Below are 121,896 nucleotides of genomic sequence, written 5' to 3' on the forward strand. Positions count from 1 at the left end.
CCCTTGACCATCCCGGACAACTCTCCCACAACCCCCACCTCCTGACTGACCCCAGTGCTTCCCCATGTGGCCCTACATGCCTCCTATGCCTAGGGGTCTGTACGTACAAACTTCTTCCTTCATGACAATCATGTCCCTGTCTGCATGTCCTACCATACCTAATTAAAACAAACCCCAGGTATAAATTTCAGAACAGCTGGCTAGAAGGAATATAATGGGGCTGGTCCTGGGGAGCAGCTAGCACATCCCTGGGCAGATCTAGCCAGGAAACCCAGCTGACAGGTGCTGCACTGATCAAGGTAACACTGAGATGCTGACTTAGATACAGAGCGAGAGATGAGATGATCCCTGGGAGATCCTCCTGCCCCTAGTCTGGACCCTCTTTGATGCTCCCAACTTGAGAACTAGACATTAGTTTCATGATGCTCCTGTCACCAATATTTCAAGATAATTTGGGAAGTGGTGAGGAGAGATTCAGCTGCTCCCTTAGCAAGGCATCAAGCTTGATCACATAACAGTGAATGTTGGCGAGCACTGCCGCTGACCAGGCAGCATCCTAAGCCCTTTATATGTATAAAATCACTTCTTCCCAGTCACAGACCACCACAATCCTGTAATTGAGGTACTATCTGTCTCATTTTAAGGGAAGTGAAGCACAGATCCATTCAATAACCTGCCCAAGATCACACAGTCAATAAAGGGCAGGCCCGGGATTCAGACTTAGGTAGCATGACTCTAGAATGAGTGCCCTGAATGGCAACAACACGAAGTCGGGGCTGACGCTTGCAGCTTTGTTACTGCAGTGCCCAGCAGGCACCGCGGAGATGGGGGCAGATGTCTGGAAGCAGAGGAGGTGATGAGTGGAAAGCAGGAGATGAAGGCTACTTTCTTCCTGGGCAGCCACTGGCGGGACCAGGCTTTGCTCTCTCACCCAGGGTGCGGTGCAGAGTCTCCACCGGACTCCACCACAGGGAGGAAGACCGAGGCTACCCAGCCTCCTGGCTGCTGGCCGTGGCTCTAGCCCCCTCTTGCCTGTGTGTCAAGAGAGAATCCAAAACAAGTTTCCTTTTGCTCTAAAGGGCATGATTAGGACAATTGACAAAATAGTCTAGATCAGATGATAGTATTGTTCTGATGTTAATTTCCTGACTTCTATATTTGTACCAATTTTCATGTTAATATTTACAAGAAAATATCCTTGATTTGGGAGGAATACTGAAGTAAAGAGTATTATGTCAGGCCGGGCACAGTGGCTCATGCCTGTAATCCCAGCACTTTGGAAGGCTGAGGTAGGTGGATCACTGAGGTCAGGAGTACAAGGCCAGCCTGGCAAACATGGTGAAACCCTGTCTCTACCAAAAATACAAAATTAGCCAGGTGGGGTGGCAGCTGCCTGTAATCCCAGCTACTTGGGAGGCTGAGGCAGGAGAATTGATTGAACCAGGAAGCGGAGGTTGCAGTGAGCTGAGACTGTGCCATTGCACTCCAGCCTGGACAACAAGAGTAAAACTAAGTCTCAAAAAAAAAAAACAAAAAGAGTATTATGTCTGTAACTTGCTTCCTAAAAGATCCAGGGGAAGAAAAACATACATATATCTTCTATATAACTTATATAGATGTGTGTTTTCTTTATACATATATATAAAATATGGATAATTATATATTTTATATATGACACTTGTTTTCTTTTATACATAAAATATATAAATATATTATATATTATAATACGTATTTTAATATCTAGAGACAGTAAGAGAGGAAAAGGAGGGGGGGAAGGGGAGAGGGAGGAATAGCGGACAGAAAAATAATGCAAATGCGGTGAGGTGTCAACATTACCGATATTTGGGTTAAGGTATGTAGGGACTCTTTCTGCAAGGTTGAAATTATGTCTAAATAAAAAGATTTTAAAGATTGAGATAATCCAAAGACCTCTCCAAAACCGTATTTATAAATATGACACATGCCACCCAGCATGTCCAGAGGGAAGAAGGTGGAAACTAGACAGGGACAGAGCTGGTTACTCACAGCCCAGGGCCCGGCTCTGGAAACAGGCATTGGATTTGGATTCACTGGGGGCTGCAGGGAAGTGGGGTTAGCAGACAGGTCCTAAATCCCATTTCGGAGTATTTTTCAGGTAGGAAGGTAAAAAGAAGAGAAAAGCAGAGTGGGAGAGAGGAGGATGGGGTGAGAAGTTTCTGTGGTAGGAAGCAGGTCCCTTCCAACTTTGTCCCCACCACCACGCAACACCTAGGCACCGTGACTGGACAGGGCAGTCCTAAAATGGGATGACGAAGAGGGACATGCCGAACACGAGCCCTCTGCAGGACAATGAGGCATTAGCACTGCGTCACACATCTTGAGATCATGAACGATTTGTTTTGTAAACCCAGTTTGTGCTGGGCGCAGTGGCTCATACCTGTAATCCTACCACTTCCGGAGGCAGAAGCAGGTGGATCACTTGAGCCCAGGAGTTCGAGACCAGCCTTGGCAACATGGTGAGACCCTGTCTGTAGAAAAAATACAAAAATTAGCCGGGGGTGGTGATGCACGCCTGTAATCCCAGCTACTCAGGAGGCTGAGGCTGAGGGAGGATTGCTTGAGCCAGGGAGGTAGAGGCTGCAATGAGCCAAGATGGCACCCACTCCAGCTTGGGCAATAGAGCAAGACCCTGTCTCAAAAATAAAGAAAGAAAGTTGTAAGGAATCGCTTAGTAGTTGGGAAGGAAAACTTGTTCAAAATCTAATGTTTAAGATCTTCATAATATTAGATTTGGTGAGGTCTTGATATGACACCAAAAGCACAAGAAACAAAGGGGAAAATAGATAAATTGGACTACATCAAAATTAAAAAACGTTTGTGCATGAAATGATACACATCAATAAAATGAAAAGGCTACCTGTGGAATGGGGGAAAATGTTTGCAGATCATATATCTTATAAGGGCTAATATCCAGAATATGTAAAGAACTTCTACAATTCAACAACAACAACAACAAAAAACAAATAACTTGATTTTTTCTTTTTTTTTTTTTTTTTTTGAGAGGGAGTCTTGCTGTGTTGCCCAGGCTGGAGCACAGTGGTATCTGCTTGGCTCACTGCAACCTCTGCCTCCCAGGTTCAAGTGATTCTCCTGCCTCAGCCTCCCGAGTAGCTGGGATTACAGGTGCCCACCACCACACTCGGCTAATTTTTGTATTTTTAGTAGAGACAGGGTTTCACCATCTTGGCCAGGATGGTCTTGAACTCCTGACCTCTTGATCCACCCACCTTGGCCTCCCAAAGTGCCGGGATTACAGGCATGAGCCACTGTGCCTGGCCATAACATGATTTTTAAATGGGCCAATGACTTGAATAGAAGTGATTTCTTCAAAGAAGAGATACAAACGGCCAAGAAACATGAAAATTTGCTCAACATCGCTAATTATTAGGGAAATACAAATCAAGACCACAATGAGATATCACATCACACACATTAGGATGGCAGCTATCAAAGGAAGGAAGGAGGGGAGGAAGGAAGGGAAGTGAGGGAGGGAAGGAGGGAAGGAAGGAAAAGAAGGAGGGAGGGAAGGAAAAAGGGAAGAAAGGAAAGGAGAGAAAACAACAAGTGTTAGCAAATACACACAGAAACTGGAAACCTTGTATATTGCTGGTATGCACGTGACACGGTGCAGTCATTATGGAAAACGGTACAGCAATTCCTCAAAAAATTAAAAGTAGAACACTGTATGATTCAACAATCCCCCTTGTGGGATTCTTCAGTTCACTCAGATGAATTGAAAGCTGGGTCCCAAAAAGATATTTATTTGTACACCCATGTTTGTAGCAGCATTATTCACAATAGCCAAAAAGTAGGATCAAGTGTCCCTCCACAGAGGAATGGATAAACAAAATGTGGCGTGTGTGTATGTCTGTGCATGTGTATGTGTGTATACATATATATATATATGAATATTATTCAGTCTTAAAAAGAAAGGACATTCTAACACATGCTACAAAATTGATGAATCTTGAAGATGCTATGTTAAGTGAAATAAGCCAGTCACAGAAAGACAAATACTGTATGATTCCGCTTATATGACGCACACAGAGGAGTCAAATTCAGAGACAGAAAGTAGAATGGTGGCTTCCAGGAGCTGGGAGCAGGGAGAGAATGGGGATTTATTGTTTAATGGGTGCAGAGTTTCAGTCTGGGAAGATGAAAACATTCTGGAAATGGATGGTGGTGATGTTTGCCCAAGAACATGAATTTACTCAATGCTGCTGAACTATACCCTTAAAAATGGTTAAAATGGTAACTTCTATGTCATGTATGCAACACAGTAAAAAATAGGCTTACTTGTAAATAACAACAAATACACTCTTGTGAACCAAATATCATAAACTATAATCTAATGAATGGAAGGAATATGCACCTTTTGAAAACTCAGAATACTAAGAGGGACAACTTCAGGTTTTACGTTCTCTCTTTGAACATCTGCAAAACTCGCTCCTCCCTGGCATGGGTTCCGGGGGCCTGGTCACTGTGAAAAGGGGAGGGACAGGGTCTGAGTCATGGGGTTTTCAGGACTAGAGGTGACCTTGGCAATGTCTCTTACACAGCCCTGGGTCCCTGAGTGCCCATTGTGTGCTCAGCGCCCCTGCTCTGCCCTTGTGGCAGTCATCCCTCCCAGCCTCAGCGTCATCATCTGGAAACATCTTCTACCTTATAGGATTTTTGTGATGATCAATGAGGCCATGCAAGGTGCCTGGCAATAGCAGGCACTTGATGAATGCAAGCTCTTATTATTCTCCTCTCATCTAATCATCAACAAGAGCATGCAGGGTAGTTGCTATTATCTATATTTTGCAAATGAGAAAAATGAAGCTTAAAGAAGTTAAGATGTTACTCAGCTCCAAGATCAGAACACAGTGTTGCTAGGATTTCAATCCAGGACCCGTTCAATTCCAAAACCCATGATCCTTCTACCCCAGCCTGCTCAGACCTCATTTCACAGATGAGAAACATGAGGCTCATTGACACTGGCAAGAGTGAAAGCCCGGATGACCACAGGGGCTAGGCAGGTAATGGAGAAGGGTATGTTAGCCGATGTTAAAAAAAAAAAAAAAAAAAAAAAAAATCACCTGCCAGAGATTCTACCAAATTATATCCATTTTTACTAAACTAAGGGGTAGGCATGTAACATTATATAGGCCTACAAAATACTAGAGATTGTGCTTTAAATTTTAAATTTAGAAATAAATGTTGAAAAATAATTTTAGGAGAAACCAGATCAAAAAAGAAAAAAAAATGCAATTCAATTCTCTTCCAAATTGTTCCATTTTACAGGTCTCCCTGTGTTGCCCAGGCTGGTCTCGAATTCCTGGCCTCAAGCAATCCTCCACCTCAGCCTCCCAAAGTGCTGGGATAATAGGCATGAGCCATGAGGCCCAGTGTCCTTCCAATTTTTTTTTTTTTTTTTTTTTCCAGAGAGTCTCGCTCTCTTGCCAGGCTAGAGTGCAGTGGCGTGATCTCGGCTCACTACAACCTCTGCCTCCCAGGTTCAAGTGATTCTCCTGCCTCAGCCTCCTGAGTAGCTGGGATTACAGGCACACACCACCAGGCTCAGCTGATTTTTGTATTTTTAGTAGAGATGGGGTTTACCATGTCGGCCAGGATGGTCTCGATCTCTTGACTTTGTGATCCGTCCACCTTGGCCTCCCAAAGTGCTGGGATTACAGGCGTGAGCCACCTTGCCTGGCCCCAATTTATTTTTTAAGCATAATGCAGGTCGACACCTGCAGACCAAATTGTCTGCAGGTCAGATGCTAACCCTAGCCACCAGATGGTCACTCTGAGGAAGGTATAGTGGAGGCCAAGATCAATAGTGGGTTCAGGAACATTTGAAAAGAGAGATAATATCACAAGTTGGTGCCACTGTGGGAACCCACGCTAGGGATGCCAGGACTTGCCATTTTCCAAGAGATATAGGAAATGTGGATGTGGGGAGAAATATACCAGCTTTGAACTAAGACCAACCATTTCTTTTTGCCCTGTGCAGACAAAATAGCAGAGGTCTGTGGGGCAAGCCTCTCCTCCCACCCAGTGACAGTCTACAGGATGAGCCACTTCACATACTGGCAAAACCCAGACTAAAGAAAAATCTGCAGATTCCCGAGCCATGATGGAACCAACCAGTGGCTTCTCCAGCCCGGACCAGTCCAGAGTGGGAGCAGGAGGTCCCCAGGGGAAAGGATGGAAGGAGGAAGGAGACTGCGGATGACGCCCAACCCCGACAGTCCCAGCCGAAGGAGACAGGTGTACAGACACGGGGGCATCAAACTCTCTCTCCGACTTCAGGGTTCAATTATTTTCTTCCATCAGATTTTTGTCCAAAGCTATATCCAGAGATTTTCAGTAATCCCACATCAATGGAAGGACTGCACAACATCTAGCCACATTAATTAAAGAGGATTTTTTTCCTTTGAGACGAATGCGTGTTAAAAATATCAAATATTAATCACCAGCAACATTAATTTATAATAACGCTTGTCTCCCTCTCAACTTCTAAGTTGACATCTGGCATGACTGCTTTGAAACTAACACCCGCTCCATTGCAGGAATTATAAATAGCCTGAGTTAAAATCTTCACCTTGAACTGAACAGACTGACTCCACGGGGTGGTTTACAGAATGAAGAGGGCTGCAGCATGCAGTAAAATCCTGGGTGGGCCTACTGGGGGTAGCAGTCAAAGCATTATTTTAAGGCAGCAATCCTGAGGCGGGGAAGGGTCAGGGAGAGGAGTGTGAGCACGGAGGGCCCTGCCCTGCTTCCTCCTCATGGGGCAGTGTGCCCAGGTGCAGGGCTGCAGGAGGCCAGCCTCACTCCCACCTGGCCGATTTCATGAGCCATCAGAGGAGGGGGTGGGCACAGGCTGTTCTATTCTACCCTGATTAAGTGCACAATCCAGTTTCTATACTTGCCTTTTGAGGACTGGTTAGTGCAGATGCTGTCTTTTACTGAGTAGAAGGCAGAGCCTACTTTATATAAAGAGAAGAAAAAATTCATCTATCAGCCTACAAAGCACATTCATTCTATAAGCCTATCTAGTAGTGATATTCACAGTTACTGTGCTTCCTCTATGTGCCAGCCTGGGGCTTGCTCCTCGTATTTAGTCCTCACAACAACCTCACAAGATAAGCTCTAACAGGAACCTATTTTACCAGTGAGGAAATTGAGTTAGAGGAGCAAATTTCTCCAGGTGCTGCAGCTAGGCGGTGGCGGGTGGAGCAGGATCCAAACCAAGAAGAGTGGGTAAATGGGGCCTTTTTGCTTCACCCTTTTCCAACATTTCTCAAGCTACTAAAACTCTAGCTTGCCAGACTTCCTATCCAGAAATCCAGATCCAGTGGCTCTGGGCTGGGGCACGGGATTCTGGGTACTTGACAAGCACCCCAGGTGAGTCTAACCCTAGGGGAGTTTGGGGGAGCACTGCCGAGGATGCCCTCGTGACAGCCTATGGGCAGCCAGGGGTTACTGTTCCCATTTACCAGATGTGGAAACAGACCCTGACTCAGGATGCTGAGATGAGACTTTTGGTCCCAGGACCACCAAGCAGACCTCTGACCACCAGCCTGAAGGTCAGAGAGAGGACAGAGCAGGAAGAGAGGGCGCCTTGTAGAGTGGGAAACAGTGGGGATAGAGTCTGAGAAATAGGGTGGGAGATGTTGGGGGCAGCATATGGTCCTGCTTCTGATTGTACCCAGCTCCTCAAGGGCTCAGGGGACCTCTGGGGCAACCCAGAAAAGCCGCTTGTGGCCCACATGCTTTGCAGTCAGGCCACCTCCAGGGGACACTGGGGCCCCAACTTGTCCAACCAAGACTGCAACAGGGAGCTAAGGCAAGAACCCTCTCTCTCATCTTTCCCTGGCTGGGGCCAAATTCCCCCAGGTGCTTACTTCCCCTGAGACCCCTCACAGGCTGCTTCCTCTGACCCTACCTCCCTGGGCCTGCACTACCTCTTCTCGGGCCCCTTCTTGCAGGCTAATGAGACCAGGCATGGCCAGCCTGACAGTGCAGGTTCTCAGATGTCTCACTGTCCTCCCCTCACGCTGAGAGTAAGCTGCAGGCTGCCTCTGCCCATGGGGCTGCTGCTACTAAGATACCTGGAGTGGGGCAGCTCCCAGAAGAGGGTCCTGGGCCCCATCTTCTGCTGCCCTGACTCTCTGACACCCCCTGGAGACCCTGAGCATCCCATCTGGCAGCTCACGTCCTTGTCTCATCCCTTCCCAGCTGGGCCCCCGATGGGTCCAGGGAGTGTGTATGTAGAACACATGTTGCCTCCTGGTCTGGGCCTCAGAGCAGCCAGCTCAGCCTCCTCACCTGCAAGGCTTTCCAGAGTCCAGGTGGGGGCCCAGCTGTTTGCCTTCAAGTACAGGAAATGACTGCCTTTCAAGGGACCTCCTCTCTCTCCTGAGCAACGGCTCCTCTCTTTGTATTCTTTTTCCCCCTTTGCACTTTGATGACTCAGGTTTTCACAGGCACAATAGTTCCCCCTTTGAAACCTAATTCTGAATGGGCACAGACCCAGGTGCGCACACGCACCCATCTTCCTCCCTCTCCCGGGCTTGCTAGTCCTTACTTTAGCAACAAGACGACCCTCTATCTTAGCTGGAACTTCTCCTAACGGAAACTAGCCTCTCTGCCACTTGGAAAGAAAAGTCGAATTTTCATTATTTGTTTAACTGATTTCCTTCAAAGGTTGGGGCGATGGGTTAGGGCAGTGTTTCTCTGGGAGTGGGAGGTACGATGAGCACCTGCATCAGAGTCCAAGCTGTAGAAGGGCTCGTTAAAGGCCCCAGAGAAGCAGAGTCCTGGCAATAACATCTTCCTTTGGTACTTGGGAACTGGTGGTCTAGCGGGTGAGCAACATTCCCCAGCACTGCCTCCTCCTAGAAGGGAGTTGCAGCAACGGTGAGGCCTGTCTCAGGGAACACACATGGTTTGGGAGGTTTGATTTGGACTCAATCTGAGAGGAGCCAGGACAGACTTCAAAGCCCACTCTCCTTATGCTTTTTCTACAAAAATAAATAAATAAATAAAATGAATAACACAGTATTAAGATCATAGCCCATATTGAGCAAACATTCCATTTTACTGTGAAAGAGTGATTCATATGTTTAAGCGAGGTATTAAGAAGTGCTTAGATAAGATTTGCATATCTGTGTTCCCAAATGGAGCTGTTATTGAGCTCTGCCTACATAAACCTGTGCTTCTAAACTTCAAGATAATAACAGAACATGATCTGAACAAACTGATTTCTTCCTACCGTGTTCAGCTTCTGGGGAATCGAAGCGCATCCGAGAAAAGATTGTTCGTTCCTTCCTGGACATTTTATTAGTTTACCTCACTGAAGAGATCCCTCCAGGTAATGCTAGTTTAGTGTGCTGGTTACAACATGTAGGTGCTATTTTTATTGTTGCCTTTGTACAGATGGGGAAACTGAGGTACTGAGAGGTTTAGTAACTTTGGGTCCAAAGTCCCTAGTAAGTCCAAACTAGGGTTCAAACTCAGGCAGTCCATGCAGTGAACCCCTGTGCTAACCCCCTGTCCAGAAACATAAACAAGGTAGCTTTCCCACTAATTTGATGAGAAATGCCAATTGAGCAAAATGTAGAATAATAAGAACATGTCAAGCTGCCATTTGACATATTTGTTTACTTAATCTTTGGGGTTTAGTTTTGAGACAGAATTTCACAGGCTCCTCTATGACTCGTCTCCGTCAGAAATGTGCCCACGTCTTCTTACTCACCAGTGTTTCTTTCTGTTGAGATCCAGTTAATCCTCCTCATTAATCTTCAGCTCCCAAATAAAGGTCCCTCTGTCCTCACTAGACCCAGAATATTTTCCTGCCCTGTATCAGGCCAGCCCCCGCGGGAGCTCCGAATCCTTTTAAGAACCACGCTCGTGTTTTTCTTCCAAGTTGCACAGAAACAAATATGTCCACAACCGATGGGCAGCAGAGACTATCGAGGAGGCAGGGGGCTGAGACAGGAAAGGATCTTCTGGACAAAAGGACCGTAAATCATATCCTTCCTGTGACCTGGACTAAGTGGTCTTCCCAAGACCCAAGCACTGCTCCTCAGGTGAGCGGAGAACTGGGACAGGACAGAGCGGAGTGGCAGGGATCTAGGGTGTGGCTGCAGACCGTGGCTGTGTGCAGGCCCCGGCAGAGCCGTTTTTCATAAATATGGGATGGAAAACCTCAGCAGGGAAGCTGACTCTCGTTCACCTCAAGTTGTTCACCTCAGTGATGCTGTGGCTTTGGGCTTCTGAGTCTAGCCATGGCCCAACCAGGGTTGGAGCAAGAGATGGCATCCCATCTTTCAACCTTATTCCTTGTCAGAGTCAACTGTCCAGGGTGTAGTTCTAAAGGGGACACAAAACATCCCTGCAGTCAACAGAAGACTCAGAGCCAGTTAAGGCCTGTGCCAGCTAACTTGGCCACTACATAGGGACCTCTCTGTTCCCACCAGGGTGGGCAGTGCCCTCCAGAGGAAAACAAAAATTCCTTACACTCATCTTAAGATGCAGTCCCAGGAAACTGAAACCCCAGACTGCACAGTGCACAGTATAGTGCGTTTGTTCTGCTCGTAGGGGGTTTCTTTAATCATCTAAATTGAAAACAGTCTAGTATGCCATTGGTGTAGAAGATGTTTGGGGTAGAAAACCACATATAACAAATGCCTTATGTGGTACATTAGCAAAGAAATATTGGGTCAATATCAAATCGTTCTCTTCAGCCTACAAAACAAATATTAAATGAACATTTTTTAAAATATCCATTTGAAGGAACATCAAGTCACAGTGCAGCCCAGAACGCCCAGCCTCCTCACTCCTGATGTGCCCTGGGGCTTGAAGATCTCCTGGGTCCCTGGAAGCACCAAAACTCAGAAACTGTGAGACCCGGCCCCTTCCTGACCTCATCTTTTCAATTCTACAAACTGAAGTTGTAGAGTTATTTTTTTTTCTTCTTTACTTTTTGGATTTTAGTATTTTTAACAGCTTTATGGTGATATAATTTACATACCAGACCATTCACCCATTTAAAATATACATTTCAAATAATTTTTAGGATACCCACAGAGTTGTGCAACCATGCCCACTAATTTTGAACATTCTTGTGGCTCCAAAAAGAATATTAACAGTCACTCCCCATTTTCCTACCTGCAGCCCACCCCCAGCCCTGGGCAACAACTAATCCACTTTCTGTCTCTACAGAGTTACCTATTCAGGACATTTCCCATACATAGAATTATACAAGATGTGGCCTTCTGTGACTGGCTTCTTTCACCCAGCATGGTGTTTTCAAGGTTCCTCCATGTTATGGTGTATATCAATACTTCATTCTTTTTCATGGCTGCATAATACTCCATTGTGTGGATATAGTGTGTTTTATTCATCCACTTGTCATTCAATGGAGAAAACCTGTTTGTTTAACAATGGCTCTTTTTGTTTTCCTTTCCAGCTACCAATCAGAACAGGTGTCCCCGAAGATATCCAGACAGAGAATGTGCCCCCAGGCCCCCTTGTTCTTCCTTCCCCCTCTGGTAGAATCTGATGTTTTGACAACCCAGACAAATCCTCAAGATTGACTCGGGCTGGACTCACAGGTCAAGGCCGACTAATGGGCCAGGCGCAGTGACTCACATCTGTAATCTCAGTGCTTTGGGAGGCCAAGGCAGGAGGATTGCTTGAGCCCCGGAGTTTGAGACCAGCCTGGGCAGTATATGGATCACATTTTCAAGTAGCAATTTCTGGAACTCAATGACTGTCACTGTCAAGGGTATGAAGAGGTAGGAATGCTGCTGTGGTGTGAATGTCCCCCTGAATTTATGTGTTGAAACGTAACTGCCCATGCAATCATATTAAGAGGTGGAGCCTTGGGGTGATTATGTCAGACTATGATCTGCCCTTGTGAATAGGATTAGTGGCCTTACAAAAGGGCTCCAGGGAACTAGCCAGCCCCTTTTGCCCTTCTACCTTCTGCCATATGAGGATAAAAAGAAAGCCTTGAGCAGACACAGAATCTGCTGGTGCCTTGATCTTGGACTTCCCAGCCTCCAGAATTATGAGAAATACATTTCTGTTCTTCATAAATTACTCGGTCACGGGCATTTCATTATAGCAGCAGAAACAGAGAAAGACAAATATCAAGTATTGCTCTCCACAGCTCGAGGGTCTTGACATCCCCTCAGCCCCTGCCCAAGCAAAGCCACCCTAGACAAACACACATTCTAAGTAAAATCTGGCTGTCATTCGTCCTGCAGATTCAACTCTGAAGCAGGTCCCCAGCCTCGGAGCCTCTGCTGAGCTGACCTTTCCCTCTGGCTTTAGGAGGCTTCCTGCTCTTCCTTGGGTCTCACCTCTGGCCACTGCCTCCTGGGGCCTCTGAAGGGGATGACTGGACAGGAGAGGAATAGCAGTCAGCATGCACTCACCTGTGCCTGCTCAGTCATCTGCCAGTTGGTATTCTACGGACTACACTGTCCCATGTTCACTGTTAAATATTCAGGTGGAGTTGGGTTTAGCAGCAGATTTCCACTTAATCTCCTTTGAGTGTTTCAGGCCCTCAGGAGAGCTCCTGGGATAACTCTGCTCTGGCTGCTACCCTCCTCAGTCTGTGTCTAGCCCTACCTCGTTGGTGGGGAGGGCTCCAGGCTCTAGCCCACCCCGGCCTCCCTCTGGATACCAGGGAGAGGGTGGAAGCCTTAACCAAGGTCAATGACACAAATGCAGATTTGGGAAGGGGATCAAATGATGCAAAAGCCTCAGAGAGACAGCTCTTGCCGTTCATGCTGTGTCCCAAGGATACACAAATGAAGGATGGGGACACTCTATAGTGTTACTCTGACCCCTGCCTACCTCCACTTTCTGGATCCTAAAGCAGCTGTCAGAGGGGATGCCCTCAGCCTTTCCTAAAATCCCAGCAGGAAGATGACAGCAGCTCCGAAGAAAGAAGTGTCTGGGAAGGCACAGGGCCCAAGTAGCAATTAAGCATTTTTCGTGTGTCCATAGGGTGGCAGACTTCTTTCCACAAACGGAAGCGCTGTCCCTCTAAACCTGTTACTGAGTCTAACGTTTGGGGATAGCTGCAGAATGGTCCCCATCTGCTTTGAGGAGTGGCCTCTGAGTCTCCCATCTTTTCCACTTCAGGTCCCCACGCTGTCCCCATTTTAACCACTAGATGGTAGCAGACACCACCAGTTGGCGAGGAAAGTTTTGGCCCCAAATAGGAGGTAAAGGCTGCATTTGAAGGTTTCCTCCCTATCTTGAAGCTATGTCCGTTTCACCTGTTTCTAATTTAATTTAATTTAATTCATTTTTCTTATAGGTACATTCTTATAAGTAAATTATTTTTATATTTATGAAGAACATATTCCTGAATATAAATAATACTCACAAATGTATTCTTCTTAACCTCCCCAGCCTCTGCTGCCTCTGCCCTTTTGTCTCCAGTAACAGGAATGGGGACCAATTCTACATTCCTCAAAGTTCAGATGAGAAGAAGTGAGAATGGTCTTAGGCGTTATACTACATTTGATCAAAGAAGACGAGAACTCCCAAGCCAGTACCGAAGAATGTGAAACTAAGACACAGAAGACAAACACAATAAAAAATATACCTAAGAAATTGCAAAGGGGACAAAAACAAAAATAACAATAATTAGCATTGATGGACAGGCGTCTTGGCTCACTCCTGTAATCCCAGCACTTTGGCAGGCCAAGGCAGGCAGATCACTTGAGCCCATGAGTTCAACACCAGCCTGGGAAAGAAAGCAAGACCCTATCTCTACAAAATAAAAATAAAAATAAAAATTAGGCAGGCTTGGCCAGGTACAGTGGCTCACACCTGTAATCCCAGCAGTTTGAGAATCCGAGGCAGGCAGATCACTTGAGGCCAGGAGTTCAATACCAGCCTGGGCAACATGGCTAAACCGCATCTCTACTAAAAATACAAAAATTATCTAGGCATGGTGGTGTGTGCCTGTAATCCCAGCTACTCGGGAAGCTGAGGCACAAGAATCACTGGAACTCAGGAGACAAATGTTGCTATGAGCTGAGATCATGCCACCGCACTCCAGCATGGGCAAGAGCGAGACTCTGTCTCAAGAAAGAAAAATTAGCCAGGCTTACTGGCACAAAGCTATGGTCCTAGCCACTCAGAAGACTGAGGCCAGAGGATCGCTTGAGCCCAGGACATCGAGGCTGCGGTGAGCTATAACTGTGCCACTGCACTATAGCCTGGGTGACAGAGAAAGACCCCGTCCAAAAAAAAAAAAAAAAAAATGCATTGACTCTTAACCTTTCCACTTGGTATGACATACAATTCCAAACTGCACATCAGGATTTGCATACTGGGCCAGGTGCAGTAACTCATGCCTGTAATCCCCTTGGGAGGCCAAGGCAAAAGGATTGCTTGAGCCCAGGAGTTTGAAACCAGCCTGGGCAGCATAGTAAGACACCATCTCTACAAAAAAAGAAAGAAAGAAAGAAAGAAAGAAAGAAAGAAAGAAAGAAAGAAAGAAAGAAAGAAAGAAAGAAAGAAAGAAAGAGGAAGGAAGGAAGGAAGGAAGGAAGGAAGGAAGGAAGGAAGGAAGGAAAGAGAGAAAGAGAGAGAGAAAGAAAGAAAGAAAATTAGCCAGTCATGGTGGCACGTGCTTGTAGTCCTAGCTACTTGGGAGGCTGAGGTGGGAGGATCATTTGAGCCCAGGAGTTCAAGGCTGCAGTGAGCTATGATCATGCTCCTGTACTCCAGCCTGAATGACAGAAAGAGACCCCCTCTCTCTCTTAAAAATAAGAAAAGAAAATATGAAAATGGGTCCAATTAGTAGGTTGGTGAAAAGTAATTGTGGTTTGCCATTACTTTTAATGTACCACCCTAATAGATTATGAGCAGCAATTGGCATGTTAGTGAGCACCACGGGGTGTCCTGGTGCCTGCAGCCGCCTTCACCTGCCCCCTGCTGCTCTGAGACAAGACGTTGCCTCATCCAGGATGGCTCTGCTTGCAGGGAGGGGCACAATTTAGAAAGGCTCCCACAAAAGTCCACCAGGCAGCAATCAATGGTACCTCGAGAAAAGCTATGACTATCAAAGGACAAGTCATGGTCAAAATGGAATCCTGGACATGGGAAGGAACTTTATATCCAAGGCCTGAGCCTGAAACCGAAGGAGAAAGAGATTCATGGGCTGCAAGAAGGCCCCAAGTCACCACAGCAGGTGACAATGTCCATAAAAGGAGACAAAAACAAAAAACAAAGAAAGGACCTTGTTGGGGGACTGGCCTGGCTTAAGTGGGTCCTAGAGTAAAGACTGTCCTGGGCATCCCCTAAGCAGGGAGGGTTGATGGATGGAGAACACAAGTAGAGCCAGCCTCAGAAACCATAGTCTTCTTGGAGGCTTCTGAGAAAGAGAATGGAACATGATGTGCTTTCCTATTCTATGTTACATTTTTCTGGACTAAAAATTGAGGAGCAGAGGAGACAGCGAGACCAGGAAGCTACATTTAGAGGAAGCTACCAGTCTCTAGGTTAGGATAGAGGGCTCACATCCTTGCCAGCTCCATTAGTAGTGTGAATTTCTTCACTCCAGGCACACAGTGGCCTGGTGGGGTCAAATATTTGACCTAAAACAAATGGGACCAAATTTCAAAAATGAAAGTTGCAGCTGGTCCCTGCTAAGAAATCTCAGCAATGGAGTCTTTCCAGCTCATGCCAGCTCACAGCCCCTTCCTGCCCCCAACCCTTCCGAGCAGCGCACCCCCTGCCCAGAGCCCACGAGGCTGCCTCTTATCCTTTCTTCAAAAGGACCCTGAAATCCATTCTCTCCAAAAAATAGACCCTGGCTGGGTGGGGGAGGGGAGGAATACCAGTCACATCCCTCCCCAACCTGGACACAACCTGGTCCTTGCCTTCCTCCCCAGGTGGCCACAGAGGCATAGGCCCTGGCTGAAACCGACAGCTGGGAACACCACGCCACACATCTCAGTTCAGTTTGTGCTTTTATTCTGAAGCCAGCAGGTTGGTGCATAGTTGCCTTCCTGGTCTGAAATCAGTGCCCCTTTTAGCCCCTGCCCTGCTCCCCGTCCCTTGCTCCCACCCCAATCTGGACAGAGGACTGCCCTCCTCAAAGTCACCAACCTGCTCTCGGGGCTGATGCTTGGAAAGGAGCTGTTTAAGGAAACGCCCTAATTGCCTTCTAATATGTCAATATCAGATTAGATTGAACCACCACCAGTTGCATTTTAATGGAAAAGCTGTGGGAATTGGGGGCTTCAGTGGTTAACTGGTAAAGTGTGGTAAGAGGGGACCTCAGAGGCATGACAATTCTGGCAGAAGGTCACAGGCCACAGGCTGGCTGGGACCAGAGTCTTCAGGGGGCTGATTGACGTCCCTACACCTGCCTTCGGGTGACTGTCCGCTGCCCTCTGGGAAGGATCAGTCTTGAGTCTGTGGTCTAAAACTAAGGAGTTAACCAATCAAGGGAAGATGAACGACCCACAGATTGGTCCTCACAGACCACATAAAGGACCTGAGGGTCAGGCCAGGACCTGGGACTCAGCAATGCACCCAAAAGCCTGTGCCCAGGAATGTCCAATTCAGACCGAGGGGTACATGTGGGGAGAGGGACAGGGCCCAGGAAGGAGAGCAGGCCCAGGAAGGGAGGGGAGGGGGAATGTCCTCTCTGCCATTTACCACCTCTCTGGCAGCCTAAGCAGGGAAGGGAACCAGGCTGGCCATCTCTCACACCACAGCTTCAAGCTGGGACATCGTCAGGCCAGCCTGGGGACCACGTCATGATGGGAGGTATGTCTCCCTGTGTGCATATGTGTGTACTAGGCAAGAGAGATCAAAGTAGTCAGCGTAGGGACTGGAAGAGTCACAGGAGCTGGGTTGCATGGCACAAATAAAAATCCAGGCAGTGCTGGGGAAAAGGATGGTGGGTATCCTAAGACCCGGCAAGCGCCTAAAAATTGATGTTCTTCAAGTCCATGGAGCAGCGGTACCTGCCGTCTGGGAACCTGGAGCACAGCAGGTTGGGTGAGCAAGGACAGGTATGGTGCTTGCGTTTCCTAAAGAAGGGGACCTAAGGAGAGAAGAAAGCAACACCTTCACCAAAGGGATGTTGGTGGGCCTCCTGGCAGCAGTCTCTGCTCAGTCCAGCGCTGGCAAATGTCTCCCCCCACACCCTACCCCACTTCTCCATTGCACCTAGCACAACAAGAATAGCAATTAGAGATGAGGAAACTGAGGTACAGTGTGGCTAAGCAATACGCCAAGATCACACAGCTAATTTGTGGAGGAGCTAGGATTCGCACCCAGGCTACCTGGCTCTGGAGACTCAGCACACATGTGCCTGCACACACACACATACACACACACACACACATGCACACACACGTCCATTGATTGAATGTTTGTTGCTCATCCATTATGGGCTCAGCACCGTGGTGGGTGCTGCAAGTGCAGCAGCGAATAGGACAGCCGCCATCTCTGCCCTGACTCACACGCCAGAGGAGTGCTAAACCACTGGGGTATCCTCAGGGAGGAGTTAGGAGCATGGGCCCATTGTCAGACTGCCTGGGTTCAAATCCCAGGTCTACCACTTCCCAGCTGTGTGACAATCAGCAAATCATTTGACCTCTCTGTGCCTCAGCTTTATCATTTGTAAAATGGGTTAATAACAGCACCTACCACATATGGTTATAAAGAGGTTAAAATGACAAAAAGCACCCAGTATGAAGGGTGGCATGCAGGAAGCATTCAGCATTAGTTTTTATTACCACTGTTGTCTTTATTGGGAATATGGATCTGGAGCTGAACCCCCTCACATTCCCCAAGATTACAAGGACTGCCACATTGTCCGGCCTCGTTCACCACTCTCTAGCGCCTCTTCATCCTGGGACAGGAGGTTGGGCGGGGGCTGTGATTGGGAGAGAGACTGCTGGAGGATGCTCTGTACCCAGATGAGCACCAAGCCGGGGTGCAGGTAAGTCCCCGAAGAGCAGGAAATATGCCTGAGTCCAGGTGTAAGACAGCTGGTAAGCCTGAGAGCCTGTGCTCAGGAATGTCTAATTCAGACAGAGGGGTACATGTGGAGAGAGGGGCAAGGCCCAGGGAGGAGAGCAAGTCACCTGAGAGCCTGTGGAAATGCCCTAATTGCCTTCTAATAGTCAATGTCAGACTAGATTGAACCACCACTATTTGCATTTTAATGAAAAAGCTGTGGGAATTGGGAGCTTCACTGGTTAACTGGTAAAGTGTGGTAAAGTGGCTCCAGAGAGGGAGTGCAACGGGGAGGCTGTGGCTCCAGAGGACTCTGGACTGGGAGCTGGCAGTCAAGGAGTGCGAGCAGGGCAGGAACTACGTACTCAGGGCACAAGAGTGAGTGACTCCTTGAAGTGGGCACCTCACTTGCCTCACTGTAGACCTTACCAGGTGTGGAAGGTGATTTTGTGGGTCTACTTTTATGTTCCTGAAGGGAGTTTCCTTCAAAGCAAAGGGCATGTGAGATCCTTCCCAAATCTGAATTCATCAGATCCATAAGGGGCATTAGAGGCAGTGAGTCTGCTCCACTCATTGTATATGTGTGGCCCAAGAGCAGGTGAACTAATTTGCCCAAGTCCACACAGCAAATTAAGGGCTGGAATGCCCAGCCTGTCTAACAGCCTATGAGATCAGTGGCACCCCTCCACCTGAGGCTGCCCCTTCAAAAACAAGGCGGCAGCGCTCAACATCAGTGAGGTATAACTAGAGCTGGCGTCGGAAAACTGCAGTTCCAGTCCCAGCTCTGTCTTATTGGCTGTGTGCCTTGAGCCAGTCACGTGACTTGGCTTGTCTGTCAGTTTCTTCAGCATTGCCCAGGGTTGCTGTCAGGATTGAATTAAGATCAGTGATTCTCCAACCTGTGCTAGAAGTTTGTAGGTGGATCATGTCCGGCCTTGTACAAATAAATGTACAAATGTGTTATCTGCAGGGCACTAAGGTGGGTGCCTGTTGGTGGTGGGGACACAGCAACCCCATAGCCTTCTGCTTCCCCTTGGACATTCAGGGGCTGGATCAGGGCTGGATCAGCTGTCAGAGGAAGGTGAAGTCCTCTGGAGCCACAGCCTCCCTAGACTCCCTCTCTGGAGTCAGCCTCTCTAGCCTTCCCAGCTAGAGCAAGGCCCCAGGACGTCACCCTCTGCTCCCCGCATGGCCCACCCACATATGTGCACCCATGCAGTGTCTGCACAGTACCTTGTGGCTGCCAGGATGGCACTCCTCGCCTTCCCGCCCCAGCGGGGTACACATCCGCAGCCCTCGAAGCCACAGGCTGATGGCACAGCAGGTGCCTGCCCCACACTGGACATCCCGCTCACAGGCCTGCAGGTGGGAGAGAGAAGGGAACAGCCCATTAGTGCACCCAAGAGAAAGCAGAAGGGAAGGGTAGATTCAAAAAGCCCTTATCAGGATGGAACGGGAAAAGGCTGAGAGTGTCACCCCTGGCCTTAGCCTAACAGAACACCCTGGGCCACGCTTTATTGCCCTGCTCCCCTCATGGGGAGGCTCAGGGCTCAGGAGGGCATTGGATCTGGATCTGAGGAAATTTCCAAGCTCCTTGAGGCCGCTCAGAAGGAAGACAGTCCTCTTTTTCTGACAAGGCTGGGGGTTAGAAGGCATAGCTTTTCTAGGGCTAGTAGACGCTCAATGGATGCTGGTGGAACTGAATTAATTAAAATTCTCAGAGGTGGCAGGGACCCTGATGGCCCAAATTCCTGGGTGGTCAGTGCTGAGCTGCCTTGGACCAGGAGTCTCCAGCCCTGACCGCGCTGTGGTCAGTGCCTCCCCTCTGCATGGAGGCACCCCCACCCTGGCCCTCAGAGGCCCAGCCTCAGCCGAGGGGCCAGCACCCCAGTGAACAGGTGCCTCTCCCAGGGTTTCTCTGCTGACTTCCCTGATCCCCAGAGAGGATCGCAGAACAGGGGCTGAGCGGCCCTGCCTGGTTTGGGAAAGGTGCCATTTGTAAAGAAGGCCACCTAAGCTCACATTAAATAAAAGCCAGGGCTGGGGAAGACAGAACTCTTTTTTTTTTTTTTTTTTTTTTTTTTGAGACGGAGTCTCGCTCTGTCGCCCAGGCTGGAGTGCAGTGGCCGGATCTCAGCTCACTGCAAGCTCCGCCTCCCAGGTTTATGCCATTCTCCTGCCTCAGCCTCCCGAGTAGCTGGGACTACAGGCGCCCGCCACCTCGCCCGGCTAGTTTTTTTTTGTATTTTTTAGTAGAGATGGGGTTTCACCGTGCTAGCCAGGATGGTCTCGATCTCCTGACCTCGTGATCCGCCCGTCTCGGCCTCCCAAAGTGCTGGGATTACAGGCGTGAGCCACCGCGCCCGGCCGGAAGACAGAACTCTTAACTGCTCCAGACTCAGGTGGGGACCCACTGAAGAAGCATCCACACTTTCCATTCTCAGAGATGCTATGTGGCTTTTCTGAGCTAAAATGCAAAGCTGGGTTTTGGATCACTATTCTCCAATAAAAGCCTATGGGCACCTTCAGGCTGCTGTGTGGGATGTGGCAGGACCTGGAAGCCCCTACTTGCTCAGACCCAAGAGGGAAAGAGTGGATGTCGGCTCCACTGATCATGCAGAGGAGTTACGGGTGGCGGGCACCCAGCTGTGCCTGTCTCCAGCCCAGCAAGGGCACATCTCACACCCAGCCAGGCCCCAAAAGCTCGGGGTTGGGGTAAAGGAAACCCCAGTTGATTCTTCTTCTCCCATAGAGGTGCGGCATTGCTGTCCCACTCTCGGAAGAAGAGTCATAAAGCCTTGGATGTGGGGACAGTTACAGTCCAGGGAGCAGGGGAGTGTAGAGGTGGTGGAGCCTGGGCTCCTGCTGAGAGTCAGAAGTGGGACACCAGCAGGACATGGAGGATGTGGGGAGCCTGGGGGTTCCTGACTTCCCCTTACTGTCCTGTTCTAACCACTCATCTGTCTTTCCTGGGTAAGCCTAGGGAAATGCACTCTCTATTGTGCTTTTCACTGTGAAAATGTTTGCCGGCCGCTCTCAGATCTGCCTGCCCTGCTGCCTCTCTGGGCCAGTGCTGGAGCTGGCACGGGTGGTGAGGCAAGCCCAGCATCCAGGCCAACCGCGCTGCTCCTGCCCTCACTGCGCAGCAGCCGGGGCTTCTCTCCATTGTTCTTGCCCTCTCAGAATTTCAAGCTACCCCATAGAAGGGCAGCCCACAGTGTAAACACTTCATTAGGTGTAATTCTGCCTTCACGAATATTTTTATTTTTGCTTTGGATCTCAAAAGCATTTGACTTGCCTTTAATATTTGTTCTTTTGAACTCAGTCTTTTTCCTTTAAAAGAGAAAAGAAAGAATTTGTCCTTTCGGTGAATAGTAAAATTAACCCAATTCCAGGAATTGTTTGGCATTTCTCTACATTTCCCTTATCCATGTAAAAAGCTGGTGGAGGCTGAACTAAAAGTTAGTTTCCCTGCTCCCGCCGACCTTTTTTTCCCAGTGGCTTTTATATGGAAAGCTCTCAGGTAAAGCATTGCTTTCTGCTTCAATAAGAATGGTCCTGCTACCATAACACATCATGCGCCCCTATTTGAAGGTGGTTCGAGGTAAAGGCAAACTTCCGAGAGAAAACTGTGATCTGAATATTTTGAACCAATTGAACAGTGCCCACATGCTGAACCTCTGCTTTGAGACTGGATTTCTACTTGTTATCTGAACGCTTGCTTTGGGGTACACTCAGAATGTTAGTGTCACCCATATTCCTCTCAGAACTAACTGGGCAGGCACACAGTGAAAGAGTTTCAAAGATACCCTTTCTAAGCAGAGGTTAAATTTATACAATAGAAGTTTATAAGCTTACCACGTTTAATTAAGCTTACTGCCTTTAATTAAGTCAACATGCTATGTAAATTAATATTAATATTAATATGTGAACCAGACCATAAATAAAAATTAAAATTCACACAAAAGATAAATTAAGGTTTGCCAATCCACTTTATAAAGGAATTCCTTATTACATAATAGGAATCTTCATTTTACCAAAGGACTGAACTTCAAAATATTCAATGCTCTACTAATGCATTTAAAACAGGATTTGATTCATACACAGCTTCTCAAAAGCAGATCCCATTTAGTAGAGTGAGGTCTAACTAGTCTGAAAATCGCATGCAATCCCTCTCTAAAGTGCTGTCTAACGCATAACTCCCCATTCCCTTTGGTTCACAGTGTGTGGAGCCAACAGAGCCTCCTGCATGGTTCCTGGGCTCACAACCCATGCAGACCCTGACATCTTCCCAAAACCCAGGGCACAGAGAATGTTAGGCGACTTACCCCTGTGATCACAGCACAGTCAGACACAGTTACTAGGAGGAACATGATTGAGACTTGCATGGCACCTCTCATGGTCACTTGGGGTGAAGATAAAACACTGCCTGCTTGGATGCCTCTCGCTTCCTCCTGCTCAGCCTTGTGCCCGGCAAGCTGGGAAGGCCAGGCTCTCCTGCATCCCCCGCCTCCTCCCAGATGTTTATACTCAGGATCCAGGGCTGCCTGTGGATGCCTCATCTCTGCTTTTCCCTTCTCCAACACCGATGTTACTCAGATGATCTCAGAAGCGAAGATGAGACCTGAATCTCTAACAACATCAAATCAACATCAAAACCAATAAAAATGGATACTTCGTGGGCTCTGACGGTTGCTCTAACTCTCCCAAGAACGCAATGATTCAGACAGTTATGTACATTTCACTCGATGTTCTTTTCTGCCTCTGGGTATCCTTCTATCCTACTTGGGGCAGAGGAAAGGCTCTGGTAATGAATTAAGGGATTTGCAGCATAACCATTTATCCTTCCCTGCACCAAACTATGCAACATACAGGATTATTGGTTCCCTCACACTCACACCAAGAATTATCTAGGCATTTACCATGGGCTCAACACAGAGGTAGCTGAGAAGACAGAAGAGGGTGAGGCAGTATCTTTATTTCTCTAAAAGGTTAAAATTACAGTGAGGAGACATAAGACAGTGAGGAAAAAAAGACCAGGGTTGTGAGGCTGATACTCCTAAGTGACACACACATAAGGATTTGCTCTCTCACGGGCTCAGGATGAACACCAGCACATGTCCCTTGGTACAATGACCTAAGGGCAGAAAGCCAGCACAGGCACACACTCTCCCAGTACCCTGCAGAGCCGAGTTGGTATGGGCTGTGGCTGAAAGGTACTAGAGCCACACCACTGGCCTTCCAGGTTTTGGGGTGAGCATGAGAGGGGCCTTATCTGTGAGTGTACAAACACAGTGGGCTCAGATGTCAGTCTGGTGGGAAGTTGACTTTGGGGAGGGCCCCTCCTCCTGCGAGGAAAGCCCCTGACCCCAGCCCTCTCTCTGTCTCAGAGCACCCAGAGAGAACTCCCAGTCCTTTGTCAGATGATCTGCCTTCTCTCCACAATAATAAAAACCAACATTTTCCAAGGTATGTGTTGCAATATGTTAATACACAAATAAACAAATAAAAGACGACTACGGTCAAAAATTTGGGAAACACAAACCAGCTTGGTTTTTGCAGAACTTTTCAGGGCCTTTCATAAGCTAACAAGTGTTTGAAACACCAAGTGGGAAACGCAGTTTGTAGTATTTCACAAACAGATTCATCCGCAAAACTTTTCTCGTCAAGTGTCACATGGGTGTAGGGTTTCCACATAGAAATGTTGACAGGCATTTATGAGTGCAGAGAAGAAGACTAACTAGCACGGGGGCCAGGAGCTAAGCCCCCAGAGGCAGCTACTTTGACTTCAGATCGACGGCTTCATGACCTTGAAAATATTGCTAATCTCTCCAAGCCTCAGTTTTCCTACCTATAACATGGCGGTAAGAATAGCATTTACATCATAAGATATTGTGAGTATTCATCTATTTATTTACTCGTTGACTATATTTATTGAGAACCTACTGTATTAAAGGCACTGTTCTCAGCACTGGGAATACAGCGGTGAGCAAAACAAAACCCTGTCCTCATGTAGTTTCAACTCTAGTCAAGGAGACGGGTGATAGACAAATAAACAGATTTGTAATAAAACAGCCAGTTTTGCTAAGCACTGTTATAAAGGAAGGCAGGGGGCCAGGCGCAGTGGCTCAAGCTTGTAATCCCAGCACTTTGGGTTAGAAGGTAGAGGCAGGTGGTTCACTTGAGGTCAGGAGTTCAAGACCAGCCTGGTCAACATGGTGAAACCCCATCTCTAGGAAAAATACAAAAATTAGCCGGCTGTGGTGGCTCACGCCTGTAATCCCAGCTACTCAGGAGGCTGAGGCAAGAGAATCACTTGAACCTGGGAGGCAGAGGTTGCAGTAAGCCGAGATCATGCCATTGTACTCCAGCCTGGGCAACAAAACAAGACTCCATCTCAAAAAAAAAAAAAAAAAAAAAAGGCAGGGAAGGCCACAGACTTTGACAAGGGGTGTTATTTTAGATGTGGTAAGGGTCTCTCTGAGAAGGCACTTGTGTAGATTACTGATAAAGTGGAGGAGTGAGCTGGACAGAGCCTGGAGAAAAAGTCAGTGCAAAGGCCCTATGGCAAGGCTTCTTGGCCAGTTGCAGGAGAAGCAAAGAGCAAGGTGACCCAGGGGACAGGATGGGAGGGGATGCAGTTGGAGCAGGAGCCAAAGGCCAAATCCAGCCTGCCTGGTGGGACATGGCAGGAACCTGACTCCAAGTGTGATGGAATGCTTGGAGAGTTTGGAACAGTGGAGAGGCAGGATCTGATATACACTTAGATTTTTTTTAGAGACAAGGTCTTGCTCTGTTACCCAGGTTGGAGTGCAATTGTGGCTCACTGCAGCCTGGAATTCCTGGACTCAAGCGATCCTCCTGCCTCAGCCTCCTGAATAGCTAGGACTGTAGACACACATCACAGCACCTGGCCTGATTCACACCTTGAAAGGATCCCTCTGACTACAGGTGGAGAGTTAAGTGAGATGATGCATGTAAAGTGCTTACCACAATGCCCAGCACACAGCAGCATTTGCAACCAACTGACAATTTTTACTATAAACATATGAACTTGTATGCTTTAATATAAAATTCTCCTGGGAGGTGAGAATCAAAATAATGAGTCTGTAAGGCCCACCTGTTCACTGTGACACTGGGCTGGGCTGGTGACAGAAGAACCAAGAGACCACCCCAGCCTTGGAGAACCTTCCACTCTGGGAGAAAAGCTACCTAGGAAGGAGGCAGCGCTTTGCTGGGGGCTTGGAACACCTTACAGAAGTGGTCCTGTGGGCTCTGCTTGCCCTGCACACACTACCCCACATCACAAGCTCGCCTTCCAAGAGACAATGTTAGATCATGTGATTCTCAGGCTAACACCCGTCCCATTCACTCCCCATTCTCACTCCCTCCCTCACTCCCCGCTGCCCCAAACACACAAAACTCATCATCTCACAACTGCAGTGAAGAATGGTAGCCAGAAATGTTGTTGCAAAACAAAACCAAGAACATTGATTAAAAACATTTTATTTCTCTTGAATGCTAGTGCTTGAGGAAAAGCCAGTTTAATTAGAGGAGGGCAAGGGATAGACGGCAACTTGGTGGAAATCCCAGAAGAGACTCTGGGGAGCTCCAGGGATAAGCAGTACTGGTTCTTTATTCAATAACTTAATTACACATTCATTCAGTTCCTTCCATGTGTCAGGACCAGGAACTCGTGCTTCTAGGGTCTAATTTCCCTCTAGACCTTAGAGCTCTCCTGTTCCCACGTCTAGGCGGATTTCAACAGTACTTGACTCTTTTTAGCCACAGTTAGGACTACTTTTTGGCTGACAGATGTGGTGTGGAAAAGGAGAGTGGACAGAAGAGGAAAACCCTGAACTAAGCAAACAGAAACTGGAGGAAATAAAGGAGGGAAGTCGGAGGGGAAGTGAATCAAGAAGCGAGTGGTAAAACATGGAAGGTAAACGGTGAAAGTGCTAAAAATGGACTTGGCTCCCCTGAGGGAGGGGAGAGCTAGTGGAGATGTGCCAGGCAAGTCTTTCCCAGACTCCTACACACCTTCGGAGAGAAAAAGGGCAGGTGGGCAGCATGCCATTGAGTGTCTGTGTAAGAGGGCTACGTGCAGGTCACATCTCATAACTTAAGCCTGGCCCTTATTTCTCTGTTTTAGCTGATGTCAGTGTCACCATGGACCATTTATACAGACGTGTGTGTGCGCGCATGTAGCAACAGCCAATCTCAAGGCCTACCCTGAGGGGCCCTTCAAGATGTAGGGTGACTTCTCATGGAGTGAGACTATGGAGTAGAATATTCCCTGACCTGGCATAGTCCCCTGAGACTGTTTACCTTCAGGCATAGAATAAGTCTCACCCAAGCATGGGGGAGAGGTTGAGAGGCCTCTTTCAACTCTACCTTAAGATCATGGTTATTGTTCTGTAAGCTAGAAAGGGCGCCCATATCCAGGGGCCTCCTTGCTCCTGACTGAATGGGCGGATCTTGTGTTAATGTTTGAGTACGTGTGTTAAAATATGCTCCCTTTGGCTGGGTGCAGTGGCTCATGCCTGTAGTCTCAGCACTTTGGGAAGCCGAGGCAAGTGGATCACCTGAGGTCAGGAGTTCGAGACGAGCCTGGCCAACATGGTGAAACCCCATCTGTACTAAAAATACAAAAATTAGCCGGGCATGGTGACATGTGCCTGTAATCCCAGCTACTCGGGAGGCTGAGGCAGGAGAATTCCTTGAACCTGGGAGGCGGAGGTTGCAGTGAGCCGAGATTGCGCCTCTGCCTGGGTGACAGAGTGAGACTGTCTCAAAGAAAAAAAAAATGCTCCCTTTATTACTGGTTTGTTGCTAATAATTAAACAAGAATTAACTCTGATCCATTTCAAAAAGAGATGAAGAAAGGAATAATAGAATAAAGGAAACCCAAGCATACAGGCTGGGGGTTGTTAACTTGGAGTCACAGCCCCCGAGGAGTTCATGAGCAGAATTCAGAGAATCCATAAACTTGGTAGACAGAAAAATTGCATCTTAATGTTCACTAACTTCTAACTGAATTTTTAACAATTTCTTTGGACCGTAGGCCACAAACTATAAAAGTTTTAACAGTACTGTGATTTTGTTGCCGGGAGAAATTACAGATGTTTTTATGTCGTATTACTATTGCTGCAAATAGCTCCAAATATCATTCCTGCTCATCACTACCTTGAAATCACTATAGTTATTAGGCCCCTTGCTAGATTGTTACTTGATCCATCAATAAAGAAGTGCATGTATTACCATGTCACTAATTTGTTTTTAATAAATATCTTAACTTTATTTTAATAAACTTGATATTCTTTATAATCTTACATATTGTATTTTATACATTTGAAGACTCTATTCTGAGCCATAGGCTAAAAGGGGCTACAGCACCATAGCCAAGAACTCCAGGGGGTAAACTCTGGAGACTTGGAGCAAAGGAAAGACGTGGCTTAGTCCAGTGCAGGATCATAATTTCAAGCCAGCTGAAAGCCTGACTTTAAACTGGACAAATCTGAGAAGAATCAGAAGAGGAGGAGGCGGAGGAGGAGAAAAAAAGAAGAAGAAAACAAAATAGAAAGAGTACAGTCTCGGGGTCCAGAGAATAACAGGGACCTGGGGAGTGTCTTAGGCTGCTTGTGCTGTTATAACAAAATACCCTAGACTGGGTAATTTATAAACAGCAGAAATGTGCTTCTCTGGAGGCTGAGGAGTCCAAGATCGAGGTGCTGGCAGATTCCGTGTGTGGTGAGGGCTCATTCTCTGCTTCCCAGAGGACAGGGTGGAAGGGGCAAACAAGCTCCCTCCAGCTTCTTTTATAAGGAAGCTAATCCCATTTCTGAGGGCTCCCCATCATGACTTAATCACCTCCCCAAACGCCCTACCTCTTAATACTATCTCGTGGGAGATGAGGTTGCAACATATGAATTCTGGGGACACACCAACATTCAGACATGGCAGAGGCTATATCTGCGTGGAGGGATCACAGGCCACATTGGCCCCTGGTCTGCATCCAGGTAGACCCCTCCGAGGTCTCTGAGTTTCCCTAACCCATAGACAACCTGCGCCCCATACGCTCTCATCTTCAGAACTCTGGATTTAAAAAATCAAGGCCTAGGTGCCCAGTAGTCCTTAAAACTGGTATCCTTGGCTGGGTGCAGTGGCTGACACCTGTTATCCCAGCACTTTGAGAAGCCAAGGCAGGAGGATCGCTTGAGCCCAGCAAGACCATCCTGGGCAACAGAACAAGACCCTATCTCCTTTTTTCTTAATTAAAAATAATAATTTCATTAAATGGCATCCTCACTCAAGTGATCCCTTTAACTGGATTTCAAATGATTGCAGGACTTTTTATCCTACAACTAGGTGTAATTCAAGAAAAGATATCATCACGACAGTGTCAGAGACTATCTAGTACCTAAGGATAAACAAGCTGTTGACCCTGGCGTCTCCCCTAGTCATCCCCACACAGATCACACTGCTACCTCTTGGCCACAGTGGCTCCTGGCTCAGCCCGCGAGCGCAGCACCCGCCTCTCCTTTCACTCCTGCCTGCACCTCCTCTTCCCGACACAGTAAGTTGTAGGAGAGCTCTGCATTTCCTCTTCTCCCACACCCTCCTCAGCCCACTCCAGTCTCGCTCCTGCTCCCATCATGCCAGCGGAACTGCTTTCTCCAAGTCACATTTTTCCTTCTCTTTTTTTTTTTTTTTTTTTTTTTTTTTGAGACAAGGTCTTGCCTTGTTGCCCAGGCTGGGGTGCAGTGGTGTGACACGGCTCACTCCAGCTTCTATGTCCAAGGCTTAAGGAATCCTTAAGGATTACAGGTACGCACCACCATGCCTGTTGTATTTTTCATAGAGATGGTGCTTCACCATGTTGCCCAGGCTGAACTTGAACTCCTAGGCTCAAGCATTCTTCCCACCTCAGCCTCCCAAAATACTGAGGCTACAGGCATGAACTACCTTGCCTGGCCTATCCGTAGCCTTTTAAATGTCAAACACAAGGCATCGTTTTTTTGACTCCTCGTCTCTCTTGACCTTTTGTGCCTTTTTGGCCCAGGCGCTACTCTTTCTTTGAATTCCTCTCTTACTTTTCATGACACCATTGTGTCTAAGTCCTCCCCTCTCAGTCTCCTTCTAAGTCTCCCCCTGCTTCTTGCCATCTCTTAAATGAAGCTGTTCACTGAGGTTCCACACTTGGTGGTCTCCTGTCCCTGCACACCCGTCCTGAATAGGGCTCACAGCCACCTACACATTCACGATCTCACTCCCGTGTTCCCAGCACAGGCCACCCCACACTCCTGGCCCGTAGAGCCAATAGCCCCTTGGACATCACCACATCGACACGCCACTTGCACTTCACATTCAACATGCCCCTGTCCTTTCACCTCCTTTTCACCCTAGCTGCCAAACCCACTTATATTGTTTAGGGTTCTTAGTTGTAAATAACAGAGTCTAATCTGGCTGGCTTCAGCAGAAACGGAATTTAATGAAGACTGTTAAGTAGCTCATTGAGTTGTTAGGTGTCTTGAGAAACAGGATGCAGCTGAGTGTCCAAGAACAGTGTGTCCAGAACCAACCATAGAATTGCCTAACAAGGAAGGTGTCTCCCAAAGGCAGCTCCTCTGTTGATGAGACCTGACCCAGCTCTACGTTAAGCTTCCTCTGCCATCATCTGCTGATGTCCAGGCCCCTGCAGAGCCCCTTTCTACGAGTTGCTTCGTTCCTGTGAAAGGCTCACGTGGGCTGTGCAGTGCTCACACCTGCACCTCTGCAAGCACACTGGGAGATAACTGACTCAGACCTGAATACAGGGAAAGTGTCCAAGGATCTTGGGCAGCTACAAACCATGGTTGCCCACTGCCACATTCTTCCAGCGTTGTGAGAGGCACCACAATACACTCAGGAATTGAACCTGGGAACTTCCTAGATTCCTAAACTTATCTGAATTAATTGGTCATTTAATCCTGTCACTTGGACCTCCCCTTAACTTCAGATTCTTCCTTCCCTTTCCATCTGCACTGGTGCTGTTCTTCCCATCCTCCTGACAGGCCCTTCCCTCCAGGTTTACCCCTCTGCAATCCATCTTCCATGCAACCCAGAGGTCTGCTCTTCACCTCTGAGAGCTCCAAAGTCTCCAAGGATCCTCTGTATCCCCAGGTCAAGCCCAAACTCCTTAGCCTGGGTCTAAGGTCTTGAAAGACCTGCCCTGCTCTCCTTCAGCCTCCTCTCCCATCATTCCCACCCTCACACACTCACCACTGCAGCAGGATGAAGCCGCTTACAGCTCCTCCATGGGCCGAGCTTGCATTCCTCCATACCTTTCCACTGCCTGGCCCCTGCCCTCTTGTCTGGGTGGTGAAGCCCTCAGTTTCCATCCTAGTCCAGCCACTCATTGATGATATGAACTGGTGCAAGTTATCTCACCTCTCTGAGCCTCAGTTTTATCTTCTGAAACATAGGAATAATACCCTCCTCCCAGGTGTATTATGAGAAGTACATGACAGAACTCTCAGAGTGCTTAGACACTCTAGTGGGTTGAAAAAAGATATGTCCAAAAAGATATGTCTCTGTCGCACTGCAACCTGTGAATATGACCATATTTGGGAAAAAGCTCTTGGCAGATGTAATTAGTTTAAGGATCTTGACATGAGATCATCCAGTATTACAGAATCGAGTCCTAAGTCCAAAGGCAAATGTTCCTATAAGAGAGAGAAGAAGAGAAGGCCATGGGGAGCAGAGGCAACGATGGGAATTGTGCTGCTGCATGCCAAGGAACACCAGCCACCACCAGGAACTCAAATAGGCAAGAAAAGATTCTCCCCTAGAGATTTCAGAGGGAATGTGACCCTACTAATGCCTTCATTTCAGACTTCTGGCCCCTCGACCTGTGAAAAAATAAACGTCTGTTGTTTAAAGTCACTAAGTTTGTGGTAACTTGTTACAGCAGCTGTGGGAACCAGCAGTGGCACTCATAGCATATCTGCCTCTCCTCCCACATTATCCTTCTATCAGGTATGATGTGGACCTGGGACCAAGAAAACCAGACCTTGGCCAGGCAGCACCACAATAAAACCCTGTTTCCTTAAGTAATCACTGCAGAGAAGGCCTCCCTGAAGAGCAAAATCTGAATGATACACTGTCCCTCCCTCACACCAGCTGTTTAGAGGGACTAGACCCAGGGGACTAGAAGCAAGGAGCCACTCCCTTCAGGTCTCCCAGGGGCACTGCTTAAAGCCAGAGCCACCTTTTTTTTTTTTTTTTTTTTTTTTGAGTTTTTAGAGGTTTTCTATTTTATTTTATTTTTGTCCTTTAATTATACTTTAAGTTCTAGGGTACATGTGCACAACGTGCAGGTTTGTTACATAAATATACATGTGCCATGTTGGTGTGCTGCACCCATTAACTCATCATTTACATTAGGTATATCTCCTAATGCTATCCCTCCCCTGACCCCCTCCCCACAATAGGCCCCGGTGTGTGATGCTCCCCTTCCTGTGTCCAAGTAATCTCATTGTTCAATTCCCACCTATGAGTGAGAACATGCGGTATTTGGTTTTCTGTTCTTGCAATAGTTTGCTGAGAATGATGGTTTCCAGCTGCATCCATGTCCCTACAAAGGACACGAACCCATCCTTTTTTATGGCTGCATAGTATTCCATGGTGTGTATGTGCCACATTTTCTTAATCCAGTCTGTCACTGATGGACATTTGGATTGATTCCAAGTCTTTGCTTTTGTGAATAGTGCCGCAATAAACATACGTGTGCATGTGTCTTTATAGCAGCATGACTTATAATCCTTTGGGTATATCCCCAGTAATGGAATGGCTGGGTCAAATGGTATTTCTAGTTCTAGATCCTTGAGGAATCGCCACACTGTTTTCCACAATGGTCGAACTAGTTTACAGTTCCACTAACAGTGTAAAAATGTTCCTATTTCTCCACATCCTTTCCAGCACCTGTTGTTTCCTGATTTTTTAATGATTACCATTCTAACTGGTGTGAGAGGGTATCTCATTATGGTTTTGATTTGCATTTCTCTGATGGCAAATGATGATGAGCATTTTTTCCTGTGTCTGTTGACTGTATGAATGTCTTCTTTTGGGAAGTGTCTATTCTTATTATTTGCCCACTTTTTGATGGGGTTGTTTTTTTCTTGTAAATTTGATTGAGTTCTTTATAGGTTCTGGATATTAGCCCTTTGTCAGATGAGTAGATTGCAAAAATTTTCTCCCATTCTGTAGGTTGCCTGTTCACTCTGATGGTAGTTTCTTTTGCTGTGCAGAAGCTCTTTAGTTTAATTAGATCCCATTTGTCAATTTTGGCTTTTGTTGCTGTTGCTTTTGGTGTTTTAGACATGAAGTCCTTGCCCATGCCTATGTCCTGAATGGTATTGCCTGGGTTTTCTTCTAGGGTTTTTATGATTTTAGGTCTAACATTTAAGTATCTAATCCATCTTGAATTAATTTTCGTATAAGGAGTAAGGAAAGGATCCAGTTTCAGCTTTCTACTTATGGCTAGCCAATTTTCCCAGCACCATTTATTAAGCAGGGAATCCTTTCCCCATTTCTTGTTTTTATCAGGTTTGTCAAAGATCAGATAAGCCAGAGCCACTTTATCTTGGCTTCCTTTAAAGACACACCCAGAATTTACAGCTTGTGTGTGTTTGTTTGTTAACATGTCCTAAGAAATGCTAGAACACTTCTTCCTTTGGGGCCCTGTGGCATTTGGTTATTTTTGACTAAGCTCCCCAGTCACAATGCCTAAGGAGTCTACAAAGAAACTGAGAGTCACAGGCAGGGTAAAAACTGCTTCACTGCCCCAGGGGCAGATGGCCCCAGGCTGACCTATGAGGCCAGGGAGAAGCCAGCCACAGAGGGGAAAGGGATTTCTCTCCACAACTTTCTCTCCTGCCTGCTGCTAGGGCAGGACTTGGTATTTTCACCCTCAAGGTTTCATCCCAAGGCAGTCTGGTCTGTTTCTACCCCCTCACCACACAGAGAAGGAACCTAAACACATAAGTTCCTGAACCCAGAAGGAATCTGAACCCAGAAGTTATGGAAGTGCCTAAGTCACATAGCTAAACAATGGCAGAACCCAAACTCCACCCAGCTATGGCCCAGGAGGAGGAGGCCTGGAATAAAGAAGCTTGGGTTTGAGTCCCAGTTCTGCCACTGAGATCAGCCAGATTCCCTCACTCCTTCCAGTCTTCAGGACCTGCCTCACCTCCCAGATTTTTTTTTTTTTTTTTTTTTTTTGAGAGGAGTCTCGCTCTGTCACCCAGGCTGGAGTGCAGTGGCCGGATCTCAGCTCACTGCAAGCTCCGCCTCCCGGGTTCACGCCATTCTCCTGCCTCAGCCTCCCGAGTAGCTGGGACTACAGGCGCCTGCCACCTCGCCCGGCTAAGTTTTTGTATTTTTAGTAGAGACGGGGTTTCACTGTGTTAGCCAGGATGGTCTCGATCTCCTGACCTCGTGATCCGCCCGTCTCGGCCTCCCAAAGTGCTGGGATTACAGGCTTCAGCCACCGTGCCCGGCCTATCTCCCAGATTTTTAAGGGAACCAAAGGAGAGAGGGTGGGCTAACATGCCTGTGGACTGGGATATCTTTCATGATGGCACATCGCTCTTCAGCCCCACTGGAGCCCTCATCATTTAGCTGGAAAGGTGAAAAGGAGAGTTGTTCTAACAGAACCATCTTCTCAGGCCACAGGGCTGGGACTATTGTTTAAGAACATTCCATGATAACTTGGCAGAGCCTAGGAAAGGAGGCGCAGCAGCAGGATCTCAGGATAAGCAGTGTTTGCACCTCCTCATGCCTGATCAGCCTTAGGCACAGGATGGGGGCTTACTTAGGAGTTGCCAAGTTGGCTGATCAGCCAAGAAGGACTGGAAAAAAAGGCACAAGAGGACTTTTTCTTTTTTAGACAGAGTCTTGCTCTATCACCAAGGCTGGAATGCAGTGATGCAATCTGGGCTCACTGCAACCTCCACCTCCCAGGTTCAAGTGATTCTCATGTCTAAGCCTCCCAAGTAGCTGGGATTACAGGAGTGTGCCACCACACCTGGCTAAATTTTTGTATTTTGGATAGAGGATGGGGTTTCACCATTTTGGCCAGGCTGGTCTTGAACTCCTGGCCTCAAGAGATCCACCCACCTCAGCCTCCCAAAGTGCTGGAATTGCAGGTGTGAGCCACTGCCCCAGGCCACAAGAGACATTAATAAGCTCCACCGTCTCCTCCAACCATCCTGCCATGATGCCCATCCCATCCCACCTTCCCCTCCCACTCTGGGGCTTCTCCCACCTGCCCCCACACCAGATTTGTTCATGCTCTCCAGTCTCAGCCCCACGCTCTGCCCTTGGGATGGGGTCTCCCTGAAGGTTCATATTTGGGGGAATCTGGGGCACAGGAGGAAAAGGCAGCATGGGGGCCCTGAGCCCAGAGGCAGCCTTAACAGTCTGGACCTGCTGGAGGTTTTCGAAAAAGGCCCCACCCAGAAGAAAGCTGAACAGGACAATGTCCTATCCCACCTGCCTTACCAGCCTCAGGTCCCCCCACCCACCCACCAGAAAGTCCAACCTGCTAATCTCCTGATCATCTTCTTCCCCAGTAGCCCTCGATTTCCCCCTCCCACCACCCTGTCACCAGTCAGCTTCCAAACACTCTAACCCTATGCATTAGTCCATCCTCACATTACTATAAGGAAATACCCAAGAATGGGTAATTTATAAAGAAAAGAGGTTTAATTGACTCACAGTTCTGCATGACTGGGGAAGTCTCAGGAAACTTACAATCATGGCAGAAATCGCTTCTTCACAGGATGGCAGGAGAGAGAATGATGCCAGCAGGGGAAATACCACATGCTTATAAAACCATCAGTTCTCATGAGAACTCACTCACTATCACAAGAGCAGCATGGGGGAAGCCGCCCCCATGATTCAATCACCTCCCACTGGGTCCCGCACTTGACACATGGGAATTATTACAATTCAAGATGAGATTTGAGTAGGGACACAGAGCCAAACCATACATCACTCTATAAGGCAGAGTCCCAGGACTGCACTCTCTCTCTAGCCCACTGCAGGCTGAGTTCCAGAGCCAGAAAGTGGGTGTGCCATTGTAGGGTAGGTCTTGAAATGGCAACCAAGCTTATGAGGAAGAAGAAGTGAAGGAATTGCAGATGCCTAGCCTGAAAAAGCAGCCATGACGGCAACCTTCCACTGCAGTGATCCGTTACTGGGCAGTCTACATGCGTTATCTGATGTCCTGAGTAGACAGCGTTACCCCTACCCCATCACTACTCCAGCTGAGGAAACAGAGGCTCCATGATGGCCCAAAGTCACACAGACAGTAAGTTACAGGGCTAAAACCTGACCCCAAATCTAACTCTAGATGCCCACTTCTTTTTTTATTTTTTCTTTTTTTCTGAGACAGTCTCGCTCTGTTGCCCAGGCTGGAGTGCAGTGGCGTGATCTTTGCTCACTACAAGCTCCTTCTCCCTGGTTCAAGTTATTCTCCTGCCTCAGCCTCCCAAGTAGCTTGGACTACAGGTGCCCGCCACTACGCCCGGCTAATTTTTTGTATTTTTAGTAGAGACGGGGTTTCACCCTGTTAGCCAGGAAGGTCTCAATCTCCTGACCTCATGATCCGCCCGCCTCAGCCTCCCAAAGTGCTGAGATTACAGGCAGGAGCCACCGTGCCCAGCGCTGCCCACCTCTGACTGCTGTACTGCACTGCCTGTCACATATGACAGAGTTGTGTTCCCCCAAAAGGCAAAAGTAGGATCAAAGTGTGGACGGTACACGGAAGAGGATTTTAGCCCAGTATAAGGGAGAATATCCCAGCAGACAAGGGAATTGGCTGCTATGGAGGTAGTGAGCCTCTCATTGCTAAATATGTTCAGAAAGAGGCCTTACGGCTGACCCTCTGTCAGGGAGGATATGGAGGGGATTTTTGTCCTTAGTGCCCTTTAATATCTTAAGAGACTGAATATACAAATGGACAACAGCCAGACCATATCTAAAACCGGGGACTGCACCTACAATCTGCAGCAACAAGCCCAGGAAACCAACCTCTTATCTACCATAAACAGTCCAGGAAGCCCAGCTACCACAAGTCAGACTTGCAGCAAATCATGCTGCTATCTCTCACAATAATCCAGAAAACCAAGAAATAACCCCTGTAAACAATCAGCCTCAAATGGCCAGGACTTGATTAATAACCAATAGCACCCCACCCCCCTAATTTTTGTCCCCACTTCCAACTTAGGACAAACCAGAGGAAGCTAAATATGCATCCCCTACCAATCACACAGGATGCCCTGTTTCTAGTGAGCCCTCCTACAGATTCCCCAGGCCAGCAGCCCCCAATCAGGAAACACCTGAAGCCTTCCCTTTTTCCCACTATAAAGCTTTCCCAATCCTCTGCCTGCCTTTGGGTCTCTGTCAATACACAAGTGAGGGTGGCTGACTCCCTTGCTATAGCAAGCTTGTGTCAAGTAGCTTTTGCTTTTCTCATTTGGTCTTCCTTTATTTCCACAATCCTTCTAATGCTAAGATTCAGATGAATGAGTGTGTGTGTGTGTGTGTGTGTGTGTGTGTGTGTGTGTGTGTTTCTATGCCCAGGTGCGATCATGTATACCCATGTGCATAAGTATACACCTCATATGTTACTCTTGCCTGTGGATTGCTGGCATCCTAGGCCCAGCTCATGGACTTTCTGGACCTTGGGTAAGTTCCTCATAGCAGATTCCCCTGGTGCCCCACAACATCATGTCCCCTGGGCCCATCTTTGATTTCAGGAACAGCTGAGATAGAAAATTCCATGTGAGCTCAGATTCACTTTCACTCGTGTCCGAGTGAAGAGACCACCAAACAGGCTTTGTGTGAGCAACAAGACTGTTTATTTCACCTGGGTGCAGGCGGGCTGAGTTCGAAAAGAGAGTCAGGAAGGGAGATGGGGTGGGGCCGTTTTATAAGATTTGGGTGGGTAGTGGAAAATTACAGTCAAAGGGAGTTGTTCTCTGGTGGGGGGGCGGGGGGGCGGGGGGGTGCGGTCACAAGGTGCTTAGTAGGGGAGCTTTTGAGCCAGGATGGACCAGGAGAAGGAATTTCACAAGGTAATGTCATCAGTTAAGGCAGGGACCGGCCATTTTCACTTCTTTTGTGGTGGAATGTCATCAGTTAAGGCAGGAATGGGCCATTTTCACTTCTTTTATGATTCTTCAGTTACTTCAGGCCATGTGGATGTATACGTGCAGGTCACAGGGGATGTGATGGCTTAGCTTGGGCTCAGAGGCCTGACATTCACCTTGCGCTAACAGGGTCAACCTGGAAGACCGTTTTTTCCCATGTGATGCCCACAGCCTCTCTATACTGCAGGAACTCAACCCACTCATCAGCACAGCCTGCAAGTGCAGGAAGCCAATCCCTCCCCACTGGAGGAACCCTCAACCAGAGGGAGTAGGAACCCGTGGGTAAATGCTCCAACTCAGAGGGCCTCAGACCTCTTCTCTGGGGGCTATGGAAGAATCCAGCCTGCAAGCTGGAGAACACATTATTTCTCCGCATTCCTTCTTTCTCCCCACTCTTTCTTCTATTTTCTGGAATCACCTTCAAATAAACTACTGGCACCCAAGCCTTTGCCTCTGGCTCTGTTTTGTGGGGACCCCAAGCTGTCACCTCAACATTTTAGGACTTTATTTTTCTTCTCTACAAAATAGAGAAGGTACTTTCTATGGCTTTCAGACACAGTACCTCAGGGGTTATCCTAGGAGGAAGGGTATCCTCCTGTGGCTAGAAGAGTCCAGCAGAAAGCTGCCCACACCACTTGGACAGAGCAGCTCAATCTTCAGCAATTTCACATACTTGGGGTCCACGTGAGTTCACTTTCTGAAAGGACTTGTGCTTTGACACCTTGGAAGACCAGTGCCTGAGCTCATATTTGATTTCAGCGGTAGCTGAGATAGAAAATTCCACCTGAGCTCAGATTCAGCCAGGTTTTTGGCAATTGCCCTCATTCCCTCCAACTCTGAAGGCAGTTTCAGAAAGAAGAGCCCAGGCCCCCAGCTACTCCTGCTGAGGCGGAGCCAGTTGTCTGAAGCTGCCTTACAGGGTCTGCTCTCCAAGGACATAAGGTCGCATCAAAATGAAGCATGAGGTTAGTTAGTATGCACACTTGGCTGGATATTTCCAATAAATTTCTGGACACTCTTATGTGAAATAAATTTCTTCTTGTAAGAGGATCCCTCAGGCACTAGAAACATCTCTGGTTTATTAGCTTGTTGACCCTCCTATAAATGTCAAAGCCATCCCCTCGATGGGAGCCCAGCAATGTCTTTGAAGTGGCAGAGGCATAAACATTCCAGGACTGCCTTACTAATGGCAGAGGCTCTCACAGACAATCAGGGCCCTTCAGCCTCCCTGCACGCTAGGGACTCCCACACAGGCAGGAAGATGCCAGAGTTGGAGGGAAAGGAGGGCAATTGCTAAAAGCCAGAAGCCCAGAAACGTGGAAAACTAGCCGGCGGGACTCCCTTCCCTGTAGGAGTTAGAGAAGATGTCTTCCCCTTTGTGCTGGCAAGATCAGAGTCCTCAGGAGAGGAGAACCCAGGAGTCAATGCTCCTGGCTAGTCTCCATCTGGTCTAGCTTCTCTCCAGGCACAGTTGGAGCGTGGGTCAAAGAAAACTCACAGTCAGGAAAGGGCAGGCAGAAAGCCACCAAAGGGCCGAAGTCACTAGTCCTGCCCCTGAGTTTTCTGTGTGTGGTCTCCTCTGGCCTTGATTTTCCACCCACGGAATGGGGTGAATGCCCCTCTGAAAATCACAGAATGTTAGAACCAACAAAGGCTTAGATCTTCCAGCACAGTCTCTTCAAGTCTGACCTCGGCTGGTCCAGTTTCCTCCTGGCCAGACTCCTAATCATCCTATAGTGTTGCTCACTCAGCGCTACCAGGTCACCCCCCAAAATTGTTCCACGGCCCTTTGCTAACTCAAGGCATCTTCCCCAGCACCCGACCTTTTAGGTATAGAGATCACATCCAACCCACAGGGCAGCACTATTACAAACAGGCCTTCTTAAGAAGCTATTTCCATGGCCAAAAATGAGTGATGCTCCAGTGCAATTTTGCAAACTATTTGACTATGGCCCACCATAAGAAATAAACTAGAGCCCAGCACCCACAAGCACGAATTTATGTTTATATAAAACTAAAATAAAGGGTTTATGAAATAATACTTATCCCTATCACATGCAATGCACTCTGATATATTTTCTAATCTAGTCTAATCTGTTTCATCTTTTAGTACTGGTTGCAACCCCCTTAACCAGGGATCAGTAAATATTTTCTGTAAAAGGCCAGAGAGTAAATATTTTAGGCTTTGATGACTATATGATCTCTGTCCCAAGTAATTTACTCCGCCATTGTAGTGGGAAAGCTGCCATTGACAATAGGAAACAAGTGGGGGTGGCTGTGTTCCAATGAAACTTTATTTATACAAATAAAGAAAGGCTGAATTTGCCCCATCAACTGTGATCTAAACTGATTTCATGACCCACTAGTGGATCTCAATCCACATTTTGAAAAACATTGTTGTAGGGGACCACTCCCCACGTCTTTTCTTCTAACAGAAACCAAGTTTTGCTCAGTGTGTATCTCTTCTACATGTAATGCAATTCCCCAGGGTACTTAGAAGCTGTGCTTTAGGAGAAGCTGACCATATTCCCAGCACTAGCACTGAATCTTGAACAGTCAACCCACCACATTGTTCACCTGTAACAGCAGATGATCCAGGGGTGTACAGATGAGCTATGTTGGTCTGATTAATCAGAAGGGAAGGCCATAAAGTCTATGCTTGGAGGAGGAGTGGTTTCTTTCTTTCTACAGCTGGGTGAATCAAGGAATCATGGAGCCTTTCTTCTTCCACCACGGGGGGTTGGAGAGTTGGGACCATCGGGGTAACTGGTCTTAGGAAAAAAGCCAATGCTGAGGATAACAGAGCAGAAAGATTAAAGAACCTGGATCCTTGATTTGACCACGTGTTAATTGACTTTAAGCCAGGCTCTCTCTCTCGTACCCAGAAGCATTATGATACAAACACAGTAATTCAAGAGGCAGGCTCCTGCCCAAAGACAGCACACTGGCTCTATCCCAAACAACTGCAAGCTTCTGGGGAAAGATCAGACAAGTCCTCATTCCAAGCAGTCAGGGAACCGAGCCCTTCACCAGCTGACTGGAGTTCCTCTCCTCAGTGGTACCAGAGGCCAGCAGCCTTTAAGGTGTTCTAAGCTCTGGGTCCAGTGCTCTCTCCCTCCTCACATAGGCTGGTAAAAGTAGGAGAAAGTGAAATCAGGACTACCTCACTCTCATTTTTTTTTCCTTTTTTTTTTTTTTTTTTTTTTTTAGACAGAGTCTTGCTCTGTTGCCCAGGCTGGAGTGCAGTGACACAATCTCGGCTCACTGCAACCTCTGCCTCTCGGGTTCAAGTGATTCTTAAGCCTCAGCCTCCCGAATAGCTGGGATTACAGGTGCACGCCACCATACCCAGCCAATTTTTGTATTTTTAGTAGAGACGGGTTTTCACCATGTTGGCCAGGCTGATCTCAAACTCCTGACCTCAAGTAATCTGCCCTCCTTGACTTCCCGAAGTGCTGGGATTACAATCATGGGCCACTGCACCCGGCCAACTCACTCTAATTTCTTAATTTAAAAAGCTTCCCATTAGTTTTCTGCTGAAGGAAGGCAGATTCCATGGAAGTTTACATTTTTCAAATGGATGGTTGTCAGAATAGAAACTTTTCATCCAAATGGGAGATATGGGGCATCCAAGTTGACCCCTGATACCCACCATGTGGCCTGGGGGGAAACAGACAGGACCACTGTTTTATTGTTAAGGCTGCCAGGAGCAAAAAGGGAGGAAAATACTTAATGCCACTGAATTGCACACTCAAAAATGGTTAAAATATAAATTCAAAGTTATTCGCCTTTCACCACAATTTTAAAAGACTGAAAAGAAGGAAACAGAGTCACATGAGTAGCTCTGAGGGCAGCAGGGAGACCACATGTTGAAATCCTACAGAAACTCCTGGGAAAGACAGGCATGAAACACTGTCCTGAGCGTGAGACTGTGCTTCCAGGAAGGCCTGGGTGCAGGTTAGCTCAGGGGTGTGAGTCTGATGGGATGGTCACAGGGGGAAAGGCCTAGGGCTGAGTCAGTGGCAGCAACAAAGCCAGAACCTCCTAGCAGGTGGCTTTCTCTCACTCCACAGCCTTTCGGCCTGCCCCTGCCCCTACTGTGGGCTGAGAGTGCAGGAGGAGCTTCTGTTGGCCAATCACTCTCAGCAGGCGCTGTGACAAGTCCCTAAAAGGGCCAGGAGGATGGAGAGAACTAAGGAGAATGACAAGTTCACCAAGGACTTGGACTAGTTGGTTCCAAGTGCACTTTGTAGGCCCCTGGCCAGCATCAGGAGGAGACACAAGGGGACAAAGATGCCCAGGTCCCCAGCATCTGGGGCAGTGGCTCGGTTTCACTCAGAGGCCAATGCTTCTGCAGATGGTAAGAAGGAAGGCAGGCAGGCAGGCATTGTCTCCGCTCCCTCCATCCAGCCCAGCCCAGCCCAGCCCATCCTGGCAAATACTCAGAGAGGGCAACATGCTCTCTGAGGGGCTGACTCTCCAGAGGACAGAAGCAAGGCTGAGCTCAGGAAGTAGCTTCTCTCAGGAAGCTTCTTCCTCCATTAGGGTGGAGAGGGAGGAGATGGGGTGGATAACAGTTGTCCTTTTTGTCAACTTTATCCCACTAGGCTAGGAGGAGAAGCCCTGTAATCAATCCCATGTACCCCCACTTGAGTGGATATCTGCTCCTTCCTTCTGCTTCTACAGGTTGAACTGTAGGGGATTTCCCTAGTAGTGAAATTCCACTGCCATGTAACAAAACCTTCTAGGGCAGCAGGGCCTGTGGCAAAATAGAATTTTGCCAGGTATGTGGGAAATAAATGAATGTTTTAAGTGGTCAAGATCTCTTAGTGCTAGTCAAGTAGAGTCATAGAATTAAGGTACATAACTTAAATTTTTTTTTTTTCCTGATCCTGGGAAGGGTCCATGTGAGATTTCCAAAGCAAGTAGAAGTTTGGAGATATGGCCTGACGAGACCTGCAGGTAGACAAGACTACTGGAGAAGCAAGGTCTATCTTCCTGCACCCCATGAATAGCACGTCCTCAGCACTTGGACACAATCACACACACACACATGCACATGCACACCTGCCTATCAATAACATTTTTCTCTCCTGGTCAGGCGTGTTGGTGCACACCTGTAATCCCAGCTACTCAGGGGGAGGCTGAGGCACAAGAATTGCTTCAACCCGGGAGTCTGAGGTTGCAGTGAGCCAAGATCGCACCACTGCACTCCAGCCCTGGAGACAGAGCAAGACTCTATCCTATCCCTTCCCTTCCCTTCCCTTCCCTTCCCTTCCCTTCCCTTCCCTTCCCTTCCCTTCCCTTCCCTTCCCTTCCCTTCCCTTTCTTTCCTGACCTAACAAGCTGGGCTTCCTGACAGCTAATCCGATATTCAATCTTTGCTAATGGGATCTTCATCTCCAACTGGGAGCCTCAATGATTTGTAACCCCCAGAAATATAGTCTGGGTAGAGGAGGCAAGAGATTCGAAGGACTCAGAGATACACAGGAAATAGATAAGGCGGGGAGCTCCCATCCTGGTCGCCCATTTATAACAGTATTTACTGAGCACTTACTGTGTGCCAGGCACTTCCCATGCATTATTTCACATAATCCTCCCACCAACCCTAAGAAATAGGTATTCTTGTGGGGAGCAGGATACAGGGCAATGGAAAGGACATAGGCTTTGAAATCTGCTCTTAGATTCAACTCCTCCTTGCCATATATCAGTTGTGGTAATTGATGGGCAAACAGATCATTTCAGTCCAGTAAATACATGCTATCCCAGGATAGCTTTTACAGGTCCTGCAGTGATCAAAAGAAAAGGCTTTGTGGAGGAAGGACGCTTGAACTGCACGGGGAGTGAAGTGCACTCAGCAGACACGGACAGAAGATGTTCCAGCCAGAGTAAATCATGTTTATGGCAGCAGAAACACAGAATGCAGTCCACTTAGGGAGTGGCAGAGACAGAGACTGGCCTCTGGAAGGCAAGGCTAGAGTCTTGTCTGCCGTGCCAATGAATTTAGGTTTCATCTTGCTAGTGATGAAGGACCATCTGAAGGAATCGTGTGTTACATGAGGAGACCTTCAGTAAGGGAGAGATGGATGAGTGAGGCCATGCCTGGAGATACTGGGCCGGCTAGCAGACAGTTTCAATAGGCAGAGTCAGATGAGGAGAGCCCAAAGGCAGCAGGAAGGGAGTGGGGCTAAAGGAGTGAACTTCGGAGGCATTCAGGTCCTAGAGTGGGATGAGAGAGAAAGAGAATAGGAGATGGTTAAGGTCGGGGCCAGGAGAGCTGTACAGATATTGATGCTATTCGCCAATCCAGGACATGCAGAGGAAGCATGAATCAGTCCCGGGTCCGCAGGAAAGAGGGAGCCACTCAAACTAGGATGATGCACAGTGGGTGTTTTCACAAAGGTGTAAGCGTGGTGTCGGGTATAGGCAGGGCTAATGCAGTAACCTAGATCCAGTAGCAGCAGAGTGGAAGAGCTTCTCCCATCACCCAGCCAGAAGACCAGGAGGAGAACAGCTACCTGGACCAGAAGGAGAAGGTCTTGTAGAGAAGCTCCCTTGAGAGGATCCCCTTCTGCCAAGGAACAGCCAACCTAGGTGGCCTCACTGGAAGCATGATAGAAGAGTTAATTCCTCAGTTTCATGTTCCTCCTTTCTTCCACTTCTCTGAGAGCTACTAGCCAAATCTACCTGGAAGGCAGCCAGGACAGGAGCCCACTAAGGCATCCTTACAGATCAGCCTCCCAGGACATAGAGCAGGGGGAATAAGGTGGAGATGGATGTGAGGGGAGCAAAAAGCAGGTTTGGAGGAGTGCAGCGTGGTCTTGGGAGAGCGCCATCCCTGCTGCCCCTAGCTGTGTGGCCTTGGCCAAGTTACCTAACTTCTGTGATCCTCAGACAGAGGTGGGTCTGAATACTCAGGAGTCTTCAGTGGAAAGTGGATGCCATGGGTGTGCTGCGATTTCCTGGAGAATGTGTAGCTTAGCAGGGAACTGGGGCAGGCTGAAGAGTGAGAGCCAGGGTATGAGGCTGGGGAGGAGCCACCACACAGTCAATAGTAGCTTCCTCCTCTGGGATCCTCTAGCATTTTCTCTTTAACTTCTCACAGAAAACTTTACAGATTTTATTGCCACTGCTTCCGTGTGCATCCCATCAGAGTGTGAGCACCTTTGTTCCTCAGTCCCTGAAGGCTGATGTATGGTCAGCCCTTGTTAGTTGAGTGAATGAACAAACAACACTGAAGAAGCTGCCCTTGAAAAATTGGGGCATCAGTTAAGGGGTTCGAGCAGAGGATAGAAGGCAGTGGAGGAGGAGGAGGCTCAGGAGGAAGTGGGATGTCAAGCTGTGGGGCAGCTGCAAGACCTTGCATGCATTTGGTGGACATTTCCTAGGGGCTACCAGGGAGCAGGTTGTGCTTGAGACTAGAGGCTAGAGAGATGGGGAAGGTTCAGTCTCTGTGCTCAAGAGACAGCCCTCTGGACAGAGCACGGCAGCTTCTCCATGACACAGCTGTCCACAGGCTTTGGAGCACAACTCCTTGTTAGAGAGTGGTGGGGTTAGGCAGGTGGGGAGGTGGGGGAAGTTGAAAGGTATTCTGGGAATGAGCAAAGCCTGATTTGGGGATGAGGGGGAATATGCAACAATGAACCCAGTTCAATGTTTAGGGCAAACGTTTAATGCGGGAAGCAGTGAGAGGTAAGACTGGAGCCACAAGCAGGCAGGAGCTCATGGAGACCCAAGTGCCCAGATGTGGACTTTTCCTTGTAGGCAGCGGAGCTCCCTGAAGGGTTCTGAAGCAGAGAAGAGCATAGTCAGGTGTGCTTCTTACCTGAACTACTGCTGAGGGATATTTAGGATGCAGCATCCTCTGGATGGTTGCTATAATAATAACTATTGTGACAAAGCTTCTTCCAGTGCAGCTGTTGTGTTTGCAAATCGGACCAAGGTCCCAGGCCACCAAGCCATGTAGCTAAGTTCCTAGCCCAGGTCCCTGGTCAGGGCATAAGTCACTCAGTGTGCCAAACCTCTAAAAGGTAGCCCAGCCCCTTTATTTACCACACTACACACAGCTAGTTCACCTTCTCCTCCTGAGCACCTGGAAAAGCTAACAGATGTGCCAATGTTCAGCACAGCTTTCCTGTGCTACTATCACAAACCCACAAGATTAAGTGGGGATCATGGTCTGTGAGTTGCCATGAAGAAGCAAATAATCGGCTGGGCGAGGTGGCTCACGCCTGTAATCCCAGCACTTTGGGAGGCCAAGACGGGCGGATCACCTGAGGTCGGGAGTTCGAGACCAGCCTGACCAACATGGAGAAACCCCATCTCTACTAAAAACACAAAATTAGCTGGGCATGGTGGCACATGCCTGTAATCCCAGCTACTACAGAGGCTGAGGCAGGAGAATCGTTTGAACCCAGGAGGCGGAGGTTACGGTGAGCTGAGATGGCGCCATTGTACTCTAGTCTGGGCAACAAGAGCAAAACTCCATTTCAAAGAAAAAGAAGAAGAAGGAGGAGGAGGAGGAGAAGGAGGAGGAAGAAGAAGATGAAGACGAAGACGAAGACGAAGAAGAAGAAGAAGAAGAAGAAGAAGGAGGAGGAGGAGGAGGAGGAGGAGGAGGAGGAAGAAGAAGAAGAAGAAGAAGAAGAAGAAGAAGAAGAAGAAGAAGAAGAAGAAGAAGAAGAAGAAGAGGAGGAGGAGGAGGAGGAGGAGGAGGAGGAGGAGGAGGAGGAGGAGGAGGAGGAGGAGGAGGAGGAGAAAGTCATTTGCCAGAACCTGAAAAGAAGCCACAGAGCCACTGAGCTCCATAATCCCTTGCATAGGCTGAGTTGTGCAAACACTTGGGGAAAAAAAAAAAAAAATCAGGATGGTGTGAACATAGTGTTGAGGCAGTGTTGGAGCAGAGGGCAGCCTGCCCACATGGCCCATCAGGACACAAAGCCAGGATCTCGCAATGTGAATGGAATATTACCTCCACCCTGTATTGATTGAACAAGGCAATCAGCAGAAGCTGCTATGGGAATACTGATGGCCAAAGCTGTATATTGGGTGATAAATCTGTGCTGGCTAATTTTTCACTAAAATAAGTCAGCCACATGCTCCTGGGAAGCCCCTGGGAACCTCGGCCCAGTTCAGGGACTTCATTGCTCTATTCTTCTCATTAAAGAATAGGCCAGATGCAGTGGCTCATCCCTGTAATCTCAGCACTTTGGGAGGCCAAGGTGGGTGGATCACCTGAGGTGAGGAGTTTGAGACCAGCCTGGACAACATGGTGTAACTCCACCTCTACTAAAAATACAAAACTTAGCCGGGCATGGTGGCACATGCCTGTAATCCCAGCTACTTGGGAGGCTGAGGCATGAGAATTGCTTGAACCCAGCTCTGCCTCTTGCCTGCCTCACGAAGAAGGGCAACCAGCCCCTGCTTCAAGGGACCCTGACAAGAGGTGAGAAGAGTCCCAGGGCTGGACTAGGAACAGGCAGGAAAGGAGGCTACCTGTGGCAATGTCAGAAGAAACATATTCAGTCTTAAATAAGAAAATGGGGCCGGGTATGGGGGCTCACGCCTATAAACCCAGAACTTTGGGAGGCCGAGGTGGGTGGAACACTTGAGGCCAGGAGTTTGAAACCAGCCTGGCCAACATGGCGCAACTCTTTCTCTACTAAAAATACAACATTTAGCAGGCATGGTGGCACACACCTATAATCCCAGCTACTCAGGAGGCTGAGGCACAAGAATCACTTGAGCCCGGGAGGCAGAGTTTGCAGTGAGCTGGGATAGCGTCACTGCACTCCAGCCTGGGTGACAGAGTGAAGAAAGAAAGAAAATGGTAGGATCAGAATAAGAATTCTTGGCTCTCTTCAACCTAACTTCCTCCGTCTGCTTCCACTTCTCCCACCACCTCCTGCCCTCATTCTTCATTTTATTTTTTTTAATATATATTTTGCAGAGATGGGATCTTGCCATGTTGCCCAGGCTGGTCTCAAACTCCTGGTCTCAAGCAATCCTCCCACCTCAGCCTCCCAAAGTGCTGGGATTACAGGCATGAACCACCATGCCCAGCTCTGCCCTCATTCTTATGAGGAAACAGGCGAACGAACCAACCTGAGGACCTTCTAAGTATTCCATCTAATAAGAACTTGTTATACAATTCCTGCTTGTGATTAGAAACTAATTCAGGAATGGCAAAGGATTTCACTCCAGGTCAGTGCTGACTGATTCATAATGGCTGCCTGGAGAAGTATGTTGAGACTGAGTTTGAAGCTGCTTCTAGGCTCTAGTGGGGAGGGTGCCAATGTTGATTGGTGATGTCTGCATGGGTGCAGGATGGGAAAATGCTGGCACACATGCCATGTATTTTCTAAATCGGGGACTCTACAATGAAATAATTCACCTGCAGTGGAAAATATCAATGAGATAACCACAGACCCAGGATAAAGGGAGTTTCAACTCCTGGTGGGAGGTCCTAGTTATGTTTTTGCCTCTGATCACATTGCACTTCGGCAATGCAATTATAAGTCTCCTGATTCAGGTCACCCTTTTGGAGTCAAAGATCTTCTTTGAGAGTTATGGATTGTTGGTATTGAGAATTGAGTTATAATCCATCAACGCTTTCCCTATTTCTAGTGGTCTGTGGAATAAACTTTTTTTTCAACATTTTGGTAAGGAGGCTTGGGGCTGAGCCCTGAAAGGCCTGCCTCCCGGGAAGCCAGTCCCTTCTAGGGAAGTCACCCCGTCTTGGCCATCCTGGACAGAGGCCATGTGACCATGCACATGGGCTAAGATGACTCCTATAGGCTCACAGGATTTCCCCAAACAATGAAATATTCTTCACTTTTTCCTCAATGTTTGCCCTCTCAAAGTGGGCTCTGAGCAAAATAAGACCTAGCACCTTCAGATTTCTAGGTTCCCTTCACATCCATGGAAGTTCACTTTGAAAATTGTCTCCCAGAGCCCAGTAACTGATTCCCTTCAGGAAGCAGGGACTGAGGTGGCTGCAAGGGCACAGCCATTCAAAAGGGATGTGCCTCTTCCTCCACACAGTTTCTGCTAGTTCCAGGTAACTGTGGTGGTGAAGGGCCATGCTGCCTCTGGGGCATCCTTCTACAAAGGGTACTGTAGTCACCTGTGGGTGGTCTCTCTCTCTCTCTCTCCCCGCCCACCCCCTCTCCTGCTCACTCCCCAGCCCAGGATGGGCTTCGAACAAGACAACAGATTCCCCCTGAATAGAACTTCTGTTGGAAAGGAGACTTCAGTGTCCCCCTAAAATGCAGGCCAGAAAGGAGGCATTCGACTGGACACAGGAGAAAACAAAATTGTGCAGAACATGCCTTGGACAGAAGAGTTAAGCATGGGATTGAAGATCATTTATTGATATCAGGAAATAGTACTATTAGATTGCTAAGTAGAAAATGCTAGAAGCAATAAAGAATATACAATGTGATTTCACTTTGTGTGTGTGTGTGTGCACACAGGGAATAAAGTTTGAAAAGAAAAAAAAATGTTAACATTTTTGTCTTGGCAAGTTGGCATTGCTAATACTGGGCGTTATTTTGTTTCATCTTCATATATTTTTATATTTTCTAAGTTTTTTGTTTGAGCATGTGTTCCTTTTATAATAGAAAATTAATTAAATGTTATTTAAAAATAATTATAAAGGGGATTAAAAAAAGAGCATGAGTGATGGGGTCATTTAGAACTGAGCTCAGATCCTCATTCTGTCCCTTATTAGCTGGTACCCTTAGAAAAATTATTTAATTTCTCTGGGCCCGTTTACTCCCCCTACATCACCTGAATAGTACATGCTTAGAACAGAGAAGACAAGCCTATTGCTTTTATGGTGGTTATGTTTTCAGAGCAGGGATGCTTAGCAGTCAGCAAAAGATGGTTGCAGGGCGAGGAGGAGATTTTTGGTTCCCTCTGCTGAGACTGATGATCTAGAGAGGAAGCGAGGTAGTCCCAGGGAACCAAGGAAACGGCCCGGCTGGGAGGTACTCCAACAACCCGTATCCCCCTGGCGTCCCCCAATCCAGGCATGCAGAGTGGAAAACAAACACTAGAGACCTTTGGGACTCCAGTGGGCAGGACTCCAGTCCCATCTGTGGCCATGACTAATGTGAGCTTGAGAGTCTGGGACACAGTCTCCAAACACAGATGGCAGACATGTTCCTTCTGAAACCCTCTGTAAGTGCTTGCAAGTGGGCCAAGCTGGGCTGGGAGGCATAGATGGATGGGTTTGTCTGCAAGCTGGTGAGGCCCATGGCCAAGTGAAGTAGCTGGGCAGTGGCACAACAGACACAGGGGGACACCAGGATGGGGCTGAGCCTGGGCATGGCTCCAAAGGCCTTTGAGGACACTGCACAGCATGGGAAAACCAGGGGCGCCTCCACAGTGGCACAACAGTGCCTGCCAAAGGAGCAGCCCTGGCTCCACTCTGCCGTGTAAATCTCTCTCCAATGCTCTCAAGTTAATTTCAGCAACAGCTCCCCAGAGCTCCAGCTGATCACCAGGACACCTCCTGTCCTAAGGAAAATAAGAAGAGGAACAGCCAGATTTGTCAAGAAATTAATTGAAAACAGCAATGAGTGGCTCACGAAGTTATAATAAGATAGTAATTTGCTCCTTTCTCAAAGGCAGGCTTGGATGCCAGCTTCTTTTCCCTCTGATGCCTGCTGATCCAGAGCCCCGGATTCTGGGAGGCGTCAGTCCTGCCACCAGTGGACAGCTGTTCCCTCTCCAGCAGAGCTACAAAATACAAGTCCTCGCCCACCTCCCAGCCCAGGAGTCAGGGCTGCAGGCTTCGAGTAGCATCCAGGATGCCTCTTCCAAAGAAAGCAAGAAAAAATAATATTTATTCATTATCCGTTTCATGTGTGTTTGCCTTGAGTAGCTTCTTTTTCATATGGATGATTAGAGCAAACCCAGGAAACCCAGAGATTAGACAGCATCGCCGGGCCCAGCACAGTACCCAGGATTTAGGTGCAATCTCATCGTTGATGGATGAGAATAGCGAGGCGTGGGTAAATTACAGGATGGGTCAAGGTCACAGAAGCAATGAGCAGGCATGTCTGCTGCTCCCAACCCACTCTATCTAGTGCATGGCTCCTTCTTCAATTCTATTCTACAAACCAGAGCATATGGAGATGGGCAAAGATGAAAAAGACACAGTCCCTACCCTCAAGAGACCAGGGCATAAAAAATTTCTGTGATGTTAAAAAATAATACTTAGAGTCTAAACCTTGGAAATAAGGCCAAGAGAGAACAGCATGTCCTTCCAACGTCATTTTGGGCATTTCTTCACAAGCCTACCAAAGGATTGCTTAATTACCTCAGGGAAAGTATCTCCCTGTGACTTGGCTATTTATTATTCATTAAGGGCTCAGACTCTGTGAAGTTACATGTTAACTTACGGATCTTATCCAGTAAATATAAATAATTTCTATCTAATAAAAAGATAACACCAAAGATTATGATGTTTAATTGCCCTGTAGGGCATTAGCCACTTTGTTTTTTAATTGGTACAAAATTTACCATCATAACGTTTTTTTTTTTTTTTTTTTGAGATGGAGTCTTGCTCTGTTGCCCAGGCTAGAGTGCAGTGGTGCGATCTCAGTACACTGCCACCTCCGCATCCCGGGTTCAGGCAATTCTCCTGCCTCAGCCTCCCAAGTAGCTTGAGTTACAGGTGCACGCCACCATACCCGGCTAATTTTTGTATTTTTAGTAGAGACTGGGTTTCACCATGTTGGTCAGGCTGGTCTCGAACTCCTGACCTCAAGTGATCTGCCCACCTCAGCCTCCCAAAGTGCTGGGATTACAGGCATAAGCCACTGCACCCGGGCCATCTTAACCATGTTTCAGTGGAGTTAAGAACAGTTCAGCGGTATTAAGCACATTCATATTGTCATGCAGCCATCACCACCATCCCTCTCCAGAACACTTTTCATGTTGCAAAACTGAAACTCCTCACCCATTAAAAAATAACTCCCTATTTTGTCTTCCCTCAACCCCTGGCAACCATCATTATCCCTTCTGTCTTGATGATTTTGTCTATCATAAGTACCTCATATAAGTGGAATCATACAGTATTTGTCTTTTTGTGACTGGCTTATTTCATCTTGCATAACGTCCTCAAGTTTCATTCATGATGTAGCAAGTGAGATGGAGCAGGGACTTGTAACAGAACCAAACTGTGGTCTGCTCACTCAACACAGTAAAACCGGACACCCACACCCAGGATTTTGTGGTGATAGAAAGGAAGGTGTTTATTGCAGAGCACTAAGGAAGGAAGACCAGACAGCTAAGTGCTTAAAACCTAGCCTCTCCAGTGGCTTGCAGGCAAGGAGTTTTAGAGGCAGGCATAAATTTCAGAACAGCAGAAGCCACAGGCAAAATCATAAATTGCAAAATTGATTGCCAGGAGGTTACACATTGGCTTAAGTTTAAAAGGGTGAGGTGTTTTGAATAGGGGCCTTGCAGGCTATAGATAGATTCAAAGATCTTCTGATTTGCAATTGATTATGAAAGAGAAGCTCTGTTTAAAAATTTGGGGATCAGGGCTGGGCACAGTGGTTCATACCTGTAATCCCAATACTTTGGGAGGCTGAGGCAGGTGGATCGCTTGAGCTCAGGAGTTCAAGACCAGCCTGGGCAACATAGAGAAACTCTGTACAAAAATACAAAAATTAGCTGTGCGTGGTGGTGCATGCCTGTAGTCCCAGCTACTTAAGGGCTGAGGTAGGGGGATTGCTTGAGCCTGAAAGGTGGAGGTTGCAGTGAGCTGAGATTGCACCATTGCACTGAACTCCAGCCAGGGTGACAGAGTGAAACCTTATCTCAAAAAAAAAAAAAAAAAAAAAGTCATTGTCAAATGTAATGCCATAGACCTTTTTCCCTATGTTTTCTTCAAAGCATTTTATAATTTTAGCTCTTACATTTAAGTCTTTGATCCATTTTGAGTTAATTTTTGTATATGGTGGAAGGTAAGGTAAAGGTTCATTCTTTTGAACATGGATGTCTAGTTTTCCCAACACAATTTGTTGAAATGACTGTCTTTTCCCCATGGAATGGTCTTGGTACCCTTGTCAAAAATCATTTGACCATATATGCAATGGCGAGTTTTATTTTTAACCTAGAAATTGTATTTTAACATTTCCTTTTAAATGACCATAAGTATTCACTTCCTCAAAATGCTCTTTGAATTAGCTTAACTACATTATCGGTTCCCTCCTTCATGAGTTGCTAAGTCTTCGGCATGTGTCCATTTTATATTTGAAGGAGGTATATTTTAAATATTTGAACATTATGCTTTTACAGTAATGTACAAAGTGTTATTGGAGTCAGGGTGAAGATCATTTCTAATTGGGAATTCAAAAAACTTTTCACATCCGGGCACGGTGGCTCATGCCTGTAATCCCAGCACTTTGGGAGGCAGAGGTGGGCAGATCACTTGAGGTCAGGAGTTTGAGACCAGCCTGGCCAATACGATGAAACCCTGTCTCTACTATAAATACAAAAATTAGCCGGGCGTGGTGGCATGTGCCTGTGTAGTCCCAGCTACTCAGGAGGCTGAGGCAGGAGAATCGCTTGAACCCAGAAGGCAGAGGTTGCAGTGAGCCAAGATTGTGCCACTGCACTCCAGCCTAGGTGACAGAGTGAGACTCCTCAAAAAAAAGAAAAAAAAAATCACTTTTGAGATCAACCTTATGATTAACGCATGAACTTTTGGTAGATAGAAATAGAAGTTTGGGGCAGACATTTCAAACTCTGGAGACAGCAGGAAGAATGTTTTTCTTCTTATTTACTTTCTTTTTTTTTTTTTTTGAGACGGAGTCTCGCTCTGTCGCCCAGGCTGGAGTGCAGTGGCCGGATCTCAGCTCACTGCAAGCCCCGCCTCCCGGGTTCACGCCATTCTCCTGCCTCAGCCTCCCGAGTAGCTGGGACTACAGGCGCCTGCCACCTCGCCCGGCTAGTTTTTTGTATTTTTTAGTAGAGACGGGGTTTCACCGTGTTAGCCAGGATGGTCTCGATCTTCTGACCTCGTGATCCACCCGTCTCGGCCTCCCAAAGTGCTGGGATTACAGGCTTGAGCCACCGCGCCCGGCCGATCTTCTTATTTACTTTCATCATTGTGTGTCTTACTCAATCAAGTCTAATAGCTGTAGGGTCAAAGAAGGAAAGCTTCCCCTTTGCCCTCTGAAGGTCCTCTGAAAATACCCTAACAAAAGGCAGATTGATAAAAGAAAAAGGCATACAAAATTCATTTAACATGTGGGGTAGGGATCATAGAAGCACAATCACACAGTCGTCTAATGAGATCCAGACAGAAACTTATATGCCCTTCCTCATAGGGGAGTGGGAGATGGAGAATGTTGGTAATTCTTTTGAGGAGTAGTAAATGATCGTTAGGGAGAATGAATGGGTGTAGAAGACACAAATTAACCTGTAAATGACTCTTTAGAATTTGAATGAGTTGGAGAGACAGATATTGTTTTGTGAAAATACTGTGTATTACATTCTGTGTTCTATGTTTTGTGTAAATACTGTGGAGACCATGACAGTACTGTGTAATACTGTGTATGACATTCTCCAGTCTTCTTTTCTGCTATAGATATTGAGATTTCAGGAAGGGAACGGAAGGCAAGGGAATGGAAGGCAATTGTGTTCTCTTTGGCAGATCCAGTCTTGTGGTAGATAAGGAGATATCAGAGTAAAGCTTCTTCCAGCATCAAAGGCCTCTAACTTAAAATAACCAACACACCAAAATGCCATATTGTAGTCACCCAGTGGGTCCTTCTTGTCCCCTGCACAGATAAAGCTGATTCACTGAGAGCAGTGCTGCCCTAAGAAAGAGTTTAATTAACATAAGGCTAGCCACACAGAAGACAGGAGTTTATTACTCCAATCAGTTTCTCTGAGAAGGAGGCTAGGGTTTTTAAGGATATCAGTTTGGTGGGCAGGGGGCTAGGGAATGGGTGGTGCTGATTGGTTGGGGATGAAATCATAGATAGGAGTGTGGAAAGTGGTCCTCTGGTGCTGAGTCAGACTCTGGGTAACAGCCACAGGACCAGCTGGGTCATGAGTCATGGGGTCTGGGTGGAGTCAGTCACCAGAATACAAAAGTCTGAAAAACATCTCAAAAGACCAATCTGAGGTTCTACCATAGTGATATTATCTATGGGACCAATTGAGGAAGCTACAAATCTTGCGAGTGCCGTGCAATAAACGATGACAGAAAGGCAAGCTATGCCTATATCTTATCAGAATTCAGGCCCCTTCCATAATCCTAATTTTGTGACCTTTCATTAGTCTTACAAAGGCAGCTTCAGTACCAGAACAAAAAAGGGGTCAGTTTTAGGGAGGGACTATTATGATCCTGGTTTCAAAGTTAAACCATAAATCCCCTCCCAAGATTAACTTGGCCTATGCCTAGGAATGAGCAAGAACAGCCAGCCTGTGAGGCTAGAAGCAAGATAAGGTCAGCCATGCCAGGCTTCTCTCACTGTCATAATCGTTGCAAAGGTGGTTTCAACATTTTGGGGTGAAATTCCCTGGACTCCTTCATGGCCTACACAGATGGGATCATTCTACACGAGGAAACCCAGAGAAAAGCTTCTCGCCTCTCTCACATACTGTTTCTCTTCACAGCCCTTCATGGGAGATCCTTGTTACAGTTCCAGGTCAGCCCAGCCCCTCCCAAGCCCCCACCTCACCCGCTTCCCCTACCCTGCCAGAGGCTGGAAAGGGCCTGGGCCTTTCCATCAGCGCTTTGGGTCATCTCCGATTCTGCCTGAGCTAGGGAATTGCATTTGCTGACTGTGTCATCCCCCCACGTAAGACATTCATGAAATATCACCCTGACAGACTCTTAATGTTATCAGCATCAATCACAGGGATCAACAGCAAACACGCCTGAGACAGAGCAGCCATCTCTTCCAATCCAGAGTATTATTAATTTGGAAGCTTGTTTCTGGCCACAGAGGCTGAAATCTGCAGCCCTGGAGTGACCTTTGCTTTGGCCGCATGTGTCCCTGGCTGAGGCTGGCGCAAAGCCCTCTCTTGTGGTTCTTTACTGTAGAGGGTGCTTCTGTCCCTGGCTGAAGCAAAGAGTCAGAACTGAACACTGACACATGCATTCTGAGCATCTCAAGTGTGCACATTCCTTCTTGGGTTTTTGAAGTCACATTGTTGTGGTCCCCAGGCCTTCCTAACCCATGACCGCGGCATTTTCTGAGACTCTCAGCAGCCAGGGCAGGCTGCACTGTGGCTGGACACGCTGGATGTCCCGTTTTCTGACGGCCCAGAGCCCATCACTGTCCTCCACGGAAATTCACACACAGAAGTAACTGAGAGGCACCTCAGCTCACTGAGCCCCGCTTGCTGGCAAGACTCATGGCCTTCAACTTCAGCCCCACCTCCACCCTTCCTTGAGCCTCAGATCTCCAGACACCCTGTCTGAGGCCCCCAGGCATTCCAGCCCCTCAGCTGTGGCTCAGTCTCTACAACCTGTAAAAGGCACATCCTCTGGGGATCAGCAGGGCTCCCTAAGGTGGTGACCAAGGATGGAGTGAGTGAAGAGAGGCTCAGTGGTCTCTAAGCAGGGCTGTCTAGGCGGCTTCCCAGGCTGGTTGATCTGCATGTACTGCGTGTGACTGACAGCAGGCCCAGGGTTGGCCGGACTGCATCTGATTTCATCCTTCACTAGCTGGTTAACCTCGGGCAAGTCAACCTCTATACACCTCAGTTTCCACATCTGTACAAAGGTTCTAATAATAACACTTGCCTCGTTTAATACTTAAGGCTTCTGGATAGAAAATATAAAACATGGAGTACAAAGCCTGGCAATAATTAATCCTCAACAAATGTTAACTATTTCTTGAGGGGCAGGAGGTGGATTCTGTCCTGTTTGTGTGGGTGTGTATATATCTATAACATAAAGTCTCGGGGAAAGGAAAAGTGGAAAAAGGGCCAGAGAACTTGCTGTTTGTTTCCCCAGATATTGTCTTTGCTGATCAATGTTTTACCAACTTATAAAGGAGGTTAGTCCTCATTTCATATCCCTTGTCCAGAGAGTGATAAATTATCATCTCCTTAAAGTAAGTAATCTATGCTGCTTTCAAATTAGCCCTTCTCCACCTTGACAGATGGGATTAGATTCATCTCACTTCCCCTTTGGCAACTGAAAATATCAATGAGATATTAGTGTGTTTGCCTCTGACTTTCTCCTGGGGGAAAATACTGATGGTCCAGAATTAATGTGGCAGTTGATTTACTGTGTGGTGTCTGAAGACACACGGACAAGTCCTCCTGTTGCTGAGGGGAAATGGGCAGAAGGGAATGCCTAGTCACTTTATGGGACTGACTCCAGGCCTGTGCTGTTCAAACTAGTCAAGGAGACACAGTTGCAGAGGAGCCAACTCACCTGGGCCGACTCACTCAACATTGCCTGGGAGAATGGTCAGCCCCAGTATTAGAGACCCAAGACAGTGAACATTTTCAAGTTCTATGACCTTGACCAGTTAGTTGACCTCTCCAGACCTCGGTTACTTCATTCACAAAATGGGGCTAGAGTCATGGAATGACTGTGAGATTAAATAAGACAATGTGTATGAATGTGTGAAAGTTGTCAGAATCAAAATGGAATCACTAACAAGAAACCCCTGATAAACAGAGCCAGGGAAGGCCCTGAAGAGAGCATTCTTATGCTTGTATGCCTGGTAACAAAAGCTATCACAAAAGATCGCGAAAGCCACAACCTCCTACAAAGGCCATTACAACCTTACTCAAAAAAGACTTCTGCAAAGTCATCTGCCCAGCAACTGCCTGTCCAACCTTGGACTGGCATCACCCTTGTTATTGATCTTTATAGCCAAGGATAACTATTTCAAAACAATTATGTAATCCTCTTCATTTTTTCCGTTAAAAACCTTTGCCTTCCTCTACCTCCCTGAATACATGCATTACTAAGGCAGGCATATTCCTATGCAATGCTCTATTCCCAGATAAACATTTTTTTCTTTTATAGAGACTCTCTTTGTTTATTTAGGTTGACAATGGATCTGCTTTGTAAATGTTGATTTTTCATCTTTAAGTACCAGAGTAAATGCAATGTTCTTGAACGACGTGCTGACCAAACTTACAGATATTAAACTGAGGCGTGGAGAGAGGCGGCATCCACAGCAGTCAGGTAAATCAGAAAGTGCTGCCTTTGCTGCTGTTGACCGTTGTGATTACACCAGTTTCTGCTGCCTCCTTGGGAGCTGGAATAATGCGCAGGTGAAGGGTTGGAGAGGGTCAGTTTCCTATGAGATTTCCAAAGGGAATTCCTTCACTAACGAAACAATCATTCACTGAACACCTTCTATGAGGCAGATGCTTTTCTAGGCACCATGAAGGGTAAAGACAAGACACTGAAGTTTTAAAAAGGCCTTGATTCTGGCCAGGCGTGGTGGCTAACACCTGCAATTCCAGCACTTTGGGAGGCCGAGGCAGGCAGATCACCTGAGGTTGGGAGTTCGATACCAGCCTGACCAACATGGAGAAACCCCATCTCTACTAAAAATGCAAAAAAGTTAGCAGGGTGCGGTGGCGCATGCCTGTAATCCCAGCTATACGAGAGGCTGAGGCAGGAGAATCCCTTGAACCTGGGAGGCGGAGGTTGCAGTGAGCCGAGATTGTGCCACCGCACTCCAGCCTGGGCAACAAGAGTGAAACTCCATCTCAAAAAAAAAAAAAAAGAGGCTGGGCGCGGTGACTCATGCCTGTAATCCCAGCACTTTGGGAGGCCGAGGTAGGCGGATCATGAGGTTAGGAGTTCAAGACCAGCCTGGCCAAGATGGTGAAACCCCGTCTCTATTTTAAAAAATACAAAAATTAGCCAGGCATGGTGACACACGCCTGTAGTCCCAGCTACTTGGGAGGCTGAGGCAGGAGAATCGCTTGAACCTGGGAGGCCGAGGTTGTGGTGAGCTGAGATCATGCCATTGCACTCCAGCCTGGGTGACAAGAGCAAAACTCCACCTAAAAAAAGAAAAGAAAAGAAAGAAAGAAAAAAGAAAAAGGCCTTGATTCTGAGGTTTGGTGCTTCACTATTCATCCTCCTTCCTCTCCCTCTCTCTTTATCCCGCGCAGGAGAGCTCTGTCCCTGAAAGGAATGGGGAAAGACAGATGCCTACCCTATTCAAGTCCTCTCCTGGAATTTGGTACCCATCAGCCAGCCTTGGTGGCTCATATCTGTAATCCCAGATGTTTGGGAGGCTGAAGCAGGAGGACTGCTTGAAGCCAGGAGTTTGAGACCAGCCTGGGCAAGAGACTGAGACCCCATCTCTACAAAAAAAAAAAATTTAAAAAGAACGTGTTTCGGCCAGTTATGGTGGCTCACGCCTGTAATCCCAGCACTTTGGGAGGCCGAGGCGGGTGGATCACAAGGTCAGGAGATCGAGACCACAGTGAAACCCCGTCTCTACTAAAAATACAAAAAATTAGCCAGGCGCAGTGGCGGGCGCCTGTAGTCCCAGCTACTCAGGAGGCTGAGGCAGGAGACTGGCGGGAACTCGGGAGGCAGAGCTTGCAGTGAGCCGAGATTGCGTCACTGCACTCCAGCCTGGGCAACAGAGCGAGACTCCGCCTCAAAAAAAAACAAAAAAAGAACATGTTTCCTGGAAACAGCAGTGCAGGCCCCAAGCTCCGGGCAGGGTCATGCATGGAAGCTGTTATTGGTAATGATCATTGGTCTGAAAAGTTTCTCTTACCCAAAATTCAAGTTGGGTTTTTTTCCATTATCTCTAGCTTATTAACTATATAGAGCACAAACTCCTTGAGTGAGGAAGCCCTGTCTGAATTATTATTGCTATCAGCATAGAATCTGGCAAAGTAGGGGTAAGGGATCCATAAAGAAATGGAACTGTGGATCTACAGTGAGGCCACAACATGAAGCTGGCACACGTGCAGACTCTGAGATCCTTTATGATGACCCTGATCTCTAGGAGCACAAAGTACAATGATCAACACTCCCAAATTCCATATTAGACTAGGCTCATGCAGGAGAGAGGTAGAATCCACCTCTCCCCTTTGCCAAGAGTGGAATGCTGCCCAATAAAGTTGCTCGGAGACATTATGGAAGAGGCTGTGGTGTCAATCCCTCCACAGGGATTCTTGCTTTGCATGAGAGAGAACTCAGGTAGGACACTCACACTCAGAGGTGTCCTACTCTAAGTCTAAACTTCTAGAGACAAAGCTTCAAATCACGCATGAGGAAAATGCCCCTGCGGGTCTCAGACTCTGGGAGCAAGAGTTCTTCCTCATGCAAAGCAAGAATCCCTCTGGATGCTTTCATGCTGCTCACCCGCTTTTGAATAGCTTTGCTATGTGCGGGCTACTTTCAAGACCATTACAGAGAGCAGAGCATTTTCTCTCCAGCCTCCTTTACAACTAAAGCCAGATACGTGATCCAGGCTCCATTACTGCTGGGAAGGGCAGCAGCAGAGGTATCTGACTTCAGGGGAAGCAGTGATTGCAGGGTTACGTTCCTCCTGCAGAGGGGCCTTGGTACTGCTGGCAATTATGTGTGTGTAGTCACACCAGGAACAGGAGCGGCAGGGGCATTTTCCTCATGTATGATTTGAAGCTTTGTCACTAGAAACTTAGACTGAGCTCTACAGTCCTCCGAATTCCACAAGCAACCCAATGTCTTTTAATTAACTTCCTTTCCTATTCTTTAAACCGGAGTCAGCTTCTGTTGCTTGCAGCTGAGAATGCTGAATACATTCTAATCCAAATTTGCCTCAGCTGTCATTTCTTGAGATCCTAATTACAACAGCTTTCATTTGTTCAGTGCTTACAATGGTGCCGGGAACTGTGCTAGGAGCTTTATATTGCATTGTCTCATGAAATTCTCATGACACTGCAAGGTAAGTACAGTTTATGGTGAATTTATCTTCCCATTTATAGTGGGGAGAAACTGAGGTATCAAGGCATCAGAGGATTTGTCCAGGGGCTTACAAGAGGGTACTAAAGTGTTGGGATGGTAGCCAAGTTCTTGGATTGCAAGGGAGATTGTGGGAGTCCAGAAGAAATCTTTGTGCTCTGCTCTCCATGCTGGGGTGGGGGGTAGAACTCTAAGCAGGTCATTTTGTCTCCATGACATTCTCTTCTCTGAGGTAAGAATCAGTAACACCCTTCTAATCTGGAGATGGTGAAGTAAAGACAAAAATATTTTACTGTCGAAGAAGGAGTTTTCCAGGACAACAGCAGAGATAGCTGACAATGGTACATATTGTTACCCCACAAAGAGGGTCTCTAAAACCCACTGGGGAACACGGGGTAGAAATGGATGCAGAGCAAAAGAAGCTGCAAGCCTGAGTTTGACTAAAAGCCTCAGTGCACAGTCCTGCATCACAAATACGTTTTAATACAGGTAATTTCTTTTCCATTCATTCGTAAGCACTTATTTCATTTACCCAATTCCAAGGCCAATAAATCTTGGCATTAAGGCTAATTTGATGTATATGCCGACAGTCTAATTAAGGACAGGGTATTTTATCAGCTCCTCTAAATTTTCATTTCTCTGGTCCATGATTTTTTATACTGGGTTGATCTTTTTTTTATTCATAAGGGCTTCATTCCCATTTGTCATGGCTGCATTAACTAGGCATCTAATGAAGACTTGGATATGAAAGTCTGCATCTCATTTATCTTCTGTAGCAAAATTAATAAAGCAGCAGGAAAATAGTTTCCTGTACTGGAACTTCTTTAGCCCATCCTGAGTCATCTAAAATGTATTTTGCTTGTGTTTTCCAGAATTCGAGCTCAACTCTAAACTTTAGGAGACAGTGTCCAACTTCAACTTCTATCCACTGACAGGCCTTGCGTACCCTGCTTCCTGCCCCACCTATTGCTCCGACATCGAGTAATCAAGTGAAAATGAGGTTGTTAGGGTGGGCCTCTTCTTCTTGGAAAGGCTTGAACTGGAATGGCTGGGAGCTGATTTTCCCACTCATCCCCTCTACCCACATTTATTGAGCTTCTTCTGTAGGTCAAGCTCAGAGATATAAAACAGACTCAAGAAGGTCACGGTCAAATAAGTCATGACACCACTGTTGGCCAATGTCCAGTGAAAGAAATATATCTTGGCCAAAGTTCAAGGTTGGGAGTAAGCTGGAAAGATCATTTGCTCTATCTTTTTGCCTTGGGGAGAGTGACCCTCCCAACCAGTGCTTCTATTATTGAAGGGCTGCCAAAAGTCTGTGATACTTTTGACTTTTAGACTTTATGGGTATATGAGCACATACATCCACAAAGGTTTCCTAGGGCTGCCATAACAAACTGGGTGTCCTAGCCAACAAGAATTTATTGTCTCACAGTGCTGGAGGGTAGCAGTCCAAAATCAAGGTGTCAGCGAGGTTGCTTCCTTCTGAGGGCTGTTAGGGAAGGATCTGTTCCAGGCCTTGGCTATAGATGACTATTTGTTCTTTATGTCTCCTCACACCGTCTTCCCTCTATGTACCTCTGTGTCCACATTTTCCCTTTTCATGAGGACACCAGCCATACTGGACTAAGGCCCACCCTAACGACCTCATTTTCACCTGATTACCTCTGCAAAGGTCCTATCCGGTCACATTCGGAGGTACTGGGGCTTAGAACTTTGACATATGAATTTTGGGGAGACATAATTCAAGCCATAAAAATGAGTCTTTCTGAAGCTGGTTTAAAGCTCTAAGACAGCCTCTTGTAGTACAGTATAGCTGGAACACCAGAAAGAAATTTAAGAATCAGAAGTTAAAGGTCCAAATTAGCCCCTTCCCCTCTCTGCGCCTCAGATTTCTTCTCTGTAGAATACGAGATCTGGACTGGGCCTGCTAAATCCCCTCACAGTTCTCGGGTTGTGTGGTTGATGAAGTGATAGAAATTGAAGCACTGTCGTGGGGAGGTTAATGGTCAGGCTTCACCACTTACAAGCACGGTGATCTTCAGCAAATATTTATCTTCTGAGCCTCAGGGTTTTGTTTCATTTTTTAACTGTAAAAGGGGGATAGTGATGTTAGCTACTTCAAAATGATGTGAGGACCAAGAGGCCCTCTGAATTGCCTGGCATGCCATTGTCACCCCATGTACATGAACTGCTGATGATATTACTACCAATCACGACTAGGAGTCAGGCTTTGAATCTACACCTCAGCTCTCAGATGGTGTCCACTATAAGAAGGCAGGGCTGTGTCCCCATCCTGTTCTGCATCGGGGTCCTGTGCTGCAGCATGAATGCAGTAAGATGCTTTTGCCAGCAAGACTCTCATGATCCTTGTGACGGGCCTGTCCTCATTTCCACCTTATGCAAATTCTACCTTATTCCATTCTAGCCCAGCTCCTTCACATTCATATTAGGGTTAGGACTAGAATTTCAGGTGACTTTTTTTCTTGCTGTATTTTATCATTTTTATGCTATAGAAAAATCTAATAAAAAGAATAAAATATACTGATCTAATTTAACATAGCTTTATAAAGCAGGTCTGTAAATCTAGCCCTGCAATTGCAGCGGGATAATTTAGGAATCGGAAAGACTGAGGGGTTGAGGAGGATATATATTATTTATTATTTAGGCGCACCGAGCCAGTCAGATTAACATCCAATGGACTGAGCCCCGAACAAAGAGTCAGGTTACCTTTTAAGCATGTCATGGGGCAGGGGGAGATCTGTGCAGGGGAAAGCATATTACAGAAGCAAGAAACAGTTATTCATTTGAGACATGCATTACATTATTTCTTACTTTTCAAGGACAAACATGTTTTATGACTTGAGTTTATCTGTCTAGTGACCTTGCAGCTGCACAGCTAGGGAAACAGGGTCTTCACAATGCCTGGGAAAGGGAGAGATAAGGCTCACTAGCCACAGACAGAAAAACAGGCAGTTAATTTTTCAAGGATTCCACCTCTTTCTCTTTCTCAGGGGGATTTTTTTTGTTTGTTTGTTTTTTACATACAACTGAGTTTTTGCTTACACATTTTTAAATCTCTTTTAATTCCTGTTTCACAATCCCCCTCTCCTATAAATGCTAGACCACTTGAGGTCTGTACCAATCATTTGGCTCTTACCTTCACTGAACTATTAGTTATTCTCTCAGATGTGTCGTCACCTAGATTATAAGCAACTTGAGGAAACAAACAGGTCTTCTTACTCAGATTTAACAAAACTTATTTATTGACTTCCACAATGCACCAGCCCCTCTTACATAAAGTATCTCATATAATCCTCCCCGCAACCTGATGAGGCAGATAATGGTACCCCCACATCACAAATGAGCCCTGTGAGGCTCAAAGTTCCCATGGATAGTCAGGGGCCAAGCCAGGATCCCAATTTACATCTGACTTCAAGGCCACCAACCTAGCGTAATGCTATCCTTACCCATGTTCTGCCAGCTCCACAGACCCGTGGATTCCTTTCCCTCACCCCAGAACCTTCCGAGTAGGGTTTTCTGTGGCCTTGGTGCCCCCTGGTGGCACAAGAGGACTCATTCCACTGAAAGCCCGTGACCCTGAGCATTATGAGAGTGATTCACAGCCCAGTGTGGACAGCCCTGGGGTAGCAGAGCCCTCTGTACCCAGAGGAAAGCTAGCCTTTCTACCAGAGCTGTGCTTCTTAAACAGACCCTCAGGAGGATTCTGCTTCTGATGGGTCAAGAAGAGGAGTTAGGGTCCCCTGGGCCAGCAGCAGTGGGATGGCAGGCAGGGTCTGTGTTTCCCTCTCTACTTATCCCCCACTTCCCATCAGGACATGTGGGCTTGGGTATTCTCTACTGGACCCTCCTGGCATTTTAATTTTCCAAGAGCTCACTTATGAAAGAGGGGAGAAAGAACAGGAGAAGGTGGTTAAAGTTCAGGACTAAATTTCTTTACCTTAGAGTAAAGGTAACCATAGAGCTCCTTTCCCAAAAGACATCAAGACTCTTTGATAAATCTTTATTGAATTTTTATCATGCTCTATTGCACTAGGGATGCAGAGACGAAGACACTCTTCCTGTCTATGAAAAGTAAACATAAGGGCTGGGTGCTGTAGCTCATGTCTGTAATCCCAGCATTTTGTGAGGCCGAGGACAGCAGATTGCTTGAGCCCAGGAGTTCAAGACCAGCCTGGCAACGTGGCAAAACCCCATCTCTACAAAAAATACAGAAAAAAAAAAATAGCCAAGCATGGTGGTGTACACCTGTAGTCCCAGCTACTTGGGAGGCTGAATCATGAGCTCAGGAGGCAGAGGTTGCAGTGAGCCAAGATCGTACCACTGCACTCCAGCCTGGGTGATAGAGTAAGACCCTGCCTCAAAAAGAAAAAAAAAAAAAAGAATTAAAAAGAGAAAAGAATGAACTTCTTCAAAAGTAAACATAAAAGAGTTACAATACAATGAAACAAATGCTCTAATATGAATGTCATGGAACTTTTTCTGTCACCCCAGAAATGGTTGCTGGCACTCAAAACTAAGAACAAAGAATTGTTAAATACCCCACAAGCTAAAAAAAAAAAAAGCAGAAAACAATTAAGGGTCAGATACTTTCTCCAACCATCACTCCAGCCCCTAGCACTTGCCCAATTTATATATGCTATTCCTCTCCCACTGCCTCCCTGCACAGGGGCAAGAAAGCAGCAGGGCAGAGAAAGAGGGAGTGGTAAGGAGTAGCCTGCTCTCTCACCTCCCATGTGGCAAGGACATGTGAGCCAGCTATCATCCTCTTCCTACTTGATTTCCCTTAAAAGGCCTCCCTTATACCTTAAAAAGTAATCACCAGCCTTTCTGAGAATCCTTTTTTTTTTTTTTGAGACAGGGTCTCATTCTGTCACCCAGGCTGGAGTACAGTTGTGCAATCTCAGCTCACTGCAGCCTCGACCTCCCGGGCTCAAGTGATCATCCCACCTCACACAAAGTACTTGAGACCACAGGTGCTCATCACCCTGCCCAGCTAATTTTTGTGTTTTTGTAGAGACAGGGTCTCCCCACATTGGCTAGGCTGGTCTCAAACTCCTGGGCTCAAGCCATCCGCCCACCTAGGCCTCCCAAAGTGCTGGGATTACAGGCGTAAACCACCATACCTGGCCTGAAAACCACCATACCTGGCCCAGAGAATCCTTTAATCACTAGTCTAGCTTTGAGATAATTTGAGATACCCTGGGGCTACACTGGCCAATACTGTGGCCACTAGCCATGGGTGGCTACTGAGCACTTGAAATATGGCTGGTCTGAATTGAAATGTGCTGCTAACTGAAAAATATACCCTGGATTTTGAAGACAGTACAGGAGAAAAAATGTAAAATATCTCATTAGTATTTTATCAATCACAAGTTGAAATAATAACATTTTGAATATACTATTGGAATAAATAAAATGTTATTAAAATTAATTTCATCTGTTTTACTTTGTTTTGAGACAGAGTCTCATACTGTTGCACAGCCTGGAGTGCTGTGGCTCAATTTTGGCTCACTGCAACCTCCATCTCCTGGGTTCAAGCAATCCTCCTGCCTCAGCCTCCTGAGTAGCTGGGACTACAGGTACGCACCACCACGCCCAGCTAATTTTTGTATTTTTAGTAGAGATGGGGTTTCGACATGTTGGCCAGGCTGGTCTCAAACTCCTGACCTCAAGTGATCCACCCACCTCAGCCTCCTAAAGTGCTAGGATTACAGGCGTGCGCCACTGCGCCCTGCCCTGTTTTACTTTTTTTAATGTGGCTACCAGACTATATTGCCCAGGCTGGACTTGAACTCCTGGGCTCAAGGGATCCTCCTGCCTCAGCCTCCTGAGTAGCTGGGATTACAGGCATGTGCCACTGCACCAGACAGTACTTATATTTTCTAATGCTAAGTTTTAAAGTGCTTTTTCTAAAACTAATATGGCCTATACTGTGTTACCCCTAACTTAACATGAATAATTTCTCTACAGCAGGAGTCCAAGACCCCTGAATTATAACATTCAAACTGGAATTTTGGCTGGGTGCAATGGCTCATGCCTATAATCCCAGCATTTTGGGAGGCCAAAGTGGGCGGATCACTTGAGGTCAGGAGTTTGAGACCAGCCTGGCCAACATGGTGAAACCCCATCTCTACTAAAAGTACAAAAATTAGCCACGTGTGGTGGTACATGCCTGTAATCCCAGCTACTTGGGAGGCTGAGGCAGAAGAATCGCTTGAACCAGGAGGCAGAGGTTGCAGTGAGCTGAGATGGCGCCACTGCACTCCAGCCTGGGTGACAGAGCAAGACTCCGTCTCAAAAAAATAAAGAAATAAACAGACTGGAATTTTAAGGAAGCTGCAAGTTTCACTATGACAGCTGAGGAATAAAAAGGGACTCTGAATGCCAGTGCCGGGTATTGGACTCTGGTTCAATACCAGAGTCTGGTATCTTCCGATCTGGGAGCTGGGAACCAGACTGGAAGGTAGGCTGTGAGTAAAAAGCTGGAGGTGAGAGAGTCGGAAGAAACTTAGCACAAGGAATGATCCATGGAGGGGGTGAAGCTTACCAATTTGAATGTAAATTAGCACCACTTTTTCGGGAGGCAATTTGTAAGTATGTATCAAAAGTCTTAAAAAATGACCATGTCCTTTAACCCAGTCATTCCATTTCTAGCAACTTATAAGGAAATTTTAAAACTGCACAAATATTTAGCTATGAAGATATTCAACCAGCACTGTAATAGCTAAAACAAAAAACAAACAAAAGCAAAAAAAAAAAAAAAGTGTTAGTATAGAGGCTCACCTGCAATCTCAGCACTTTGGGAGGCCAAGGAGGGAGGGTCACTTGAGACTGGGCTACACACTGAGACCCCACCTCTACAAATTGTTTTTTTAACTAGCTAGGTGTGGTGGGGCGTCCCTGTAGTCCTAGCTTCTTGGGAGGCTGAGGTGGGAAGATCACTTGAACCTACGAGGCTGAGGCTGGACTAAGCCGTGATAGTGCCACTGCACTCCAACCTTAATCCACAATTAAGATACAGCTATAAAATGGAATATTTTGCAACAATTACAAAGGATGTAAGTGAAAACTTGACATGGAAAGACATTTATTCTAAACTCTGTAAAGAAGGCCAGCTACAGAATTGTACCTCCAGTATGTATGTCAATTTTGCTTACAAAAGAAAAAAAAAAACATGCTGGGCGTGGTGACTCAGCCTGCAATCACATTTTGGGAGGCTAGAGTGTGAGGACTATTGAGGCAAGGAGTTTAAGACCAGCCCGGACAACACAGCGAGACCCCCATCTCTACAAAAAAATGTAAAAATTAGCCAGGCATGATGACTCGAGGCTGTGGTCCTAGCCAGTTGAGAGGCTGAGAGGGGAGGATAGCTTGAACCTAGGACGTCGAGGTTGTAATGAGCTATAACTGTTCTACTGCACTACAGCCTGGGTGGCAGCACAAGACCCTGTGCCCCCCAAAAAAAATTTTTTAAAGGCAAACGAAAAAACATTAAAAGTACACATTTGCAAAGACAACTATCTGAAAGGATATTCTCCAAGGGGTTAAAAGTCATCTGTGGACAGTGGGGCCATAGGTGTTTTCCTTTATTTTCACCAGCTTTATAATTAATTTTTTAAAGTTATTTTTAAATAGTCCTACCCAGTCTTCCTTACAAGTTAGGACCCAAAGGCCACTCTCTTCCCCTAAACTGTCCGGAGTCCCCTCACCATAATAAGCACCAATGTCTTCGTTAAAATCCCGACACTTTGCCAACACTCAGCTGGGGAGTTGAACCTTGCTCCATCTGGTCCTTTAGTCCCTGTGTGCGTCTTTCCCCCTACGAGCCTACTGAGCCCCTCCCAGAGGTCCCGCGTCTTCCCCGTACTTGCCCCACAGGCTAGATCAGACCCTGTCTGACCCCTGGGTTATTGTAAAACTTTAAGATCTGTCCCCTAGGTCTCGGACTAGGTTGAAATAGGGTCCAAAGGTTAAAAAACACTGACACAAAATGCCAGGCCACGAACTGAGATACTGAGGCCCGGCTGCAGACCTCTCTCCCTACAGGGGAATAATCCCTGCGGGACGGTTCCGCCATGGAGCCAGGAGTGGGTCACCGCGCCGGCAGCCCAAGCCTTCGCCAGGCTCTGTGCGGCGGAAGCGCAGTGATGTTTTCCAGTAAAGAACGCGGACGTTGCACCGTGATCAATTTTGTCCCTTTGGAGGCGCCGTTACGGCCCACGCCCCGCTCGCGTCAAGTGACTGAGGACTGTGCCGGAGAAGGACGTGTCGTGCCGCTGGGTTCTGGGTCAGGGTGGTCGGTGGATGGGATGGAGGCGACCTTGGAGCAGCACTTGGAAGACACGTGAGTAGTGCGCGCTTCTTCGGCCTGTTCTGAGGTCGCGGCGGAGGAACTTGAGCGGGACGAAAGGCGCGACCTGCGAGTGCCGGCCAGGGCGTCTCGGGGACGTGTCGCGACCCCTGGGACACGGGATGAGGGGACTAAGCCCTACCCAAGGGCCGCAGGGCGGGGCAGGTGACCCGGAATTAAAATCCTGCCGGGCAGCGCACATTCCCTCTTGAACGAGTCTCCTGGGCCCAGGCCACGGGCCAAAACTGCCTATCTCATTGTTGAAATCGTCTTTAGGGTCAGGGTTGTTGCGCACGAGTTTTAGGAAATGGGTTGACTTTTGGGAAGATTGTGCCGGTTGTGCAGAGTCGAGCCCTGCAGTGTAAACAGACGCGTATCTCCTTGTGTGTAACCTATCAGTTACTTGGTGCTTCAGTAGATAACAATCATCCTTCAGATTTTTCGAACGAGCAGTATCTATGTAAAATTCAAAACTGGAAAAGTATAAAGGGTACAGAGAGACACCTGCCTACCACCGATGTCCCTCAGCTTCCACTTACCCTCCAGGAGGTAACTTAAGAGTTTTTCAACGGCTGTTTTAAATGAGTTAGTACTAAAACATGCATTTTTTAACAAGAGTGAAAACATCCTAGATGTTTTTCACTCAGTGTTTGTGGCCCTGCAGAACTCAGCAGTACACATTTTTTTCTCTCATCAGAGAGAAACTGGTTTATTTAAATTAATTAATTAGAACTCTTTTCTTTTGTTTTCTTCTTTTCTTTTCTTTTTCTTTTTTTTTTTTTTTTTTTTTTTGAGACGGAATTTCGCTCTTGTTTCTCAGGCTGGAGCGCAATGGCATGATCTCGGCTCATCGCAACCTCCGCCTCTGGGGGTTCAAGCGATTATCCTGCCTCAGCCTCCCAAGTAGCTGAGATTATGGTCATGCGCCACCACGCCCGGCTAATTTTGTATTTTTAGTAGAGACGGGGGTTTCTCCATGTTGGTCAGGCTGGTCTTGAACTCCGACCTCAGGTGATCCATCCACCTCACACGGCCTCCCAAAGTGCTGGGATTACAGGCGTGAGCCACCGCGCCCGGCCCTAGAACTTAATTTTTTTCTTAGGGTGTGACAATGAAAAAAGATTGAGAAATATTGATTTAAAGCACTTAAAGAATGCCTGGTACATAGAACACCTGTGTGTTTATATTTATTTAAATCTTTTTTCTCCCATTATGTACTTCTGTGTTCCTGGAATTAGAATGAAGAATCCCTCCATTGTTGGAGTCCTGTGCACAGATTCACAAGGACTTAATCTGGGTTGTAAGTATCTCTCATACCAACCATTTGGTGAATTGCACAGCATCTGATGTTGACTTGGAGCCTAGCGTGCTATTATTTTCTAGCTTTTATTTCCTGTTGCCTTGCCAGTTCTTTCTGCATTTGAGAGTAGAGATTATCTCCAAATAACAGTATCAGAAAATTGAAACTTTTCAGTTGGTATTTATGAAGGAAGATGTTCCTTTCAGTCCTATAGCAATAAATAGTTGTCTCTACTAAAAATAATATTTGAATCATTTTAAATTGAGTCTAGAAAGGACTTCAGATAACGGCTGTTAACCATTTATTGAGTGTATTCCATATGCTGAGACTGCTAGGTTTTAAATACATTATCTTTAATTTTCACAACAACCCTGCAAGGTGGGTGGTGTACTATTTTTAAGCTCAACTACACTAAACAAGAAGTGAATAGGCAGTAAAATGGGGTTTCATTGTTGGATATACCTGGTCTCAACCCCTTGCTCTTTCATTTGCTAGTAGTGTGAACATGGACCAAAAAACTACCATTTAGGGCTTCATTTTCTTCACTGAGTTGTTATTTAATAATGGTAATAATCATAGAGTTATATTTATTGAGCTCTTATGTGCCAAGCACCATTGTAAGTGCTTTACATATACTCTTTTATTCCTCATAACAACCCAGTGGGGTAGAAAAAGAAATTGAGGGGCCAGGTGCAGTGGCTTACGCTTGTAATCCCAGCACTTTGGGAGGCCAAGGCAGACGGATAACTTGAGCCCAGGAGTTCAAGACCAGCCTGTGCAACACAGTGAGACCCCCCATCTCTATTTTTAAAATTAAAAAAAAAAAAAAAATATATATATATATATATATATATATGTTTTTAAAATTTAAAAAAAGAGGCCGGGTGCGGTGGCTCACACCTATAATCCCAGCACTTTGGGAGGCAGAGGCGGGTGGATCACCTGAGGTCAGGAGTTCGAGACTAGCCTGGCCAACGTGGTGAAACCACATCTGTACTAAAAATGCAAAAAAAATTAGCCAGGCATGGTAGCAGGTGCCAGTAATCCCAGCTACTCCGGAGGCTGAGGCAGAGAATCATTTGAACGTGGGAGGTAGAGGTTGCAGTGAGCCAAGATTGTACCATTGCACTCTAGCCTGGATGACAAGAGCAAGACTCCGTCTCAAAAAATAAAAGTAAAAGAAAAAAGAAACTGAGACACAGAGGTTAAATAATTTGCCTGAGGTCAGGCCGGGCGCGGTGGCTCAAGCCTGTAATCCCAGCACTTTGGGAGGCCGAGGCGGGCGGATCACAAGGTCAGGAGATCGAGACCACAGTGAAACACCGTCTCTACTAAAAATACAAAAAATTAGCCGGGCGCGGTGGCGGGCGCCTGTAGTCCCAGCTACTCAGGAGGCTGAGGCAGGAGAATGGCGGGAACCCGGGAGGCGGAGCTTGCAGTGAGCCGAGATCGCGCCACTGCACTCCAGCCTGGGCAACAGCGTGAGACTCCGTCTCAAAAAAAATAATAATAATAATAATTTGCCTGAGGTCATACAGCTGGTAAGTGGTTAAGCTAGGATTTTTGTCTGGCCCTGAGGCCTCTTAATCACAATTTTTTTTTTTTTTTTTTTTTTTTTTTTTTTGAGACAAAGTCTTGCTCTGTTGCCCAGGCTAGAGTGTGGTGGCACAATCTTGGCCCACTGCAACCTCTACTTCCCAGGTTCAAGCAATTCTCCTGCCTCAGCCTCCTGAGTAGCTGGGATTACAGGCATCTACCACCACGCCCAGCTAATTTTTGTATTTTTAGTAGAGACAGGGTTTCACCATGTTGGCCAGGTTGGTCTCGAACTCTTTATCTCAGGTGATCCACCCACCTCAGCCTCCCAGAGTGCTGGGATTACAAGAATGAGCCACCATACCCGGCCTAATCACAATATTTTAAGGTTATATAATATGTATAAAATGCTTACATAGAACTGAGACATAATACTTAATGAATGGTAGCAATTACAGATGAGGAAATAAGTTTGGAAAGGTAAATAACTAAAGCAGTTAATTAGTGACAGAACTAGTAAACCCAAGACTTGTTGCTCCTAAGTCAGGAATGTTTAAAGCTCTGAATTTTTGCTGGAAGGGTAACTGAAAGAGGTAATCTGTGTAACTCAGTTATGTTTAACACGCACATCAGTCATTTGGGAGAAAAAGGGTAAATTTTTTGAAGCATTTGCCAGGCTCACTAATGGAAAGACTGAAATTCAGGTATGGAAATCTAAAACTAAATGAGTTCCTTCAAGAAACCTTCAAGGCCCAAACGTCGGCATCAGATCTGGTCAAAATGTTTTGTATAGTAATGGTACATCCATATGCTCTGCCATAGTGGCATGTCTGTTACCTGATTTGGTTTCAGGTACAGTTAAGTTTGTGTTGCCTTTGTATACAGAATTATATTGTGAAGTATACTTAGTAATTAATTTTCATACCTAGAATTTATAGGTACTTTTGTACCCAAGATTTAGTTACTATAATATATACAGATTAATACAAACATTAATAAAAAGACAATTCTGTTGACATTTTAAAACAACCAGCTAGCTTATTCTAGCAGAAATACTCTGTGAGCAATCAGGTGACATTTATCATCTCTGTTTTCCAGGCCGTGGGACCCTGTCAGATGAGCATGCTGGAGTGATATCTGTTCTAGCCCAGCAAGCAGCTAAGCTAACCTCTGACCCCACTGATATTCCTGTGGTGTGTCTAGAATCAGATAATGGGTGAGTAGATTTCAACAGATCCTTTCCTTTTTGTTCAGAAAAATTCCTGGTAAAATTGGCGGGGGCCGGCCCTGTGTTCATCAGTGATTCCTTATTCAAACTACTTTGGGAAAAGTTCTTAATCTTTTGGATCACAGGAACAGACAAGTTGATCCCTAAAGCTAATGTGCTCTCAAGACACAATGCTATTTAAATGAAGAATAAGAATTGGCACAAACTATCAGTTTATCAACAAAAAGAAAGTAGTAAATAGCACAAAGGAAAACTAATCCGAGAATAAAACTAATTTTTTTTTCTTTTTTTTTTTTTTTTTTTTTGAGGCAGGGTGTTGCCTTGGCACTGGGCTGGAGTACAGTGGTGTGATCATGGGTCACTGTGACCTCAACCCTTCTCAATCGCTCAAGCGATTCACCCAACTCAGCTTCCTGAGTTATAGCTGACACTACAGGTGTGCACTACCACACCCAGCTAATTTTTGTATTTTTTTGTAGAGAGGAGGTTTCACCATGTTTCCCAGGCTGGTCTCAAACTCCTGGGCTCCAGTGATTTGCCCACCTTAGCCTCCCAAAGTGCTGGGATTACAGGAATGAGTCACTGCACCCAGCCAAAAATTACTTCTAAAGTAATAAAATCACTAAAGATATTCCAAGTGATAGTCCTCAGAATAATATGTGAAAAAACATATACAACTGCTACTATCACAGCTTTGTAAAAAGAAGAAACATACAGTCATGCATTGCTTAACAATGGGGATACATTCTGAGAAATGTGTCAGGCAGTTTTGTTGTATGAACATCATAGAGTGTACTTAAACAAACCTAGGTGGTATACCCTATTACACATCTAGGCTGTATTGCTCTTAGACTGCAAAGATTTGTACCTAAATAATGTAGGCAGTTATAACAGTGGTATTTGTGTATCTAAACATAGAGAAGATACAGTAAAAATACGATATAGAAAAATTTTTTTTAAAGTTTTTCTGAATAGGGCACTTAACCACGAAGGGAGCTTACAAGACTGGAAGTTGCTCTGAGTGAGCCAATAAAACTTTTTGACCTTTATAATAACACTTAAAACAATTGTACAGCTGCACAAAAATTCTTTTTTAATTTTTTTTTTTTCCACTTTTTAGACTTTTGTTAAAAACAAAGAAGAAACACACATTAGCCTAGGCCTGCACAGGGTCAGGATCATCAATATCACAGTCTTCTACCTCCACGTCTTCTCCCACTGGAAGGTCATCCAGGGCAGTAACATGCATGGAGTTGTCATCTCCTGTCTCCTGTAATGATGATACCTTCTGGAATACCTCCTAAAGGACCTGTCTGAGGCTGTTTTATAGTTAACCTTTTCTTAATAAAGTAGGAGTGGTATACTCTAAAATAATTATAAAAAGTATGCCGGCCACAGTGGCTCACACCTATAATCCCAGCACTTTGGGAGGCCAAGGCGGGCAGATCACTTGAGGTCAGGAGTTCGAGACCAGCCTAACCAACATGGTGAAACCCTGTCTCTACTAAGAATACGAAAGTTAGCCAGGCATGGTGGCAGGCACCTGTAATCCTAGCTACTCGGGAGGCTGAGGCAGGAGAATTGCTTGAACTCGGGAAGCAGAGATCACACCAGTGCACTCCAGTGCACTCCAGCCTGGGCAACAGAGCAAGACTCCATCTCAAAAAAAAAAAAAAAAAGTGTAGTAAATACATAAACCATAGCATAGTCATTTATTATCAAGTGTTATGTACTGTACATAATTGTATGTGCTATACTTTTTATGACTGGCAGCACAATTTGTTTACAACAGCATTACCACAAACGTGAGTAGTGTGTTGTGCTGTGTGACGTTGGGACAGTTAAAAGGTCACTAGGCAATAGGAATTTTTCAGTTCCATTATAATCTTATGGGACTACCATCGTATGTAGGGTACACTGTTGACTGAAGCATTGTTATGCAGCACATGACTGTATCATATACATGCAAAGAAAACAAGGACCAGGAAAGCCTTTTTTTTGTAGTTCCAGCTACTGAGGTAGCTGAAGCAGGAGGATTGCTTAGTCCAGGAGTTTGAGGCCAGCCTGGGCAACATAGCAAGAGAGTGCCTAAAAAAACCAAAACAAAGAACCAGGGAAATATTAACAGTGGTTGTCTGTGTGTAGTAGGATTAAGGATTCATTTCGTGTTTATATGCTATATGTTTATGTATTTCCCAAATGTTTTGTTGTTTATTGGTTTTATACATAGAGAACAATTACATTATTTTATAAATTGTGTCCTAAACCAGACAACATCTTTAATCTTACAGTGAAGTACCACTGATAATGTATTACTGAATATTTTCTTCCTTGCATTTCAGGAACATTATGATCCAGAAACATGATGGCATCACAGTGGCAGTGCACAAAATGGCCTCTTGACACCTCATATCTGTTCTTCAGCAGCCTGTCACAGGAACTCGATCCTACCTATGTTAATTACCTTATAGAACTACTAAAGTTCCAGTAGTTAGGCCATTCATTTAATGTACATTGGGCACTTTTCTATTTATTTAAGAGTCAATTGCTTTCTAATGCTTTATGGACCGACTATCAAGATATTAGTAAGAAAGGATCATGTTTTGAAGCAGCAGGTCCAGGTCACTTTGTATATAGAATTTTGCTATATTCAATAAATCTGTTTGGAGGAAAATGGATCTTTTCTAGATTCTTTAAACTTAACCAAATGTTCTTTTTGTTCAGTTATCAAATTGTAATTGTTTTAAAAGGTCTTTGTTCTAAATTACTTGCTTTTGTTTAAGAAGCTTCCTGAAATACCTACATTCTCACCAGGTACATCCATGGATTCCACCTCTGTGCAGTCAGAGATCTAAATATAACTTTTAACCCTTCAATAGCCTACTGACTTAAACATTAACACTAGTTTTCTATGTTTCATGTCTTTTTGGTTTGGTTTTTGTTTTTTTTTTTTTTTTTTTGGTAGACAGAGTCCTGCTCTGCTGCCAGGCTGGAGTGCAGTGGTGCGATCTCGGCTCATTGCAACCTCCGCCTCCCGGGTTCAAGCGATTCTTCTGCCTCAGCCTCCCGAGTAGTTGGGATTACAGGCATGTGACACCACACCTGGCTAATTTTTGTATTTAGTAGAGACGGGGTTTCATCATGTTGGCCAGGATCGTCTCGATCTCTTGACCTCGATCCACTTGCCTCAGCCTCCCAAAGTGCTGGGATTACAGGCAATGAGCCACCGTGCCCAGCTGTTTTATGTATTATATACTATATTCTTACAGTAAAGTAAGCTAGAGAAAAGAATGTTATTAAAACTGTAAGGAAGATAATATATATTTAATATTCATTAAGTAGAAGTGGATCGTTATAAAGGTCTTTGTATATGTCATCTTCACAATGAGTAGTATGAAAAGGAGGGTTTGTCTCACTGTCTCAGGGTGGCAGAGGTGAAAGAAAATTCATGTGTAAGTGGATCCGTGTTGTTCAAGGATCAGCTATACTATATGGCAGGAACTCATTTAATTTTCCTTAACAACCCTATACAGTAGGTACTCTTATTTACCCTATCTTAGGTTTGTGTAACTAAGGCTATGAAATTACCAGAGTCATCATTTGGACTCAGGACTCCAACTCAGAGTCTGTACTCTTTTTTTTGTTGTTGAGATGGAGTCTAGCTCTGTCGCCCAGGCTGGAGTGCAGTGGCATGATCTCGGCACACTGCAAGCTCTGCCTCCCGGGTTCATGCCATTCTCCTGCCTCAGCCTCCCCAGTAGCTGGGACTACAGGCACCCACCACCACACCTGGCTCATTTTTTGTATTTTTAGTAGAGACGGGGTTTCACCGTGTTAGCCAGGATGGTCTCAATCTCCTGACCTCATGATCTGCCTGCCTCAGCCTCCCAAAGTGCTAGGATTACAGGCATGAGCCACCGCGCCCAGCTGAGTCTGTACTCTTTAACATCCAGACCACCAAATAGGACATGTTGGCTAGAAAATAAATTTTTACATTTGAAAAGTATAGGTCTAGCTGAGTACAGTGACTCATACCTGTAATTCCAGCACTTTGAGAGGTCAAGGCAGGAGATGGCTTAAGCCAAGACCAGCCTGGGCAACATACTGTGACCCCATCTCTACAAAAAAAGCTCTTTTTAATTAACCAGGCATGGTGGCATGGGCCTGTAGTCCAAGCTACTCGGGAGGCTGAGGCAGGAGGGTCACTTGAGCCTAGAAGGTTGACGTTGATGATGTGCCACTGCACCCTAGCCTGGGTAACAGAGCAAGCCACTATCTCAAAAAAAAAAAAAAAAGTTCGCTTCAACCTTTATAGTTTTCAACAACGGAATTGTGCACAAGCAGGCACAAAAGACGGATTTGTTGAACTTGAATGTAGTTCTGTTGCTCTAGCAATTTAACATTTGACAGTGTAAAAACCTCCAGAATATTATTTATCCAAAAATATTAAGCATCTACAAATATAAGGTGCTATGTGAGAACAGCAAACATTTTAGTAAGACATAGCTCCAGTCTTTGAGCTTGTACTTTAATAGATGGGATATATATGTGTGGTCTTCACCATACTTATTAATAACTGACATACATGTTGTTTTATGTCTGACTTCCCCACTAGTATACACACTTTGAGGGCACAAGCTTTGTCTTTTTTTTTTTCTTTTTTTTTTTTTTTTTTTGAGACAGTCTCGCTCTGTCACCCAGGCTGGAGTGCAGTGGCACAATCTCAGTTCACTGCAACCTCTGCCTCCCGGGTTCAAGTGATTCTTGTGCCTCAGTCTCCCGAGTAGCTGGGATTACAGGCATGCACCACAACACCTGGCTAATTTTTGCATAGAGACAGGGTTTCGCCATGTTGGCCAGGTTGGTTTCAAACTCCTGGCCTCAACTGATTCACCCACTTTGGCCTCTCAAAGTGCCGGGATTATAGGTGTGAGCCACTATGAACAGCCTTCCATTGCATTTAGAATTAAAAAGTTATGGCTGGGCACAGTGGTTCATGCCTGTAATCTTAGCACTCTGGAAAGCCGAGATGGGCAGATAACTTGAGGTCAGGAGTTCGAAACCAGCCTGGCCAACATGGTGAAACCCCATCTCTACTAAAAATCCAAAAAAAAATTAGCCGGGTGTGGTGGTGCACATAATCCCAGCTACTCAGGAGGATGAGGCACAAGAATCACTTGAATCCAGGAGGCAGAGGCTGCAGTGAGATGAGATTGTGCCATTGCACTCCAGCCTGGGCTGTGACTGAGCGAGACCCTGTCTCAAAAAAAAAAAAAATTAATTAAAGAAGTTTTAACCGTGACCTCCCAACCCCTGCATGATTTAGCCCCTGCTAACCCCTTGGGCCACATCTCATGCCAGCCTGTGTGCACTATATAGCCCCCTCTGTCTGGCACAACATCTGGCACATAGAAAGCAACTGTTTTTATTGAATGAAATAAATGAACATACATTCTCATTTATTCTTCACAGCACCCTTTGAGGTAGGATATAATGTATCCAATTTATCAATGAAACATAAGACACGCTGGAAAGAGCTTGAGGCTGGAGAAGGCTTATTTTCTAGTCTGTACAGAGCCAAAACTGAAGTATGCTTGTATGAGGGAGTCCCAGGACACTTCTATAACAGTTAATTTTATGTGTCAGCTTGGCTGGGCTATGGGATGCTCAGGTATTTGGCTAAACATTATTTTGGGGTGCAACTGTGAAGGTGTTTCTGGATGAGATCAGCATTTGAATCAGTAGACTGAAGAAGACTGCCCTCCCCAATGTGGGCGGAACTCATGCAATCCATTAAAGGCCTGACTAGAATAAAAGGCTAACAAAGAATTTCTCATTGCCTGACTGTCCTGGAGTCGGGACATCGGTCTTCTCCTGACTTTGGACTCAGACTCAGAATGGAACTTACACAAATGGCTCTCCTGGTTCTCAGGCCCTCTCAGACTAAAGCTTACACCATCAGCACTTCTGGTTTTCAGGCTTCTGGACTCAGACTGGAACTACACCATCAACTCTCTTGATTGTCCCGCTTGCTGACCACAGTGCAGGCTTTTCAGTCTCCATAATCATGTGAGTCAATTCTTATAGTAAATCAACCTCAATGTCTCCTCCCCCATCACTGGTTCTTGCTCTGGAGAATATTCTATTCTTTCTCAATAACCCAGACTCATTCAACCACTCAGGTTTGATAATTCACTAGGATGACTCACAGGACCGAGCACATAGTTGTTGTACTTACATGGTTTATTAAAGTGAAAGGATACAAAGCTGACTCAACAAAGGCAAAAGGAGGATGGGGCAAAGTCCAGAAGAAACCAGGCAGAAGCTTGCAAGAATTATTCTATCAGTGAAGATACACAGGATGCAGTTAATTCCTCCAGCAATGAGTTGTAACATGTGTGAAATGTTGCAAATCCAGAAAGCTTAGTAGAGACTCAGTGCCCAAGGGGGCTGGTCACGTAAGAACCCTCTGCCTAGCACATATCAAAATTCCAGGCTCCCAAAAAGAAAGCAAACGTTCAGCATAAAAATTGTATTGTTTACATACTTTAGGCACAATGATTCACTATTATCATTTAAGGAATGGTAGGAAACCCCCTGAAATCTAAGTTCCCAGTTGCCAGCCAGAGGCCAACCATGTAAACAGGCCTTTCAAAGAATAGGAATCTCAGGCCAGTGATGTTTCAAAGAATAGGAATCTCTTGCCAGTAACTCTTTTCTGCACAAGAATTGAATGAGGGCAAGGAGAGAGTCAACTAAAAATAAAATATCTTAATTCTAGTTGGTAATGCTTATTAAAGTCTAAATCCAAAAGTGTTAAAGATTATTCCTGGGCTGGCTATATTTGACAGTGGGATGAGAGTAATCATGTCGATTACCTTGGGTGATGATTGCAAAATCATGCTGCATTCTTGCTGAATAGCTTTAGGGCCAAGAGTTAAAAGGTTAGAAGTTAAGGGAATTGTTTATGTTTCCTTAAAGACCCTATAAGCTTTATTAAGTCAATCAGGTACAGCTGCCAAAATGTTAACTAATATCCCAAAGGTGGCTTAAGAATTCTTTGTTCTTGCTATTAGGCCTCATTTGACTAACGAAAATTATTTTTCATGAACCAAGTACCAATAGTAGGTCCAATGTGTAGTCATCTTACATGATATATTGTTAATCCTCACAACAACCTTGCAAAATATTAGATACACTTTAGAGTTTTAGAAACAGACTCAAAGAGTCTACGGGCTTAAAAAATGACAAAATTGAGATTATCACCAAGCCTGCAGATTTCTGTTAATACGCCTTCATGAAACATATGTTTGAAGGAGTTATTCTCTGATTTGAAGGAGTTACTCTCTGATTACTTTGCTGCCCTCTTGGCCTCTATGAATGACTTCCTGTTCTGCTGCATTTCAAATCTGACCCCAGGCATTAGCATCGGAGTTCTCTATCAATATAAAGCCTGTTATAAGATATAGATGAATAGGAATATGTGTGTGTGTGTGTGCATGTGTATATATTCTTGTATGTGTATATATTCTTGTATGTGTACATATTCCTATATGTATATATGTATGTGTATATATATTCCTCTGTGTGTGTGAGAAAAATATATATAAAGTCTTGCCTCATTTCATCCTGTGATTAGAATTATAGGTAGCTGGCCCATTATGGTGGCTAAACCTGTAATCCCAATACTTTGGGAGGTCAAGATGGGAGGATCGCTTGAGCCCAGGAGATCGCAAACAGCCTGGGTAAAAGGATGAAACCCCCATCTCTACAACAACAACAAAAAATTTTAATTAGCTGAGCATGGTGGCGCATGCCTGTAGTCCCAGCTACTCAGGAGGCTGAGGTGGGAGGATTGCTTGAACTGGGGAGGTCAAGGCTGCAGTAAGCCATGATTATGCCACTGCACTCCAGCCTGGGCAATAGAGCAGACCCTGTCTCAATAAAAAAAGAAATCATAGATAGCCCTGCTTTAAAAGAGCAACAAGCGGGCCACCAAATAAATAAATAAATAAATCAGTCTTGTTTACTAAAAAATGTTTTCAGGCCAGCCACAGTGGCTTATGTCTGTAATCCTAGCACTTTGGGAGGCTAAGGCAGGCAGATTGCCTGAGCTCAGGAGTTCAAGACCAGCCTGGGCAACACGGTGAAACCCCATCTCTACTAAAATACAAAACATTAGCCGGGCGTGGTGGTGTGCACCTGTAGTCCCAGCTACTTGGGAGACTGAGGCAGGAGAATCGCTTGAACACGGGAGGCAGAGGTTGCAGTGAGCCGAAATTGCACCACTGCACTTCAGCCTGGGCAACAGAGTGAGACTCTGTCTCAAAAAAAAAAAAAAAAAAAAAAAAAATATATATATATATATAGTCTAGAGTGTATTCATAATTACAAACAGCTCTCTGGAAAGCATTTGCCTTCTCTCTTCTGGTTTTCTCCTTCTGCTGAATGTTTATTTGATCCCTGCCACCAGCATCATGTAACCGCATAATCCTTCCATGGTTACACTTACAGGACACCCTCCCAAACAACTAAGCTGTCCTTCTGCAAGCACTTTAATCAAAAAGTGTTATAGGGTTTGATTTTAAGAACCTGAGAAGCCTCTTGCTTTTTAAAAAGGAGCATGCATAAATATGTGCAGATTTTCCAGATAAAACTAAAAACACATCCTTTCATCTAAAATATACTCTGGTTTAAAATCTGGAATATTGGTGTGGGAGACGAAAGACAATTTCCCATTTGACTTGTTTGTTTTGTTTAGTTTTATGTGGAGGGTAGAGTCGAGGGAGGAAATGGGAAGAGAAAGTTGAATTATCCCAGTAATTTTCTAGGAGTCTCAGCCCTAACCATTTCCAAAATAAAAAACCATCTCGTTAAAGTTACTACGAGCATACATCTTTTGCAGGAGGTGGTTGAGGTAATCAGGTCTCAAAAATGCAATTAAAATGGGGTCTGAAACCCCAAATTAGTAAGCAGAATCTTTAGTCAATATACAAAAGGCCACACGAATGGGTTGAGCTTACTGAAGATTACTGTTTGTGGCCCAGGAAATGCCTCTCTCGCCACCCATCCAGTTTTATATTCTCCTGTAAAATAGGCATGTCATGAGAAGTTCCCTGAGGAACTTTGAAGACAAGTGTATGAGAGCTCTGGAGCCCCATCCCCCTGCCCTGAGCATAGTCGCCAAAAGGACTTTCCACTTAGTTTACTCTGCTTGCTTTTGAGCCTGCGGCAAAAAATTCTACCTTCTGAGCAACTGTGGGTGGAGGGAGGGCCTGAGATGACATCAAATCACAGTTCTTCCTCCTCCCCTCAGGAAGTAAAGTCCACTAGCAGGAGGGCCTAAATCGTCTGAGCCCTCCTTGGCTCTTACAATGCTCGCTTGTTTTCACAGTGCAGTAAAATGAAATGCCTTAGAAAAAGAGTAACATTCCAGAAAATGGTGTAATTTATTTTTCTTCCTTAATTGCCCGATCTGTGGAGGATTTCTTTGCTGAACACCACATCAAAGGTAAGATGGGAATGGGACTGTGTGCTGGGTTGGTTTTCTACGACGTCTTCGATGACTGGCATCTCTCCCCACCCAGCCTGCTCACCAGATGGCCATTCTGCACACCCTGCCAGCTGACTTTCCTTTTCAGTTAGAAATAGTCAGCCTTCAACCCAACAGGTAAAATAATGAGTACTGTTCCCCTTCCTCAGAACATTTACATTTTCTTTTTGCTATCATTCTTTATATATACTTGTTTGTTTTACAGAACCGATTGTGAAAAGGTAGCACAGTGTCATGTTACTCCTGAATACTTTAGCATGTATCTCCTAAGAATATTCTCTTGTGGAACCACAAGATCACCATCATATCCAAGAGGTTAACCTTGGTATTCTGTATTATACAGTCCATATTCAAGTTTCCCCAATTGTCCCCACAAACTGTCTTTTACAACTTTTTTTCTGATCTAGGATATATTCAATGAGCGGGTATCGCATTTCGTTGTCACGTCTGTTTAGCTCCAAAAATATTTACATTTAGCAAGTGTTTTCTAAGGAGAATTCCTAAACTCAAGGCTTCCCTTCCCTTTCTATCTCTTAAGTCGAGAGTTCACCCAGAGGACCAGCAGGGTGATGTACAGCTTCCCCAAGAAACTGGCTTGCAGACCTGGGGCGAGGGACACTGAGTACAGTTTTCAGATTGGCCACCCCACAGTCACTGAGGTCAGGCTTTCCAGCTAACTAAGTCCTTAGTTGCATCAGGCAGACTTCATCTGTAACTGAGGGGCTTCAGAAAAATTACAAGTGGTTTTTTATCAGAGGAAAAAAGGTTTTTTTGCTGTTTTGTTTTAAATTCCAACTTTTATTTTAGATTCGGGGGGTACATGTGTAGGTTTGCTACAGAGGTATATTGTGTGATGCTGAGATTTGGAGTATAATTGAACCTGTCACCCAGGTAGTGAGCATAGCACCCAATAGGGAGTTTTTCAACCCTCCTCCCTCCCTATCTTGTAGTCCCCAATGACTGTGGTTCCCATCTTTACATCCATATGTACCCAATGTTTAGCTCCCACTTATAAGTGAGAACATGCAGTATTTGGTTGTTTCTGCATCAGTTTGCTCAAGATAATGGTTTCCAGCTGCATCCATATTGCTGTAAAGGATATGATTTTGTTCTTTTTTATGGCTGTGTAGTATTCCATGGTGTCTATGTGTCACATTTTCTTTATCCAACCCACTCTTGATGAGCACATAGGTTGATTCCATGTCTTTGTTACTGTGAATAATGCTGCAGTGAACCTAAAAGTGCATGTGGCTTTTTGGTAGAACAATTTATCTTCTTTTGGGTATATACCCAGGAATGGGATTACTGGGTCAAATGGTAGTTCAATTTTTAGTTCTTTCAGAAATCTCCAAACTGCTTTGCACAGTGGCTGAACTAATTTGTATTCCCACCAACAATGTATGAACATTCCCTTTCAGATAAAAAGTTTAAAAGTTTAGTTTCTGGTCCACTGAATCAACTGTCTTGGATTTATCACAGGGATCTTCTGCATTTAAAATAGAAGAGGCATCATGCTGAAGAGGGAGGGGAAGGCCCGACCTTACACTGAAACCCCGGATGGAGGATGGGGATGGATGATTGTGGTTCATTTTTTCCTGGTAAGATTTCGCTTTTTTCCCCCTTTCCTATTGCCTGAAAGCAGGCTTTCTGGAGAAAGGCTCAGGGCTGCCTACAAATAAGATCACTTAGGAAATCTTTGGCACCTGACTGGAGGGGTGGGCAGGAACAAGGCCAGGAGCTGCCAAAAACTGCTAAAGTCAGAGGCCCATGCCCAACCTAGGAGAAAGCTGAAAATACCCCTGGAGCGAAAGCAGAAACGTTCCTGGGCTGGGTGTGGGGGTTCACGCCTATAATTCTAGCACTTTGGGAGGCCTAGGTGGGCGGATCACTTGAAGTCAGGAGTTCGAGACCAGCCTGGCTAGCATGGTGAAATCCCATCTCTACAAAAATTAGCTGAGTGCAGTGGCGTGCGCCTGTAGTCCCAGCTACTTGGGAGGCTGAGGCAGGAGAATTGCTTGAACTCAGGAGGCGGAGACTGAAGTGAGCCAAGATCCTGCCACTGCATTGTAGCATAGGCAACCATGAGAGACTCTCTCAAAACAAACAAACAGAAACGTTCCTGAATCCAGTCCTCTAATCTTCCTGTCTACCACCTCTTAAACCTGAGAATGTTCAGTCACAATCAGCAGTTCTGTACTGGCTGCATGGCAATTAGGGTTTGGGGACAATCAGACTTTTAACCATCCCAAAAGTAGCACTGAGAGGTGCTAAAAAGTGCTCTGGGGGTGGTCTCCCCAGTTCAGCCCAGCATAGATAGAGCACTGCTGGCACAGCCCCCTCCACTGATAAGGGGTGGGGACGTTTCCTCTGGCCTGCTGTCTACTTCCCAATCCATCCCCACTAACTATAGTTTATGCTATCTATATTTCCAATGTGTTTGGAAAGAGAGGACACGGATTTTGAAGGGGGAGCCTGATTTTTCTCCTTCACCCATAAGCAACTAGACTAGGCATTCCATTTTTTAAATTAACTTCTTTCCCTCACCCTCCCAGGGGTTGAGGTGTGACAGTGGTGATCTGCATCATCAGCATGCCCATTCCAGAATGTCGGTGAATCCCAGCTATGCCCCACACAGCTCTCCAGAGAGCAGCACCAGCGGCACATGCACTCAAAAAAATACCCTTCTTGCCGACACTTCTCCCCTACTCAGCCCTACAGTAAGCATCTCACAGGGAAGGGTAGCACAAGTCCTGGTGCCTTCTAATAATCCTATAGTTCACATGCAGATAACTAAGAACTCTACAAATAGGATGGTGGGAAAACATCAGGCCTCCTCCCTAGTGCTAAAGAAGTTAGGGGCAGAGGTCCCCAGCCAGGATTTATGTAATACAAAACTCCTAACACATAATGGTAGTACTTGCTAAACATTAGCTTCAGTACTGAAGAATGTGGAATCTCATTTTCCTCCCAGAAATGTTACTAATAGGGAAACTAAAGGATGCCCTAAGTCTGAGAGCCCTTCCTGTGGCTGGGCCACCTCCCTAAATCATAGGTTTTGCAGAATGGGCACTGTTGGTGAGGATCTCTAATTCTCCTGCCTTTCTCCCCAGTAACCACCCTGACTTTTTCTACATTATCCTCTGAGGATAGAATGGTTTTTGACCAATTCAGTTGCTCGTAAGAAAAACCATCTAATAACCAGATTAATAAACACTGTACCACTTTTAGGGTGTGATACTGCTTACTAAGCACAAAAAATGCACTGGATCCTCAAAATGTTAACAATAAATTCAGAGGCTAATCCCCCACAGTTGTAATGTGCACACTTGAATGACTGTGCTTTTGTTTCTGTATGACTTACAAGTGTTCTTTTCTATAACAGAGGAGCTCCTGGTAAGTGAAAAATAACAATGTTCTTTGGGAGCTTCCTACTTAAAAAAAAGAGAGAGATTCATTCTAATCAACTTGCCACACTTTATATATTTGTATGACTGTTTTCTGTATTCAGTCTGTCTTACTAGACTGAATGTTCTGTGGGGGCAGGGCCTTCGTCTGCATTGCTCATGAGTATACGCTCATTACTGTAAGCCCAGTGCCAGTATACAGCCTGGAACGTAGTAGGCACTCAGTAAATACTGTTGGTGGATGGATAGATGGGTGAATTGATAGCTGCACACATTTATGAATAAACAAATAAGGATGAAGGGGATAGTTGATGAAACTGAAGAGATGAGAATGGCTCTTGAGGCTATGAGAAGCTAATGAGAAAAATTAAGCAGGGATGTCATAGATTTGCATTTCAGAGAAATGTGATAAGCAGATGCTACTGAGAGGTCAAATAGGAGAGAAATAACAAGAGTCTATTGGTTTAGCAACAAAAAAGTCCCATAACCTTGATAAGAGCTAGTACAGTGGAGCAGTGGGGGCCAAAGGTAGTGACCTTTAGTTTTCAGTGGAGTAGCAGAATGACAGAAAGCTGAGATACCTAATAGAGTATTTTTTACAGAAACTTGTCTGTGAAGGTCAGGAGGAGCTATGGTGATACTAGAAAGGGATGCAGGATAAGAAGTTGTTATTAGATAAAACTAACTCTGACAAAGCCTGGTCCCTGTATTGAAAATAAGTCACTGAGGCTGATCCAACTCCTTTCCCAAGACAATAATTAAAATGATCTAGTGAGGAAACTCTTACTGGAGGTGGGGTGTGGGGGAAGGCCTGCTTAAGGTGTTCCTGCCAGATTCAACCCAATTAACTGCTCTTAAAGACAAAAAGAAAATGAGGGGACTAGAGAAGTTCTAGGGTTTTTGCTTTATTTTGGAGTGAGTCATTTACCATGTATGATGTGGACTCTGGTAACAGAACTGAAACCTACCAAGCTTGGTCTAAGACATGGGATTATGTAGAACAATGCAGATTTATGTAGTCTGCTAAATTAACTAAGAAAAAACCTACACCTTGGGAGAGAGTTTTAATATCTTTGAGTCAAAACTCAAACAAAGTTGGAAGACTTCAAGTTAAGGGACAGTAAGCATGGTAGGTGCAAAGGCTCTGCCCTTGGTCTTCTTGATACACAGTGGACACGGACCCAGTTATTAGAGACAAGTCCTAACCATTCACTGCTGCTACACCCAGACATCAAGGACAAATCAGAGACAAAAAGCTCTGAACTGGGGGACCAGGAGCTAGCTAAATTTAGGTAGCTAAGAATATAGAGGTCAACATCCTCTAGATACCAGCACAGAACAAAAGGAAGTTTATTTTACAGAATGATGCATTTTAGTACTCCTTGCTCATGAAAGGACACAATCACCACATTATTATGAACTGACAGAAGAAAGTCCAAGTCATTTGAGATCTGTGTATATTTTCTAGCCTAATTTCTAGCCTGACAGAAGTGCCTTAGAGGAAAATTATGGTTATAAATTGCCTAAATGGAGGCCTGATAAAATGTCTTTTTAACTTTTGAATATATAGTCCTGGCGTTTATAGCACTGTTCATTCTAAATAAGTTTGTTCCTTTTATCAAATCAGAAAGGGGAAAAGTATATTAAGAGACTTCTTCCTCACCACTACCACTGTTGCAATTTCTGAGCATCGCCAATAGTGATGGGGTGAAAAGAAGGGGGCAGGTCTTGACGATTATTTAAAAGCAGGGGCTGAGGGAGGGAGGTATCTAAGAGAAAGCATGTCTCTCATTCAAATGAATGAGTGAATGGTACCAATAGAAAAAACTGAAAAGAGTAGGCATAGGATAAGGGAAATGTGAGTTTATGTTTGGACATGTTGACTAGAAGTTATAAAGATATGGTAGACAATTAGAGGAATTTAAAGCTCTCGGGAAAGCAGAATGGAAACCACAGTTAATTGTTTTGAGTGTTAAGTGCCAAATATTAAGTACCGTATCAGAATTTTCTCAATTACTCTTCAGTCTTATGAGCTAGGTAACATTTTCATCCCTCACCGCCGCCCCTCCATCATAAAAGAGGAAGCTTAACCCCTGTGATGTGCGAAGTAGTTTGCCCAAGGTCACGCCCCAGTAGGAAGCACAGCCTGGATGCAAGTTAAGGCAGACTGATTGCAGAACCCTATTCAGCTACACCACCATAAGTATGCAGGTGGTAATTAAAACCTTGAGAGTGAATGATTGTCCAGGGAACAGGTATTAAGCGAGATGAGTACAGAACTGTAACAGATGGGCTGAGAAAGTGGCATTAATGAAAGGGAACCTAAGGCTTTGTGGTTCTTTTATTAATTTTGAGACAAGGTCTCACTGTCACCCAGGCTGGAGTGCAGATAGTGTGATCACAGCTCACTGTACCCTTGACCTCCCAGGTTCAGGAGATCCTCCTACCTCACCCTCCCAGGTAGCTGGGACTACAGGTGTTATACCACTACGCCCAGCTAATTTTTTGTACTTTTTGTAGAGACAGGGTTTTGCCATGTTGCCCAGGCTGGTCTTGAACTGCTGGGCTCAAGCGATCCACCCACTTTGGCCTCCCAAAGTACTAGGATTATAGGCAGGAGCCTCCATGCCCAGCTGGTTTTGTGGTTCATAAGCAATGCACGGCCAGGTTGAAAGCAGAGGTGGCCTTGAAAAGCCAGTGCTACCGAAACAAGGAAAGGAAAAGGGGAAGCCAGGAAGCCCCTGGAGATAGAGAGTACACATGGCTCCTGGGCTTTGAGAGTGAATGCAAACCCTGGCTAGGTTTCCCCTCTAGACCCCTGTGGGATCAAGTATGACTGTTACTCAAAAAGGGAAAGAAAGAATAGCACTTAACAGCCCCCCGGCTAACTAGAATTCTGAGAAATAAAAGTTAATACTCCACAGAAAGAAAACCTCATCTCCAAAGCAGCAATTCTAGTGGAGTGCAGGTAAGGAAGATTAGGTGGGGCAGAAAGAAAAGGATGGGGCACCTGGCCCAACCTTAAGGTGACCATACATCCCAGTTAATCCAAAATTAAGCACCCCTTTTCACTCTTGAGTGTCTCAATTTGGATGATACATTATATGGTCAACCTATTTATATATCAAGTGAAGGAAGGTACTCAGCTCAGCAGCAGAGTTAAATCAAAACTAATCTAAGAACTGACAGGAATAATTATTCCTCTTATGGACAAACACTTTTCTCCCACAAAGGTAACTGAAATTAGCTGTCTTTAACAGATGCTACTGAGGGCAGTAGAGGAATACCGGATCTAGAGTCAGTCTAATCTGGGTTCAAATCTCAGTTCCAGTACCCCTATTTTAAGCAACTTTTTACCTCTCTAAACTTCATTTTCCTGATCTTGGAACTGCTGTCGCAAAATTATAACTGAGAAAATTATTACGGAGACAGAGATCTGACCTAACCAACTCCATCTTGCTTCTAACTTCCAAGCTGTCCTTGTTCATTCCCATGTGTAGGCTAAACTAACTTTGGGGGAAACTTAGTTGATAGCTTAATTTTGAAAGAGAAACTAACAGCCCTTTCCAAAAAAAAACAAAAAAAAACACAAAACAAAACAAACAAAAAAAACCACCTCCTTTCTGCCTGGGGACTAGATTGTCTTTGTAGGATTAAAAATTAGCCATAAGATTAGAAATTATGGTTTAGGAATCATAAGCTGGAGGCTACAAGACAGACCCTCCCCAAATTGCTCGGGGGATAACATCACTATTGTGAAACCTAAGATCAGTGCTTGAGATAATTTGCAGACCCTGCACTTGATGGATCAGCTGGCACCACCCAGATTAATAAGCTGGTTTATCTGATCATGGGTCCCCCCGCCCCTGCCCCTGCCCCTGCCCCTGCCCTTCCATCCAGAAGTGACTAGGCACAAAAGGGCAGCTTTGTTTCATCTCTGACCCAACCAATCAGCACTCCCAACTCACTGGCCTCCCACCCACCAAATTATCCTTAAAAACTCTGATCCCCAAAACCTCAGGGAAACTGACTGGCATAATAAACTCCAGTCTCCTGCACAATGGGCGCTGTGGGAATAACTCTTTCTCTACTGCAATTCCCGTCTTGATAAATCAGCTGTATCTAGGCAGCAGGCAAGGTGAACCCATTGGATGGTTTATTTGGTATAAATTATTTGGTATACAACACTGGCATGCCTATTCCAAAGCCATGAAATGAGGATTAAATGAGATGTTTCCATTTAAAATGCTTAGCTACTTTAAAAGTAATGACTTCCCCCATAAAATATAAGATGTATAATGAGGCTCAACCAATAAGGCAAACTGGTAAATAGTTGTAGGTTAAGGGAATCATAACTTCTAGTAGCCGTAATTGCCTCTGTAATGGCTGACTTACCACCTGAGTTGGACTCTGGTCTGCTTTGATTTAGGTGAATGTGTTTGTGATGGGGATGACCAAGACTTTTGCAATTTTCTTTGTGGTCTTTCAAGAAGAGTTTGAAGGCACCTCAGAGCAAATTGGTTGGATTGGATCCATCATGTCATCTCTTCGTTTTTGTGCAGGTATAAGGCTGGCAATAAGCTTGCTGTCCAAAGAGAAAAACCACAAAGGGCAATTCCAAGATTCCTATTCCAGACTGAAGCATTGCTAAAATTCAGGTTCATTATGTAACACTAAGAAAGTAAGGAATTGCAATATTTAGCTTCCACTTGACTTAGTAACAAAGTTGGGAGAATCAGCATTCAAAGAAAGAAAGATGAAGAATTATTAAATGCCATGATTCAGTATTTCATGCATTGCCTTTCCAGTCTGTTAATGCCTTAATATGGGTTCAGTGAGTAAGGCCCTCAACCTGGAAGTTAGGCCATGAAGTTCTAGTTATCTAAGTATACTCAGAACAATTATATTTATTTATTTATTTTTTTGAGACAGACTCTCACTCTGTTGCCCAGGCTGGAGTGCAGTGGTGTAATCTTGGCTCACTGCAACCTCCATCTCCCAGGTTCAAGCGATTCTCCTGCCTCAGCCTCCCACGTAGCTGGGATTACAGGCGCCCGCCACCATGCCTGGCTAATTTTTGTATTTTTAGTAGAGATGGGGTTTCACCATGTTGGCCAGGCTGGTCTCAAACTCCAGACCTCAGGTGATCTGCCCACCTTGGCCTCCCAAAGTATGAGATTAAAGAGCCACGGTGTCCAGCCTCAAAACAAATTATAGAACCAATTTCTCCTCTTTTATTTGGAGCTGTAACAGGATGGAAGAGCAGATAAGTGATTCAACCTTATTCTAGTCATTGACCACTATATGCAATCTTTTCGTGGAGGTTCTATAATGAATTTCAAAACACCTCCCCTCCAAACCTTATTTGCAATAAACATTTTCTTTTAAACTCCCCTTCCAAAAACTAAAATAGTGTGAGACTAGTGATATTAAAAAACCCGATATGAAAATATTTTTTGAAGAATACGTAATACTTCAAAGTAAACAGTCCTCTTGCTTTCCTTGTCATTCATTTAAATTGCCATCAGAGGATAAGAGATGCCAGATCATATTTACCTAAGAATTGCCTTTCTTTCTTCTCTTAAGGTCCCCTGGTTGCTATTATTTGTGACATACTTGGAGAGAAAACTACCTCCATTCTTGGGGCTTTCCTTGTTACTGGTGGATATCTGATCAGCAGCTGGGCCACAAGTATTCCTTTTCTTTGTGTGACTATGGGACTTCTACCTGGTGAGTTCCTTGTAATTATGTGACCATAGAAGGATGGGAGTGGTGGCTCACACTTGTAATCCTAGCACTTTGGGAGGCCAAAGCGGGTGGATCGCTTGAGTCCAGAAGTTCCAGACCAGCCTGGGCAACATGGTGAAACCCTGTCTCTACTAAAAATACAAAAATTAGCCAGGCCAGTGGTGGCACATGTCTGTAGTCCCAGCTATTTGGGAGGCTGAGGCAGGAGGATTGCTTGAGCCCAGGAAGTTGAGACCGTAGTGAGCCGAGCCTGTGCCACTGCACTTCAGTCTGGGTGACAAAGTGAGACCCTGTCTCAAAAATATGTATGTGTGTATGTATGTGTGTGTGTGTGTCTGTGTGTGTGTGTATATATATATATATATATATATATATATATATATATATATGCATCTATCCATAGAAGATGGAACAGGACCCTTCCCTTCTACTGTTCCTGGGTCCAAAAGGCCTATTATCTTGGATCCAGGAAATTATCTTTTCTGGTACCAAGCCACTTAATGTGAGAGTGATTCTAAACTATTATGTTTTTCTTTTAGGTTTGGGTTCTGCTTTCTTATACCAAGTAGCTGCTGTGGTAACTACCAAATACTTCAAAAAACGATTGGCTCTTTCTACAGCTATTGCCCGTTCTGGGATGGGACTGACTTTTCTGTTGGCACCCTTTACAAAATTCCTTATAGATCTGTATGACTGGACAGGTAAGTCATTCTAAGTTTCTTTACTATCAACTGTGCAAGATTTAGCATTCAGCTTTCTCCCTTTGAGAACTGGAAGTTAAGACTTTTAGAGCAATCGATTTCACAAGGTATTGCAAGAGAGGAAATGAGCATAATTTCTAAAGTAAATATGCTTCTCTTCCCTGGAGAATACATATGCAGAGGAGATCTTGAAATACTTGCAGGCTTTGCCAGCTCATACTCAACTCAGAATTTACCATAGGGCTCAAAGTCTGAGGAGATGGAGGGCATTCCGTGCAGCTGGAAACAGCTTGCAGTAAAAGCGATACTCCTGGGGAAACAAGGCATCCCCCTTCCTCCCTCAAAACACTCACTTTTCCCATTTTCCCTTTAAGACAAAAATACGCATTTAAAAAATGCCTCCTCCATCAGACTCACTAAAATAGATGAAAAATAAAAATACTTTGGTAAAAAGAGTATGTTCCTTAATAGTTTATACAATGTCAACTATAAATTTTCACAAATGAATAAAAAATGATTCATCTCACAATTTTCTTTGTAACTAAGATATTTGGATTAAAATAATCTTAAACTACTGGAAAAAATATATGTATATGTATGTATTCATGCCTATTGCTATCTACATGGCAGTTTTGTTGAATCTTTCCTAACTATTCAGTAGTCTCATGGTGAATGGGACCAGCTGACAAATCCATGATAGGATAGCAGAACCTATAGCCTATTCTATCTTTAGAAGCACCATATAAGCCATAGCTTTGATCAGGACATGCTGAATGCAAGCAACTATTCAGCTTCAAAGGCAAGATTAGCATCTGTCATCTTTTAAGGAAGATCTAAAAAATGTCATGGGATGAAAGGCTATCCATGCCTTCCTCCCCCTGCTTTTTTTTTTTTTCTTTTTTCTTTGAGATAGGCTCTCTTTGTCACTCAGGCTGGAGTGCTGTGGCATAACATCGGCTCACTGCAACCTCCACCTCCTAGGCTAAGTGATCGTCCCACCTTAGCCTCCCAAGTAACTGGGACTGCAGGTGAATATCACCACATCAGGCTAATTTTTTTTGTATTTTTTGTAGAGACAGGTTTTCACCATGTTGCCCAGGCTGGTCCTGAACTCCTGGGCTCAAGTGATCTGCCTGCCTCAGCCTCCCAAAATGCTAGGACTATAGGCATGAGCCATAGCACCTGGCCAGGTGTCCCCTCTTCTAAGGTTGTTTCCAAATGATTTATTTCATCTTATTCTATTTTTTCTGTACCTAAATCTGTACTCTCACTTCAGGATATTTAAATTTTCTTTCTTTTTTTTGAGACGGAGTCTCGCTCTGTTGCCCAGGCTGGAGTGCAGTAGCGCAATCTCTACTCACTGCAAGCTCCGCCTCCCAGGTTCACGCCATTCTCCTGCCTCAGCCTCCCATGTAGCTGGGACTGCAGGTGCCCGCCACCGCGCCTGGCTAATTTTTGTATTTTTAGTAGAGACGGGGTTTCACCATGTCAGCCAGGATGGTCTCGATCTCCTGACCTCGTGACCCACCTGTCTCGGCCTCTCAAAGTGCTGGGATGCGTGAGTCACTGCCCGGCCTAAATTTTCTATTTAATATTTTAGCATTTAAAATACCCTCCTCTCCCTCCAAAAACTTGCCCCCCCCAATGCTTAACACAAATAACCACCACCTCTCCTTTTATCCCATCTATTGGTGCAGCTTTCTGGTTCTCTATCTCCAAAGCACTACATTAGTACATGGATACTGCAGTGTATATGACTAATAAGTCAAATCGGAGACAAAGTAATGTTTTCAAGAATTAATGGGCTATGCCAGTGGGGCCTCTTCTGAGCCTATGAACACAAAGCAATATTGTGAACTGAAAGGCTATTTTTAATTGCTCAATCTCTCCCTCCTATTTAGGTGCCCTTATATTATTTGGAGCTATTGCACTGAATTTGGTGCCTTCTAGTATGCTCTTAAGACCCATCCATATCAAAACTGAGAATTCTGGTATTAAAGATAAAGGCAGCAGTTTGTCTGCACGTGGTCCAGAGGCATGTGCAACAGAAACACACTGTGATGAGACAGAAGAGTCTACCATCAAGGACAGTACTACGCAGAAGGCTGGACTACCTAGCAAAAATTTAATAGTCTCACAAAATCAAAGTGAAGAGTTCTACAATGGGCCTAACAGGAACAGACTGTTACTAAAAAGTAATGAAGAAAGTGATAAGGTTATCTCGTGGAGCTGCAAACAACTCTTTGATATTTCTCTCTTTAGAAATCCTTTCTTCTACATATTTACTTGGTCTTTTCTCCTCAGTCAGTTAGCATACTTCATCCCTACCTTTCACCTGGTAGCCAGAGCCAAAACACTGGGGATTGACATCATGGATGCCTCTTACCTCGTTTCCGTAGCAGGTAAGAAAGCCTATGTCAGCCTTCTACCCAAAAGGAAAGATCAACTTAATTTTACAAGTTTTTTACATTTTAACAAAAAGCTAAAGAAAAACAAAAGAGGAATTGTAGAAGGGCCAGAGAAAGTAAAATGTTTGAGGCTAAATGGAGCACCTGGGCACTTCCCCGGAAGAGATCTCTGTCACTGCACACAGGCTCCCCTACTAGATAGTGGACACTAAAACAAGTCTTACTCGTCTTCATATAACAGTGTTTGACACAGTAGACATTATTTATTAGATAAATGTCGAAATTTCAAAAAGCTGATGCTCAGTGGTAATAGCCATTGTAAGGAACAGAAAACCCCAGGTAGACAGCACAGTGCAGTGGCTCAAAGGATTGGTTCTGGAGCAAGACTTCCCTGGCTCAACCTCCTGCTCTGTATTTCTTAACTGTGGGAACTTCAGCAAGTTACTTTGCTTCATGGTGCCTTCATTTCATCTGTAATACAGGGATAATAGTATCTACCCTCATAAGATTGTCAGGATCAAAAAAGCAATGCATGTAGAGTTTAGAATAGTGCCTGGCCTGTAGCAAGCATTCAGTAATGTTTTATTATTTGTAGCTAAGGATTTTTTCCCTTGAACTCATAGTAAAACAGATAAATACAACTTTTAAGGCTAGTCACTTATGGATTGTCTGATATTTAAAATAAGTTAAAATGTAAATTAAAAATAAAAACAACTGGCCGGGCGTAGTGGCTCACGCCTGTAATCCCAGCATTTTGGGAGGCTGAGGTGGGCGAATCACGAGGCCAGGAGATTGAGACCATCCTGGCTAACATGGTGAAACCCCATCTCTACTAAAAATACAAAAAATTAGCTGGGCATGGTAGCGGGCACCTGTAGTAGCAACTACTCGGGAGGCTGAGGCAGGAGAATGGCACGAACCCGGGAGGCAGAACTTGCAGTGAGGCGAGATTGTGCCACCGCACTCCACCCTGGGCGACAGAGCAAGACTGTTTCAAAAATAATAATAATAATAAAATGAAAATAAATAAATAAAAGCAACTATTTTAGTTGACTACTCATAAAACTGTTTAAAGACAGAATGCTTGATCTAGAAGATAGGGATTTGGTCAGGTGCAGTGGTCCAAAATACGATCTCCCATTTCCAAACTTACTACATATTTTCAAATTAAGCATAAACTTTGGAGGACTTAATTCCTAAAACTTCATATGCAATTATGAGTCCCAACATCTCTTTTTTAACAGAAGACTTATTTATACTCCAATCTTCTACAATACAATTTCCCCAAGACACTGACCTGAAGGTCTATTTGTCTTTTAGAAACTTCATTTTCTCACTTGCAGGACCTCTTAGACGAAGGGACTGCATGGCCTTCTGCGCCCAGGGTCCTCTGTAACCAAAGATTCCCACTGTAGTGATGATGTAAGCTTTCCAGACACAATCAGAAAAAAACCCTAACTACGGGGGTCTTCTACACAACTCTAGTGGAGACTTTTTTGCTATTTTATTAAATGTATTTGGAATAGGTAAGTAAATAATAGAGCTTCATGGTACACAAATGAAATCATTTTTTTCCTCACATATCCTGGCCTCGGGATGAGGTCATATTACTTGGGAAATGATGCCGTATGCATTCACATTTTTCAAAGGGGCTAGGAAAATAAAAAGATTTCAATATTGTTCCAGGTATCCTTGAGACGGTCAGTCAGATTATTTCTGGATGGGTTGCTGATCAAAACTGGATTAAGAAGTATCATTACCACAAGTCTTACCTCATCCTCTGCGGCATCACTAACCTGCTTGCTCCTTTAGCCACCACATTTCCACTACTTATGACCTACACCATCTGCTTTGCCATCTTTGCTGGTGGTTACCTGGCATTGATACTGCCTGTACTGGTGAGTAGACACACTCATTAACATTGTTAAACCATTCAGTAAAAGCAAATATCAGTAACAATCTCCCCAAAATATGTATTTTGTATTAATTTTATAACTTAAAAAAATCATTTCAAACATCTTAGAAACTCTGCAGCTATATCCTGTCCAGTTACTCATCTTGTGTGTGACGGGGGAGGGATGGTGAGAGGACTATCCACATGGGACAGCAATAAAATTAAAGCAAAAAAGGGATCAGCAGGATTCCTTTTTACTTATCAGTCTCCTAGATTAGGCTTGTGTTCACTTCTCTCCTTCAGTTCCAGAAACTTGTTTGGCTCCTTTTAAGACATAATCTTAAAGAAGAGATCCCTGGGAACACAGAGAAAAACGGATTTCCTTACCAGTGTGGTTTCTCTCTTGAAGTTATTGCTTTGGTCCTGTGTACTTTCACAGGGCCATTGTTTTATACTTCCTCTCCACCTTTACCCTAAACTGACTCAAAGTCCTTGACCCAGATGCAACCAAAATACTTCTACAAATACTTCTGTGTTCTGGGAACCCCTGGGAATTTCATGGGTTCTCCTTAGAACCAGGTGCTAAACATGCTGGAACAGATTTCCTAGAAAACTTCTGTTGTATCAATATTAGCATAAGTGCTACAGGATATTATACGAAGCTCAGGCAAAAATCAAGCTTCCTAAAGCTGAAATTAACTCCTTGTGTTATCTGATTACTTACAAACCAATGGCTGATACCTAGCCTTAGGGGATTCAAGAATATCACCACCTGGCCGGGTGTGGTGGCTCACACCTGTGTCAGCACTTTGGCAGGCAGAGGCGGGTGGATCGCTGGAGCTCAGGAGTTGGAGACCAGCCTGGGCAACATGGTGAAACCCTGTCTCTACGAAAAATAAAAAAATTAGCCAGGTGCAGTGGCACGCACCTGTGGTCCCAGCTACTTGGAAGTAGCTCCCTTGAGGTGGGAGGATCGCTTGAACCTGGGAGGTGAAGGTTGCAGTGAGCCAAGATCATACAACTGCACTCCACTCTGGGTGACAGAGTGAGACCCTGTCTCAAAAAAAAAAAAAAGAATATCACTATCAATTCATATTGTAAATATCATTTCCTAATAGGGAAAAGCAGCAAGGTTTGGGGAAGAAAAAGTACCCATGAACCACCTAAAAAATTAAAATGAAAATAAAAACTTGTATTCTTACTAATGAACTGAAACACTGCCTGCCTAGCAGTTACTGTTCACTATTAGTCCTCAGCTCTTTCACAATACTGGGGGCAAAAAGCGAACCAACTCACCCCAGAAGTCACACTGTTCATAGCTTGAGATTATATAAATAGTATTTGTCCCTTTTAGGCAGAAGTCTCTATAGAATTTCACCCTTAATGTGGCTAACACTGAATTCTAATTCCTACAGGTTGATCTGTGTAGGAATTCTACAGTAAACAGGTTTTTGGGACTTGCCAGCTTCTTTGCTGGGATGGCTGTCCTTTCTGGACCACCTATAGCAGGTAACACCTTTCACCACATTCTGAACAAATTTCAATAGCAATAAAAGGAAACACTGATCCAGGATTAATGGTAAACATGTAATGACAGTATCAAGTTAAAAGAAACAGATTATTTCTGCTTTTCCTATATCTACTCACTCCATCACCAATGCAGGAAAATCTGAAGGCTCAGATTCTTGTATTCTCTTAAGATGTGCCTTAAGCAGATTCTTATATTCTTGGGAGTTGTAGGGCAGACCCTGGATCTATGTCTACTTGTCTGGGGGAGACAATCCAGAGTTTTTTCAGAGCCTCAAAGACCCATGATGCTTAAAAAAAAAAAAAAAAAAAAAAAGAAAAGAAAAAGAATAAAAAAGGCTGGGAGCAATTGCTGACGTCTGTAATTCTAGTACTCTGGGAGGCCAAGGCGGGGGTTATCACTTGAGCTGAGGGGTTCGAGACTAGCCTGGGCAACAGAGAGACCTTGTCTCTATAAAAGAAAAAACGAAACAAACAAAAATCAATGTATGACTAGCATCCTGTATCTAAACATGAGTCACTTTTATAGAGCTTGAAAGGTATAGGCCTGACACTTTTATTCTTCTGATGTGCCATATGGATGTCCAGGATTGCTTGTTATCTGTTCTTTAAGTATCTTTCTTTGAAAAGAGGCCCTTCAAATTGTGGGTACCAAGGATGGGAGGATACTTGCCCTAAAGGCCAGATCTCTATGGAGAGGCTATTGGGGGCCACTGAAAATTATTATATACAAGTACAGTAAACATTTGGGGAGTTCTCATATGTAAGTTAACTTTAAGATTTAAATTGTAGTTTTTTTGTTTTTTTTTTTTTTTTGAGACGGAGTCTCGCTCTGCCGCCCAGGCTGGAGTGCAGTGGCCAGATCTCGGCTCACTGCAAGCTCCACATCCCGGGTCCACATCCCTGCCTCAGCCTCCCGAGTATCTGGGACTACAGGCGCCCGCCACCTCGCCCAGCTAGTTTTTTGTATTTTTTAGTAGAGACGGGGTTTCACCGTGTCAGCCAGGATGGTCTCGATCTCCTGACCTCATGATCCGCCCGTCTCGGCCTCCCAAAGTGCTGGGATTACAGGCTTGAGCCACCGCGCCCGGCCTAAATTGTAGTTTTACATTCACCTTTTACCTAACTGGACATTTTATGCTTGCTGAACATTTAATCTAATACTATTATAAACTTAAATACTCACACAGAAATATTTCTAGGGAACAGACCTAAACTTCAGTTTCTCACACACCACAGGTTCTCAATGTATTTCAATGTACAAATTACTATGACATTTCTAATCATCCACAAAAAGGAACTTAGCCTAAAACCTACTTTTGCTTCTTTTAGTCCTGAAGTAAGACAGAAGGGAGTTGATCTTGTCTCACTATCATTATTTAAAAATTAAGTTTCATAATGATGTTAAATTTATACCTCTTAAGACTCAGAAAGGGGCCAGGCACAGTTGCTCACGCCTGTAATCCCAGCACTTTGGGAGGTCGAAGTGGGTGGATCACCTGAGGTCAGGAGTTCGAGACCAGCCTGGCCATCATGGAGAAACCCCATCTCTACTAAAAATACAAAAATTAGCCAAACGTAGTGGCAGGCACCTATAATCCCAGCTAACTCTGGAGGCTGAGGCAGGAGAATTGCTTGAACCCGGGGGATGGGGTTGCCATGAGCCGACTTCACTTTGCACCACTTCACTCCAGCCTGGGCAACAGAGCGAGATTTCATCTCAAAAAAAAAAAGATTCAGAAAAAGTAAATATTAAAAGAAGGAGTATAAACTAAGGATAACAACAATTGTTACTGAGAGGGCCTGGCATAGTGGCTCACGCCTATAATCTCAGCACTTAGGGAGGCCAAGGTGGGAGGATTGTGTGAGTCCAAGAGTTCCAGACCAGCCTGGACAAGATAGTGAGGCACCATCTCTACAAAAAAATTTTTAAAAATCAGCCAGATGTGGTGGTGCATACCTGTAGTCCCAGCTACACAGGAGGCTGAGGTAGGAGCATTGCTTGAGCCCAGGAATGAGGGCAGTGAGCCTTGATCATGCCACTGCACTCCAGCCTGGGTGACAGAGTGAGACCCTGTCTAAAAAAAAAAAAAAAAAAAAATTCGTACCGGGAACAAAAAACTATGCCACTATCTGAGGTTCAATTAAGGTATACTTATTCTAAAGAAAAAATTTATATAAATATGCAACCAACTCTCTTATTTGCATTTATGAACACACCCCTTCCCATGCTATCTAACACTTAGCCTACGTTTCACACCTGGAAAGCAGGCTAGAATTATAAAGTAAAGCCCAGAATTGTTATATAGGGACTAATAAAAGGAGGCCAAATACCAGAAGTACCTTGCACAACTACTCTATGGCTAGTACCCAGGACAGTGAGATACAGAAAACAGAGCTCAAACACAGTTTGCTGATGCATTTTTTCAATCTTGATCCTTCTTCACTGGCTGTCCCAGTAGTATCTTGAAACTTTTCAAGCCTATTGGGCCAAAAGTACAAGGAAGTAACAAATACAAGGGCATAGAATATCTTACTCAAATGAAAAAGACAAGCGACAAAACTATAACACGTTTAATGTCCTATATGTCTTTGTATACTTCTTAAAATAAAATGTTTAAATAGTTCAATACTCGAGAAGACAAGGCAAGTTTTCTGAAGACCATTACCTGAAAAGAAAAAGCTACAGGTATATATGTGAGTTCTGAAGTAAATTTGTTGGGTAATGATCTCATTGTTTTTATGAAAACAGACTACCACAGAGCAGATTAAAAAACAGAATATATCACTTTATTTTCAAACTTTTATTTCATACACACACACACCTATGTAATGTAAAATATGAGATATAAAATACTTCTGTCAATAAGACAAAAAAAAGTTAACAAGTTTTTGTTAGCCCAAATCCAGTATATCCTAGCACCATATGTAAGGATAAAAAACTCATATTTTTTTACCCATTAATTCAGAGAGTATTACTTAGGCAGCCATACATTCTGTAAGCTCTACAAAAAAGTCAAAGCAAGTTATAAGGTTATTGCTAAAGCTTACGTAGAAATTTTTAGTCCAGGACGTGCTCCTAGTATCTTAAACAAGATTCTAACTGCAATGCTGTGCCCTTAACCATCTGTTGAAGAAATAAATTACAGGAAAGCTTTGTTCCTCTAAGTCATTCCTTGGTGAAATGACAGAGGACGTTACAAAGGCCATTAGATTTGTTCCTAACTTCTGACTCCAGCAGCAACTACCAAAGAAACATTAGAAATGTTGATGTACAGATCAACTCAGTTCTTGCAGATGTAGGCAGAACTGAGTCTTTAACTGAATCAAAAGGTTTACTGGTGATGAAACATTAAATTATCAACCAAACTTAGAATCTTCAGAACTGTATAAGATTCTCATTTTTTACTTACCTAAATCTGTTATTACCAAATCGCAAAAGTTGAAACTCCTATAAAAGAGTATAGGCATTTTAAATTAGGAATCTAACAAAAGTAAAACTTCTCATAATAATCTTCAGTCAAAACACTACTTAAAAATGGTAACATTTCAGCCATGCTCTTGTAGATCACACAGACAAAAAAGGTAACACATTACATGAACAATATTTCTGTCCTTCCTGTATGAAAATAAAAAAGAAAACAATATTAGTTCTATGCAACATATTTTAATAATTCAAGGAAAGCAAAATAGCACAAGAAATTCATAGACCCATATATACTATTCTTGTATTTTTTAAAATATAGAGAATATGGGCAAGAAAATTATACACCTCGATTTCTTACCTTTCTTTCATGATTTTAAGAAATAACGGTAGCAACAAAATTCTTTACTGAAACTGAGAGATTGAAAGGATGAAAGTTAAAACTTACCAGTCCCCACACCTCCTTTGTAAGACAACGCCCTGCCCACCCACTCTACCCCAAAGTCCCTTCTTATTCCTTTGCAATACTCAGTAACAATTTCAATTTTAATTAAAAAATATGGCCTGCATTGGAGTAGATGAGTTTTAGGACTGTTCTAGGTTCCCTGACCCAGGGTGGTTAGTAGACCTAAGTGTAGACCAAATGTCACACAGCTCATCCAAACCCAACTGCTGCTTTTGGGGTTAGATGGCACCCAGAACTACACACTAGCACAAAGATGGAAGCCTTGGAAGGCTGTGGAAAAATGAGAAGTATTGATATTTTAAGCCTTGTTTCTCACAGACTCCTGTTAACAAAAGTAAACCTGCAAAAAAGCAATATAAATACAAAAATAGTGCCTTGGGCAGAAAAGCAAGTATATCTAATCACATTCTCCAACATACAGGGCAGATGTAAGCTACTTACAAGAAATTCCTACTTTTCCATTCAAGGCATTTGACATGAAAGCTCAAAATGCTCAAGGCTCAGTTTCATTTTAAAATAAAACCAAGGGACTATATTAGTTGCCTATAAAATAAAACTGAATGCAGTTCCCCACTTCTCCATATTCCCCCCTTTCCCAACTGACAAATGCATACACTATGCTAACATACATATATGATCATTTATTTAAATTAATCACAAATATCTTCTGAAAACCCCCTAAAACACTATAAGTAATTACTTGATTACCTGGTAATCAAGTAACTATCAAATAAATACTTGAAACTTAGCATTCATTCAATAACTGTCAACTAAATCACTAGCAGAGTACTCTGTTAAATGCTATGTGGGACACACAGAAGATAAAAGTTACTCACAGTCCTCACATGACTCACCAGGTCGTGACACAGTATTCACTCTGCCACATACACTGCCGGGACTTCGTACTAAGAACAGCCTAGAACCTCTACAACTGTGAATTATTAGAATCTGCATTCTTCTACTTCATTAACTGAACACCTGATTAAGTCACTGTAGCCCATCACCTTATTTTCTTACCTTTAATTGAAGACATTCTGAGCTGTGGGATAATAAAATGACTTTAAAATATGTTGAAGTTTAAGTCAAGCAGGTATTTCACGCTTGTTTTTCCCCCCACCAAGCCCTAGAAAAATAATTTCTAACGCCAAATAGTTGTAAGTCAATTGTACTCCAGCATACGTTAAAGTCAACTAGCTCCTAAAGAAGTTTATGTCTCTATTATTTACCGATCTCATCAGAAATACCATGGAGTGAGACTGGTAATTTTGCACTAAGTCTATTTGTGTTTTACGGAAAAAGTTAAGTGCTAAAATATATATTCATCCATCTAAGCTTATATCTGTCCCCCTATCACAGAAAAGTCATCTCCTCATGAAATGATAGGTCATTTCCTATCTATCCCATCCTCGATTTCAGATATAGTATTAAACAAAAATTCCATCTGTTCCTCGCTCCACTATTACCAATCCTGACCTCTAGAGTTTTATCAGTCACCTTAGCCTATCAATTGAGAATTTCTCTATGGCCTAAAATTTTACTTGGAAAATACACTCTGGAGGTTGCGGGTGAGTGGGCAGAAAGTGAGAAGGCAGAACAAAGCCCCGTTCTCTATACATTCTGTGGGGGAAAAAAAGGCTAAAAAAAGTAAATATTTTATGTATCTAGTGATTATTTTCCCCATAAACTACAAAGCCTTACAGATTTTTACTTTGATTCAGTTTTCCTAAGATTGATGAATACCTACAAAGCATCAAAAATAAATTCCAAATAGCTCTCTATTGTGGTTTAATAAGAGGAGGAGGAGTCCTTCCCTTATGTAATACACTTTGCAAGGCCAAAGAATCCAGCTTCCAAATCCTAACAGACACCACGATCCTTTTAATAAAACTTACAGCACACAGCCAATACTTGAAGCATTCCTAGTAAATCTTATTGCAAATTTCTACCAAGGAAACTTTACTGAGTTCCCATCTTAAAAGGCCCTGAAATTTAAATTTGCTAAGCCAAGTTTCCCAAGATTTTTCAGATCATGGCACATATAGAAAGTATTTGCGCAATACACCCAAAGTAAAAGAACAAGATTGCCAATAGCCAGCTGGTGGCTCCAGTGGACCCAGGGATGAGAGAAAAATTGTCTCTGCACACCTTGGAAATTTGCCACTATGCTACAACCCAACCACAGGAGTTCTGATTCAACTCTGACCAGTCACCTGCAGAATTTTCAACCACTTATTAGAACTAGCACCAAGAAACTTTGGAATTAAGGACCTTAAATTTTTTGTTTGTTTTTTGTTTTGAGATGGAGTCTCCCTCTGTCACCCAGGCTGGAGTGCAGTGGCATGATCTTGGCTCACTGCAACCTCCAGGTTCAAGTGATTCTCTAACCTCAGTCTCCCGAGTAGCTGGGACTACAGGTGTGTCCCACCATGCTCAGCTAATTTTTTCTATTTTTAGTAGAGATGAGATTTCACCATGTTGCCCAGGTTGGTCTCGAACTACTGAGCTCAAGCAATCTGCCCACCTCGGCCTCCCAAAGTGCTGGGATTACAGGTGTGAGCCACTGCACCTAGCCATGTTAAGTTTTAATAAGATGACCAATAGTAAACTTACACAGTAATCCTAATAAAAATGATTCATAACTTGGCTTAACAATCAAGTTCTGAGATGTCTGAAGGCATGAATACTTTTTAGACAGGATGCTAAATTCCTTTTGAAGCATGTATGACCTAACACATAAAATGATGTGGAATAGTTTTAAAGTATTAACACTTAAAAAATGAATTCAGAATCCTATATTAAATATCTAACTTCAATGATTATTCTTATTCCTTTTTTACTGACTGTAAAAAAAAGCTGGTTTGCGCAAGTGTTTAAGGAAGCTCAGCCCAATCTTCCTATTTGTTTTAAATTATCACAAGAAATATTATTAGACATTTCTGCCTAAAACAAGTCCTATAGCCATAGATATAAGAAAAGAGTCTGGATTAATAACTTCAAATACAATAATTATTATTGTTAAATAATAATTTTACTGTGCATAAGAATCAACTGAGTGCCACCCAGGATGAAGTTCTGCTTGACAGAATCCAATGAATCTACATTATTAACATGCATCTCAGGTAAATCTGATGCAGGTAGCCTGTAGACACTGAGGAAATGCTTACAGAGGTCTTCAGCTTAATAATTCTGCATCAGCTGCCAGTTTATTCCTCAGAGTGCTGGCTACAAACAGTAATACCAGGCATAGAGTGAACTTTCAGATACATGCACATTATCCTAGATTACCACTGGTATGTAATCTTGTCTTTTTCTGACATTCACAATGCTTATGCTATGACCACAAAGGAAACTAGTCTTTTCAGTGTCAACTTATGTGTGTGCTTCCATTTAAAATGGTGAGAATACAGTGGCTTCTGAACTATCAACAATAATTTCCTCGTGAGCGGATCACGAGGTCAGGAGATCGAGACCATCCTGGCTAACATGGTGAAACCCCCCCATCTCTACTAAAAATACAAAAAATTAGCCAGGCGTGGCGGCAGATGCCTGTGGTCCCAGCTACTCGGGAGGCTGAGGCAGGAGAATGGTTTGAATCCAGGAGGCGGAGCTGGGAGTGAGTGGAGATCGCGCCACTGCACTCTAGCCTGGGCGACAGAGCGAGACTCCTCTCAAAAAAAAAAAAAAAAAAATTTTACTTAGAAGCATTAAACTGTTTAGGGTCAGAAGTGCATCTGAACAGATTTTTCATACTGTTACAAAAAAAAAAAAATACAGAAAAATAACAAAATCAGACACTCATTTTCTATCTATCTATCTATCTATCTGTTTTAAATTTTTGAGACAGGCTCTCCCTTTGTTGCCCAGGCTGGAGGGCAGTGGCACAATCACAGCTCACTGCAGCCTTAACCTCCTGGGCTCAAGTGATCCTCCCAACTCAGCCTCCTGAGTAGCTGGGACTACAGACATGTGCCATGACACCTGACTTTTTTTTTCTTTAACTTTTTCTTTATTCTTTTCCAATACTTTTCTAAATTTAATTTTACTTTTTGATAGAATAGGGTCAAGGTCTGACTATGTTGCCCAGGCTGGTCTTGAACTCCTAAGCTCAAGTGATCCTTCTACCTAGGCCTCCCAAAGTGCTAAGATTATAGGCATGAGCCATCACGCCTAGCCAACACCCAGCTACTTTATTACTTCTTTTTTGTAGAGATAGGGTCTCACCACATTGCCCAGTCTGGCCATGAACTCTTGGGCTCAAGCGATCTGCCTGCCTTGGCTTTCCAAAGTGCTGGGATTACAGGCATAAGTCACTGTGCCTGGCCAATCCTTTTACTTTCAGCAGTAGAGAAAGGCTAGTTATTCCAACCAAATAAAGTAAATGTTCCAATACCAATGAAGCTCAAAATTTAACTTACCTAGTAGCCACTTAAATATAAGCTTGATTATAACAACTATACTTTCATAAAATAATCAGTCATATGTGTATTTCTGCATCCTACATTTTACCTCCTATTTGCTAGTATAAATACCATCCTAAAACTAAATACTCGACTGTATACTATTATCCTATTGAATGGCAATTGGATCTTAATTTAGAATTTAAAAAATACAAATATCTCAATGATCAAATATGCTGAGAAACAGATTTACAACAATTATTTCATCTAGGTTTTATTTCACGTAATTTTGCATGGAAATACATAGAAATAATTCTAAAACATGCTAAACAATTCCCTGCCCTGGTAAGAAAACATATTAAATATAGTCATGAGTTACTTAACAGGGATACATTCTGAGAAATGTGTTGTTAGATATTTTGTTGTCAGATGAACAGTATCCCTACCTACACACACCTAGGCTATCTGGTAGAGCCTATTGCTCCTAGGCCACAAATCTATACAGCATGTTACCGTGCTGAGTACTGTAGGCAACTGTATCTAAACATTGAAAGATACTTGTGTATCTAAACAAAGTACTCATGTATCTAAGCATAGAAGGATACAGTAAAAATGCGTATCATAACCTCATGAGGTTTGTCCTGTTATGTGCCACATGACTATATTTTAATACTTAATGTTTCAGAAACAGCATTCTAAGAGTGAGTGAAATTCCAGCACTTTAGAAGGCTGAGGCAGGCAGATCACCTGAGATCAGGAGTTTGAGACCAACCTGGCCAGCATGGCAAAACCCCATCTCTACTAAAAATACAAACAAATTAGCCAGGTGTGGTGGTGGGCACCTATAATCCCAGCAACTCAGGAGGCTGAGGCAAGAGAATCACTTGTACCTAGGAGTCGGAGGTTGTAGCGAACCGAGATTGCACAACCGCACTCCAGACTGGGTGACAGAGCAAGGCTCCATCTCAAAAAACAAAAAAAAGTGAGTGTGTGTGTGAGAGAGAGAAAGAGTGTGTGTGTGTGTGTGTGTGTGTGTGTATGTACGCGCAGGCGCGCATATGTGTTTGTGTATAAAATGAAAGGCTTGGTCGGCAAGATGGCTCACACCTGTAATCCCAGCACTTTGGGAGGCCAAGGCACGAGGATGACTTGAGGCCAGGAATTTGAGACTAGCGTGGGTAACTTAAACCCAGTCTCTGTAAGAAATTAAAAAAAAAAAAAAAAAGAAAAAGAAATAAAGAAAAGGCTTATAAACAGTTTTCCTCTTCAATCCATTTTTACTATTTTTAGCTGTGCCTACCTGACATGTTAGTAGCACTGTTGGCCTTTTCATCCAAGAATTCCTAGTCTTTCCCCAGGGTGTTACTTCTGAGACCACTATTTTATAATTCACAGGTTTTATATATACACATATACATACACAGACACATACACTTTAATATATTTGCTGTGTTGGCAGGACTAAGGCAAGAATGACAAGGGACTGGGAGGGTAAGGACTGCTACCTTCCATACTCCCTCCTTTCTAGAAATGTCTACAAGAGTTCAGAGACTAGTCACCTATTTCTTAGAGATCTATTGGTCAATAACAATCAACATAACACAAAGACTTGTCCTAGTTGTTTTCACTCTAGTAACTCCAAGAAACATTTAATAGAGGTCACTAATCAAACAGGAGTCAGTAAGTAAAAAGCAACTCAAAGTTAGTTGAACTTAAAGAGGCTATAAAACATTCTATTCACTTACTGTTTACGTTAATAACAGGAAACACAGAGCTATAAAACAAAAATAAATTAAGTCAATTTTTTCTGGTCTGCTTGTCTCATCTCCTTTGTCCGTAAGAGAATAAAGAGGAGATGAGACAAGCAGACCAGAAGAAAAAGGTGGGGGAGGGTATACTCTATATATCCAGTAAGGCATCATGATCTAAGACAGAAGGGAAAAATCAAAGACACAATGTAAGCTCCATGAGGGCAGATATTTTCATCTATTTTGTTCAGGGATATATCCCTGGAACCCAGACCTGTGCTGCCATACAGCACTGAAATTTCTTGAATAAGTGATCAGATATAATATACATAATACACTTTAGAAAAGAACTTCTCAAAGTGAGGTCAACAGATCCCTAGAGATCCCTGACACCCTTTAGGAAGTCCAGGAGGTCAAAATTATTGTCATGGTAATACTAAGGACATTATTTGCCTTTTTCAGTGTCGACTTTTGCAATGATGTGCCTTAGCATAAATATTCTTTGCTATCACCTACTCAGTTTAAAAAAAAAAAAAAAAAGGGTTTTGCTTAGGTTTTGGTATGTGCCATTAGCCAAAAGACTTTGAGGAACCCTCCAACTTATGCTTTTAAAAAGCATTTAGGACCAGGCGCAGTGGCTCATGCTTATAGTCCCAGCAGTTTGGGAGGCCAAGATGGGCAGATCACTGGAGGTCAGGAGTTCGAGACCACCCTGGCCAACATCGCGAAACTCCATTTCTACTAAAAACACAAAAATTAGCCAGGCATGGTGGCAGGCGCCTGTAATCCCAGCTACTTGGGAGGCTGAGGCAGGAGAATCTCTTGAACCCAGGAGGTGGAGGTTGCAGTAAGCAGAGATTGTGCCAATACACCACTCCAACCTGGGTGACAAAGCTAGGCTCTGTCTCAAAAAAAAAAAAAAAAAAAAGCATTTAGATTTCAGGGTGGAACTAGTCATTGTTTAACCCACATGATCAAGCAGTCAGTTTCTTCTCATATATTCTCATAGCCCCCTGCACCTTCCCTTCATAGCACTTATCACATATTATTTATGTGGCTGCTACCTATCTCCCCACTGAAGTTCTGTGAGGGCAGGGACCGTATCTGTTTTGGCTCACCACTATGTCCTCAACACCTAGCAATATTAACAGGAATATAGTAAGTATTCAAGTGTTTGTTTAGTAAAGGAAAAAAGAAAACTGATATTATCACTTCTTTTTTTCTTTGGAAAATAGTAATTTATGATTATTTTCTTCATAATAGTGGTCTTCTAATAAAATTCATGGTAAAATAAAATGGTATGTGTCCCTAATTTTCTCCAACTTCCACTGTAAGATTGGAGATGGGGTAAGTCCCTAAGTCAGGTGGAGCTCATTCAGCTTCATCAGTGAAAAACAGGACAGCTAAGAAGCTTCACTAAGTTAGAATGGGTCACAATACAGGAGGCTCCTTGCTTTGAGGAGCTATTCATGGCTGAGAACTACTAATGGCAAAATTTCCTTCCCTAACAGAAATCATTCCTTCCTTCCAGGCTGGTTATATGATTATACCCAGACATACAATGGCTCTTTCTACTTCTCTGGCATATGCTATCTCCTCTCTTCAGTTTCCTTTTTTTTTGTACCATTGGCCGAAAGACGGAAAAACAGTCTGACCTGAAAGAAAGAAGACTGCAATCAAGTGAGAGCTTAACGAAAGAAAACCTAAACTAGTATGTCACTGGAAACAAAAGCTTGAAAGAAACGCATCTATATTTGTAACATGAGAAGGTAAACAAGAATTTTTTTTTTTTTTTTTGAGACGGCGTCTCACTCTGTCACCCAAGCTGGAGTGCAGTGGCGGAATCTCGGCTCACTGCAACCTCCCCCTCGCAGATTCAAGCGATTCTGTCTCAGCCTCCCAAGTAGCTGGGACTACAGGCACATACCATCACACCCAGCTAATTTTTTGTGTTTTTAGTAGAGACAGGGTTTCACCATGTTAGCCAGGATGGTCTCCATCTCCTGACCTCCTGATCCGCCCGCCTTGACCTCCGAAGTGCTGGGATTACAGGAATGAGTCACGGGGCGCTGCCAACCAGACAAGTTTTTAAGGTTCCTTCTTGCTTTAGCATTCTAGAAATGTCTAATTGGTAGCAAGACAAGAGTAATAGCAGCCTGTATTGTTAGTATTTAATCAAATAGTCTGAAATTTTAATCAGGTATCTTATATATTAAATAGAAATCGGAATGTACCATAATAAATCCAAACTCTCAATTACGCCATGGTAATTCAGTCACTAAAATATGTAAGGATAGAACATTTTTTCTTAATTTACAGAAGTGCGAAAAATAACCTTTGATTGATCAAAACCCTAGAATCTGAATATTAAAACCTCACTTAGTGACTGGAATGGTATATACTCCCTCCAAAAGTTTATCTTTGTTTATTGATTAAAGGTAATCCTTACTTTCTTTGTATTACTTAGGTTCTTAAATTTCTATGATAAGTATGTATTGCTAAATAATAAACAGTATATAAAAATTGCTTTAAAAACTTCATTTCAAGATCATTTGAACAGCAATTTTGCCCATCAAAGTGTCATTTTCCACTACATCTAATTAACAAAATATTCACACTAAATATTGAAACATCTCTTTACAAGATTTACATGAAAGCTGAATAGGTGGTTTTAATGGGAAATAGGTTTAAATTAAAAGATGTTTCTTGTATATGGAATAATTATGTTAATAATGTCACTTAGACTAAGCGATTGCATGTGAATAGAGAGCCTTCATTATTTGAGTAAGCTTTTTTTTCCCTCCTCTTCCTCCTCCTGAGTGATCTTTAAGAGGAAAAAACCAGCTAGAGTTCCCTGCATCTGCAACACCAACCACCCTTAGCATCTCCTTCAGAATGCTTTTTTTTTTTTTTTTGAGACAGGGTCTCACTCTGTCGCCCAGGCTGGAGTGCAGTGGTGTGATCTCGGCTCACTGCAAACTCCACCTCCAGGGTTCAAGCTATTCTCCTGCCTCAGCCTCCCAAGTAGCTGGGATCACAGGCATTGGCCACCATGCTCGGCTAATTTTTGTTATTTTTAATAGAGACAGGGTTTCACCATCTTGGCCATACTGGTCTCAAACTCCTAACCTCAAGTGATCCACACGTCTCGGCCTCCCGAAGTGGCAAGGTTACAGGCGTGAGCTACCACACCTGGCCCAGAATGCTTCTTAAACTATTACCATTATCGTTATTCTATTCTTTCATTCCTCTCTGCTTTAAAATGTCTATTGATTCCTTACAGAGAAAAACTCTAGAAGACTGGTTTTAGCTCCATACCCTGTCACTGCCTATGTATGCCTTCTCTACTAGGCACCATTTCACTTTTCACTATCTGACTCACTCAAAGGCTACCTCCTTTGGAAAAATCTTCCCCAGCAGTCATTCTCATCTGCAATCCTATCTAACTTTTAACAGATTACTACATGAACTCACATGTCAATCCTTTCCATTAGTCTGCAAGATCAACAAGATGAATGAGGTTTCATTCATCTTTGTACTCTCCAAGGCCTAGCATAAGCTTTGGGACCAAAATTAATCTGGGTTCAAATCTCAGTTATGTTAAAAAAAAAAAAACAGTAGTTGATCCTATTTAAATATGGTTTTTATGGCTTTCTAAAGCAAAAGAAAAAAGAAAACTGGTTTTCTGACTTAAAAAAATGTCATTTTTACATTTAGATATGGATGTCTAATACTTTTACATTTTACATGTAAGAAAATATGAAAAAAATACCACCCCCTTACACATACAAACAGCAAAAATAGTTAACTAATAATAAATATCAGCTCTGCCACTTGTTACCATATGCCCTCATGAAAGTTAGTTTTAAAATTAACTTCTCTGAGACCCAATTTCCTCCTCTGTAAAATGAAAATACCACCAACCTACCTCACAGACGTACTGTGAGGACTAAACCCATGAAAATATACTTGTGCCGGGCATGGCTGATCACACCTTTAATCCTAGCACTTTAAGAGCCAAGGCAGGTGGATCACTTGAGGTCAGGAGTTCAAGACCAGCCTAACCAACATGGTGAAATTCTGTCTCTACTAAAAATACAAAAGTTAGCTGGGTGCAGTGGCGCACGCCTATAGTCCCAGCTACTTAGGAGGCTGAGGCAGGGGAATTGCTTGAACCCGGGAGGCAGAGGTGGCAGTGAGATCATGCCATTGCACTCCAGCTTGGGCAACAGAGTGAGACTCCGTCTCAAAAAAAAAAAAAAAAAAGAAGAAAATATAGTTGTATCAGGCAAAATGCCCTTCATATATAGTAACTGCTAATGTCCATTCTGCTTTCATGTCAAAACAAAAGATAAAAGAAATCAATGATTTTATGAACCACTTTCATTAATTCCTCCTTCTCTTTAGAGTAGCAATTATTTTTAAAAGGGACTTCAACTACCTAGAGCAACCTGATCCTTCCTCCCATCTAACCAAGCTGTACATTTTAAGTAGGACCAACTAAAGAACTCCAAATTGAATTCTTAGGTTTTATGAATCTCATGCAACAGAGAAGTTCTTTATCCTACTCAACGGTAATAGGCCCTCTAAACCTGGGTGGTGTGAATTAAGAAAGCCTGAATCCCAAGACTACAGAAAGCTAACGACTTCTGTAACTAATGCGTTCATCATATTAGCAATTAACTTATGATGTTCCTGTTCATTTATTGCAATGTTGTCATTTTTTTGGACAATATTTTAAGATGCCATATAAAACACTTCTAGGAATCCATAATGCAGGAATATCATCCCAGCTATATACGGAGTTTCAAGAAAAGCATAATAGTCGCTGATTTTTTCTCCCCCCCGAAGAGATTCCATAAGACAAAGAGGAAACAAATATTACACAACTTATATATGAATAAGTGCGCTTGGGGTGGTAGAGTGGTGAATAACTTTACTTCAACATCTAATAACATACCAGTCACTGAGGTAGACACGTATCTTTTTTTAAAAAAAATTTTCTTTCAAAAAATTTTTATTTGAGACCAGGTCTTGCTCTGTTACCCAGGTTGGCGTGCAGTGGTACAATCACAGCTCACTGCAGCCTCTACTTCCTGGGCTCCAGTGATCCTCCCACCTCAGCCTCCCAAGTAGCTGGGACCTCAGGCGTGCACCATACCTGGCAAAGTTTTGTTATTTTTGGTAGAGATGGGGTTTTGCTATGTTGCCCAGGCTGGTCTAGAACTCCTAGACTCAAGTGAATCTCCCGCCTCAGCCTCCCAAAGTGCAGGGATTACAGGTGTGAGCCACTGCACCCAGCCGACAAATACCCTATTTAGTCTTCATGATAACCTTCAGAATCCGATAGAGATACTATACTATGATGCCTATTCTACAAATGAAGAAACTGAAGGTCAAAGAAATTATTATTTTTTAAAATAATTCAGTTTTATTTATTTTGAGATGGAGTTTCACTCTTGTCACCCAGGCTAGAGTGCAATGACATGATCTGTGCTCACTGCAACTTCCACCTCCCGGGTTCAAGCAATTTTCATGCCTCAGCCTCCCCAGTAGCTGGGATTACAGACACCCACTACCAGGCCCAGCTAATTTTTGTACTTTTAGTAGAGATGTGGTTTCGCCATGTTGGCCAGGCTGGTCTTGAACTCCTGACCTCAGGCTGATTTGCCCACCTGGGCCTCTCCAAATGCTGGGATTACAGGCATGAGCCACTGTGCCCAGCCTGAAGGTCAAAGAAATTAAATACCCAGTAAGTAGTGGAGTAATAATCCAAACACAATCTAACACAAAACCCTACTCTTTCCCCTTTACATTACTCTGGCTTCTTGGCAGTATCAACAGATTATGAAGCTAATTCAATTGAAAGCAGTTATAACAAAAATCTAACTCAAATTGGCCTAAAATTTTAATGTCTGTATTGAAACAAAAAGGAGAATGCAGGCCAGGTGGCTCACATCTGTAATCCTGGCACTTTGGGAGGCTGAGGTGGGAGGATCACTTGAGTGATCAGGAGTTTAAGACCAGCTTGGGCAACACAGTGAGCCCCATCTCTACAAAAAAAATTGTTAAAAATTAGCTGGACATGGTGGCACATGCCTGTAGTCCAGGCTACTCAGGTGGCTGAGGCAGGAGGATCACTCGAGCCCAGGTGGTGGAAGCTGCAGTGAGCTATGATCACGCCACTAAACTCCAGCCTGGGCAACAGAGCGAGACCTTGTCTTAAAAAAAAATAGAGAATGCAAAGATGCAAAGTACCTAAGAACCACCCCCCATCATCCACCTCCGTCAAAATTAAAACCACAAAATACATCTGCTACAATGCAATAATAATGTAGTTGTTTAGATAATTAACTTTCTTAGGTCTCCCAATACTCAGTGAACCTGATTAAAGAGAAAATAATGCCTACGTACAGGGCCACCTGTAATTCCTTAATGTGATTATTAATAGTTGGAGTGTTTACAAATTGTAAGCCTTAAAATACACATACATATCTAGTAGAGCTATGGTAATCTGAACATAAAAGATCAGTATACTTCAGTATACTTTCTTCTCTGCTACTTCTTGGGTTATGTTTAAAACTGTTAGGATATTTCCATCATTATAAAAGAAGGAGTTTTCCATACATATCATTGTAAAATACTATTTCTGACACTAAAACTCTACCTTATGGTACTGTTAACCATTTGGAGTTCTTTCCCATCTATTACCTCATTATCATCACGTTAATTCTGTAACATAGTATGGATAATTATTATTATTATTTCTATTTTATATATAAGGAACAAAAGCAATTAAGAACAAGTTATTTGCCTAAAGCTAGCCCTCAACAAAGCCAATTTTAAAACCTAATTACTGGTGCTGATTAATTAGCTCATGGCCCCTGGCTTTTCTTCTTTAATGATTCTCTAGGAGTTTAACTTTATTAAAAGCAATAATTATACTTAAATGTACTGAAATGATACTTTTGTGATTTTTTTCAAATAATTAAGGTATATGTGTGATGTCCTATTTGCAAAATGTTTATTTAGTAAATACATTTGTCTAACTGTAAAATCAGCTTTTTCCATGTAAGGAAAAAAATCATACACTATTATTTTAATTGTTTTTAAGAGAGACATAGTGTAAAACTTGGACGGTGGTTTCTCTGAAGACCTCACATAAAACCAAAGCCCAATACTTTTTATTGAGACAGGGTTTCACTCATGTTGCCTGGGCTCTGGTGCAGTGGTGCAATATCGGCTCAGTGTAACCTCTGTCTCCCAGGCTCAAGCAACTCTCCTGCCCCAGCCTCCCTCAGCCTCCGGAGTAGCTGGGACTACAGGTGCACACCACCACACCCAGCTAATTTTTGTATTTTTATTAGAGATGGAGTTTTGCCACATTGCCCAGGTTGGTCTTAAACTCCTGAGTTCAAGTGATCCCCGATTCAGGTTCCCAAAGTGCTGGGCTTACAGGCATGAGCCATCACACCCGGCCCAAAGCCCAATACTTTTTAAAAGCCTTGAGTGTTTCTCTTAAGCCAGAACCACCTTGTATGAGGCTTTATATCTACATATTTGCCTCATGTGGCTACTCATTTGTCACAAATATCTACTCAATTGTCTCACATTTGTCATCTATGGTCTCAACATATACACAAACAAAAAATAACTAAAGTGCTTGAAAGCAACTTATAAAATCCATTTAAAATTCTCCATGTTTTATTTCTGTGAGAATTAAATTGGCATGACTTAGGATCACTGAGACAAATAAGTCATTTCATGAAAAAAGTACCTGGGGCAGGGCATGGTGGCTCACGCCTGAAATCCAGGCACTTTGGGAGGCCGAGGCGGGTGGATCACTTGAGGTCAGGAGTTTGAAACCAGCCTGGCCAACATGATGAAGCCCTGTCTCTACTAAAAATACAAAAATTAGCCAGGCATGGTGGTGGGCACCCATAATCCCAGCTACTCAGGAGGCTAGACAGGAGAATCGCTTGAACCTGGGAGGTGGAGGTTGCAGTGAGCCAAGATGGCACCACTGCACTCCAGCCTGGGAGACAGAGCAAGACTCCAACCCCCAAAAAATAAACAAATAAAAATAAAAATAAAGAACCTAATCTCTAATACATTCCGCCAGAAGCTAGTATACTGTGAAATCTCCTTCCATTCAAAATGATACTCAATAACAACTTAGTGAGGCCTTTTTAGGGATACAGAGAATGAACTAGGATTAGGGTGACTGTCTGGGTCTAGACAGAAACAAAGGAGTTCTTGAGACATAGGACTTTCAGTTTTAAAGCCAGGATGAGTTGGCTACTCCTTATTAAGTAGTGGGGACTACGTCTGGATACTTGATAGCACACAACGAAAGACTAAAGTATTTTCTTTTTTTTTTTTTTTTTTTTTTTTTTGAGACGGAGTCTCGCTCTGTCGCCCAGGCTGGAGTGCAGTGGCCGGATCTCAGCTCACTGCAAGCTCCGCCTCCCGGGTTAACGCCATTCTTCTGCCTCAGCCTCCCGAGTAGCTGGGACTACAGGCGCCCGCCACCTCGCCCGGCTAGTTTTTTGTAGTTTTTAGTAGAGACGGAGTTTCACCGGGTTAGCCAGGATGGTCTCGATCTCCTGACCTCATGATCCGCCCGTCTCGGCCTCCCAAAGTGCTGGGATTACAGGCTTGAGCCACCGCGCCCGGCCAAGACTAAAGTATTTTCTAGCCACCTTCCAAACAAAAAAAAAAATCCACAAATTCATTTCTATTTTTACCTCGTGCAAGCACTAATGAGCAAAACAGAAATCAACAAAGGAGGCATACAACACTTTTAATGAGAATTCATCAGAGTAGATTAAATTAAAATTTAAAAAAGAGAATTCACTTTAAGGCATTATTTGCCTTGTGAAAGAAATTTTTAAAAATGAGTTTACTTTTCCTATTGACAAGCTTCCAGGTTTTACTTTCTAAACTATTTTTAAAGTGACAAATTGAGCAGAAGTAATGGCAAGGTGTTCCACCCTTTGACTTGTGTCAACCAATCTTACGTCTTTTATCAGGAAAAAAAGAAGTCCATCCCTTAAAGGCAGTATGCCAGGACCAAGGAAGTAAGTGAGACAACCTTTTTTTTTTTTTTTTTTTTTTTTGAGACAGAGTCTCACTCTGTCGCCCAGGCTGGAGTGCAGTGGCTGGATCTCAGCTCACTGCAAGCTCCGTCTCCTGGGTTTACGCCATTCTCCTGCCTCAGCCTCCTGAGTAGCCAGGACTACAGGTGCCCGCCACCTCGCCCGGCTAGTTTTTTTTGTATTTTTTAGTAGAGACGAGGTTTCACGATGTTAGCCAGGATGGTCTTGATCTCCTGACCTCGTGATCCGTCCGTCTTGGCCTCCCAAAGTGCTGGGATTACAGGCTTGAGCCACCGCGCCCGGCCAAGTGAGACAACTTTTAAAGAGCAACAGCAAATACTGCCTGCCTTCCACTATCTCAAAACTAGTCACGGTTCAATATAAGTTATTTATATATGGCAACCTGTAAATCAAAGGAATGTGCTTATCATACCTAATTCAACAATTTCAAGCCTAAATACTCCAGCTATACAGCAGTCCTCTGAAGCCATAGCAATAAGATGACTCACCAACTGGCAGGTGTCTTAGGTTCTACAAATAATGGGTGTCTGCCTGGATGAAAACAAATGTATGTGCACCAACAGACGAACTCATCCTGCTTGGCTAAGAGAGTAGAGAGACTAAAAAAACTGATCAGTAGTATAGTACTTTATAATGGAAAGAAGAATGAGACTTCGCTACAACAAAATTTATAATTCATGCAGACTTTCAAAATGTCCTTCCAATTTTCATTTACCAGAAAAGTACAACAGAATAAGATCTAAGATAATAAAAACCAATTTTATGACCCCCAAATTAAAAATAGCTGAAAGTGAGAATTATGACATTGAGTTCACTGCTTCAAGAAATGTGAAGTCAGTCACAAGAAAAATAAATCCATATTTAAACCCTCCTATTACATTTAGTGACTTGATGTCAGTTGCCACTCAAGTGAAAATCAGTAGTACAGATTTGAGTTCTAGTTCGAGGATGTATATTCTTATGTGAAAACTGACACCATGTCACAGTTAATAAGATACGGGTTTATAAATATGGAATTAAAAGAAACTTACCCTTTCCCTTTGTGCAGCTCTGACTTCCAACCCAGTTTCTATAGAAACAGGAGGACAAGTGCCAGTGCCAGAAGTCTGCCAATTAGAACTCATCTTTGAGTTGCTGAATAATAAAGTCAGATCCCAAAGTCGACTATAGGTTTTTGTCAGTAGTTCCTAAAAAGAAACCCAGGAGGAAAAAAGATGTTTAACCAATTACTGTACTTAGAAATGCTGCCTTTAAAATTGGCTTTAAAAAAAAATTGAGGAGGGAGATCCAATACCCCATGTTAAAAAAAATTTTTATTAGGGCTTCAGACTTTACTAAAATTAAGGAGCAGTAAACAGAAGAGAGGGTGTCTCTGAAGGTCCAAAACACTTTTAAACCACTACATTAAATGAAAAAAGCACTCATACATTATAAATATAAAGTAGTTTCAATCACTAAACCTTAAAGTGCAGATGAATCCATTCCTTTTGTGGAATGAACTTTCAGTAAGGTTACAGCACTGCAAAGAGTAAACTTCACAAATGCAATTTGTCAGGAGAAATGATGACATAGGTTAAGTCTCCACTAAAAACCTCTCATTTCTAGGATAAATCTATAAATTACAAATGAATCTTTGAAAAGTTTTCTAGAGACGTTGGCGTTGTTGTGCTTGATGAAAAAAATTCCCTCTAAGTCACATATACCAATTTAGAAATTTTACAATTGTGGGATTTAAGAAATAATCTGACTGCAATTTTTCAATTGATATCCACATGGTTGCTTGGTGAATGTATTTGAGATTCTTTTATCATAAAAATTTAAACATTATTTTTATCTCTTCATGTGCCTCTAGGTATGAAAAACGTACACATTAAAAGTATCAGGCCAGGTGCAGTGGCTCATGCTTGTAATCCTAGCACTTTGGAAGGCCGAGGCAGGAGGTCAGGAGTTCAAGACCAGCCTGGCCAACACGGCGAAACCCCATCTCTACTAAAAATACAAAAATTATCCAGGCGTGGTGGCTCGCGCTTGTAGTCCCAGCTACTTGGGAGGCTGAGGCAGGATAATCACCTGAACCTGGGAGGCGAAGGCTGCAGTGAGCCCAGTGAGCCAAGATTATGCCACTGCACTGCAGCCTGAACGACAGTGCAAGACTGTGTCTCAAAAATAAAAAAAAAAGTCATTCCTGGCCGTGCACGGTGACTCATGCTTGTATTTCTAGCACTTTGGGAGGCTGAGGCAGGTGGACTGCTTGAGTCCAGGAGTTCAAGACCGGCCTGGGTGACATAGTGAAACTCTGTCTCTGATAAAAATACAAAAATTACCCAGTGTGGCACACACCTATAGTCGTGCTTCCCAGATACTTGGGAAGTTGAGACAGGAGGATCACTTAAGCCCTGAAGGTGGAGGTTGCAGTGAGCTGAGATTGTACCACTGCATTCCAGTCTGGGTGACAAGAGTGAGACACCGTCTCAAAAAAAAAGTAAAAATATCATTCCTGAACCTAATTTGATACACTGCAAATTTAGAGTACTATCTCAACACTCATACTGAACCATTCCTTTTAATACATATGAATCTTAATACATTATTTGTCTCTGAGCATTCATACTGAACCATTCCTTTTAATACATATGAATCTTAATACTACATTATTTGTCACTGTGTACTTTAATAGGTATTTGATTCTTGTTATGTAAGGAAAATTGTTATGTAAGGAAAATTGATTTATGAAGTTAGTATATTACACTTAAGAAACAAAGGCAATTGGGAACCATTCCTCAATTCTGCCCATTTCTATCCCCTCACAGAAAGCTCTAAACCTACCACTACCAAATTTCCTAAATCCTGGGGCACCTATTAGCAGAGTGTCTCCAATATTCACACCTGTACTTGTAAAAAAGTAACATTTTCTATCTCATAATGAAGAGAGGTGACAAGGATAGAACTGGAAGGCAAGAAAAGAGAAAAGCATCACAAAGTAATCAAGAACCAACCAACTAGGATAGGCTTTTCCCTGTCTTAGTGACAGAGACCTCTGGTAATTTTCTGGTCACCTGAGGCTCACTACATAAGAACTCTTTTGTTCTACTTTTCTTGTTGAAAGTATTTTTTAAAATGCTTTACAGTAAATGACATTGACTAATGCACAAATCTGAGAATCCTATGCACATGGAAGAAGATTCTAATTATCAATTTTTATCACACAGAACATTTATATCTACATCTAAAGTACTGCTTCTCAAACTTTAATATATGTACAAATCACCTGGGGATCTTGTTCCATTCAGTGGGTTTGGGGTAAGGCCCTGCAATTCTGCATTTCTAATAAGCTTCCAGCTGAGACTAATGCTGTTGGTCTGAGCACCATACTTTCAATAACAGATTCTAGAAGACTGGGCAATATACATACTGTACTGAACCCAAATTACATTCTCAAAGTTTTGTGTTTTGATTTTCAAACAATCCTTAAAAGGCTGATTGTGTGCGTTTGTAGGTATAAAATTTGTCTCTAGAGCAGTGGTTCTCAGCCCTGACTGCACATTACAATCACCTGGGAGCACTTAAAACAAAATGAAAACAAACCTGGGCCTTTGCAGAAACCCACTCAATCTAGATCAATTTATATGAATCCCTGAGAGGGGGCCCCAGTCATCGGTATTAAAGTTCCTCAGTGATTCCACTGTACAGCCAGAGTTGAACGTCTGCCATAGAATGCAGAAAAATTCCAATTAAGGGGTCTAGTTTACTGAAGTGTTTCTGTACATAAAGAATATACACAAATGGCATATATATTAAGATACTTATCATAGGCTGGGCGCGGTGGCTCATGCCTGTAATCCCAGCACTTTGGGAGGCCAAGGCGGGCAGATCACGAGGTCAGGAGTTCAAGATTAGCCTGGTGAACATCGTGAAACCCCGTCACTACTAAAAATACAAAAAAGTAGCCGGTCATGGTGGCAGACACCTGTAATCGCAGCTACTCCAGAGGCTGAGGCAGAATTGCCTGAACCCAGGAGGCAGAGGTTGTAGTGAGCCAAGATCACGCCATTGCACTCCAGCCGGGGCAACAGGCGAGACTCCATCCCAAAAAAAAAAAGAAGAAAGATACTTATCTTGGGAGCTACATAAATCTTGTGATACTCAATTTTTTTTTTTTTTTTTTAAGATATACGATCTTGCACTACTGGACTCAAGCAATCCTCCCGCCTCAGCCTCCCAAAGTGCTGGAATTACAGGTGCAAGACTCAGCGCCCAGCCTGATAGGCAATGTTTTTTTTTTTTTTTCAGACAGAGTATCACACTGTCACCCAGGCTGGAGAGCAATGGCGTGATCTCAGCTCACTGCAACCTCCACCTCCCGGGTTCAAGCAATTCTCCTGCTTCAGCCTCCTGAGTAGCTGGGATTACAGGCACGTGCCACCATGCCCAGCTAATTTTTTGTATTTTTAGTAGTGACACGTTTTACTACATTGGCCAAGCTGGTCTCAAACTCCTGACATCATGATCCAACCACCTTGGCCTCCCACAGTGCTGGGATTACAGGCGTGAGCCACCACACCTGGCCTGATAGTCAATTTCTATATGCTAAAATGCAAATCAATTTTATGAAACATTAATATTCCCAATAGGTCTTAAACTGTGTAATCAAAAATATACATGTATACAGCAACCCAAAGTGTTAATTCTGCCTGTAATAATAATTATATTGCAGACACTGGTATAATAACTTATGCTTAAGCATAAAAATTTTTCATTAAGTCCTTTTCCTAGATAAAAAGGAATCTGCTGGTTACCTGAGAAAGGTCAGATAAATTCAGCACTTAAAAACTATATACACACATGTATCTTATTTGCATAGGATAACAGCCATTTCACAAAAAGACCCTCTAATTTATTTTTTAGCA

The 121,896-nt window shown here is 44.2% G+C and overlaps 3 protein-coding genes and 2 long non-coding RNA genes across 9 annotated transcripts; 3 read left to right on the top strand and 2 right to left on the bottom strand.

Moving 5' to 3' along the window:
• Window positions 1-16,024: 16,024 nt before the first annotated feature.
• On the bottom strand, window positions 16,025-22,510 carry PROK1 (prokineticin 1). The gene is made up of 3 exons (XM_015453855.4): window positions 22,371-22,510; window positions 19,276-19,401; window positions 16,025-17,122 (listed from the first exon to the last, which is right to left on the bottom strand). Exons 1-3 carry the CDS (start codon window positions 22,440-22,442, stop codon window positions 17,003-17,005), a joined length of 318 nt encoding a protein of 105 aa, XP_015309341.1. The 5' UTR covers window positions 22,443-22,510; the 3' UTR covers window positions 16,025-17,002.
• A 37,640-nt stretch (window positions 22,511-60,150) lies between these two features.
• Window positions 60,151-68,352, bottom strand: LOC123567544 (uncharacterized). The gene is made up of 3 exons (XR_010588153.1): window positions 68,172-68,352; window positions 64,124-64,244; window positions 60,151-60,420 (listed from the first exon to the last, which is right to left on the bottom strand). It is a non-coding gene; the product is annotated as an uncharacterized lncRNA (long non-coding RNA).
• LAMTOR5 (late endosomal/lysosomal adaptor, MAPK and MTOR activator 5) lies at window positions 68,202-75,274 on the top strand. 3 transcript variants are annotated; one of them, XM_073999381.1, is made up of 5 exons: window positions 68,422-68,530; window positions 68,936-69,085; window positions 69,775-69,836; window positions 72,471-72,588; window positions 74,943-75,274. In XM_073999381.1, exons 2-5 carry the CDS (start codon window positions 69,054-69,056, stop codon window positions 75,001-75,003), a joined length of 273 nt encoding a protein of 90 aa, XP_073855482.1. In that variant the 5' UTR covers window positions 68,422-68,530; window positions 68,936-69,053; the 3' UTR covers window positions 75,004-75,274. The 3 variants fall into 3 exon arrangements, with proteins under 3 accessions (XP_005542470.3, XP_073855482.1, XP_073855476.1); XM_073999375.1 differs by having other exon boundaries at window positions 68,990-69,085; XM_005542413.3 differs by lacking the exon at window positions 68,936-69,085 and having other exon boundaries at window positions 68,202-68,530.
• Window positions 69,848-71,429, top strand: LOC141407461 (uncharacterized). The gene is made up of 2 exons (XR_012416625.1): window positions 69,848-71,059; window positions 71,366-71,429. It is a non-coding gene; the product is annotated as an uncharacterized lncRNA (long non-coding RNA).
• Window positions 75,275-81,949: 6,675 nt separating the features above from the next.
• SLC16A4 (solute carrier family 16 member 4) lies at window positions 81,950-121,235 on the top strand. Of its 3 annotated transcripts, none has more exons than XM_065548192.2 (9): window positions 81,950-82,111; window positions 83,633-83,751; window positions 89,987-90,119; window positions 91,144-91,287; window positions 91,845-92,006; window positions 93,908-94,408; window positions 96,101-96,312; window positions 97,724-97,817; window positions 118,842-121,235. In XM_065548192.2, the coding sequence occupies exons 2-9, from the start codon at window positions 83,665-83,667 to the stop codon at window positions 119,021-119,023; spliced, it is 1,515 nt and encodes a 504-aa protein (XP_065404264.1). In that variant the 5' UTR covers window positions 81,950-82,111; window positions 83,633-83,664; the 3' UTR covers window positions 119,024-121,235. The 3 variants fall into 3 exon arrangements, with proteins under 3 accessions (XP_065404264.1, XP_005542467.3, XP_005542468.3); XM_005542410.5 differs by lacking the exon at window positions 118,842-121,235 and adding an exon at window positions 109,402-110,405; XM_005542411.5 differs by lacking the exons at window positions 89,987-90,119; window positions 118,842-121,235 and adding an exon at window positions 109,402-110,405.
• Window positions 121,236-121,896: the final 661 nt, after the last annotated feature.

Source organism: Macaca fascicularis, chromosome 1, assembly GCF_037993035.2.
Source record: "Macaca fascicularis isolate 582-1 chromosome 1, T2T-MFA8v1.1".
NCBI classification, from domain to species: domain Eukaryota; kingdom Metazoa; phylum Chordata; class Mammalia; order Primates; family Cercopithecidae; genus Macaca; species Macaca fascicularis.

What these genes read in the sequence shown, in the direction of transcription:
- PROK1 (XM_015453855.4), bottom strand. Translation starts at nt 22,442, where the DNA reads ATGAGAGGTGCCATGCAAGTCTCAATCATGTTCCTCCTAGTAACTGTG. An exon ending in ACTGTGCTGTGATCACAGGG is followed by an intron (nt 19,402 to 22,370) that starts GTAAGTCGCCTA and finishes TCCCACCTGCAG; the next exon opens with GCCTGTGAGCGGGATGTCCA. An exon ending in GCCATCCTGGCAGCCACAAG is followed by an intron (nt 17,123 to 19,275) that starts GTACTGTGCAGA and finishes TTCTCTCCTTAG; the next exon opens with GTCCCCTTCTTTAGGAAACG.
- LAMTOR5 (XM_005542413.3), top strand. Translation starts at nt 68,262, where the DNA reads ATGGAGCCAGGAGTGGGTCACCGCGCCGGCAGCCCAAGCCTTCGCCAG. An exon ending in ACAAGGACTTAATCTGGGTT is followed by an intron (nt 69,837 to 72,470) that starts GTAAGTATCTCT and finishes TCTGTTTTCCAG; the next exon opens with GCCGTGGGACCCTGTCAGAT. An exon ending in TGTCTAGAATCAGATAATGG is followed by an intron (nt 72,589 to 74,942) that starts GTGAGTAGATTT and finishes CTTGCATTTCAG; the next exon opens with GAACATTATGATCCAGAAAC.
- SLC16A4 (XM_065548192.2), top strand. Translation starts at nt 83,665, where the DNA reads ATGCTGAAGAGGGAGGGGAAGGCCCGACCTTACACTGAAACCCCGGAT. An exon ending in TTGTGGTTCATTTTTTCCTG is followed by an intron (nt 83,752 to 89,986) that starts GTAAGATTTCGC and finishes GCTTTGATTTAG; the next exon opens with GTGAATGTGTTTGTGATGGG. An exon ending in CATTGATACTGCCTGTACTG is followed by an intron (nt 96,313 to 97,723) that starts GTGAGTAGACAC and finishes TAATTCCTACAG; the next exon opens with GTTGATCTGTGTAGGAATTC.